Source organism: Bos taurus, chromosome 8 (assembly GCF_002263795.3).
Source record: "Bos taurus isolate L1 Dominette 01449 registration number 42190680 breed Hereford chromosome 8, ARS-UCD2.0, whole genome shotgun sequence".
NCBI lineage: Eukaryota > Metazoa > Chordata > Mammalia > Artiodactyla > Bovidae > Bos > Bos taurus.
Window position 1 is genome coordinate 69,732,918 of NC_037335.1, and position 108,581 is coordinate 69,841,498.

At 39.4% G+C, this 108,581-nt stretch overlaps 1 protein-coding gene across 8 annotated transcripts; it reads left to right on the plus strand.

Moving 5' to 3' along the window:
• The first annotated feature begins 22,950 nt into the window (after window positions 1-22,950).
• PPP3CC (protein phosphatase 3 catalytic subunit gamma) lies at window positions 22,951-102,981 on the plus strand. Of its 8 annotated transcripts, none has more exons than XM_024995829.2 (15): window positions 22,951-23,326; window positions 55,646-55,843; window positions 56,213-56,337; window positions 63,427-63,538; window positions 70,506-70,651; window positions 73,282-73,421; window positions 76,626-76,703; window positions 76,939-77,033; window positions 80,552-80,677; window positions 81,612-81,683; window positions 92,652-92,678; window positions 93,566-93,647; window positions 94,274-94,371; window positions 101,318-101,347; window positions 102,456-102,981. In XM_024995829.2, the coding sequence occupies exons 1-15, from the start codon at window positions 23,110-23,112 to the stop codon at window positions 102,671-102,673; spliced, it is 1,764 nt and encodes a 587-aa protein (XP_024851597.1). In that variant the 5' UTR covers window positions 22,951-23,109; the 3' UTR covers window positions 102,674-102,981.
• Window positions 102,982-108,581: the final 5,600 nt, after the last annotated feature.

The window sequence follows — 108,581 nt, forward strand, 5'->3', positions numbered from 1 at the left end:
TTTGGAGTCCAAGAAAATAAAGTCTGTCACTGTTTCCATTGTTTCCCCATCTATTTGCCATGAAGTGATGGGGCTGGATGCCATGATCTTAGTTTTTTGAATGTTGAGTTTTAAGCCAGCTTTTTCATTCTCTTTCACGTTCATCAAGAGGCTTTTTAGTTCCTCTTTGCTTTCTGCCATAAGGGTGGTGGTGTCTGTGTATCTGAGGTTATTGATATTTCTCCCGGCAATCTTGACTCCAACTTGTGTTTCATCCAGCCCAGCATTTCGCATGATATACTCTGCATATAAGTTAAATAAGCAGGGTGACAATATAGAGTCTTGACATACCCCTTCCCCAATTTGGAACCAGACCATCGTTCCATGTCCATTCTAACTGTTGCTTCTTAATCTGCATACAGGTTTCGCAGGAGGCAGGTAAGGTGGTCTGGTATTTCCATCTCTAAGAATTTTCCAGTTTGTGGTGATCCACTCAAAGGCTTTAGTGTAGTCAATGAAGCAGAAGAATATACTTGGTTCATTCAAACCATGTCTCCTGAATGTCTCACAGGGAAAAGTTCTGTCATGAGATTTAAAATTCTAAATCTGCTCTTTCTCCATTTATTCAAAAGAGCAGGTGTCTGTTATTTATCTTCAACAACAAAAATGAACAGTAGGGTAAAAGAACTGATGCTAGCAACTTCCCTGGTGGTCCAGTGGTTAAGACTTTGCCTTTCAATGCAGGGGTTGCAGGTTCAATCCCTGGTCTGGCAGCTAAGATTCCACATGCCTGGTGGCCAAAAAACCAAAACATAAAACAGAAACAACATTGTAACATTGAATAAAGACTTGGGGAAAAAAAAGAATTGATGCTGTCTTATTACTACATAGAAATTCCCAAATGCCTGTTTCTCAGTCCTTCCTTTTTCTAACTCAAGAATAATATATTAAGTGGCTTCTATTGGAATTTTAAATCGCATTAAGTAGCTGTATTGGACTAGCATCTGATGCAGTTATTCAAAATGATACTCCATCCTCGGCCTGTGCCACCTCTGGATCACCCGCCCAGGTGGGATTAATGCCTCCCTGTGTTTATCAGTTACTGGACTTGCATTGTAGTCGCTTGTTCTTTATACACCAGCTTCCTTGGGTAGAGGCTCTACCTGGTTTCTCTCTGTGATTCCAGCACCTGCCACACAGTAAGAATGAAAAGATCAGATGGAATGCCTGCCAGCTTTGTGTTGATGGAAGGCCTCCTTATCCACTGGCAGCAGTTCCTATTGTGTTTTTACTGTCTTTGGTGTTGGTTTTGCTAATTCCTTGTTTCCTGGTCCTTCTTTAGAAACAGAAGTTTGAGAGAGGTGAACTTGTGGCCAGTATAGAATAGAGTGGGCTTCTGTGGTGGCTCAGTGAGTGGTAAAGAATCCACCTGCCAATGCAGGAGACAGTGATTCGATCCCTGGGTCAGGAAGATCCCCTGGAGAAGGAAATGGCAACTCACTCCAGTATTCTTGCCTGGGAAATCCCATGGACAGAGGAGCCTGGTGGGCTACAGTCCCTGGGGTCGAAAAAGAGTCAGACACAGCTTAGTGAAGAAGCAACAACTTAGGATAAAGCCGAGCAAAGCAAACAGGTCACTAAGAAGGTTAAAACTTTGATCTTGGCCATCTCTTAGTAATACTGTTTATCAGCTAAGCCATTTGGGACATTTTTGGTGGAAGGTGTAATTCTTGGCCAGATAACTCCTAGGTCAGGGGCGGCGGCCAAGAGGAGCTACCCCGCGAATGAGGTCAGGGGCGGTGGCCGGGAGGAGCTACCCCACGCCCCGGCACCCGAGGCCAGGGGCGGCGGTCGGGAGGAGCTACCCTACGCCCGAGGCCAGGGGCAGCGGCCGGGGGGACCAACCCCACGTCCAGGAAGCGGTGGCTGCGCGGGCGCGGGAGGGCCTAGAGGAGCTATCCCACGTTGAAGGTCAGGAAGGGCGGCAGTGAGGAGATACCCCTCGTCCAAGGTAAGGAGCAGCGGCTGCGCTTTGCTGGAGCAGCTGTGAAGAGATACCCCACACCCAAGGTAAGAGAAACCCAAGTAAGATGGTAGGTGTTGCAAGAGGGCATTAGAGGGGAGACACACTGAAACCATACTCACAGAAAATTAGTCAATCTAATCACACTAGGACCACGGATTGTCTAACTCAGTGAAACTAAGCCATGCCCGTGGGGGTGGGTATGGCAGAGAGATCTGACAGAATGTGGTCCACTGGAGAAGGAAATGGCAAACCACTTCAGTATTCTTGCCTTGAGAACCCCATGAACAATATGAAAAGGCAAAATGATAGGATACTGAAAGAGGAACTCCCCAGGTCAGTAGGCACCCAATATGCTACTGGAGATCAGTGGAGAAATAACTCCAGAAAGAATAAAGGGATGGAGCCAAAGCAAAAAGAATACCCAGCTGTGGATGTGACTGGTGACAGAAGCAAGGTCCGATGCTGTAAAGAGCAATATTGCATAGGACCCTGGAATGTCAGGTCCATGAATCAAGGCAAATTGGAAGTGCTCAAACAAGAGATGGCAAGAGTGAATGTCGACATTCTAGGAATCAGCGAACTGAAATGGACTGGAATGGGTGAATTTAACTCAGATGACCATTATATCTACTACTGCGGGCAGGAATCCCTCAGAAGAAATGGAGTAGCCATCATGGTCAACAAAAGAGTCTGCAATGCAGTGCTTGGATGCAGTCTCAAAAACGACAGAATGATCTCTGTTTGTTTCCAAGGCAAACCATTCAATATCACAGTAATCCAAGTCTATGCCCCAAACAGTAATGCTGAAGAAGCTGAAGTTGAACGGTTCTATGAAGACCTACAAGACCTTTTAGAACTAACACCCAAAAAAGATGTCCTTTTCATTATAGGGGACTGGAATGCAAAAGTAGGAAGTCAAGAAACACCTGGAGTAACAGGCAAATTTGGCCTTGGAATACGGAATGAAGCAGGGCAAAGACTAATAGAGTTTTGCCAAGAAAATGCACTGGTCATAGCAAACACCCTCTTCCAACAACACAAGAGAAGACTCTACACATGGACATCACCAGACGGTCAACACTGAAATCAGATTGATTATAGTCTTTGCAGCCAAAGATGGAGAAGCTCTATACAGTCAACAAAAACAAGACCAGGAGCTGACTGTGGCTCAGATCATGAACTCCTTATTACCAAATTCAGACTGAAATTGAAGAAAGTAGGGAAAACCACTAGACCATTCAGGTATGACCTAAATCAAATCCCTTATGATTATACAGTGGAAGTGAGAAATAGATTTCAGGGCCTAGATCTGATAGATAGAGTGCCTGATGAACTATGGAATGAGGTTCGTGACATTGTACAGGAGACAGGGATCAAGACCATCCCCATGGAAAAGAAATGCAAAAAAGCAAAATGGCTGTCTGGGGAGTCCTTACAAATAGCTGTGAAAAGAAGAGAAGCGAAAAGCAAAGGAGAAAAGGAAAGATATAAGCATCTGAATGCAGAGTTCCAAAGAATAGCAAGAAGAGATAAGAAAGCCTTCTTCAGCGATAAATGCAAAGAAATAGAGGAAAACAACAGAATGGGAAAGACTAGAGATCTCTTCAAGAAAATTAGAGATACCAAGGGGACATTTCATGCAAAGATGGGCTCAATAAAAGACAGAAATGGTATGGACCTAACAGAAGCAGAAGATACTAAGAAGTGGCAAGAATACACAGAAGAACTGTACAAAAAAGATCTTCATGTGCGATGTGTGATCACTGACCTAGAGCCAGACATCCTGGAATGTGAAGTCAAGTGGGCCTTAGAAACATCACTACGAACAAAGCTAGTGGAGGTGATGGAATTCCAGTTGAGCTATTCCAAATCCTGAAAGATGATGCTGTGAAAGTGCTGCACTCAATATGCCAGCAAATTTGGAAAACTCAGCAGTGGCCACAGGACTGGAAAAGGTCAGTTTTCATTCCAATCCCAAAGAAAGGCAATGCCAAAGAATGCTCAAACTACCACACAATTGTACTCATCTCACATGCTAGTAAAATAATGCTCAAAATTCTCCAAGCCAGGCTTCAGCAATATGTGAACCGTGAACTTCCTGATGTTCAAGCTGATTTTAGAAAAGGCAGAGGAACCAGAGATCAAATTGCCAACATCTGCTGGATCATGGAAAAAGCAAGAGAGTTCCAGAAAAACATCTATTTCCGCTTTATTCACTATGCCAAAGCCTTTGACTGTGTGGATCACAATAAACTGTGGAAAATTCTGAAAGAGATGGGAATACCAGACTACCTGACCTGCCTCTTGAGAAACTATATGCAGGTCAGGAAGCAACAGTTAGAAGTGGACATGGAACAACAGACTGGTTCCAAATAGGAAAAGGAGTATGTCAAGGCTGTATATTGTCACCCTGCTTATTTAACTTATATGCAGAGTACATCATGAGAAACACTGAACTAGAAGAAACACAAGCTGGAATCAAGATTGCCGGGAGAAATATCAATAACCTCAGATATGCAGATGACACTACCCTTATGGCAGAAAGTGAAGAGGAACTAAAAAGCCTCTTGATGAAAGTGAAAGTGGAAAAGTTGGCTTAAAGCTCAACATTCAGAAAACGAAGATCATGGCATCTGGTCCCATCACTTCATGGGAAATGGATGGGGAAACAGTGGAAACAGTGTCAGACTTTATTTTTCTGGGCTCCAAAATCACTGCAGATGGTGATTGCAGCCATGAAATTAAAAGACGCTTACTCCTTGGAAGAACACTTATGACCAACCTAGACAGCATATTCAAAAGCAGAGACATTACTTTGCCAACAAAGGTCCATCTAGTCAAGGCTATGGTTTTTCCTGTGGTCATGTATGGATGTGAGAGTTGGACTGTGAAGAAGGCTGAGCGCCAAAGAATTGATGCTTTTGAACGGTGGTGTTGGAAAAGACTCTTGAGAGTCCCTTGGACTGCAAGGAGATCCAACCAGTCCATTCTGAAGGAGATCAGCCCTGGGATTTCTTTGGAGGGAATGATGCTGAAACTGAAACTCCAGTACTTTGGCCACCTCATGCGAAGAGTTGACTCATTGGAAAAGCCTCTGATGCTGGGAGGGATTGGGGGCAGGAGGAGAACGGGACGACAGAGGATGAGATGGCTGGATGACATCACTGACTCGATTGACGTGAGTCTGAGTGAACTCTGGGAGTTGGTGATGGACAGGGAGGCCTGTTGGTCTGCGATTCATGGGGTCTCGAAGAGTCGGACACGACTGAGCTACTGAACTAAACTGAATGCCCTTCTATCAAGTTGCTTCTGCACATTCGTCTTTACCATTCAGTGATGCTGAGACTGATTTGAACAAAATCTGTTTTGAGAAATAATGACACCAAACATCAACACAGGGTTTTTGATTTACTGGAAAACAAAATGCTCATCTCTTTTATTAAAGATTTTCACACTCTTCCAGGAAAACATCTATTTCTGCTTTATTGACTATGCCAAAGCCTTTGACTGTGTGGATCACAATAAACTGTGGAAAATTCTGAAAGAGATGGGAATACCAGACCACCTGGTCTGCCTCTTGAGAAACCTATATGCAGGTCAGGAAGCAACAGTTAGAACTGGACATGGAACAACAGACTGGTTCCAAATAGAAAAAGGAGTACGTCGAGGCTGTATATTGTCACCCTGGTTATTTAACTTATATGCAGAGTTCATCATGAGAAACGCTGGGCTGGAGGAAGCACAAGCTGGAATCAAGATTGCTGGGAGAAATAACAATAACCTCAGATATGCAGATGACACCAACCTTATGGCAGAAAGTGAAGAAAAAGTAAAGAGCCTCTTGATGAAAGTGAAAGAGGAGAGTGAAAAAGTTGGCATAAAGCTCAACATTCAGGAAATGAAGATCATGGCATCTGGTCCCGTCACTTCATGGGAAATAGATGGGGAAACAGTGGAAACAGTGTCAGACTTTATTTTTCTGGGCTCCAAGATCACTGAAGATAGTACTGGAGCCATGAAATTAAAAGACGCTTACTCCTTAAAAGGAAAGTTATAACCAACCCAGACAGCATATTGAAAGGCAGAGACATTACTTTGTCAACAAAGTCCGTCTAGTCAAGGCTATGGTTTTTCCAGTAGTATGTATGGATGTGAGAGTTGGACTGTGAAGAAAGCTGAGCGCCGAAGAATTGATGCTTTTGAACAGTGGTGTTGGAGAAGACTCTTGAGAGTCCCTTGGACTGCAAGGAGATCCAACCAGTGCATTCTGAAGGAGATCAGTCCTGGGTGTTCATTGGAAGGAGTGATGCTGAAGCTGAAACTCCAATATTTTCGTCACCTGATGCAAAGAGCTGACTCATCGGAAAAGACCCTGATGCTGGGCAAGATTGAGGGCAGGAGGAGAAGGGGACAACAAATGATGAGGTGGTTGGATGGCATCACCAACTCAATGGACATGGGTTTGGGGGGACTCCGGGATTTGGTGATGGACAGAGAGGCCTGGCGTGCTGTGATTCATTGGGTCACAAAGAGTCGGACACAACTGAGCGATTGAACTGAATGATCTAATGTGATCTACCTGGACTTCTCAAGAATAACAGGTTTAAATCCCAGAGGAAGTGAATCCTGTCCACCTTCTGAAATAAACTGAATTCCATTCTATTTAAATAGAAAAAAAAAAAAAAAAAGTTGTTGGAAAAGATCCATAGGTCCTTATCAGCTCTCAGCTAAGTATGTTTAGAGCTGTCAGCCCCAAAATATTTTTCTCTCCAACATCACAGTTCTTGCCAGATGTCTCTTCAAGGTTTATTTTAAAAGAAGGAAGGGAGTTCACAGACTATGCTTCCTGTATAAGAACAATCTTTGACCCTGGCAGTGGGTGGGATTCTGAAACAGTGGCATCAATTATAGTTAAGGAGTAATCCAAAAGTGCTCAGAAGCCAAGAAGGAGTTCTTTCTTCCATTAGGTTCTGAATATTTTTCTCCATCTGTGGTTTGCTTATCTCCTGAGGTTCCCTAAGAATAAACTCAGGCAATAATCCACAGAGTTTTTGTAAGTATACACATTAAAAGAAAGCCATCAGGAAATTCCAAGGAGAGACCCCTGAAAAGAAAATTTGTTTTCAAAATGTACCTTTTTTATGACTGGAAACAGCATAAGTGTACATCCATCATAACATCCATACATATGCATACCATAAAAATGTCACAAAAACGTAACAAGCCTCCATACATTTTAAGTGTTTTGTAGGTTTTTCTTTTGTTTTCTCTTCCATTTCTTGTGAGCCATGATCATTCCTTTCATACACCTTTTACAGTCCCTCCCCCCTACATAGGGAACCCAGAAACATGTGTTGAATCTCTTTGAAACAAGGAATCTCAAATAACATATTGAAAAGAAATCTTTGATGCGGTGATTCCAAATGAAATGTGCTCTTAAAGTATATATCATCCTGTATTTGGCTTTGTGTGTGTGTGTGTGAAGTCATTTAATAGGAGTAATGGGGTATTGTTATCACTATCCGTGTAGGGGGTGGTAGGCAGACAAGCAGACCTGGAGTAAAAGGCTGTTCTGGCCCTAGGCTGGCGGAGGGGAGCACTGAAGGGACAGGGGAGATGTGTAAGGAAGGTACACAGTCTAGGCCCACCCAGTTAAAGCAAGAACTGAATGAAAAGGGACTCACCTAGTGGGCTTCCCAGGTGGCTGGCACTAGTGGTAAAGAACCTGCCTACCAGTGGAAACAGTGGCAGACTTTATTTTTGGGGGCTCCAAAATCACTGCAGAGGGTGACTGCAGCCATGAAATTAAAAGACGCTTACTCCTTGGAAGGAAAGTTATGACCAACCTAGACAGCATATTGAAAAGCAGAGACATTACTTTGCCAACAAAGGTCCGTCTAGCCAAGACTATGGTTTTTCCAGTGGTCATGTATGGATGTGAAAGTTGGTCTACAAAGAAAGCTTAGCGCTGAAGGATTGATGCTTTTGAACTATCGTGTTGGAGAAGACTTAAGAGTCCCTTGGGCTGCAAGAACATCCAACCAGTCCATCCTAAAGGAGGTCAGTCCTGAATATTCATTGGAAGGACCGATGCCACTCCAATACTTTGGCCACCTGATGTGAAGAACTGACTCATTTGAAAAGACCCTCATGCTGGGAAAGATTGAAGGCAGGAGGAGAAGGGGATGACAGAGGATGAGATGGTCGGATGGCATCACCGACTCAACGGACATGAGTTTGGGTAAACTCTGGGAGTTGGTGATGGACAAGGAGGCCTGGCATACTGCGGTCCATGGGGTCGCAAAGAGTCGGACATGACTGAGTGACTGGACTGAACTGAACTGAACTGAACCAATGTGGGAGATGTAAGAGATGTGGATTCAAACCCTGGGTTGGGAAGATTCCATGGAGTAGGAAATGACGACCCACTCCATTATTCTTGCCTGGAGAATTCCATGGACAGGGTAGCCTGGTGGGCTACAGTCCAGAAGGTGGCAAAGAGTTGGACATGATTAAAGGAACTTAGCATGCATGCACCTAATCGTCCAGTGGTTAAGATTCTGCACTCCCAATGCAGGAAATAAGATCCTGCATGCTGCATGGTACAGCCAAGGAAAAAAAAGAATTAAATAAAGAGCAGCCCTGAGTTTGGGAGATGGGGAAAGGGAGGGCACCCATGCCCACAGCCCACATTCAGTGCTGCCAGATTTGTGGCCCACCTCCTGGCCAGACCCTCTGGTCCAGCCACCCCTAGGTATTTCCCTGCGTGAACCAGGCAGGCTCTGTGCAGCCATTAGTGCAGCACAGACCTTAAAACAGTGGTTTGTTGTAGCCTAGTTGCTAAGTCCTGTCCGACTCTGTGACCCCGTGGACTGTAGCCCACCAGGCTCTTCTGTCCTGCCTATGATTTCCCAGGCAAAAATACTAGAGTGGGTTGCCATTTGTGATTAGCAGTGATAAAGTATTCACATATTGCGGTCTGGGGAAGTCATTCTGGCTTATACATGACATAACTTGAATTTTACGCTAACTAAAACAGCCTTGTTTGTGGCATATCAAACATACATTGTACATCTGCTTTAATGATCAAGAAAAGGGTACACTGACCCAAAGTAAAGAATGTTGTATGGAAAGTAAAGATTCAATGTCTCCCTTCCTGGCACACCAGTGCTGATATTCCTTCAATGATAAAACTCCCTTCCCAGGTGCCGAGGTCAAACTGACTCGCTGTGTATGTGTTTTTTTTTTTTTAAAAACAAAACCTTGAAGGAATGTATCCCTGACTTGTTGAGTGCTCTTTATTCTGTGTGTGTGTGTGTGTGTGTGTGTGTGTGTGTTAGTCGCTCAGTTGTATCTGACTCTTTGTGACCCCATGGACTATATAGCCTACTAGGCTCTTCTATCCATGGAATTCTCCAGGCATGAATACTGGAGTGGGTCACTATTCCCTTCTCCAGGGGATCTTCCTGACCCAGGGATCAAATCTGGGTCTCCCGAGTTGCAGGTAGAGTCTTTACTGCCTGAGCCACCAGGGATGCCCTCTTTGTTTTGACAACATATAAAACTGCTGAAAACCCTGTTTCTCCAGAGCAGTTCTTCACAGTTATCTGCGATGCTGTCTTCCAAGCTATCGTCCTTCAGTTCAGTTTAGTTCAGTCACTCAGTCGTGTCCGACTCTTCACGACCCCATGAATCGCAGCATGCCAGGCCTCCTTGTCCATCACCAACTCCCGGAGTTCACTCAGACTCATGTCCATCGAATCAGTGATGCCATCCAGCCACCTCATCCTCTGTCGTCCCCTTCTCCTCCTGCCCCCAATCCCTCCCAGCATCAGAGCCTTTTCCAATGAGTCAACTCTTCACATGAGGTGGCCAAAACTAGAGTTTCAGCTTTAGCATCATTCCCTCCAAAGAAATCCCAGGGCTGATCTCCTTCAGAATGGACTGGTTGGATCTCCTTGCAGTCCAAGGGACTCTCAAGAGTCTTCTCCAACACCACCATTCAAAAGCATCAATTCTTCAGCGCTCAGCCTTCTTCACAGTCCAACTCTCACATCCATACATGACCACAGGAAAAACCATAGCCTTGACTAGACGGACCTTTGTTGGCAAAATAATGTCTCTGCTTTTGAATATGCTATCTAGGTTGGTCATAAGTGTTCTTCCAAGGAGTAAGCGTCTTTTAATTTCATGGCTGCAGTCACCATCTGCAGTGATTTTGGAGCCCAGAAAAATAAAGTCTGACACTGTTTCCACTGTTTCCCCATCTATTTCCCATGAAGTGACGAGACCAGATGCCATGATCTTCATTTTCTAAATGTTGAGCTTTAAGCCAACTTTTTCACTCTCCTCTTTCACTTTCATCAAGAGGCTTTTTAGTTCCTCTTCACTTTCTGCCATAAGGGTAGTGTCATCTGCATATCTGAGGTTATTGATATTTCTCCCGGCAATCTTGATTCCAGCTTGTGTTTCTTCTAGTTCAGCGTTTCTCATGATGTACTCTGCATATAAGTTAAATAAGCAGGGTGACAATATACAGCCTTGACATACTCCTTTTCCTATTTGGAACCAGTCTGTTGTTCCATGTCCACTTCTAACTGTTGCTTCCTGACCTGAATACAGATTTCTCAAGAGGCAGGTCAGGTAGTCTGGTATTCCCATCTCTTTCAGAATTTTCCACAGTTTATTGTGATCCACACAGTCAAAGGCTTTGGCATAGTCAATAAAGCAGAAATGGATGTTTTTCTGGAACTCTCTTGCTTTTTCCATGATCCAGCAGATGTTGGCAATTTAATCTCTGGTTCCTCTGCCTTTTCTAAAACCAGCTTGAACATCAGGAAGTTCACGGTTCACATATTGCTGAAGCCTGGCTTGGAGAATTTTGAGCATTACTTTACTAGCGTGTGAGATGAGTGCAATTGTGAGGTAGTTTGAACATTCTTTGGCATTGCCTTTCTTTGGGATTGGAATGAAAACTGGCCTTTTCCAGTCCTGTGGCTACTGCTGAGTTTTCCAAATTTGCTGGCATATTGAGTGCAGCACTTTCACAGCATCATCTTTCAGGATTTGAAGTAGCTCAACTGGAATTCCATCACCTCCACTAGCTTTGTTCGTAGTGATGCTTTCTAAGGCCCACTTGACTTCACATTCCAGGATGTCTGGCTCTAGGTCAGTGATTACACCATCGTGATTATCTAGGTCGTGAAGATCTTTTTTGTACAGTTCTTCTGTGTATTCTTGCCACCTCTTCTTAATATCTTCTGCTTCTGTTAGGTCCATACCATTTCTGTCTTTTATTGAGCCCATCTTTGCGTGAAATGTCCCCTTGGTATCTCTAATTTTCTTGAAGAGATCTCTAGTCTTTCCCATTCTGTTGTTTTCCTCTATTTCTTTGCATTTATTGCTGAGGAAGGCTTTCTTATCTCTTCTTGCTATTCTTTGGAACTCTGCATTCAGATGCTTATAGCTTTCCTTTTCTCCTTTGCTTTTCGCTTCTCTTCTTTTCACAGCTATTTGTAAGGACTCCCCAGACAGCCATTTTGCTTTTTTGCATTTCTTTTCCATGGGGATGGTCTTGATCCCTGTCTCCTGTACAATGTCACGAACCTCATTCCATAGTTCATCAGGCACTCTATCTATCAGATCTAGGCCCTGAAGTCTATTTCTCACTTCCATTGTATAATCATAAGGGATTTGATTTACGTCATACCTGAATGGTCTAGTGGTTTTCCCTACTTTCTTCAATTTCAGTCTGAATTTGGTAATAAGGAGTTCATGATCTGAACCACAGTCAGCTCCTGGTCTTGTTTTTGTTGACTGTATAGAGCTTCTCCATCTTTGGCTGCAAAGACTATAATCAATCTGATTTCAGTGTTGACCGTCTGGTGATGTCCATGTGTAGAGTCTTCTCTTGTGTTGTTGGAAGAGGGTGTTTGCTATGACCAGTGCATTTTCTTGGCAAAACTCTATTAGTCTTTGCCCTGCTTCATTCTGTACTCCAAGGCCAAATTTGCCTGTTACTCCAGGTGTTTCTTGACTTCCTACTTTTGCATTCCAGTCCCCTATAATGAAAAGGACATCTTTTTGGGGTGTTAGTTCTAAAAGGTCTTGTAGGTCTTCATAGAATCGTTCAACTTCAGCTTCTTTAGTGTTACTGTTTGGGGCATAGACTTGGATTACTGTGATATTGAATGGTTTGCCTTGGAAACAAACAGAGATCATTCTGTCGTTTTTGAGATTGCATCCAAGCACTGCATTGCGGACTCTTTTGTTGACCATGATGGCTGCTCCATTTCTTCTAAGGGATTCCTGCCCGCAGTAGTAGATATAATGGTCATCTGAGTTAAATTCACCCATTCCAATCCATTTTAGTTCGCTGATTCCTAGAATTGTCCTTAGTGTGACTCAAATAAATCTCTTCCATTCCTATGATAGATTATTGATTATGTTCTTTGACACCAGCATAGGCCACCACCTCATGTGCATCTGTGGTCAGTGCCAGGCCCTGTGGTGCTGTAGTGGCTTGCAGAGTTGATACAAGGACTAGAAGGAGCCAGAGCCTTCGGATGGCTGGAGGCTGCACTTCCCCTGTTAGCCACAAGGGGGCTCCCCCTGAAGTCCACAGCTAACCCCATGGAGGCATTGAAGGGTCCACGGCCTCCTGTGGGAGGCAAACCTGAAGAGGAACTCTGCCAGGGGTGTCCACTTCCATGAACATTTATGGAAATCTATCACTACAATTGCATTCTTGTTCACAAAGTGAAAGTGTTAGTCGCTCAGTTGTGTCTGACTCTTTGCGATCCCAGCCAAGCTTCTCTGTCCATGGAATTCTCCAAGCAAGAAGACCGGAGTGGGTTTCCATTCTCTTCTCCAGGGGATCTTCCCGACCCAGGGATCGAACCCAGGTCTAAACTACATTGCAGGCAGACTCTTTACCATCTGAGCCACAGGCACTGCATAGTTACTGGCCCCATGGCCTCTGAACTGGCCAACCAGCTTGCCACTGGCCCGGACGGTTAAGATGCATAACCTGTTACCATCCGTTCTGTGGCCACTCTCTTGGGGCTCTCAACGCTACCTGGTCCAATCTCTGTCTTGAACCTGCCCTCAGAAGAAAAGATGCTGACCCGAGGGTTATCACAGTCTAGCACAACAAGGCCTCCGTTGGTGTACATGCCACGCCTGTGGGAACTGCAGTTGCCCACATGAGGCCCTTGGATCCCAAAGTGGAACTTGAACTTGTCCTCAGTGGAGAAATCCTGGATACAGTGGTCATTGCCGCCTGTACCTAGCTGTGGACACACCCCATAAGTAGATGGAGTCACGCTTCTTGCTTTATGTGATTGCCAGTGAGGGTAATGAGCCGTCTTCAGTAGGGCTGTCCTTCCATTTGCCACTCTTGCTCTGCACAGAACTGGGCCTCTGCTGGCGGCAGGGACTGGGCGCTGGGCTTCACATTGTCTTGGGAAAGTGACAGGTCCCAAGATGCCAGGTACACACTCTGCTTGCTAAAACATTTTTTGTTTTATTTATTTGGCCACCAGGCATGTGGGATCTTAGTTCCCCAACAAGGGATTGAACCTGCGCCCCCTGCATTTGAAGATGGGAGTCTAATGGGCCACCAAGGAAGCCCCAGGCTAACATTTTTAAAGCACCAAAATCTAAGAATGACAGGCCAGTTAAAAGGAAATTCCTTCCAAAACATGACGTTAACCATGTGCATTTTAAGGAGAGGAAAACAACTGATTCAATAAAGGAGGACATTTTTTTTTCTTCCTTAAAATAAAGGATTAGGTCTTTAATTATAGATTCTCATAAGGAAGGAAAAAATTCTCTTTGATCTACTGTATCCTCCCAGAATAGGACATTCTTTCAAGTGGCATGTTCCCCATAAGTTCTTGAGGTTAATGAAACAAGCTCTTTTGAAGCTGGTGTCTGGTTGTATCCTACAGGCATGCTCCCACTTTTTTTGAAATTGGAGTATAGTTAATTTACAGTGTTGCGTTAGTCTCATACGCACAGCAAAGTGAATCAGTTATACATATACATACAGCCATTCTTTTTTAGATTCTTTTCCCATATGGGTTATTACACAGGCATCGCCCTTGAGGAGAAATGTCTTTGCCCCAAATGTACATGGTTTAATGCAAATAATGTAGGTCCCTCCATCTCATTCCTCTTGAAAACTGCATGAGCAGAGCAAAGAGATTAAATTTAGATTTTTCTTTTCTGGGAAACCTAACTTTAAAAAAAAAAGTAGATTAAATTGATTTTTTAGGATAGATGGTTCAGCTGTGCATCCTAACTGAAAGGGTAGATAAAATCTAAACATTCGAGATCTCAACATTATTTTCATTTGTTATATTTATCCTTGCAAAGCTATTTCCTCAATTATGTTCCACTTAACCTAATGGAATGGAGAAGGCACTGGCACCCCACTCCAGTACTCTTGCCTGGAAAATCCCATGGACGGAGGAGTCTAGTAGGCTGCAGTCCATGGGGTCGCTAAGAGTCGTGTCACTTTCCCTTTTCCCTTTCGTGCACTGGAGAAGGAAATGGCAACCCACTCCAGTGTTCTTGCCTGGAGAATCCCAGGAACGGGGGAGCCCGGTGGGCTGCCGTCTATAGGGTCGCACAGAGTCGGACACGACTGAAGCGCCTTAGCAGCAGAGCTAACCTAATGGAAAACTGTTTTGCACTCCTTGGTCCATACATTAAATTTTTGCTTGAAAAAAATTGCCTTGATCTAGCTGATGATAATTATTTTCATTGAAAATTTTAATGCAGTCTTATAAACTAGTTTAAATAAGAAATCTCTTAGAAAAATGTTTAAGTTTGATGCTTTTGGAAGCAAATGAAGTTAAGCAAGAGTGGATTCTGTCTTGGTCTTCAGCCAACAGGGCAAAGTGTTTTGAGTCCAGAAGAATGGATTTGTGTCAATTCCGTCATTGACTGGCTGTGCAAACTCTGATTTGTTTAATGTCTCCATACCTCAATGACTTTATCTACAAGGTAGAAAAGATCATTTCTATACTGTCTATCTGCATAAATGTAAGAGAACTAAATGTGTAAGAAACTTCTGCATTGCAGGGGGCTCAGGTTCCATCATGCAGGGCGGCCAAAAAAAGAATTTTTTTTTAAAGGGACAGTGCTTTGTAAATTAAAACTCTGTATCAGTGGTCATTAACACTTTGTTGTCTGGATTCCTTTGAGAAAATGAAAAATAAATATGCTTTCCTATACATTTCTCACACACACCCCAAAGCACTTAAAAATAAACTCAATACTTTGATTTCATTTATAGTTGGGAGCTGGATGGGGAGGGAATGATTTGAAATCCCTGTACCACAAGTTAAGAACTTCTGCTTAGGACCAGAGTAAGAAGATATTCATGAATTCAACAAATTATTAACCTCCAACCTCAGGCCATGGTCAGCATGACAACGTAACAGCAGTGAACAAAACAGACAAAGATGCCCCCTTAAGAAGTGAGAGTAGACACGCTATGGATAAGCTAATTTATGGAAATGAGGCAGAGAGTGGTGGGGTGATGTAGCTTTAGGCAGTACAGTGCTTAGGGAAGGCCAGCCTTCCGGAGGTGCACCTGAGTTGAGAGTAAGGAGGCAGCCTTGTGAAGATCTAGGAAAAGAATGTTCCAAGCAATTTTGTTGTTCAGTTGCTAAGTCGTGTCTGACTCTTTGCAACCCCATAATGACTGCAGCATGCCAGTCTCTTCTATTCTTCACTGTCTCTTGGAGTTTGCTCAAATTCATGTCCATTGAGTCAGTGATGCTATCTATCTCATCCTCTACTGCCCCCTTCTTTTGCCTTCAATCTTTCCCAGCATCAGGGTCTTTTCCAGTGAGTCAGTTCTTTACATCAGGTGGCCAAAGTATTGGAGCTTCAGCATCAGTCCTTTCAATGAATATTCAGGAAATGCAAGAGCTCTGGGAAACAAATGAACTTGGTCTGTTTGAGGCTATTTGTATGAATTGCAGTATACCCTGTATAAGGCCACTAGGTCTGAAATGTAGTGGATGGAGGGGAAGAGGTTTGAGCTGAGATCAATGAATTAGACAGAAGTCTACTAAGAAGTAGACCACTTTTAGAAAAAGAGACACTTGAGGGTTTTAAGCAGAGAAATGATAAAAAATCAGATTTGTTTTAGTTGAAAAGGATCTGTTGTATGGGAAATGGACTGTAGGGGGTGTAAGTTTATAGGACATGATGTGAGGACTGGCCTCCTCCTCTGCCTGCCTCCCACTGTCAATTTTTGGCCCAAGCAACTTGATGAATGCCCCTGACGTTTACCTGTGGCATCTCTCACCTGTGGAATGCTGGAGCCCAGCAGTAAGAGAGGTATTAAATTCTATTCTCCTAGACTGTACCGTATTATGTAGCCAGTAATGACTGTTACCATCTTTTCCTGTTTTGTCATGATTTAAACAAAAGTAATCATGGGCAACTTTGGGGGGGCCTTTAATCCTGTTACAGTTATAGTAGTGGGTTCTCCCGGGAAGACCAAGGAGTAACACACTTCAGAGGCTTGCACATTACCCCCCAAATGACCTGCATATTAACCTGTAAATATATATTTGTTGTTGTTCAGTCACTAAGTTGTGTCTGACTCTTTCCAACCCCATGAACTGCAGCACACCAGGCAAGACTTTCCTTAGCGCTTTTTTTCCCACATGTCTACAGAGATTACTACTTTCATATCAGGCTATGATGGGTAGAAAGTTCCTTTGGGTCATGTTTTTCCAATTGTGAAAAAAAATTTTTTTTAATATAAATTTGCTAATTTTGTTTAGACCTCAACTGTTGGTGTTGGGGGGGAGGGTATTCATGCCACGGTAATGTAATCAAAGTTAAATGCATTCATGCGTGTGTGTTCAGTGTCTGACTCTTTGTGACTCCATGGACTATAGCCCGCTAGCCTCCTCTTCAGTGGGATTTCCCAGGCAAGAATACTGGAGTAGATTGCCATTTTCTCTCCAGGGGAATCTTCCCGACCCAGGGATTGAATCCACATCTCCTGCCTGGAGAGCGCAAATGCACTCATGTAGAAAGAGATAAATGAAATATTAGTATGTGATGTCCATATCATATGTATTACCAATAAAAACATTTATGTAGTGCTTTTCATATAAAATGAAAAACTATGCACTATAAAATACCTTTTACTCTGTGTTGCTATTTTAGAAATGCTCATTTTATTCATTTAAAAAATATTCTGCAGTTCTCTTGCCTGCATTTAACACAGAAGTTTAATATTTAATGGCTTCATACAGAAACTAAAGCCAGGTTACTTTTATACAACAGTGGAAACTAGGTTTCCTTGTGCTTTTGTTAAATCAAAAGCATTCATAATTATTTCTCAAAAGAGTTAGTCATTAATTAAGGTTTATGAAGTGCTTAGGGAGTTTCATAAGGAAATAAAACAAGTCTCACAGGCCCTGTAACATGGAAACCTAGATTTGAAGAAATTAGTAGGATTGCCAATTAAGCATGAATCTTGGTAGTTTTAAATATTTAGTCAATTCTGACCAATGCAGAAAGTAAAAGGAAAGAGAATCAAATACATCAATGAAATGAAGATGCAAGTGACCCTGGCTAGGTGGGTAGATGTACAGGTGAATGAAGTAGAACTCCCCAGTTGTTGCCAGGAGCTATTAATATGATGACTAAAAAGATTACCACCAACACCAGTGCATTAAAGCCTTATTTACTTAAAATAAAAATTGTTTTTGAAGGGAACTTACTTAAGAGTTTTCTTTTTTCACTGAGTGGTACTAGATGTTTTGTTTGTTTTGATCAGAGAAGTCTCTCAGAAAGTTCTCCAAATAAATACTTAATGCTACTGGAAATAGGCATAGACAATAGGCCTTTGAAAGAAAAGAACACTTAAAATTTTTTTTCTCCTAGTTATAAAATAATACTTTCTTACCGTAGAAAACCTGGAAAATACGGAAAATTATGGTTCATTTTTTGTGACTCTTTTCTTTCTCTTTTTTTTCCCCTCTTATTTTTATATAAGTGACTCTTAATCATGCCACCAAGAGATGCTGCTTTTAACATCTTTTCGTCATCAGCTAGTGCTCCACGGTGGTATGAACTGTGTTGATTTCAGTTCATCACTGTATGCCTACTGCCTAGCACAGTACCTGGCATAGATGACATTTAATTAATATTTATTGAATGAATGACTATATTAACATTTCCCCCTAGCCTTTTTATGCAGACATTAGCTCGTTTGTTAACAACATGGAGTCCATATTGTACTTTTTCGCTTATCATCTCCTGAGATTTTTCTCATGATATCAAATATCTTTCCACCTAAAGTAGGATTTTTCATGATGTATAATGTTCCATCCAGTGTCATACTTCATGTAACCATTTTCCTATGCAACTGAAATCATATAGTGTCTATTTCGTGTCTTGCTTCTTCGTTTCTTTGAAAATTTATCTGGCTGCATTGGGTCTTAGCTGGAGGCATGCAGGATCTTTTCAGTTGCAGGCAAGCAAACTCTTAGTTGCAGCATGTGGTGTCTAGTTCCCTGACCAGGAATTGAACCCGAGCCCCCTGGATTGGGAGCATGGAGTCCTAGCCACTGGACCACCAGGGAAGTCCTGGTGTCTTGCCGCTTTTGTTCACCATAATGTTTTTAAGATTCATCCATACTGTTACATACATCATTAATTATTTTCTTTTTATTATCTGAGTAGTAGTGGGTATTTTTGCTGGGTTATTATGGCTGTTGGGTAAAATACCCAAGAGTAGAATTACTGAGTAATACTGTAGGTGTATATTTAACTTTTATAACAAACTTCCTAAGTAGTTGTAGCATTTTACTCTCCCACCAGCAATGCAGGAGAGTTCCAGTTGCTCCCATCCTTGCCAACACTTACATGTTGAGAGTTTTTAATTTCAGCTTTTTTTTTAATTTTTGTTTTCGAGTCTTGGTTGCACTGGGTCTTCATTGCTGCATGCAGGCTTTCTCTAGTTGCGGTGAGCAGGGGTTACTCTTTGTTGTGGTGCATGGAATTCTCATTGTGATAGCTTCTACGGTTGCAGAGCACAGGCTCAAGGGTGCGTGGCTTCAGCAGCGGTGGCGCACAGCTCCGGTAGTTGTAGTGCATGGGCTTAGTTGCCCCTCAGCATGTGGGATCTTCCCGGACCAGGGATTCAACCTGTGTCCCCAGCATTGGCAGGTGGATTCTTAACCTACTGTACCACCAGGGAAGTTCTAATTTCAGCTCTTCTAGGTTAGTAAAATGGTATCTCAGCATTTCCCTCATGACTAATAATGTTGAGTCTTCTCATTGGCCATACATATATCTCCTTTGATTGATACTGCCAAATTCCTTTCCAGAGAAATTGTGCTAATTTATAATTCTACCAACAGTTCAGTTCAGTTCAGTCGCTCAGTGTGTCCCACTCTTTGCAACCCCATGAACCGCAGCACGCTAGGCCTCCCTGTCCATCACCAACTCCTGGAGTTCACCCAAACCCTTGTTCATTGAATCAATGATGCCATCCAACCATCTCATCCTCTGTCGTCCCCTTCTCCCACTTTCAATCTTTCCCAGCATCAGGGTCTTTTCCAGTGAGTTACTTCTTCACATCAGGTGGCCAAAGTATTGGAGTTTCAGCTTCAGCATCAGTCCTTCCAATGAATATTCAGGACTGATTTCCTTTAGGATGGACTGGTTGGATCTCCTTGCAGTCCAAGGGACTCTCAAGAATCTTCTCCAACACCACAGTTCAAAAGCATCAATTCTTCGGTGCTCAGCTTTCTTTATAGTCCAACTCTCACATCCATACATGACCACTGGAAAAACCATAGCCTTGATTAGACGGACCTTTGTTGACAGAGTAATGTCTCTGCTTTCAATATGCTGTCTAGGTTGGTCATAACTTTCCTTCCAAAGAGTAAGCATCTTTTAATTTCATGGTTGCAATCACCATCTGCAGTGATTTTGGAGCCCAGAAAAATTAAGTCAGTCACTGTTTCCACTGTTTCCCCATCTATTTGCCATGAAGTGATGGGACCGGATGCCATGATCTTAGTTTTCTGAATGTTGAGCTTTAAGCCAACTTTTTCACTCTTCTCTTTCACTTTCATCAGGAGGCTCTTTAGTTCTTCTTTGCATTCTGCCATAAGGGTGGTGTCATCTGCATATCTTAGGTTATTGATATTTCTTCTAGCAATCTTGATTCCAGCTTGTGCTTCCTCCAGCCCAGCGTTTCTCATGATGTACTACCAACAGTATCACCTTTTAAAAATATTTTCCAATTTTCTATGTAAAAAATAGCACTTCATTTTAATTCTCATATTTATTACTTATGAAGTTTGGTGTTAAAATGTGGCTCCACTTTGAGATCCAAGGACTTCCGTAGCTCAGTCCAGTGGTTAAGACTCTGCACTTTCACTGCAGGAGGCATGTGTTTGATCCCTGGTCAGGGAACTAAGATCCTGGATGCCTCCCAGTGTGGCCAAAAAACAAAGAAAACAAAAGAAATAAACCAAACAAATAAAAACGAACAAACAAAGATATATCTGAGATCCAGAGAGTTGGTTAATTTCCCCACTACTATTATTGAATAACCCATCTCTTCATGTTGGTTTGCAGTGTTTTCTTAAACTCCTTGTTTTTAGTCATCTTGCGTACATTCTTCTAGATTAATTTTAGTACTATGTTGCAGGATGGAGAAGGCAATGGCACCCCACTCCAGTACTTTTGCCTGGAAAATCCCATGGACGGAGGAGCCTGTAGGCTGTAGTCCATGGGGTCGCTAGAGTCAGACACGACTGAGTGACTTCACTTTCATTTTTCACTTTCATGCATTGGAGAAGGAAATAGCGACCCACTCCAGTGTTCTTGCCTGGAGAATGCCAGGGACGGGGGAGCCTGGTGGGCTGCCATCTATGAGGTCGCACAGAGTTGGACGCAACTGACGCAACTTAGCAGCAGCAGCATACTGCAGGAACCAATTTATTTTTGACCACTAGAAAGTTGATCTGTTTGATAGAGGTGTGAAGCTCTGGTTACTTCATAGTTGAAGAACTTCCTCAGAATCTCTGAGCAATTCTCTCTGGTGAAAGCCTGAAATCAAGACCCAAGAACTCAGAACCAAAATCTGTCCAGTTCCTGAAGTGCTTCTGCCTTGCTAGAGTTGCCATGAATTGCCTTTAGGTCAAAACTGCAAGGCAAGGGCAGGAATAGAGATTCAGCTGTACAGAATGGACATGTGGACTCAGGTGGGGATGAGGAGGGTGGCATGAATTGAGTGATTACGATTGACATATGTACACTACCATGTGTAAGACAGATAGCTAGTGGGAAGCTTCCGTATAGCACAGGAAGTTCAGCTCTGTGCTCATACACTATGACCTAGAGGGGTAGGATGGGGGGAGTGGGGTGGGAGTGAGGCACAAGTGGGAAGGGATATATTTATACATATAGCTGATTTACTTCCTTATACAGCAGAAACTAACACCACATTTTAAAGCAATTAACCTCCAATTAAAAAAAAAAAACACTGCAAAGCATAATTTGGGGTCTGACTCTAGTGTATATGCCCAGATCACCTCCCATTACATCAGTCAGTTCAGTTCAGTCGCTCAGTCATGTCCGACTCTTTGCGACCCCATGGACTGCAGCATGCCAGGCTTCCCTGTCCATCACCAACTTCCAGAGTTTACTCAAACTCGCGTCCATTGAGTTAGTGATGCCATCCAACCATCTCATCCTCTGTCGTCCCCTTCTCCCTTTGACTAGACGGACCTTTGTTGGCAAAGTAACGTCTCTGCTTTTTAATATGCTGTCTAGGTTGGTCCCATTACATAAATCTATGTTAAAGGAGATTTGGGTTAAGCTCTATAATCTTTTAGCTGGGAGCTGTCCAAAAGAACTTTCTGCGATGATGGAAGCGTCCTAGTCCGTTGTTATTGTTCAGTCACTCAGTCGTGTCTGACTCTTTGAGACCCCATGGACTACAGCACGCCAGGTTTCCCTGTCCTTCACTATCTTCCAGAGTTTGCTCAGATTCACGTCCATGGAGTCAATAATGCCAAGGAACCATCTATCTCATCCTCTGCCCTCCTCTCATTTTGCCTGCAATCTTTCCCAGCATCAGGGTCTTTTCCAGTGAGATGGCTCTTTGCGTTAGGTCTTATTCTGCCACATCCAATTAGATAGTCACTAGCCACAGGTAGTTATTGAATGCTTCAAATGTGGCTAGTACACTTGAGGAAATAAATATTTATTTACTTTAAATGTACAGAGCCACTTATGACTACTCACTGGCCACCACAGTGACTGTTAAAATCGGTTTCCCTGTAATTTGCATATACTTCCTTGGATCCCAGTTTTAACATTCCACCATCAGGACTAGAATCAAAATATTTTTCTTTGCCAGGCACTATACTAGAAGACAGTTTCTATACTAGGCTTGCAATTCAAGGAGAGAAAAGGTCAGTTTTTAACCTAGAGATGAGCCAGATTATTAAGACTCTATGGAGACTTGCCCATCGTTTTCCATGGTAAGAATGACGGGGTGTCAAAGGGGAAGAAGGATTGCTTCCAGCTGTGTAGGTGGCACGCAGAACTTCCAGGTCGGTTCCCTACACAGAGGAGGTCTGGCCCAGGGGTTCCTTGGAGGGGGCTGCGGTCCCCTTTCTGGCAAGTGGAAAGGAAGCTAGGAGGCTGTGGGACCTGACAGGTTGTGTGTGGGGTGGGGGTGGGGGGCTCTTATCCACCCACTCGGAAACCATCCCCCTCCACCCCCCACTACTAGATTAGAACTAGGATGCACGCGATCGTTCTCACTATACTAAGTGCTCTCGACAAATGTGACAACTTAAACCAGGGGTTTAAATGGGTTTGGTAACTGGGGGGAGGGTAAGCTGTGGGAAGGAGCTGGATCAAACTGATAACGACTCCTAGAGACAGAGTGGAGGGGAGACCCCGAGGAAAGGGAGGGAGGCCCCGCCGTGGGGAAGGTCTGGGAGGACGAGGGCGCCCTGCAAGGTGATCCCAGGCGGACAGGATGCGCACGGCTCCGCCAGACAGCCGCCGGGACGCTCGGGCCGGGTCACAAGATGGCCGCGGTTCCGCTGGGCCTTTGGGTGCGGGAACCAGGGCCCGGTGTTAGGTGCTCCAGGCCCGGGCGGCGCAGGCAGCTGAGAAGCAGTCAGAGCTGGAGGGGAGGGCAGGCAGAGGAGAGGGGGAAGACCGACATTCGGAAGCTGGAGGAGAGGAAGGAAGGGCGCGTGTACGGAGGGCAGCCGCGCGGGTCCGGGGGTCTCCGCGCGAAGGGTAAAGCCGGGGTTGTCTACTGCCCGGGGGCTGGAGGTCAGGCGACCGAGCTGCCGGGGAAACTTGCGGAGCTCAAGGCCTCGGCGCGCTAACCGCGGCGGCGGCGGCCCTCGCGCCGCAGGGAAGTTGGGGAGGTGCCGAGTCGGGGCAGCGCGCGCGCGCGCGCGCACGAGCCTCGGCCGCGCGCAGCCGCGGCTGCCCGCGTAGCCTCCCCGATCTGCTGTCGCGGGCGCTCCCGACTCGGCGCCTCGGGAGGGAGCGGTCAGTGGGCCCGCATAGTGTCCGTGGGATTCGAGGCCGGGCTGCTGCGGCCGCCTCCTTCTGGTGCCTTGGCCGCCCTGATTAAGCGGGGCCGGGGCACGGCCGGTAGACCGGCCCTGGGGAGCCGAGATCGCTGGAGGCGAAGGCGGGGGCGCACGTCTGGAGATCTCCCCGGACCGGGAGGAGGCCGAGGGGATCATGTCCGGGAGGAACCTCCACCTCTCCACCACCGAACGCGTCATCAAAGGTGCCAAGCGGGCCAGGCCTTCCAGTCGATCGGCGGGAAACGGCCCTCGGCCGGGCGATGGCTCGGGGCCGGAGGGAGGGAAGGAGCCGAGGACAGGAGTCGGGGGGGCGGCGGGGTCCCGGGCGGCGCCCATCCCGGAGGAGGACCTAGGGGGGTGTGGGAGACGGGAGGCGGGGATTCCCACCGGGGCTGCCCGGCGGGGGCGCCGGGCGTTTTCTGTAGCACCTGGACCAGTAGCTAGATGGGGATTGCTCGTTTGTCTCCAGTAGTGTCGGATTTCCAGGCAGGGTGGGTGTTTCTAATCCTATCAACCCCTAAAGAGTCTGGATCTCCATCTTTTTAGTCTCTTACCTGAGGGGAAGCCATCTAGGGTGATGTGGGCAGGGTGTTAAGAAGGCTCTTCCAAGTCAGATCTTTCTGCCGCTCCTCTTCTGAAAGGTCAGATATTTCTTGCCCCTTCCCCAACCTTTTTTAAGTATGAATACCATGTACCTTTTAGCCCACTTTCTCCAGATCATCACGTCACTGTTATTACTAAAAGAAAGAATATAGTGAAGTAAATACAAATAAATTCATTTTATGATATTTGAAAGGGATCTACAGATCTCTTGACATGATTGTTGGCGTTTTATTTTCTTTTTGGCCATAGAGACTTGGAGAATGATATTCTCTGATTCAGGTGTCCAACATCGACTAAAGTGTTCCTTATGTTGTAGTTGTTTCTGCCCTTAAGATTAGTGGTTTAAGCATAACCGCTAATTTATGTGCTTCTTTTGTTCAGACGTAAGACTTAAGTACAACTCTTCTCTCTGTTTTAATACTGGGTTTGAAAGCACTATTTTATAAGAAGGGAATATACCAAGATCCAGGTGTGTTAGTGATCTCTAGATAAAGGGGTTAGTTGTAAGTGGGGAGAACTCTTAAAATACTTTTATTTTTTTATTTTGGTAATTATATGGAGAAAAGAAACCAAGATTGGTGATGAAAAAACATTTTTCTCTTAGTGGAGAAAAATGATTGAATGGTCAATGAAGGAAAAGAGTTTTAGTTATAACTTAGGGCCCCCCCACCTCCAGAAACATTAAGCATCATAAATGTTGATTGTCTGCAGTATATAATTTTAATGTATTATGTAGTTTCCACCCAGAAAGTCATCATCAAAAGTGTTGCTCATAAATGTTAATTATCTACACTATATAATATTTATTAAATATAATGGGATTTTTGAGATTTACCTCCTCAGCATTTGTCTGCTATCATTGGGGATTTAAGAGAATTGGTCATATAACTGACAGCCCTGTGACTGCTAAATTATTTTGATCATTTTAATATCAGTTTTCATAGTTTATAACTCATCAAGGGTATATAACCATCTCTTTAAGATTTAGAATCTATTAGACAGTCTTCTTGGATAAATCAAGGTCATCATAATGTACATTAATTTCTGTCCCATGCAGTTAATATGGCCGGTGCATTCTGCTATATAAGGGTGTTGGCAGTTTCCTCCTGTGCTAAAATGACTCCTCACTGCTATACCAGTTTAGTGCTTTTGTCTGTTTTTAGTTTATCTCCTTCAGTACTGTTCTTTATCTGTCAAAATATGCCCTTCTAATCTGCCACTTATAAGCTGAAGTAGGCAGGGAAACCAGATAAACCAGAATAGTGTGTCAAGTCAGAATAAATAGGATCTGAGTGAAGCTTAGTGGTAGTCCTCAGACCTTTACAGATCCCAAATTCTGATCGCCATTGTAGCACGTAATGTCTACCATAACGTGCAATAAGCTATAAAGGAAGTGATATAAAAGATACAAAGGTCATTGTAAAATGACCCTTTCAAATCGTTAAATGCAGAAGTAAAGTAAAATAAAATGCAGCTAATATGCAGGTGCTGACTTATTGCTAGGCATTCCCATAGTTAAGTGAACACCCTCATAGTCTGTATGATTCACATTTGTTTTTTGGTGAAACTATAAATGACTGCGTGTTATCAGATTACTCTTAAAGAAATGAAACATGAATGATTTCAAGCCCTTAGATTGTATGGGTTTGTCTAGTATGTAAAAACTTGAGCATGAGAACTTGAGCACAGCAATTGTGGCTTCTTGGTGACTTACCTTGCTTTTTATCTACATTTTCCTGAGTTTGAAATATTGAGGTTTATTCTAAGAAAGTAAGGTGTCACTGTATTTATAGCTAAGGTCCCCTGGTTGTATTGGGTTCTAAATCTGATCTAATGTTATCTTGTCTGGCCAGAATTGTTTGCATTTATTCACAGCTGGAAATCTTTTTCAGAGGTGAGACCACACCCCAGTTATTTTTGGTTCTGTCATTTCCTGTTCACTTTAAAGTCTACTTAATTGTTTTGCTTGAGCCAATGGTGGAGAAGAGTGGGTGGGTGGGAGTGATTTGTATTTTAAGTGTCTTTTTTAAACAGCAACTTGCCTAAAATGAAGGACTAGACCTGTGGTTTTACTCCTGCTTCTCAAGCTTACTTGTGACCTTGCCTGTTTTTTTTTTTCTAACCTTGCGTTTTTAGTTAAACCCTGTTTTTTTTTTTTTTTGCTTCAATAATCTCATCTGCAAAATAGAGTTAATAATACTTTCTTCCTCAAGCATCTCAGCCATGCAAATGACATAATGGATGTGAAAAGCTTAAGACAGTGTAGTATTATGAACCATTTGAAAAATATCAGAAAGCATTTGAAATTATAAGTTAAGAAGCTGTTCTGAGGAAAATACCTCTTCTATAATATAAAGGACATCTGGGTGGAATCCCATGGATAACAGCATGGAAACCAATAATACAGTCTGTCTTGTATTCCCTGGCAGCTGGTTTCTTCTCTCCCAGTTGAAGGTGTTCATTTTGTGTTTAAAAAATATAAAAATTCTTATGATTTCACTCACTCATTAAATGTTTATGGAGAGCCATCTGCAGTGTACTCCCAATAGGTGCTCATTTGTTTCCTCTTTGTTTTAAAAATTAATATATGTGTGAGTTTCTAGAACAGTCCATATGCACTAGAGCATCACTACTTGTGTCTGGAGCAGAAACTCAAATAATTGAATTGTGAAAATCTTTCAGCTTAATTTTTTTTTTTTCTGGTTTCCAAGTTTCTTTTCCTGTTGGAGGGATTTTTTTTTTTTTTTTCCTTTGACAGTGATTTTTATAAAAAGTTTTTATTCCTCTGGACTGAATCTTTTCAGCAGCAACAAGGAAATTTCACTGGGCATTACATGACAGATAGGGAGAATGCATTGTCTAAGTTTGTTATTTGGTGGCTGAATGGATTTTAACAGAAGTCAGGTTTCTTTTTTGATACAGTTCTCCCATTCTCTTGAAATTCAAGTAAATTGTATAGTCAGAGAATGTACAGTCATTTGTAGCACGCATTGAAGACTGCTGGTTCTTTAATATTCTGGCACTGGGACTAGATGTGGCTATGGCTTTCTTGGACTTTCCAGGTAACTCTAGTGGTAAAGAACCTGCCTGCCAATGCGGGAGATATACGAGACAGGTTCGATCCTTGGGTTGGAAAGATCCCCTGGAGAAGGGAATGCCAACCCACTCCATTATTCTTGCCTGGAGATTCCCATGGAGAGAGGAGCCTGGGGAGGGGGCTACAGTGCATAGGGTCGCAGAGAGTTGGACACAACTGAAGCGATTTGGCACGCACACGCACGCACGGCTTTCTTAAAATTTTTTAAGAAGAGTAGTATGACCAGAAATGACTATTTCCACAAGTATACCCTGAACCCTTCTGTCTCTGGTACTTATACCTCTTTTATTTTCTGTTCATTCCCTCTCCCATTTTCATATCATGACAATGAATTTACCAAGGCTTAAAATTATTTTTTCTTGTAAATATATGCTTAATCCTATAAATTGTGAAAGGCAAAAGGGAAGAAAACAAAGGCTTCATATTCATTCCTTACAGAAGCAACTGCTGTTAATACTTTTCATTACTGTACTTTCATTAATACTTTTCATACAGTTGAGCCTTGAGCAACACAGGTTTGAACTGTAGGCCCAGTTATACGTGGATCTTCTCAATAGTATACTATGGTGCTACATGATCTGAAGATGGTTGAATCCGAGGATGTAGAACCATGGATAGGGAGGAACTTTGGGTATGGAGAAACCACCTGTGTGTATACAGAGGGCTAACTAAGTTGTAGTGGACTTTAGAGTGTGTGCAGTGTTGGCACCCTTCAGCGCCTCCTTATTCAAGGATCAGCTGTATTTCCATCTACTGGTATGCTTTGAATTTAATATACGTCATGTTAAACCTTTTATTGTGCAAATAATTCATATTCTTTTAATGTAAATATGGTAATTTTACCTAAATCCTTTCATAATGGTTTCAGTCAACATGAGAATGGTTTGAAAGTGCTCATATTCATATTTTGATCCTTTATATTTTCAATCATTTGATACAGTGCCAACCTAGAAGAAATTTTTTCAAGGATAAATATTCATTGTGAGCAAGTCATAGAGCACACATCTGTTGAACTTGTCAGAAGTATTTCAGTTATGCCTAGTTTACCATTGTAATTAACAAGCTGCCAAACTATCTGAACACTTGGACATCCAAGACTGTTTGAAACTCACACGTCTAAGTGAAAGTCTCAAAATTCAGAAAGGATCTCTTAATTTAAACACTTAATTTCTTTTTTTTTGAGCAGGAATAAGGTGTTCTTTTTACCTGTATGATAATGGTTGTGATGAAAGCCTTATTTATATCAGACATTTGATAATACAATTTTCTTCTATAAAGTAACATCACATTTTACTGTAGAGTTAAAAAAAAAGCTATTGGATCGTTGGGAAAGACAAATGCTAAGGACTTGTGTGCATGTTAAGTCACTTCAGTTGTGCCTGACTCTTTGCGATCCTATGGAACGTAGCCCGCAAGGCTCCTCTGTCCATGGGATTCTCTAGGCAATGAATGATACCAGAGTGGTTACCAGGCCCTCTTCCAGAGTATCTTCCTGACTCAGGGATCGAACCCCTGTCTCTTACATCTTCTGCACTGGCAGGCGGGTTCTTTACCACTAGCGCCAGAAGGACTCATTACTTAAAGTGAATTAAAGAATTGATTAAAAACTTTTTCCTAAGCAGTATTTGATAACAGAGTATCTTTCCATTAAAGTAACATTTGGGGGAAAAGCTAATTTTTAGGCATATCTGTGAGAGACAAAATTATTCAACTAATTCTGTTATATTTGTAGTCATTTTGGGGCTTTGGTGCTACTTAATTGCTAAAGCCAACCAGTCCATTCTAAAGGAGATCAGCCCTGGGTGTTCTTTGGAAGGAATGATGCTAAAGCTGAAACTCCAGTACTTTGGCCACCTCATGGAGTTGACTCATTGGAAAAGACTCATGCTGGGAGGGATTGGGCGCAGGAGGAAAAGGGGATGACAGAGGATGAGATGGCTGGATGACGTCACCAACTCGATGGTGGTCAGTTTGAGTGAACTCAGGGAGTTGTGATGGACAGGGAGGCCTGGCGTGCTGCGATTCATGGGGTCGCAGAGTTGGACACGACTGAGCAACTGAACTGAACTGAATTGCTAAAGGACTAATGGAAATAAAGAGGTGCTTTTTAATCATCATCCTTTGTTGCAGTCATTAATAGAATATAGCATTCTATTTTTACATTTTTTATGTTAAATTTTAGCTTCATTCAAAGATAAAAAGCTGAGGTCTAAAAATTTCATCCTAACCTAAGTCATATCTGATTTCGTTATCTTTATAATTACCTAATTATTCAAATGTATGCAGAGAGAACTTTGGTTCCTTATATTCAGTTTTATTTTGTTGGCAAACTGGATTTTTATCATGAAATCTTTTAGTTTCTTGAGTCTTTGTTATTAGAAGAGGGTACAACTTGGTAACTAGGCTCTCTAGCTTGATTGACAGAAAAATATGCTATACTAGTTGGCCAAGGAAATATGTATCTTTGATGATTGTTATTAGATTTATTGAATGCTAACAAGTCATGATGTTTTGGTGCAATGTCCAGACAGTGTCAGCCCAAGAGAGTGAAATTCTGAATGAAATAAGCACTAGGAGATAATTGTTATTTAATCACTAGGTTGAGCCTGATTCTTTGTGCCCCCCCGGCCTGTAGCCCACCAAGCTCCTCTGTCCCTGGGATTTCCCGGACAGGAATACTGGAGTGGGTTGCCATTTCCTTCTCCAGGGATCTACCTGACCCAGGGATTGAACCCACATCTCTTGCATTGCAGGTGGATTCTTTACAACTGAGCCACCTGTAACCCTTGTTAAAAATGTTTAACCTGTATCTAGTTATAGTAAATAATCAGACAAATCCAACTTATGGGACTTTCTGTAAGACAAATGGTCTGAACTTTTCAAAAATGTCACAGTGATGAAAAATTTAAAAGGCAAGAGGAGTATTCTAGATGAGAGAAGATGAAAGAGAAATGGCAGTCAAGTACAGTGCCAAGGCTGGATGGGGAAGATGAATAAGCCATAGAGGACATTTTTAGGACAACTGGGCAAATTTGAATATGGAGTATATATTAGATATAGAAATTCAAAATTAAATGTCTTGGGTATGTGATAGGCTATTGTGGTTATAAAGGATAATGTTCCTATTCTGAGGTGATACCTGATGAAGCATTTAGTTGAAATGTCATGATGTCTGCAGTTTGGTTTCAAATGGTTTAGGAAAAAGAAATCTATTTGTTAAAAGAGAAAGCAAAAGTGGCAAAATGTTTACCGTGGTATGTGCTCAGTCGCTTCAGTTGTGTTGGATTCTTTGTGACCCAATGGGCTGTAGCTCCTCTGTCCATGGAATTCTCCAGGCAAGGATACTGGAGTGGGTTGCCGTTCTCTTTTCCAGGGGATCTTCCTGACCCAGGTATCGAACCCGTGTCTCGTGCGTCTCTTGCTTTGGCAGGCAGGTTCTTTAGCACCTCTGGGAAGTCCAGTGGTGAATATGGGTGAAGAGCAAATGGATATTCATCTTAGTATTCTTTCACTTTTTGATAGAATTTCAGTGTTTCAAAATATAAAGTTGGAGAGAGAAAAAAAGAGTACAATTAAGAGATGCCTCCAGTAACCAGACTCGGGAAAGGTACTGTCAATTGAGGATGCAGTGGTGGCCCAGTGAAGGCATGCTGAAGAGAGCAACACGAGTTTTGTTTAGAACATGAGTTTTAAAGCACATACAGCTGATGTGGAGTGATGGCTACTTGTTTAGTAGGAAAAGAGGTGGTTGCAGCTACACAGTTGGGCGTGGAAGAACATGCAGAAGTAAAGATGGAGAAACAAAGTGTACTTGACTAAGGGATTGAGAGGATGGGTGAATAAGTTCAGAGAAGGGAAGCGGCCTGATGAAGGAGAGGAGAAGGACGAGGGGCAACTGAAAACTGCCAGTGATCAGTTGGCAGTGATTCCATTAAGGAGAAAGCAAGATTATTTTGATGGCTATGTGTTAAAAACAAACAAACAGGCTTAATCGACTTATAAATGTAATTCAGAATTATGGAACATTCAAACATTACCCAAACAGATATTGTGACAGACTTGTTTTATTTTTGGGGGAGACTGAAGTGAGAAAAGTGGTAGAGAGATAAAATAAATATTAAAAAGGACTAAGAAGCAGAGAAGATGGGAAGGATTTCCTAAGTATATTTCCCATCCCTGTTAATCACACCACTTAGCATTTAGTCACTGGCTCAGATGACAAGCCTGGGAATCAGGCCAGACTCTTTCCTGTCCCTTACATGTCATATCCCATTTTATCAGACTTAGTTCTGTGGACTTCTGGTTTCTACAAAAGCTACTGCTTCATCTTCCTCTCTCACTTCTTGCTTATATTAATACTGTGCTGTAGCCTCTTGCTAGGGCGATTTAATCTAATCTCATGCTGCCATCATGATCCTTGGATAATATAAAGAATCTTTTTTGTGCTTGAAATCCTTCATGAACTCTTGCAGCCCGTAGGGTAAACTTCAGCTTTGCTGATGCGGAAGTTTCCCTCGTGCTTAGCCTCTAACCTTGTGTTACTTCCTCCTTATTTCACACCCCCTCCCAAACCTACGTTCCTGCTCCTTGTTGCCCCTAGAATCCCATGCCGTGCTGTATCTGTGAAAGGATTCTTTGCACCACTTCTATATAAAATCTTGTCCCCTAACATGACTAATTCCTATTTATCTTTCAGGATTTAGCCAAGAGGACAGCTGAGAAACTTTTTCTCCTTTACTAGGAGGCTGTATGAGTAATTGTCTTAGAACTTGGGCTTTGAAGTCAGATGAATGATTCAAATTCGGCTTCTTTTAGTATCTGCATAACCTTGGACAACTCACTTACCTTTGTTTTACCTCAGTTTCCCTATTTGAGGAAGAAGGACGATAAAACTTAGCTTGTAGGATGGTGGTGGTGGTTTAGTTGCTGAGTCGTGTCCGACTCTTACAATCCCATGGACTGTAGCCCGCCAGGCTCCTCTATCCATGGGATTTCCCAGGCAAGAATATTGGAGTGGGAAGCCATTTCCTTTTCCAGGGGGTCTTCCTGACCCAGGGATTGAACCTGAATCAGATTTTTTTTTACCGCTGAACCACCAGGAAAGCCAGATAGTTATAAGGATTAAATAAACTCCATAGAGTGCAGTGACAGGCACTTGGTAAATGCTCAGTATGTATTAGCTGCTCTCATCCTCATCAGAAGAATGAGATATTTGCCTCCTACATGCTCCCATGAACACTCTCACTTGCTTTAAAAATTTCTGAAAATATTTTAATGTTCTTTGTTCATTATAATTTCTAATTAGAAACTCTTTCTAATTTATTCTTTGTTTTAAACTGTTCTCTTGAAGTGCAAGAACTGTATTTTTTTTTTTTTAATTTTTTTGATGTGGACCAGTTTTTAAAGTCTTTATTGAATTTGTTACAGTATTGCTTCTGTTTTATCTTCTGGTTTTTTAGCCCCAAGGCATGTGGGATCTTAGCTCCCTGACCAGGGATTCAACCTGCACCCACTGCATTGGAAGGTAGAGTCTTAATCACTGGACTGCCAGGGAAGTTTCCAAGAACTGTGTATTCTTAATGCTGAATTCAGTGCCTAGACCATAGGTGCTTAGTAAATGTCTAAGTGAAAGCCTAAGAAACTTAACTTTACTGAAGACAGCGTAGAAAAGAGCATGGGAACTGCTAATTACTAGCTGTGTGACTTCTTTTCCTTGTTTTAATTTAAAAATGGGAGATAACAGTGCCTACCTCAGAATTTAAAGATTATATTTCATATTATATAAAGTGCTCAGCATATTGCCCATAGTGGGTGCTTAATAAATGTTAACTATTCTTTATTAAATGATTTCTTGAATCTTGGTGAGATTTGGCCCCAGATCTGTTTGATTTTAAGTGGTATATGTGCAATGATAGCTTAACAGTGTTATATTTTGTGTTTTCCAACTTTAGTGTCCTTAGCTTTTGAAAGAACATAAATGCTTAGTCAAAATAGTGAAAATTTCCTTTTCTATAGTATAGATAGAATTTGGAAATCATGTGTTCAGAAACAGATATTTGGTGAGTTCTTACTATAAGCAACATATTTTTGGTTATACTCAGAAGCTTAATTACTGTCTTGAAAAGTACTCAGTATAGCCTGTGATAATTTCCCAAAAATGTAACAGAAAATTAGAACTGTGGAGCTTCCTATGACTAATACCACCGGGAAGAGCAGATGACTAAACCATAGACTATATCTGGTAAGAAATGTTTGCCCCCTTCACTCTATAAATTGATAATCCTTTCAAGTTTAAACTTTAACGGTTGATCGGTGGCCCCACTAGGTAAGACTTAATTTGTGGGAGGTTTTTGTTTTTTTTTTTTTGTATGTATGCCTTGGTACCTTTTATTCTTGTGACTTAAGGCTTTGTGGAAGTTTAAAAATAAAATAGGATAGTTTTAATGAAGGGCCAGAGTAATAAAGGTAATTGGTGGACTTATTCATGAAAGTAAGTTAGTTGTTGTTGTTTTTACTATTGTGCAAGTTTTATTGAACACATATGATCACTGTAAAGTTATGGTTTCTTTAAGACAGGTGAGTTCAGTGACTATCAAAGAACAGAGAGAATAATCCGAAAGAGTGATATCCGATTATTGAAATAAAATTTGTTCTGATCAGTTATAAAAGGACCTGAAATGTACATACCACTTTCACTAATAATAGTTAATATAACCTCTTGCTGCTGCTGCTGCTATGGCGCTTCAGTCGTGTCCAACTCTGTGTGACCCCATAGACGGCAGCCCACCAAGCTCCCCCATCCCTGGGATTCTCCAGGCAAGAACACTGGAGTGGGTTGCCATTACCTTCTCCAATGCATGAAAGTGAAAAAATAAAGTGAAGTCGCTCAGTCATGTCTGTCTCCTAGTGACCCCATGGACTGCAGCCCACCAGGCCCCTCCGTCCATGGGATTTTCCAGGCAAGCGGTGTTTAACTGGTTCATGATTGGAAAGGCAGGTGAGGAGATTAGGAAATAAGCTGCAAAAGTAGGGCAGGCTTGTTGGCTTAAAATAGGAATGAAAGCAGGGTTATTTGCAGTGAACGGAGACAGCTATTTAGGTAAATCCTAGTGTCCCATGAGGATAAGACCACACAATAATCTAAAAATAATAGCTTAAAAGCCAATAACTTTTAAGGTTTATCTCCAATACTTCTACAGGATTAACGTGGTTGTCACCAATGTGGTCTTTCTCTTTAATGCAGTTCTGCATCAGATATTAGGCATATGAAAATATGTATCATTTATGTAGTGGATGTATATTAAAGCAGTGTATTGAATTGAATTTGACCATGAAAAGGCTGCAGAATTTTTTCAGTGTACTGTAGGAACTTAGTTTTAAAAATTTATTAAATTTTTTTTTGATAATTTTAGATTTACAGGATGTTGCAAAGAAATGTACAGGAAAGTCCTATGCACCCTCACCTAGGTCTCTTCCACAGTGTCACTATCCCACACTGCCAAAGTACTGTACCAAAATTAAGATATTGACATTGGCACGATCCAGAGAGCTTATTCAAGTTTCACCAGTTATACACGGATTTGTGTGTGTGTGTGTGTGTATGTGTGTGTGTGTAGCTGTATGCAGTTTCACATGTTTATAGCTACAACCACAATCAAGATACTCAACTGAATCACCACCACAAGACTCTTGTGTTACTACCCCTCTGTTGCCACACCCGTCCCCTTCAGAAACTCATTTTTATAGTTTGGTTATTGTCTTGAATCATATATAAACTTGATTTGATTAGGGTTTTTGCTTCTGAGTTGAAAGCATTGTACAATAGATTTTTTTTTCCCCCGGCAATCCAGGTAATCTAACAGCAACTGTCTCAGGGCAAAAACTAGGTTAAAATGTGTTGGCAATTTGGGAGCACTAAAAACTTTCTTGGATAAATGTATAAAGGCTTAGAATGATGATTCTAAACTCTGGTTACCAAACAGAATCACCTGTGGAGCTTTAAAAAAATGATACAATGTATCCTTACAAAAGGATACAGAGTATGATACATATATAAAATTTTTTTAAACTTAAAAAAGGTTTTATTGAGATATAATTGACATCATACAATGCACCCATTTAAAGTATATGATTCAATGGTTTTTAGACATATTCGCAGATATATGCAACCATCACCATTTAGAACATTTTAATCTCAAAAAGAAACCCCATATCTTTAAGCTGTCACCTCCCTAGCCATCCATTCCCAGCCCCTCAGTTCTATGCTGCTGCTGCTGCTAAGTCGCATCAGTCGTGTCCGACTCTGTGTGACCCCGTAGATGGAAGCCCACCAGGCTCCTCTGTCCCTGGGATTCTCTAGGCAAGAATACTGGAGTGGGTTGCCATTTCCTTCTAAAATTTTTAAATATATTGTGTATAAATATATTTAAGCAAAATTATATATATATATATATATATAAAGAAATTGACATTGGGAAGGATACACAAATACTTAATGGTACTAATTACCCCTGGGATGAAGGAAAAGGATGGAGGCTGTCTTCAATTGTAATTGTAACATTCTAGTTCTTTAAAAATATTTGAAACAGATATGGCAGACTTAATGTTTTAAATCTACGTAGTAGGTACATGGGTGTTCATAGTATTTATATTATTTCCTATACCATTTTATGTAAAATTATTTTTTTAAACTATTTCATTAAAAGTTTGTATAAAGTGTTAGTCGTTCAGTCATATCTGACTCTTTGTGACCCCATGGACTTATCAGCCCACCAGACTTCTCTGTCCATGGGATTCTGCAGGCAAGACTACTGAAGTGGGTAGCCATTCCCTTCTCCAGGGGATCTTTCCAACCCAGAGATCAAATCTGGGTCTACATGCAGTATATTACATCTGTGTTTGGAATTTCCTCTTTTCTCCCTTTTAGTATACCTTCTGTTTATTTTATTTTGGTGCCAACAGTGAAAATAAATACCTACAAATGAGGATTGAGAAAGTAGCTTTGGAATTTCCAGAAGACCCAGACTTTCAGCTCAGGTTTCAACTTTCTGATGCCCTTCCCTGATTTCTGTAGCCATCTACTGATAATCCCCTCTACAGTCTTTCATACAGCTAATACTTCCAGTACAGTATATTGCTTAACTGTTCTGTGTTGACATTACATCTTGTTTTTTTTATGTAATATTGACATTACATTAATTATTTGGGTGCTTAAATAGAATATAAATTTCTTTAAGGTAGACTCACGTGTTAAAGTTATATAATCTATACCTTACCTTCTAGACAGTATGGGTATGTAGTAGATGCTCGATAAATACTGAGTTATTTAACTTAGAATATAATTACCTCCCTCGTATTTTCTACTTTTACTCAAAGAACCTTTGCAGTTTTTTGTCTCCTATAGATTTCAGAACTTAAAGTTTTAACAAATAATCACTATTAAATAGGATTTTAGGAAGGCCAGCCTATAGATCTCTTCAGGTACTGAGTGTTTTATTTTTCAGTTAGTAACATTGTATAACCATGAATTCTGTAAAATCTCAAATTGTGTAAAATCCTGGATTGAATAATGTTCTTTTGCTTTCTTGAGTGTATCTTCCATATGAATTTATTTATTGTATGTTATGTCTACATAGTACTCATTTAATCTTAAATTTTAGTGGCTTCCCAGAGAGATTATTGGTATTCTAACCTTTTTTTTTTTTTGACTTTGACTTATGTATGAAGAAAAACTATTAGAGATTATTTGATGAAGCACTATAGCAAAAGACTTCCCTGATAGCTCACTTGGTAAAGAATCCTCCTGCAATGCAGGAGACCCAGTTCAATTCCTGGCTTGGGAAGATCCACTGGAGAAGGGATAGGCTACCCACTTCAGTTATTGGGCTTCCCTTGTGGAACAACAGACTGGTTCCAAATAGGAAAAGGAGTTCGTCAAGGCTGTATATTGTCACCTTGTTTATTTAACTTATATGCAGAGTACATCATGAGAAACGCTGGACTGGAAGAAACACAAGCTGGAATCAAGATTGCCGGGAGAAATATCAATAACCTCAGATATGCAGATGACACTACCCTTATGGCAGAAAGTGAAGAGGAACTAAAGAGCCTCTTGATGAAGGTGAAAGTGGAGAGTGAAAAAGTTGGCTTAAAGGTCAACATTCAGAAAACGAAGATCATGGTATCCGGTCCCATCACTTCATGGCAAATAGATGGGGAAACAGTGGAAACAGCGTCAGACTTTATTTTGGGGGGCTCCAAAATCACTACAGATGGTGACTGCAGCCATGAAATTGAAAGACACTTACTCCTTGGAAGGAAAGTTATGACCAACCTAAATAGCATATTCAAAAGCAGAGACATTACTTTGCCAACAAAGGTTCGTCTAGTCAAGGCTATGGTTTTTCCAGTGGTCATGTATGGATGTGAGAATTGGACTGTGAAGAAGGCTGAGCACCGAAGAATTGATGCTTTTGAACTGTGGTGTTGGAGAAGACTCTTGAGAGTCCCTTGGACTGCAAGGAGATCCAACCAGTCCATTCTGAAGGAGATCAGCCCTGGGATTTCTCTGGAAGGAATGATGCTAAAGCTGAAACTCCAGTACTTTGGCCACCTCATGCGAAGAGTTGACTCATTGGAAAAGCCTCTGATGCTGGGAGGGATTGGGGGCAAGAGGAGAAGGGGACGACAGAGGATGAGGTGGCTGGATGGCATCACTGACTTGATGGACGTGAGTCTGAGTGAACTCCTGGAGTTGGTGATGGACAGGGAGGCCTGGTGTGCTGCAATTCATGGGGTCGCAAAAAGTCGGACACGACTGAGCGACTGATCTGATCTTATCTGTGGCTTAGCTGGTAAAGAATCCGCCTGCGATGTGGGAGACCTGGATTTCGTTCCCTGGGTTAGGAAGATCCCCTGGAGAAGGAAAGGGCTACCCACTCCAGTATTCTGGCCTGGAGAATTCCATGGATTGTATAGTCCATGGGATCTCGAAGAGTCAGACACGACTGAGTGACTTTTGCTACAGCAAAGGAACTTAGTCTCTGGAATCAATCAACCTGAGACCAAATTCCAGCTCCTCCAGTTACTTACTAGTTGTGAGATTTTGGATAAAGTTTCTAACTTCCCTGAACCTTGGTTTTCACATTTGTCAAGTGGGGATAATAATACTTCATAGAGTGTTATTAGGTTAGATGAGACTATGTATGTAAAGCCCTCAGTATAATGGCTGTTTTGTAGTTAGCAGACAACAGTTATCATTATGATCACTATTATTTTTTGTGACTCTATAGTTAAAGTTGAAATCTGAAACCTATACTGAGAAGTGCTTTTCGGATACCTTCGACAACCTGCTGCTGCTGCTGCTACTAAGTCGCTTCAGTCGTGTCCGACTCTGTGCGACCCCATAGACGGCAGCCCACCAGGCTCCTCCATCCATGGGATTCTCCAGGCAAGAACACTGGAGTGGGTTGCCATTTCCTTCTCCAATGCATGAAAGTGAAAAGTCAAAGTGAAGTCGCTCAGTTGTGCCCGACTCTTAGCGACCCCATGGACTGTAGCCCACCAGGCTCCTCCATCCATGGGATTTTCCAGGCAAGAGTACTGGAGTGGGGTGCCATTGCCTTCTCCGTTCGACAACCTAGCACAACATAATTTAGCATCAGAGATTGTAGCTAACTTATATTAGCAAATTTAATGTACTAACAAAAAGAATAGTGCATTATTATCAAGTAGGATTTATCTCAGTAATGCAAAGTTGTGTTAACACTTGAAAATCAAGGAATATAATCTACATATTAACAGGGTAAAGGAGAAAACACATAGCATTACCTTCGTAAATTCAGAAAAACTATTTGACAAAAATTCAACACCCCATTCATGATTTAAACAAACATACTTCTAGAAATACTAAGGAAATCAACCCTGAATATTCACCAGAAGAACTGATGTTAAAGCTGAAGCTCCAATACTTTGGCCATCTGAGGAGAAGAACTGACTCATTGGAAAAGACCCTGATGCTGGGAAAGATTGAGGGCAGGAGAAGGAGGTACAGAGGATGAGATGGTTACATATCACTGACTCAGTGGACGTGAACTTGAGCAAACTCTGGGAGACAGTGAAGGACAGGGAAGCCTGGCATGCTGTATATATGTAATATATATATGTTCTTTACTATTATAGTTTATTACAAGATTTTGAGTATAGTTCCCTGTGCTCTACAATGGGTCCTTACTTACCTATTTTATGCATAATAGTTTGTATCTGCTAATCCCAGACTCCTAATTTATCCCTTCTTTCCCTGTTTTGTAATGCTGAGTTTATTTTGTATGCTTGTGAGTCTGTTTCTATTTTGTAAATCAGTTCATTGTATCATATTTTAGATTATACATGTCAGTGATACCATATAACATTTGTCTTTTTCTTTCAGACTTCACTTAGTATGATAATCTCTAGGCCCATGCATGTTTGCTGCAAATGGCATTATTTTATTCTTTTTTTATGACTGAGTAGTATTCCTGTGTGTGTGTGTGTGTGTGTGTGTGTACACCATATCTTTATCCATTTATCTGTTGATGGACAATTAGGTTGTTTCCATGACTTGGCTATTGTAAATAGTAAGCAAACTGATTTTAAAAAGGAAGAACAAGCTTGAAGAACTCACATTACTGATTTCAAGACTCACTATAAAGCTACAGTAATCAAGACAGTGTGGTAAAGGTGAAAAGGACAGACAGACAGATAAATGGAAAGCAGCAGAGTCCAGAAATAGACGTACACATAAATGGTCACTTGATTTTTTGATAAAGCAATTCAGCAGTGAAAAGAAAACGTTTACAACAAATGGTGTTGGGACAACTGGATGTCCGTATGGAGAAAAGTAAAATCTGACATGTAGCCTACACAAAGCTTATTTAATAATGGATCACAGACCTAAATGTAAAAGTGAAATGTTACCATTTTTGTAAACTTGGGAGAAATATCAATAACCTCAGATATGGAGATAACACCACCCTTATGACAGAAGTGAAGAAGAACTAAAGAGCCTCTTGATGAAAGTGAAAGAGGAGAGTGAAAAAGTTGGCTTAAAACTCAACATTCGGAAAACTAAGATCATGGCACTCAGTCCCATCACTTCATGGCAAATAGATAGGGAAACACTGGAAACAGTAACAGACTTTATTTTCTTGGGCTCCAAAATCACTGCAGATGGTAACTGCAGTCATGAAATTAAAAGGCACTTACTCGTTGGAAGAAAAGCTATGACCAACTAGGACAGCATATTAAAAGCAGAGGCATTACTTTGCCAACAACGGTCTGTCTAGTCAAAGCTATGGTTTTTCCAGTAGTCACGTATGGATGTGAGAGTTGGATCACTGAGAAAGCTGAGTGCCGAAGAATTGATGCTTTTGAATTGTGGTGTTGAGAAGACTCTTGGACTGCAAGGAAATCCAACCAGTCCATCCTGAAGGAAATCAGTCCTGAATCTTCATTGGAAGTACTGATACTGAAGCTGAAACTCCCAATACTTTGGCCATCTGATGCAAAGAACTGACTCACTGGAAAAGACCCTGATTCTAGGAAAGTTTGAAGGCAGGAGGAGAATGGGATGACAGAGGATGAGACGGTTGGATGGCATCACCGACTTGATGGACATGAGTTTGAGTAAGCTCCAGGAAGTTGGTGATGGACAGGGAAGCCTGGCATGCTGCAGTCCGTAGGGTCACAAAGAGTCAGACACGACTGAGTGACTGAACTGAACTGAAAAGAAAACCTAGAAGAAATCTTTGTGACCTTGGGGTAGACAAAGTTTTCTTAAGTCACAAAAAGCAAGAACTATAAAAACTGCTAATTGGACTTCATCAAAATTAAAATCTTTTGTTCTTCTAAATATGTTTTGTTAAGAGAATGAAAGACAAGCCTTGGACTGGGAGAAAATACTCATACTAGGTGTGTCTTACAAAGGACTTTTATTAAGAATATATAAAGAACTTAACAACTCACTGATAAGCCAACCAGCAAAATTTAAAAATGGACACGATTTGAACAGACAAGTCGCAAATGAAGATATATAAATAGCCAGTAGTAGACAAGAAGATATTTGATATCCTTAGCTATTAAAGAAGTACAAATTAAAACCACAATGAACTGCCATGACACATCCATTAGAATGGCTGAATTGAAGGGACAGCTCTCCAGTTTTAACAGGGATGTGGAGTGACAAACTCTCAGGCACTGTTGGTGGGAATGTAAAGTTGTAAAAGTCCTTGGGGAAGATTGCTCGACAGCCTCTTCACATGTTAATTATACACCTGCCTTACGTCTCTGGCACTCCAGCCCTAGGTATTTACCCAAGAGTAATGAAAATAAGATTTGTACACAAATGTTTATAGCAGCTTCGGTCATAATAGCCCAAACCAGGAAGTATTCAATGGGTAAATGAATGACCTCATGGTAAATCCTCACAGTGGAGTCTCGTCAGCAATAAAAAGATACAAACTACTGATATATGCAACAGCACAGGTGACTCACAAAACCACTATGTTAATGAAAAATACCAGACACACAAAACTATACACTGGACCGTTACATTCATACAAAAATAAAAAGTGCAAAATTCATGTGTAGTGACAGAAAGTAGAGCAGTGGTTGTCTGGTGCTGGGAGGCAGAGGAGAGGGTCTTTCAAGCGTAATGGAAATGTTTCATATCTTGATTGTGGCTGTGGTTTGACAAATGGAGACGTGTCATATTTTATCGAATTGTGCACATTAGTGGATACAGTTTACTGTTCCTAAATACACCTCAATAAAGCTTATTTTTAAAAAAGAAATTAAGGGAGCTATACCCTAAAATTAATCTAGGATTTAGTGCAGATGACTTCAGTTCAGTTTAGTTGCTCAGTCGTGTCCGACTCTTTGCAACCCCATGAACCGCAGCACACCAGGCCTCCCAGTCGATCACCAACTCCCAGAGTCCATCCAAACCCATGTCCTTGTGTCAATGATGCCATCCAACCATCTCATCCTCTGTCGTCCCCTTCTCCTCCTGCCCTCAACTTTCCCAGCATCAGGGTCTTTTCAAATGAGTCAGCTCTCTGCATCAGGTGGCCAAAGTATTGGAGTTTCAGCTTCAACACCAGTCCCTCCAATGAACACCCAGGACTGATCTCCTTTAGGATGGACTGGTTGGATCTCCTTGTAGTCCAAGGGGCTCTCAAGAGTCTTCTCCAACACCACAATTCAAAAGGATCAGTTCTTCAGTGCTCAGCTTTCTTCACAGTCCAACTCTCACATCCATACATGACCACTGGAAAAACCATAGCCTTGACTAGACGGACCATTGTTGGCAAAGTAATGTGTCTGCTTTTGAATATGCTATCTAGGTTGATCATAACTTTCCTTCCAAGGAGTAAGCATCTTTGAATTTCATGGCTGCAGTCACCATCTGCAGTGATTTTGGAGCCCCCAAAAATAAAGTCTGACACTGTTTCCACTGTTTCCCCATCTATTTCCCATGAAGTGATGGGACCAGATGCCATGATCTTCATTTTCTGAATGTTGAGTTCTAAGCCAGCTTTTTCACTCTACTCTTTCACCTTCATCAAGAGGCTCTTTAGTTCCTCTTCACTCTCTGCCATAAGGGTGGTGTCATCTGCATATTTGAGGTTATTGATATTTCTCCTGGCAACCTTGATTCCAGCTTGTGCTTCGTCCAGGCCAACGTTTTGCATGATGTACTCTGCATATAAATTAAATAAGCAGGCTGACAATATACAGCCTTGACGTACTCCTTTCCCAATTTGGAACCAGTCTGTTGTTCCATGTCCAGTTCTAACTGTTGCTTCTTGACCTGCATACACATTTCTCAAGAGGCAGATATGGTGGTCCGGTATTCCCATCTCTTGAAGAATTTTCCACAGTTTGTTGTGATCCATACAGTCAAAGGCTTTAGCATATCAATGAAGCAGAAGTAGATGTTTTTGTGAAATTCTCTTGCTTTTCCTGTGATCCAATGGATGTTAGGCAATTTGATCTCTGGTTCCTCTGCCTTTTCTAAATCCAGCTTGAACATCTGGAAGTTTTCCATTCACGTACTGTTGAAGCCTAGCTTGGACAATTTTGAGCGTTACTTTGCTAGCATGTGAGATGTGTGCAATTGTGTGGTAGTTTGAACATTCTTTGGCATTGCCCTTCTTTGAGATTATAATGAAAACTGACCTTTTCCAGTCCTGTGGCCACTGCTGAGTTTTCCATATCTGCTGGCATAGATTGCCACACTTTAACAGCATCACCTTTAGGATTTGAAATAGCTCAGCTGGAATTCCATCACTTCTACTGCTTAGTGATGCTTCCTAAGGCCTACTTGACTTTGCACTCCAAGATGTCTGTCTCTAGGTGAGTAATATAATAATATGGTATAAACTTTTAAAAGGTGTATAATAAAAGTCTTCTTCCTATCCCTGATTCTAGGCCACCAGTTCCCTGTCTTGGGGAGGTTAAAGCCTGTTACCAGAGACCACCAGGAGCACATCTATATCTTATCAAAATGAAGTTACACTTAGCTTGTTGCAGCAAGGAATAACATGTACTGGAATAACTGGTGGAGCATCTCAGAAGGAGGGAGTTAGAAAAGAAGATACACAGAATTTTCAAAGCAGAGATTGGTCATAGAGTGAATTTAGGGTGGAAGTTAGTAGTCTGGGTGGGGACTGGCTACACTATGTGATGTAGTTGACTTGCTGGAATGCTCAGTGATTTTATCTTTAGTACACCTGAGTCCCTGAGGTGTTTTTGTCAGATCAGTTTCTGTGTAGTACTGGAACATACATAATGAGCTAATGTCAAAAAAAAAAAGCTTAGATAGTCTGTAATGCACATTGTGGTTTGATTTGGTTCACTTTATCTGACTTTTAAGTCATAGTGTTTTTTCTTAGAGTTTGGGAACAATTTGTGGTTTCTGTTTCAATTTTCACTCTTTGCTTCTGATCATTTTTTAACTAAACTGGAGGATTTACCGTTTAGGAGTGATCAGTGAAGATCTGTGCCATGAGAGGTTGTGAGTGTTTATCAAGCTTTTGATGGTAGTAATTTTGACCTCTGTAAACACCAAGCCGTTTTGTTCTTTTTCTTAGATGATTTTTTTGTTTGTTTTTATTTATTTTATTGGAATATAATTGTTTTGCAATGTTTTGTTAGTTTCTGCTGTACATCTTGAATCAGCTATATGTATACATACATCCCTTCCCCCTGGGGCCTCCCTCCCACCCCCCCATCCCACCCCTCTAGGTCAGATGATTGTTTTTTGAGTCAGAGTCACTTGGCATGATAATGACTGAATGCATTATTTAAGACTCTAGAGACCACACACATGGCATCTGTAACAGACAAAACTTCAGTAATTATTGTTAAAACTTGAGATAATGTCTCATATATTTCATATCTATCTGGATCTTCCTGTGGTAACCAAGTCATTTTTTCCCCTTTAATTTGGATATGGATTATTTACCTTTCCCAGTGTCTGAGGAATTAGTCCTGCATTTGTTGATTATCAAGGATAAAGGTCTTGGTAGTACTAAGAATAAAGGGCAGGGTGTTTACTGACAGTCTAGAATCTTGAGACAGAAGAAAATATCCAAGAGAATAAAGGGCAAAATCATGGAATGTGCGCGGTAATCAGTGGCTTCTGGCATCGGAGAGATTGTGTTCTGTTGATTTTGGACATAAATGGTCTATTCACGTTATCTTCTGCTTTTGGAGCAAAACAGTTCTGGAAATCCTAACTCAGACACAGTGTCTGGCCATAGCAATGATGTCAGCAGTACGCGTAGTTAATTTTTTCCATGTAGTGTTAATCGTTACAAGTACATGATACATACCTTTACCAAAGTTCTTCTGACATGTCTCCCCAAGGTTAACTGTTGATCTTTAGATTATAGCTGGAACTTTAGGTGGATGTAAGGAAGAAGCAGAAACTCCTGGTAGGTGTTGAGTCTACAGGCTTTATTTATTCATTTAATTTATTATATTAAACATTAACCAGCCTTATCAGAATGGAAGAGAGTGGAATCTTCTGTTCAAGTACATAATCAGTTTCATAAAGAGTCAGTCATTGAGTATTCTGGAAGTAAGAATATGTCTTGAACAGAGAGGATATTGACAAATATCCAAGCCTTTTGATTTATCCTATAAAATGTACGAGGAATGTCACCAATACAAGCTTATTTAAACCTAGAGATAAATCTTTTGTCGACAGCTATTGTGTCAGTGTTTAATCTGAAAGATAAACAAACATTGAAGCATATCTACTTTAACACATTTTAAATTAATACATCATTAACTTAGGAAGGCTGAAGGCTGAACTCTTTTCATTTGTCAGATTTTTTTTTTCTTTTTACCCCATTTTAATAAAGCAAAGAGCTCTCACAATAGTTTTGAGTTAATTAAAAGTTGGAGAATGCCAAACAGAGCTAATAATTTCTATTAATCCTTTAAAAATATTTTTAATAAGGTAAAGGATCAAATCTTTGTGTAACCTAATGGTCCTTTAATTGGGTAGACCCAAAGATATTATAGGCGTAAGAGACATCTTTACAGTTTTATTGTTCTGAATTTGGAGTAGAACAAAATCAAAGGGAATTGTTGTGTGACAAAATACCAGTTGTGACTATCCAAAAGTGAGGAGTAGTTAAAGGCAGTATATTTAAAAATACAGCAATAAGTGACACTGTTTATTAGGAATGTCATCTTTTTTCTAAAAGTAAGGAATGTAAAAAAAAGAAGACTTACAAGTTTGTCAAAAGAAAAAAAAGCACAGAATTAACAGGATACTTGGATTTAAGGATTTAAGGAATGTCTTCTTGGCACAGAATAACTTTGCCCTTTTAATAGAAAGAAAATCAAATTCTAGTTTTCCTTTATTTATTACTCATGAAAGCATTTACATTAAAAGGATTTATAAGCCTTTATTCCTTTATGATAAATCCCTCACGTTTGACCAGTTTTGGCAGAAATTCTGATGTATTTTCTTTCTCTTGTCGAAGGTGGTTTTGTTTTTGTACAAACCCAGACAAATAAAATATACCAGTTCTCAGATTTTCTACTTTTATTAAGGTCTACTGTCTAATTTATCTATAGCTATACTCTGTCATTTTTGATACAACCAGAAATCCCCCTCCCAGCTTTATTAAGATAAAATTGACATACATAATTTTGTGAGTTTAAGGTGTATAATATGTTAATTTGATATAGTTATATTCTGCAAAATGATTATTTACCACAATGGTGTTAGCTGACAACATATAAACACCGTATAATGACCATATTTTTTTTGTGGTGAGACAGACATTTCTTATTCTAAAATACAAGATTATTCTCTTTATTTCTAGATAACCCAAAACATATCTGATACTATGCATTCACATTTCCGTGTCTTTACATGCATTCTTTTACGTTCTTTCAAAATCAGTAACAAAAGACATTGTTAAGAGTTAAAGGTTGAATGAGAGGGGAATAGTGAGGGTATTAGAAATGAGTAATCTTATAACTTTCAGAGAGTTACAAATTAAAAGGGCTTTTATTGCCTGTGGATTAATTGGTCTCTAAATTCTCTTTAGGGTAATGCCAATTAGTCTTTTCCAGGTTTTGTGTCTCCTGCCTGTGTGAATGCTAAGTTCATTGGTGTCCGACTCTTTGCAACCCCATGGACTGTAGTCTACCCAGGCTCCTCTGTTCATGGGATTTTCCAGGCAAGAATACTGGAATGGGTTGCCATTTCCTCCTACAGGGGATCTTCCTGACCCAGGGATTGAACCTGTGTCTCCTGAAATGGCAGATGGATTCTTTACCACTGAACCACCAGGAAAGCCTCTTTGTATCTCCTGTGCTGTGCTTAGTCGCTCAGTTTTATCTGACTCTTTTTGACCCCATGGACTGTAGCCCGCCAGGCTCCTCTATCCACGGTATCAGATCCGATCTGGTGTCTATGCAGAGTTGCTGTTAAATTACTTTACCTGAGGTCTTATCTTGAAACATACAGATCTGAAACATCTGGTGTGAGAAAGTTTGAGCTCAGATAGTCTGTGATGTATGTTGTGGTTTGGTTTGGCTCACTTTATTTGTCCTTTGAGTCATAGTACAGTTATAAGTTGGGACTTCTGTTTCGATTCTGAGAGGTGTCTCATGTTAGTTTCTTGTGCGTATAAAAGTGTATTTGTGATTGTTGAACAGTCTAAGGAAAAAACTTTGACTTCAAGAATTCAATATTAGTTTTCCACTGCTGTGTAACAAATTATCAAAAACTTAGTGGCTTAAAACAATGATTTTTTAAGCTCAAAGTTGTGTGGCTCAGAGGTACATTCATGGCATAGACTTCTCTGCTCAACAGCTCAAAGGCTGAAATCAAAGTGCCCACCAGGGTGAGTTTACATGTGGAGGCTCGGGGAAGAATCTGACATTAGCACGTTCAGGTTATTGATAGTTCCTTGTGGTAGTAGGAATGAAGTCTGTATTTTTCTCTGGGGGCCACTCCTTGCTCCTAGAGGCTGCCTTCATTCCTTACTCCGTGGCCTCCTCTGTCTCCAAGCTAACGATGGAGAACTTATACGTCGAATCCCTTTCATGTTTCAGATCTCTCAACTCCTATGTCTAACCTCTAGATCCAGATGCAAAGGTCTCCTGTGCTTAGGTCAGGTGTACCTGGACAATCTCCTATTTTAAGGTCATCTGATATGGGACCTTACTTATGCTTTCAGACTTCCTTCCTTCCAGCAATACCTACACTGTGGTTTGATGGAGTAACTGGGAGAAGGTGTGTGGATACCATGGGCCAGGCATCTTGAGGGGTCTATCTCCCACTCACCCCAGTGCCTTTGTGTGTTTTGAAGCATAAGCCACAGAGCTTCCTCCTTGTCATCTTAGTAACTCTTGGTCATTTATAGGTGTAACTTAAATTTGATGTTGAATTTTTGAATGTCACTGCTAAGAGTCAGTTTGGGGTACAGCTCTGCTGATTTGAGAAAAGTCTTATTTATGTATGAAACTGATTAGCATAGGGAAGGTTATTGACAACGGGATTGCCTTTTTTGCCTTTGGCATTTCTTATTTTTCTTTTAGTAAATTTTTTAAATAAAAACTTGGAAAAATGTAGGGCAAAGCAGATAGGGAAAAAAAAGCCATCTGTAGTCCAAACACATACTTTCATCCTATTCTTCTAATTTTTATTGTTCACTAAAAGAATATCAGTATGCTTATGTAGTGTACAAAATAATTATATACTAACTTCTTATATATATATATTTTTCTGATTATAGAAGTGATACAGGGTAATTGGAGAAAATTTAAAAAATAGGCAAGCTGGAAAAATAAGATAATTTAGAATCTTGTTACCTAGCACTAATACTTGGGTATATTTCTTTACTGCCTTGTCTAATGCATTGAAAGTGAAAGTGAAGTAGCTCAGTCGTGTCCGACTCTTTGCAACCCCGTGGACTGTAGCCCACCAGGCTCTTCCGTCCATGGGATTCTCCAGGCAAGAATACTGGAGTGGGTTGCCATTTCCTTCTCCAGGGGATCTTCCTGACCCAGGGATTGAACCCAGGTCTCCCACATTGCAGGCAGATCCTTTAACCTCTGACCCACCAGGGAAGCCCAGGTCTAATGCATTATTTAGTCACAATTTAGATCATATTATATGAATTTATTTTTAAACAGAGTTAACACTGGGACACTTAACAATTTTAAATAAAAGATATTTGGTGTATTACTTATCACCCAGGAGTTTTTTTGTATCTTAATCTTTAAAAGTGACTTTGTTAATTCTGGGTGAATTTTAAATTCATAAATAAGTTTTTTATTTAAAAAATTTTACATGCATATGTACACATACATATATGTGTATATATATATACACACACACACACACACACATATATATATGTATAATCACTATTTTGTGGGAAAAAGAGAATTCCATTGTCTTTTCAAATTGACTCACTCCCTCTGAGTCCCTGACAGCTGAGTTTTCACCCTACCTTATATTTTAATGCCATCCATGGACCAAGGACAGTGGTGTTTCCATTGGCTCTACTTCCCTCTTGCTTCTTGAGACAAGATGCCATGACCCTGGCTCCCTCTGGGGAATAGCAGCTCAGAAAAAGAAAGTGCTTTGAAAAGAGGTCTTTAAAGAACGTTCCAGACTTAGAGAGTGAAAGAGAGCACCATGTGCCTCCTCTCCCCTCTTCTTCTGACTTCTTAGACTGACTATGCTCAGTCCCTCAGTCATGTCCCATTCTTTGTGACCCCATGGACTGTAGCCTGCCAGTTTCCTCTGTCCATGGAATTTTCCAGGCAAGAATACTGGGATGGGTTGCCATTTCCTACACCAGGGGATCTTGCTGACCGAGGGATGGAACTGTGTCTCTTACATCTCCTGCACTGGCAGATTCTTTACAACTGGCATCACCTGGGACGGACTAGAATGCTAAAATGTCCTACCTGAAGATGCAGACTGATAGAGGTCTCAGTGCGGTATTTTCCTGCTGAAACATTAATAGACCGGGCATTCGCTATATGAATTATTAAAGAATACAGAAAATCACTATTTACTTGGTGATGAAAATAGTTTGTTTTATTACTTACTGTGCTTCTACTTTTGAGGAGAGAGATGAGGCAAAGACAAATGCTTTGTTTTGTAATATTCCTTGCAAAATGTCCAAAATGTGATTTGGATTTGGTCATCAACCATGTCAACAATGATTCTGTTTTAACAGTGGGGTGAAAAAAATCCTTCTATTAATGCTTTTCTTAGGATTGAGAAGGAACTGAAATGGAAGACGTGTACACGAGTGGAAGTTTGATTCTCTGAGTTACATAATCTTACATAAGGAGCCGCTGACTCATTGGAAAAGACCCTGATGCTAGGAAAGATTGAGGGCAGGAGGAGAAGGGGGCAACAGAGGATGAGATGGTTGGATGGCATCACTGACTCAATGGACATGAGTTTGAGCAAACTCAGGGAGATAGTGAAGGGCAGAGGAGCCTGACTCTGCAGTCCATGGGGTTGCAAAGAGTCCATCATGGCTTAGCAGCTGAACAATAATAACAACAATGAAAACTCTTAAGATTTATTCTCTTAACTTTCTTATATATTATACAGCAGTGTTAGCTATTACCATTACAGTACCTTATATTCCTAGTACTTATTTACCTTTTCACTGAAAATTTGTATCTTGCTACCCCTTTCCTCCATTTCTCCCTCCTCCCACCCTTCTCCTTTGGTAACTGTGAGTCTGATCTCCTGTTCTATGAGAATCGTTTTTAGATTCCATATGTAAGTGCTACCATACAGGATTTTGTCTTTCTTTGCCTGACATATTTCACTTTTAGCATGATGCCTTCAAATCCATCCATATTGTTGCAAATTATAAGACTTTCTCATTTTTTAAGGCTGAATAATACTCCATTGTGTACGTATGTACCATAACATCTTTGTTCATCCATCAATGGACACACAGGTTCTTTCCATAACATGTTAAATTGTACATGCCTCTTAGACATCTGAGTAGATGTTAAATAGACTGTTGGATTTAACAGTCTGGAGGGCTCATCAGTTTTCAGAAGGTTTATGTTGAAATTCTTGGTTGTATTTGTACAAACAACTCCCTTTATAATCATGTTGCAGCTAGTTTAATTATGAAATAAAATCATTTCTACAGTTTTTACTTTCTCATTTATTTATGTATTTGGCTGTGCTGGGTCTTAAGTTTTGACACACATGATCTTTAGTTGGCATGTGGGATCTAGTTCCCTGACCAGGAATTGAACCCAGGATTCCTGCATTGGGAGCACAGAATCTTAGCCACTGGACCACTAGGAAAGTCCCTTATTTTTAAAGATAAAAAGCTGAATGATTTCCCTCCACTGTTTTTTATGACTATTTTTTTTTAATGTGGATACACTTTAAGTAGCCTGTTCTTTTTTAAACAATTACTTAATTATTATTTATTTTTGGTTGCACTGGATCTCCGTTGCCTTGCGTGGCCTTTCTCTAGTTGTGATGAGCAAGAGCTGCTGCCTAGTTCCTCACTGTGGTGGCTTCTCTAGTTGTGGAGCACAGTCTCTAGTAGCTGTGGCTCACAGGCCTGAGAGCGTGCAGGAGCTGTGGTGTGTGGGCTCAATAGCCGCAGCTCGTGGGCTCAGTAGCTGCAGCTCGTGGGCTCTGGAGCGCGGGCTCAGTAGTTGTGGCGCATGGGCTTAGTTGCTCCATGGCATGTGGGATCCTCCCGGACCTGGGATTGAACCTTGTTTCCTGCATTGGCAGGTGGATTCCTAGCCACCAGGGAAGGCCTAAGTGGCCTTTTCTAGTACCAGTCATCTTTGAATAACAAGAACCTCCTCTCCCCCCCCAAAAAAAGTGTACTGTAGTTTGTTAACCCCTAAATTATCATATTTCTGGGTAAATGACGTTTTGATTCATAGTCAAAATTTTTTTAACTCTATGCTTGCGTTTTGAGACCCTTTAATCCCTCTATTAACCCGCTTTCTTGTTGATAAGGATTGTAGCTTTTAAAATGATGAGCCTAGGTTAAAAATAAAGGATCCAGTCCCCCAAGTGACAATATGAAATAACCAATAAAGCAATAACTTGAGTGCTGGCACTACCAACATTTTGATTCTTTCATTTAAAAACGCCTAATTTGGTCCTGAAACATTGTAAGTCAACTGTACTTCAATAAAACTTATATATATTTAGAAAAAAAATTAAAATGCCTACTTTGGTTAGCATAATTTTTTTAACAAATAAAATGTCTGGAATTACTTATTACTCTTGTAATTACACTTGAGTATCTTTTCTTGGAAATTTGAAAAATTGTCCTAAGACTTGGTTTTGGAAGGATGATAGGTTTAGAAATGGAATAAAGAGGCAACACAGCCACAGAAATGAAGAAGGGGAACTTCTATGTCTGGCGGCATATGGTTTATTTATGACTTGAAAGGATACAAGTACTAAACCTCAGTGTTACAGTCTAAATACTTCATAGTTTAAAGCATGGGTAAGATGTTAGAAGCTTAAACTTCAGAGTCCAAGTGCTTAGATTGTATTTTTTTAATCAGTGAAATTCTGTAGGTCATTAAAGGCAGTTTGAAACTTGTTAAAACTCAAACTTGGGCTTGAACACGTGTATATACATAATATTTAAGTTTTCATTCTAGTCTTATTCTTGTTCCGCTAAATCCATATTTATCCAAACCAGTCTGACTTAGAAAGTGTGGTCTGTGAACCAGTGTCTGTCCACCAATTGGTGCTAAGTGAAGTAAGTACAGAGAGTAGTGAGCATTTAAAAACTTTCATAGCAGCTCGACATCAGCACAACATCTGTGCCTGTGATTATTTTTCTAGTAATTTATTCTTACTGCATTTTACAAAGTTTAGTTTTCTACCTGTTGGTGCTAGGGTGGGGGCAGTTCCCAAGACAGTTTATGAAGCATTTCTCTAGATCCCCTTTTTTTCCACTCAGAAATTCTGCACTCCTTGTATCCATGTGGCCACATAAGGGCTGGGAGTAAGGACACGAAGACGAGTAAACTGTGCCTGTGTGATGACTGAGAATGAAGGTGCTGATTATCTGAGCTTAGTGGGCATGAGCTTTGCAACCCCATGGAGTGCAGCACACCAGGCTCCCCCGTTCTTCACTTCTGGACTTTGTTCAAAATTCATATCAACTGAATCAGTGATGCTATCTAACTATCTCATCCTCTGTTGCTCCCTTCTCTTCCTGCCCTCAATCTTTCCCAGTATCAGGGTCTTTTCCAGTGAGTCGGCTCTTCGCATCAGGTGGCCATAGTATTGGAGCTTCAGCTTCAGCATCAGTCCTTCCAAGGAATATTCACGGTTAATCTACTTTGGGATTGACTGATTTGATCTCCTTGCAGTCCAAGGGACTCTCAAGAGTCTTCTCTAACACCACAGTTTGAAAGCATCAGTTCTTCAGCTCTCAGCTTTCTTATGGTCCACCTCTTACATCCATACATGACTACTGGAAAAAATGGGTCACCTGCTTGATGGCTCTGTAGTGGGTCTAATGGCAACCTCCTCCAAGAGGGCTTACGCCACACGCTGTGCCTACTCTATACTATTGCTTGTTTCTCCCATAATTTTGAAGCAAATCCCAAATAGCATTTACCTTCATTTAAAAATATTTCAGTAAGAATCACTAAAATACAAAAGGTTTATTATTATTATTTAACACAACCATAGTACCATTGCTATTTTAGTAAAAATGTAAGTAAACTTGTTCAGGACTAACCTTTACCCTGTTTTATAGACTCACTAGATGAGTGAATAAAAAACCCATCATAATATTTTTGTCTTATAATAGATGTAGATTATCCTATTAAGATAGTATATTGGTGTACGGTATGAATCACACAAGTTAACACTAAATTTGTCCTCCAAATTGAGGTGGTTTGAGAGTGAAAGGGGATGCTGTTAACAGTTACACTAGGAGAATGACTGAAATCTAGGACTGTCTTGAGTAAACTGGGGTGTATGTGGTCCCCTTCCGGAGAAGGCAATGGCAACCCACTCCAGTACTCTTGCTTGGAAAATCCCACGGATGGAGGAGCCTGGTAGGCTGCAGTCCATGGGGTCACTAAGAGTCAGACATGACTGAGCGACTTCACTTTCACTTTTCACTTTCATGCATTGGAGAAGGAAATGGCAGCTCACTCCAGTGTTCTTGCCTGGAGAATCCCAGGGACGGGAGAGCCTGGTGGGCTGCCGTCTATGGGGTCGCACAGAGTTGGACACGACTGAAGCGACTTAGCAGCAGCAGCAGCAGCAGCATGTCATCCCCTGTCTCAGTGTAATATTTGCCGGTTGGATAGCTACTATGATTTCTTTCAGTGGGCTTTGAATAGTCAAAATGAGCCAAGTTGCAGCCAAGAGTATTACAAAACCTACTATAGGACTTTCTTTACTTTTGAATAATACAAAATGGTATGGCTAGAGCAAGTTTAAAATTGTGTAAGTGCCTGTAGAAGTTGGTTCTTAATAACACTTCCATAAAGCTAGAAGTGAAATCATCAGACATAAGCACAGATTAAAATGAACCCCTCTGTTGGGACTTCCCCAGCAGTACAGTGGTTGGGACTCTGTGCTCCTGGTTCACAGGGCACGGGTTTGATCCCTGGTCAGGTAACTTGGATCCCATGTGACCAAAAATGAAAAAGAAATAACATGAACCTCTTCTTTAAAATGTATGGTTTATAGACTTATGGCTATAGGTCACAGGAAATCTAAAAGTAGACTGTTTTAAAGATAGGTAAAAGAAGAGATGATAGCCAGTTTTAAAACATCAAAAATTTTTTTCTGTTCAAGTTACTAATTTACTGTGATGTTGTATATAATCTTTATATCTAGTGTAAACTGAAGTTAGTTGTTAGCATTTCCAGATTAGAAAACAAAACTAGGCCTCCCATATCTATTTTTCTTAAGTTTGTGCTCTGTTACTATAGCAAGTTATTTTGTGAAAGAGCTCCATTCTGTTAGTTGTGTTCTTATTATGACTAATATTTTAAGCGACTACCTTTTAATAGGGCTTCTCTTGTGGCTCAGCTGGTAAAAGAATCCGCCTGCAATGCAGGAGACCTGGGTTTGATTCTTGGGTTGGGAAGATCCCCTGGAGAAGGGAAAGGCTACCCACTCCAGTATCCTGGCCTGGAGAATTCCATGGACTATATAGTCCATGGGGTCACAAAGAGTTGGAGACAACTGAGTGACTTTCACCTTTTAATAATACATACATACACTTGTGTTTGTATTAATAATAGAATCATACATTGCATTAGTAGTAAAATCATACATTTATGATTCCCCTAAATAGGAACTGAAGTCAAACTTCCAAGACATGGCTTCATTATGTCTATTCTTTGAAGGAAATAAATGCATTTTTAGTAGTGTTGTGGTTTCTTGTCCTTCATTTTTTAAACCGTAGTTTCTTTTTGAATACTTTTTCATAGAAAAAATATATTCATTGTCTCACTGTTAGCTTATTTACTGAATCAAGTGTTTCATGTTTATATGTAAGGCATAATTTATACACCTCTAGATCTTTTAAATGACTTTGTGGCCTTCTAAAAAATTAGAATCAATCATCTATAATATATAGTATCTTTAGTTTTTTCCCCCATGTAGTTCTGGTGCTGTGGATGTTAAATCATGGTGATGTTTTAGACTTAATTTGTTATGTAAAAGTGATGTGTTTATGGGGGTTTTCTATATCTTCAGCTGTTTAAATTTTTTTTTTCTTTTCTTTCTAGCTGTCCCCTTTCCTCCGACCCAGCGGCTTTCTTTGAAGGAAGTATTTGAGAATGGGAAACCTAAAATTGATGTTTTGAAAAACCATTTGGTGAAGGAAGGGCGACTGGAAGAGGAAGTAGCCTTAAAAATAATCAATGATGGGGCTGCCATACTGAGACAAGAGAAGACTATGATAGAAGTAGATGCTCCAGTCACGGGTATGAGAAGGGTCTGCACAGTGGCACTTAGATTTGCGCTAGATTGAGGAATGACTACAGATTTGAGCTAGTTTGAGGAATGATTACAAATCATCATCGACTAAAATGTGTAATAATTATTCTAGGAATTGTGAGCAGTCTCACGATTGTTTGATATGTTTATTTTTCATTGAAGAAATACAATTTAAAATGTCTAATATTTCCAGTAGGACTGTTTCAAATTGATAGATTACCTGCAGTTATCAAGCAGTCCAGTCAAAAGCTAGAATGATTTAAGTTAAAAGTTAAACTGTGGTCTTAATAGTGTAATGCTCTTTCTCTTCTAAAACATAATTTTTCGCCTCACCTTATGTCTTTTTTCCCTCCTAGTATGTGGTGACATTCATGGACAATTCTTTGACCTGATGAAGTTGTTTGAAGTTGGAGGATCACCTAGTAATACACGCTACCTCTTTCTGGGTGACTACGTGGACAGAGGCTATTTCAGTATAGAGGTAAATATTAAACTGGATATATTGAAACTATCATATTGTATTCTTAATATTTTTTAATTTTCTTTCTTCAGTAGAAGAAATTAAAATGAACACTTGCAGGATTTATAAACTTTGTTACTTTCATTAAGTAAAATGATAGAAATTGATATTAAAAAACTATTTCTTTTATTTGCCAGTAAAAATCTGACATGTGGAAGGCTGTATTAACCCAGTTTTGCAAACAACTTAAGTGTTTACCAACCTTTCCTCTTTGGAGGTAGTGTACAGGCTATATATAAATAACTTAAATTGCTTTTCACCCTAAATGGGGTTTGGATTAGCTCACCTTAATTGTAAAACCACAAGCTGTTGGGCTACACTGAATGCATAGATTAACTGCCAATGCTAAATAATCAGGCATTTAACCTATTGTAGGAATAATTTCTGATACTATTGCACATAGTAAGTACATGTTCATTGAAGGAAAAATAATTACAGTTAATGAAGTTAATGAAAACTCACAATTTATATATTTTGAAAACTGTATGATGACAGAAAAATGGTTAGATTTAAAACAAAGTATTAATATAAGCTTTTACATATAAAAAATAAAACTATTTTAAAACCTAACAGAGGGACTTCTCTGGTGGTCCATTGGTTAAGATTCTATGCTCCCAGTGCAGGGGGCCCAGGTTCTATCCCTGGTCAGGGAACTAGATCCCACAAACCACACCGCAACAAAGATCGAAAATCTTGCATGCTACAACTAAGACCTAAATAAATACTTTTTAAAAAGCTAGCAGAAGGACTTAGTACATTCATATTTAATGTCTATTGATTTAGCTGTATGTGGTCGGCAAAGAAAAGTAGCTTTTGAAATAGTTCAGGTAATTGAATTATTGTGTCCCCAGAATAGGTTTGAGATGAGACATCGAGTCCGCTTGTTGTTCTCGAAGTCCTCAGTTCTGCCTCTCCCTCACAGCGGGGGCTCACTGTACTAAGTACGCTTCTGGTGGCTAAAGGTTTATTGTTCATGCAGCATGTCTGCTAAATACAAGTCAACCATGTCACCTGGTTCTCAACAAGAGAAGCAGCTGTGGTTCTAAAGCTGCCAAAAAAACAAGAAACAGGAGAAATGGATCTTACTCTTCAGTTAGACAGTCTAAATTCATGAGTCAGAAAACCTCAGGGTTGTCTTGCCAGTATCCCAAATTCTAAATGCTTTGCCTCCAGACTGCCCCTGCATTGGGAGCACAGAGTCTTACCTGCCGGATTACCAGGGAAATCTCTCTGTTAGGTTTTGACACATTGTAGGCACGACTGAGCGCCTTCCCTTTCACTTTTCACTTTCATGCATTGGAGAAGGAAATGGCAACCCACTCCAGTGTTCTTAACCTGGAGAATCCCAGGGATGGTGGGCTGCTGTCTGTGGGGTCACACAGAGTCGGACACGACTGAAGTGACGCAGCAGCAGCAGCAGGCACTCGGTATTTGTTGGTTGACTGGATGTTAATAAATCATAGGTTGTATTTGGCTTTATCTTGTTACTTGATGTTTGGCTACCTTAAAGTGTTTTTCTGGAGTAGTTTAAGAGATAAATTAATCAAAACTTTAAAGTGACAGTGCTGTATCACACCAGTTTTAAAATTAAACTGTAGGAGATATCTGGTGTTAGTTGGAAGTCACTTATAAACCAATAAGGTTATAGATTTCTGTAAGCTACAGCTTAGTCCAACATGATATAAGTATATAATTGAACAATAATTTTTTATCAATGTGCTTGATAAACATGAATGTTATGTTTGTCAAACAGGAAAATAAGGTAATGGAGCCCTGATGACAATTTTTTGTTATAAATAGTCATTTTTGGGGGTAGAAAAATGGGGAAATGCAGAATCTAACAAAAACATTTATAAATGAAATAATTACTGTTACTATTTTGTTATATTTCCTTGCATTTTTTTCTCCTTTTACATGTATATACAATTTTCAAAGAAAGTTGAGATTGTTTTGTACGTTCTCTTTTGTAATCGTTTCCCCCTCCTGAACGTTGTGTTGAGAACACTTTTCTCTGTCATTAAAATTTCTCTAAAAACGTGATCAGCGGCATAAATACCATAATTTATTTCACCATTCCTCTTTGGATAATTCAGTTTGTAGCAGGTACTGCTTATTGTCTACTTTTTCTCTTCCTATTCCTTACTAGCAAAATCCTTGTTTTGTTCAAATAAATGGGATTGGGGGTTCAGGGAGAACTTTCAGTGCTGGGGAGGGAAGGCCCTTATCCCAGCCCAAGGGGATGAATTCTTCTGGCTGGTTTGAGCCAGTCATGGCAGTCCACTCCCTGGTACTAGGTGATTAGTCTAAGTAAACATGGGATCCTCTTTTACCCAGTAGTATATAAAGAGATCTTTTGATAATCATGACCTTTCTTTGTTGTGTACAAAAAATCATAAAATTGTATCCTGATGTATAGTACGAGGGAATAAAACTTGAAATTAGGGGCCAAGAAGTATACCAACCGAATTACATTGTAGAGTGGATGTGCATTGTGCTTTTTATAGCTCATTACTTCAGAAAGGTTAGTTGGTCATTTCAGAAGGCAGAAATAAGGACCAAATAAATCCAAAGGTATATCACGTTCTTGGAAAGGTAAGTATAGAAAAGAGAAAGTGCTTTCTATGTTTATATATGAATTTAATCTAATTTTTCCTTGGAATATTGTGAAAGTTGGTATGTTGCAAACGGAAGTCAGGCCCCAAAAGGGAAAAGCCATCTAATTATATTTGTATGTGTCTGTGTGTTTACATTTTATAATGGTTGTTTTGCATTATCTTCCTTAAAACATACACATATTTTGATCTAACAATTTCACTTTTTGTGAAATTATACTACAGATATAATTATGTACAATGACCTGAATGGTTTGTCACATAAAGTTCTACTTGGCGAGCTACAGTCATGGGGTCGCAAAGAGTCAGACATGACTAAGCAACTTAGCACACAGGCATGCAAAGCATCCTGCAACAAAGAATTGTTTATGTTAATAGTACCTAAGTTGAGAGACATTGTTATCATTCTGGGGATGTGAAGATAAACAAGCATAACCAAGTCCTTTCTTGTGTTTTCTAGTAAGAGAGACAGCATCTTTATATTTGTTTAGTGTCCATGAAAATCAAGTCAGGGTAAAGGACTAAAGGGGACAGGAGTAGCTCATTTGGGGCTTCCCTGGTAGCTCTGATGGTAAAGAATCCGCCTGCAATGCAGGAGACCCACATTCGATCGCTGGGTCAGGAAGTTCTCCTGGAGAAAGGAATGGCTGCCCACTCCAATACTCTTGCCTGGAGAATCCCATGGACACAGGAACCTGACAGGCTACAGTCCAGGGAGTCACAAAGAGTTGGACGTGACTAAGCAACTAACCGGAGAAGGCAATGGCAACCCACTCCAGTACTCTTTGCCTGGAAAATCCCATGGATGGAGGAGCCTGGTAGGCTGCAGTCCATGGGGTCGCTAAGAGTCAGACACGACTGAGCGACTTCACTTTCACTTTTCACTTTCATGCATTGGAGAAAGAACTGGCAACCCACTCCAGTGTTCTTGCCTGGAGAATCCCAGGGACGGGGGAGCCTGGTGGGCTGCCGTCTAGGGGTCGCACAGAGTCGGACACGATTGAATCAACTTAGCAGCAGCAGCAGCAAGCAACTAACACTTTCACTTTCAATTTAGTTGGAGGTCAGGGAAGTTCTACTTGAAGAGGTAACATTTGAATAGAAAATGTGAATGACCTGAGAGAATGAGCCACCCGTAAATAGAGGTGGGGCGAGTACCTTCCAGGCAGAGGCCAAGTAGAGCTCTGAGGAAGGAACGAGCCTAAGACAGCTCAGGAACAGAAGCAAGGTCAGCGTGGCTAGACAAAATGAGTAAGGGGACAATGTGGATGGTGCATCAGAGAGATAGGCAGGGGTTGCATGATGTCAGGCTTTGCAAACCATGGTAGAGTTTGGGTTTTATTCTGAACGCAATGAAAATCCTCTAGAGCTTTTTTTGTTTATATGCTTTTTGTTTTTTAAGCATGGCAGTGATATAACTTCCATTCATGTTTTAGAACAGTTACTCTAGCTATTATGTGGTAGACTGACTCTAGGAGCCCAAGAGTGGGTTCAGGGAGACTGGTTAGAAGTCTCATTCAGGAATCAATAGGCAGAAGATGCTGGTGAATTAGTAGAGGACTCAGAGAAGTGTCTGGATTCAGAATTTTGATGTCTTTCCTTTTAGGAGGTAGGAAATCTTGGTTGAATTCAGCCCTTCAGGTCATGGCATATTTATTGCTAGTTTTTCCTAAAAAGTCCCTCTACTGGTTTTTTTTTTTTTAATCTGTGACCTCTATTTTCCTTACTCCCTCTCCCAAGTGTACACGTTTGTGTTGTATTTGGTATATACCTCAGGATACATATATTAATTATGTAACTTTTTAGCATATAACGTTTTTGAGGAAAAAATATTTTTTAGTTTTGCATAAATATATGGTGCTCTTCAGTCATTCTCAAACTCTTCGCAGGCATCATAATTACCCGGAGGGTTTTTTCAAAAACAAATTGCTAGACCCCACCCCAAAATTTCTGATTTTTTTAGGTCTGGGGTAGACCCTGGGAATCTCTGTATTCTAACAAGCTTCTGTTGATTTTGGTTTTCATGTATCATTATGTTTTACAGATCTATATGGGTTTCTGTCTATTCCATTGTATTCCGTAGTATAACATCTATGACATTTTAGTTCTCGTTCTCAATGGTGGACAACTTGGTTGACTCCAGTTTCTTTTTATAATGAACACTGTTGTGAGGAACACCCTTGTATAAATCCATTTATGGTCCCATGTTTTATTAGTAGTTCCTCTATGGCTTTCCCTAGTGGCTCAGTGGTAAAAAATCTGTCTGCTAATGCAGAAGACACGGGTTTAATCCCTGGGTCAGGAAGATCCCCTGAAGCAAGAAATGGCAATCCACTCCAGTATTCTTGCCTGGAGAATCCTGTGGACAAAGAAGCCTGGGGGGCTACAGTCAATGGGGTCACAAAAGAGTCGGACGTGACTGAGCAAGTCAACAGCAACGAAAAACAAAATGATGTATGAATAAGACTGGGATTGCTAGGGAAAAGGGTATGACCCATACATGAATTGAGTATTTCAGATCACTCTTTAGAATAGCTGTAACAGTCTATATGCCTACTAGCAACACCTAAGAATTCATGTTCTCTTTCCAGAATTTGGTTTTATCTCATTTTCTAACATTTACCAAAATGATGGGTATATTGTTGCTTCAATTAATATTTCTTTGATTACTAGTGCAATTAAACATCTTCTAATGTACTAGCCATTGTACCCATACGATCCACTGTTAAGAGTTTCTTATATGATCTTTCAGAGATAGGTTAAACATATACAGATATATTTATATATGTTTTAAAAATAAATGTATGCCACTTCTCTTATATCTTAAATTTTTATGTATTCATGGATTCAATTCAGTTCAGTTCAGTCATTCAGACGTGTCCGACTCTTTATGACCCCACGGACTGCAGCACACCAGACTTCCCTGTCCATCACCAACTCCTGGAGCTTGGATTTACGTGGATTAATACATGGATTAATTTCTGACCATTTTGTTCCACTGGTATATTTACTTACATATGTGCCAGGACCACTGTTTTAATTTAGAAATTGTACAGTATGTCTTAACACTCTTTTTCAGTGTTTTTCTGGCTGTTTCCTGGCTATTCATGCATGTTTATTTTTTCATATAAACTTAATTATCAGCTCATTAATTCCATAGAATAGCTTGTGGTATTTCTATTGGAAGTGCAATGAGTTTATAAACTTGGAAGAACTATATTCTTTTAATGCTGAATAATCCTATCCAAAAACAGGGAAAGTCTATTTGTTCATATCTCCTTTTGTGTCTTTCAGGAGTGTTTTTTCAAGTTATTCCTGGTATGAGTTTTGCATATTTCTTGTTAAGTTTATTCTTATGTGTTTAATCTTCTTTACTGCTGTTGTAAATGGAGTTTTGTCTACCACTGCGTCCTACATATTGTTTGTATATATGAAGGCTACTACTGGTTTCATATGTTGATTTTATATCCTTCCATGTTACTGGACTTTTTTATTATTTTAGTTAGTTGTATCATTGATTTTTCTGGAGTTTATCAGGTATGATCCTATATTATCTTCAAATAGGAACAGTTTTATTTTTACTCATTCTTAAGCCTCTCATTGACTTCTTTTGTGGAATTCAGTTGACTAATACCTCTAGTACAGTGTTGAATAGTAGTGGTGATAGTCCATATCCTTTTCTTGTTCCTGATTTTAGTGGAAATGTCTCTAGTGTTTCTCCACTAAATAAAATATAAGTTTTAGGACTAAGGTTGGAGAAGGCAATGGCACCCCACTCCAGTACTCTTGCCTGGAAAATCCCATGGACAGAGGAGCCTGGTAGGCTGCAGTCCATGAGGTTGCTAGGAGTCGGACACGACTGAGCGACTTCACTTTCGCTCTTCACTTTCACGCATTGGAGAAGGAAATGGCAACCCACTCCAGTGCTCTTGCCTGGAGAATCCCAGGGACGGGGGAGCCTGGTGGGCTGCCGTCTATGGGGTCACACAGAGTTGGACACGACTGAAGTGACTTAGCAGCAGCAGCAGGACTAAGGTATGTGTGTGGGTGGCCTTATCATAGAGATCTAGATGTTTGGATAGAACATGGGAACAGAAAGTAAGAAGAGGTGTCTGTGAAGGCTACTCTCCTAGGTTCTTTCAAGCGTTAGGGCAGAGAATTCCTTGGTGGTCCAGTGGTTGGCACTCTGTGCTTCCACTTCAGGGGGCTGGGCTCAATCCCTGGTCTGGAACAGAGATCCTGCATGCCACACAGTGAGGCCAAAACAAAAACAAAAAAAAAAGAATTCTAGGGCGACAGCAGCAGGTTACACTCAAAAGATGGATTCCTCATGTTTTGTCTTGGGAATAGCAATGAGATATGCCATTACAGCAAGTCATTTCAACTTGTATAAATCGTGATCAAAAGTAAAAATTTTATCCTTATGTTTGTCTTGTAGTGTGTGCTGTATTTATGGAGTTTAAAGATCAATCATCCCAAAACATTGTTTCTGCTTCGAGGAAATCATGAATGCAGGCATCTTACAGAATATTTTACCTTCAAACAGGAATGTAAGTATAATCATTTCTTACACATATATATAATCACAGAACTTTTTAGAAGTTATGCTTTAGCTCGTCCCAAAGCAAATTAAACACAAAGAAAAGAAACTAATGGACCTCAAATACTTCCTGTTCTGTTTTGTTCTTGTTTTGTTTCATTTTCTAGTGAGAACCTAGGTTCCACTATTTAAGACACTTGTTTTAAAAAATAACTTTTGAGTTTCCCCCATGGGAATATTTGGAAAGCATTAAAAAGTCCAAAGATATAAATTGTCCACACAATTACATCACTTAAAATTAGTAACTATTAGCTCACTATTTCAGAGAAGACAATGGCACCTCACTCCAGTACTCTTACCTGGACAATCCCATGGACAGAGGAGCCTAGTAGGCTGTGGTCCATGGGGTTGCTAAGAATCGGACATGACTGAGTGACTTCACTTTCGCTTTTCACTTTCATGCATTGGAGAAGGAAATGGCAACCCACTCCAGTGTTCTTGCCTGGAGAATCCCAGGGACTGGGGAACCTGGTGGGCTGCCGTCTATGGGGTCACACGGACTCGACTGAAACGACTTAGCAGCAGCAGCTCACTATTTGAGACACAGATTTCTATTCTGTCTATATAAAAACCTATCCTGAAATAGTTCAGATCTATACACACATATATACATACATGCACACACACAGCCGTCCCTTGATGTCCCCAAGGATTTGCTCCAGGATTGCCGCAGATACCAAAATCTGCAGATTATCAAGTTCCTTATGTAGAGTGGGGTAATGTTTCCAAATAACTTCCATACATGCTCCTGTATGTGTGTGCTAAGTCACTTCAGTCATGTGTAACTCTTTGCAACCCCATGGACTGTAACCTGCCAGGCTCCTTTGTCCATGGAATTCTCCAGGCAAGGATATTGCAGTGGGTAGCCATTCCCTTTTCCAAGGGGTTCTTCTCTACCCAGGGATTGAACCTGGGTCTCCCGAATTGCAGGCAGATTCTTTACCACCTGGGCTACCAGGGAAGCAAATGTCAGTAAGGAGCTGCTTAAATAAGGGATAATACATCTGAAAAATGGAATGCTAGGCAACTGTTGTAAGATCAAGGTAGATATAGATGTCCTGATATGAAGAGATGTTCAAATCTGTTGTTAGGTGACCAAAGCCACTTGCAGAACATGTATAGTGTGATTGCCTCTATAAATTACAAACATGTAAGGTGCAGAAATAATTGGTCACAATGATTACCTGTGGGGAGTTAGATCAGGAAGATTAGTACTTTTAATTGTTTGTCTTGCCCTAGACTCCTTGAATGAGCTTTTCATCACGGCTATGTAGTACTCTTAATATTATAACAAGGTTTTAAACTGGTAACTTTCAAATTATCCAACTTTAAAGATTTAAAGTTAAATCTTTAGCTTTTTAAAGCATCTCAGGTGGCTCTGTAGCACACCGCCAGTTAAGAACACCTGTTACAGAGGCTTGGCACGCATCTACTGTTTGTCACTTGAGAACCACTCCATTAAGTGATTGAAAAATTGGAAATATTTTGCACTGTTTTTCTAAGCCAAATGTTAAAGTGGTTCTCATTATGTCTCTATTTCTTTACCTGGGAAAATAAACAATTCATATTAAGCAATTCACAAAGGCCCTGGAATGCCCAATATTTAGCAATATACAAGAAATGAAGAAAGAGGTGTATGGATGCCTTTGAATTAAGATTCAGGGTTTTTTAGGTAAATCTAATTTTTCCTCTGTTTTGTTCAGAGTTTTTTTTGATGAGTATACTTGGTTTAAGGCTATTTTTTAGCAGATACAACAATAGTTTTGGAAAACACTTTGAGTGTGTCATTTTGCACAGAACTTCTTATCTCAGGTTTTTATTTACTTTTCACATGCTTTAATTTTTTAGTTAAACCACATTTTTTTCTCTCATCTACCAACATACTCCTGTTTCATTCTAACGCTGCATCTGAAATGTAAATAAATCTTTGAATAAACACACAAATTCAAGTACAGTTTCAATTTTCTTTCCTATATAAGGAAAGAGCATGTGTACTGCTTTGCACAAGTGTTTTTACTGATAAGCTGATCTTTCTTATAGAGACACCGTGGCATTTAGCATCAGTACTTATAATTACTGCCAAGTGATGCTTAGTTCCAAATTTTGCAGCTGCAGTCTTGTTAATATTTCCAAAAGGGGCAGGTGGAGGCTTTTATTATATCAGGTTTTTAAGTGCTTTATATTGCAGATATTTTTAAAATTTCTTTCAAATCCAGAGATAAGTTTTTCAAAGATAATTTGAGTAGCAAAGTATCACAGTTAATTTTTGACATATTATTTATCTTTGCAAAAACATTTCTTTATTGCTATAATATTTAGAAAGCAAGTAACCTAGTGGTTTTATGATTCCATCTCATAGCTCTAGGTTCAAATTTCTAAGTAAATTAATTTCTTTTTTCCAGGGGCCCTTTTTTGATGTGTAGTTAAACATTTATTAAAATTATAGGACGTTCCAGAAACTCCTATAATTTTGCTAATGAAAATAGTACTGTTATGACAAGTTGATTTTTTTTAATAAACAAATATTGTTTGCCATTGTTCATTACTTACATAAGCATTATTTACAGTAGCAAGAGATTGGTGTCCTTAGATTGTGTTATATCCATAAAGTGAAATATTATATAGATATTTAAAAATTACAAAGCTCTTCATATAATGATGTGCCATGATCTCCAGAATATGTTTTTAAGTCCAAAAAAGCAGGAATTCCCTGATGGGCCAGTGGTTAGGACTCCATGCTTTCACTGCTGAGAGGCTGAGTTCCATCCCTGGTCAGGAAACTAAGATACAACATGCCACACATTACAACCAGGAAAAAAAGGTCCAAAAAGCAAGTGAAAACAGTGTACATATGCTGCTGCTGCTGCTAAGTCACGTCAGTCGTGTACATATGCTACATTTATGTAAAAAACAAAAGGCTGTTGTGAGAGGGAAATACACATATTTGCATGTATATGCCTCAAATATCTTATAAAGACACCCAGAAAACTAGTTGCCTAAAGGAGGGGAAAGACACAGTAATTTTGAGCCTTTTTTTTAAACCTATTACCTTTAAAAAAAAAAAAAAGAAAGCAAATAAAAATTAAAACAAATATATATAACCACTGTTTAGAGCAATTCATGGTTTTTTGCAAATAGTGTTGACTCTCAAAATTACTTTGAAAGAATATTGATGAGAATTTTGTTTCGTTCATGTTCTGTTATGGATACTGGTTAGAACTTGTTATCAGTGTGATCCTGTGACTGAGGTGTGTGTTTGCTTCATCATGGGATGTACCTTACAATTTATCATGAAAATAAAACACTCAGGTCAGCTCATTTAACCTTCGGTAACTATATATCTGGCGCTTTAGATTCTCCTACTAAATATTTAACTTAAAGACTGGAAGGAGTATGGCGTCATGTAAAGAGCATGAACAGGTTCAAGTTCTAGTTCCGTTACTTACTAGTTGCAGCTTTGGACAAGTGAGCCCAGTTTCCTCAACTTTTTAATGAAGTCAGTGATAGTACCTACTTCATAGAGTTTCTCTGAGGATGAAATAAGGTAATTTTATTGGTTAACACTTACTGGGACTCCCCTGGTGATTCAGGGTCTGAGACTCTGTGCTCCCAATGCATAGGGGCCTGGGTTCAATCAGGGAACTAGATCCTGCATGCCATAGCTAAAAATCCGGCATGCCACAATGAAGCTCAAATATCCTGCATGCTGTAACTAAGACCTGGTGTGGCCCAATAAATAAGTAAATATTAAAAAAAAACCAAGGGACTTCCCTGGTAGTCAGGTGGTTGAAGCTCGGTGCTCCCAACGCAGAGAGCACAGGTTCAATCCCTGGTCAGGGAACTAAGATCTCACATGCCAAGACAATAAAAATTTAAAAAATAAAAATAAAAAAATAAATTAAAAAAAAACAAAAACAAACTTACATAGTACTGACTTTGTGCCACACATTTTTCAAAGCATTTTACGTATGTGAATTCACTTGATCCTCACAGCAACCTTGTAATGTAGGTGGGTATTATTATTAGGCCCAAATTATAGATGAGAAGATGAAGACACAGAGTTAAGTAATTGTCCAAAGTACTATTACTAATAGGTGGTGGAGCTGAGGTTTGAGTCCAGGTAGTCAGGTTCCAGACTCCACTGTGTTTAAGATGGCACAGGAACATTGTGAGCCTTCAACAAATTTTAATAAAGATAATATAAATAAAGATATATAATATAGATATAATATAATAAAGATAATATAATAAATATTACTATACAAAAATTATATATCCATTATAGAAAATGCAGTTAAACTAAGTCATCTTCAGTCTAACCGCTCAGAAGAGAAGAATTGGTGTTTACGTACCTATTCAAAAACTTGAAGAACATAAAAATGATAACATTCTGTAACTCATATTTTGGTTGTGTGCTTAGTTTGATTCGTGACTTCCTCTTTCAATTTACAAAATGAGTTAAGACACTGTATTTCTTTCTTCAGACTTGGCATTCTTCTGGAAATAGGCTAAGGAATTATTCTGAGTCATTCTTACAGTTGAAAGGCAGTTTATTGGTGTAAAATGGTGTTTGGAGCATGAACTAATAAGTAATTAAAATCCCTGCCTGTATGCACCCTTCGGACTCTTACAAAGGAATTGCTTATTGATGTTGGCAACACGGAGAACTCTGGCTCCATGGATTTACAAGAGAAAAAGTAAATCACTGGCCACAAATGAAAGGCTTTTTTTTCCCTTGCCTTTTTTTCCTTCAAAACTTTTTATGGCTGTTACTGGGTCTACTTTTGAAATAGCCAAAGGTGTAGTGTTCAGATGCAAAGGAGAATAGAAGGATGTAATTGCAAGCAGATACAAAGATGTAGAAGACATGGCTCTTGTTAACTTGGATGTTGTCATAGAGTCAGCATATAATGTGAAATGGATTTTAATTACCTTTGTGGTAATACAGAATTCTTTAAAAGTCTCTAAAGGAACCCACAGACTCCCTTAATGTCCTCAAATCCTAATCGGTATTGGCAGTAAAGGGACAGTATCCACCTTCAGGGATGAAGAGTGGTCCACTGGTTTACACCTTCCCTTCAGGAATCTCTCTCCAGTCATTCCTGCCACCGAGGAATTGCACTCTGACCCACATCTGGACCCATCACCCTGCATTTTATTCCCCAAAGCCTTGCAGGACCAGGCTCTGATACTTGAACTCTGATACTTTTTCAAAAGCATGGAGGTTAGAGGAAGGCACTAAACACAGAAATAATTGCCAGCTGGATAGTCTGACTCACTTGCTATAGCATTGCTGTCTGGGCCCTGTTAGGCTTTGTGTCATCTTCATGAAATCATGGAAGAGGAGAAGGAGCTCACAGTTCTGTAGGGCTGCCTGCTTGTACAACTTCTGGGCGTGTCTACCAATATGCACCTCCTAGCATATTGGGTTTTTGAACCCAAGGCCAAAGAAGATGTTCCCTCTGTCTTTAAACTAAAGCCATCTTCCAACTTTTTATTGTTTAGTTGCTCAGTCATGTCCAACTCTTTGTAAGCCCATGGACTGTAGCCCACCAGGCTCTTCTTTCCAGGGAATTCTCCAGGCAAGAATACTGGAGTGGGTTGCTATGTCCTTCTCCAGGGGATCTTCCTGACCCAGGGATTGAACCCGCATCTCCCTCATTGCAGGAGGATTCTTTACCATCTGAGCCACCAGGGAAGCCCTCTTGCAACTTTTCAACTATTACCTGTTCTTTCATGACCTCTCATGACCTCAACTATTATATATCATGACTAGATAACTCTCAGCCCATTGGAGTATTTTTGTTGCTGTTCTGTAGCCTCAAAAACAACCACCACGTTAAAATACAGTTCACTAAGATGAACATTTTTACCTGAAAGAGCATAGGACATAATTTGCTTAAAGTCCTTAAAAATCCTGAGCAAAAATATTATTGACATTTTATTGATGACTCCTAAAATTTCAGTTTCTATTTATATATTTTCAACACCACCAGAAAGGCTTTTTAGAACCAACAAAATTCTCAGACTCACGAGAGACCATGGGGCATGGGTGCTTGGCATCCATCCTAAAGAGCACAACCCAGGAAGGCAGTGCCAGGTATCCATTTTCAGGGAGCAGTCCTCTTGGGAGTACAGAGTACATGCCTCAGTCCAGAGGTTTCTTGCCTCTTGCCTTCGCTTTCCCCAGTCTGCTCCTAGTCACAGCGCAGGTGCAAGGAAACAGTATCCACACTGGACAGATTAGGCAGCCACCCTGCCTTAGAAACCTCATGCATCACAAGTGCCAGCATCACTTGTGAAAGCTTTATTGGCATAGCTTTCAGGGTCCCACCAGGGACATACCTCATGAGTCACCGAACTCAGAGATGCCCAAAGCTATAGCTTCCACCAGGTAATTGGGTGGGTTTCTCAGGGGGTACAGTGGTAAAGAACCCACCTGCCAATGCGGGAAATGTGGGTTTGTTCCCTGGGTCTGGAGGATCCCCTGGGGAAAGAAATGGCAACCGACTCCAGTATTCTTGCCTGCGAAATCCCATGGACAGAAGAGCCTGGCAGGTATAGACCATGGGGTCAGAAAGAGTCGGACATGACTAGCAACTGAGCACTGAGGTGATTGGGTAATTTTTACCATAAACATCGTTGCCTAATGACACAGCTGATTACATTCACTTTATCAGGTTTCCAAGACAACAGAACTAGAAACTTAATCCAAGGTCACACTTGTCTTTAGAAAAAGATGGAGATTTTGTCTGCCCTTTATCCACAACTTTTCAGAAATATCTTTATAAAGATGATTTTTTTTTTAAAATTTGCCTGCATTAAATGGCTTTGGAGTAGCTTTATAATCATCTGGCCTGTATCCTTTCTCAGGTATGATAAATTCTGTTTCTCTTCCTTTGTTTTTCCTTTAATAGGTCGAATCAAATATTCTGAACAGGTGTACGATGCGTGTATGGAAACATTTGACTGTCTTCCTCTTGCTGCCCTCTTAAACCAGCAGTTTCTGTGTGTACATGGAGGAATGTCACCTGAAATTACTTGTTTAGATGACATTCGGAAAGTAAGTAAGCATTCATTAGTCTCGTGGAGTAAATATGCTTTTAATTTCGTTTTTTATTGCAGTTAACTAATATGTCTTTATTGCTGAAAAAATTAAATATGGATAACTAAAAGTAAGAAAAACAAATCACCAGTGATCTTTTATTGGGCAGCAGCTTCTATTAACATCTTTCCTGTGTATCTTCCAGTAAATGTCTAATTTTTAACAGAAGCTGGCTTTTACAAACTAGAAACATAACATATTTTGAGTATAGTCCTGAAACTTTAAATTATGTTGCAATAAGGAAGGAAGGGATGACAGAAGATAAGATGGTTGGATGGCATCACGGACTCAATGGACGTGAGTTTGCAGTCCATGCAGTCACAAAGAGTCAGACATGACTGAGGGACTGAACTGAAGGAAGGAAGAAAACCAGGGTTCTAATCCCTTTTCTGCCATTAATTATGTGATAGTGAAGTGAAAGTGTTAGTCACTCAGTTGTGTCTGACTATGAGCCAATGGACTGTAGCTCAACAGGTTTCTCTGTTCATGGAATTCTCCAGGCAAGAATACTGGAGTGGGTAGCCATTCCCTACTCCAGGGGATCTTCCTGACCCAGGGATTGAACCTGGTTTACCTGTATCGCAGGCAGATTCTTTACCATCCGAGCTTCCAGGGAAGCCCCCATTAATTGTGCAACCCATAGCAAATCACTTAACCTCTTAGATTTTCTTCTCTGTAAAATGAGGAAGTTGAAATGAATGGGCTGAGGACTCTTCAGCTGTGAAATTCATTGACTTTGACTTTTTAGACGATAGAGTTTAATTGCTACACTTGCCTTAGTTGGTAATCATGATTTTCAGGATTGTGTATCTTCATGACTGAAAAAAGGCAGTCAGTCTTTTCCAATTATGTTGCTCTGCATCATCGCCTTCTCTCCCCTGCCTTTGCATTCTCTTGTTGTTTAGTTGCTAAGTCATGTCTGACTCTTTGCAAACCTGTGGACTGTAGCCCACTAGGCTCCTCTGTCCATGGGATTTGCCAGTCAAGAATACTGGAGTGAGTTGCCATTTCCTCCTCCAGGGAATCTTCACGACCCAGGGAGCAAGCCGGCATCTCCTGCATTGGCAGGAAGATTCTTTATCACTGAGCCACAGGGAAGCCCCACAACAGAATATTATGAATAGCTATATACCAACAAATAGGGCAACCTAAAAGAAACAGACAAATTTTTAGAATCATACAAACTTCCAAGACGGAACCATGAAGAGAGGTATTCTCTTACCTCTCTTACACAGGTATGGAAACTAAAAAATTTTCTGTTTGGAAAACTATTTTCTCTGACTTAAAGTTACTATTCTCAGGGTAAGAGGGTAGTAACAATGCACAGCCTTTTCTGCTGCCTTGTTATTAAATAAACAGCTGGTAGAGAATCTTCCTGCAATGCAGGAGACTCCAGTTCAATTCCTTGGTCAGGAAGATCTGCTGGAGAAGGGATAGGGTACCCACTCCAATATTCTTGGGCTTTCTTGATAGCTCAGCTGGTAAAGAATCTGCCTGCAATGTGGGAGACCTGGTATTCAACCCCTGGGTTGGGAAGATCCCTGGCAAAGGGAATGGCTACCCACTCTAATATTCTGGCCTGGAGAATTCCATGAGCTATATATAGTCCATGGGGCCACAAAGAGTTGGACATCCTGAGCAACTTTCACTTCCACTGTTTTACATAGTGAATCTCAAATTTTACAATTCTAAATCAGTTGTGTTATAAAACGCTCCCCTTTCATTTAGTAGGGGTCCTTTTCTTGGCATTCAGCTCGCCTAGTTGCTTGGTGCATGTGGTTTCTTTTGTTTCTTTGTTTTCATTTGTTAACTAAAGCACCAGTGATTAGGGGCTTCAGTTAATAACTTACGGTGAAATGCCTCCACTGCAGAGAATGGAAAGGATGAAACCTTTTGCAAAAATCCCCCCCAGAACTAGCATTCTTTAAAATAAATCTCCACCGGAATGAGATAAACAGTGAACAGAGCCACTGAAAAACCCTTGCTGCTCTCATGGTAACCTGGACTCACCTAGGCAATTGAAATAAACATTACAGAGTCTTTCTCTTAAATAGTATGTTTCTATAGTGATGGACTTCACATTCAAATTAAATGAGCACCATTTTTAAGATGAGGATGTAAGGGGGTCCTTTTCTACCATAGGGATATAGATATTAATTAAAATTTATTACCAAAAACTAGTAAAAACTATGCATGTAAATTTATTAAATGTTCATTTTCATCCTAAAGGAAAATTCTTTAGGGGTTACCACCCACTCTCCTATTACAGTCTTATGATTGGAAGGGTCTTTTTTGACTTCTACCAGGGCTTCCCCGGTGACTGAGCAGTAAAGAATGTGTCTGCAATGCAGGAAACTAAAGAGACGAGGGTTCAGTCCCTGGGTCGGGAGATCCCCAGATGGAGGGCATGGCAACCCACTCCAGTGTTCTTGCTGGGAAATCCCATGGACAAAGGAACCTGGCGGGCTACAGTCCATGGGGTCATAAAGAGTCGGACATGGCAGAAGCGACTGAACATGCACATACAGTTTCCAAAAGCTCTTTTGCTTTCATGATTTCTCTTCTTTTGGCTTTTGCGTGTCTTCTAGTTAGACAGGTTTAAAGAACCTCCAGCCTTTGGGCCAGTGTGTGACCTGCTTTGGTCTGATCCCTCCGAGGATTATGGCAATGAAAAGACCTTGGAACACTATACCCACAACACTGTCCGAGGGTGCTCTTATTTTTACAGGTAAGCTAATCCTCAGTTAAGATTAGATGGGGAAATAATGGAAACAGTGAGACACTTTATTTTGGGGGGCTCCAAAATCACTGCAGATGGTGACTGCAGCCATGAAATTAAAAGACACTTGTTCCCTTGGAAGAAAAGCTATGACCAACCTAGACAGCATATTAAAAAGCAGAGACATTACTTTGCCAACAAAGGTCCATGTAGTCAAAGCTATGATTTTTCCAGTAGTCATGTATGGATGTGAGATTTGGACTATAAAGAAAGCTGAGCACTGAAGAATTGATGCTTTTGAACTATGGTGTTGGAGAAGACTTGAGAGTCCCTTGGACTGCAAGGAGATCAAACCAGTCAATTCCAAAGGAAATCAGTCCTAAATATTCATTGGAAGGACTGATGTTGAAGCTGAAGCTCCAGTACTTTGGCCACCTATCAAAGAACTGACTCATTGGAAAAGCCTCTGATGCTGGGAAAGATTGAAGGCGGGAGGAGAAGGGGATGACAGAGGATGAGATGGTTGAATGTCATCACCGACTTGATGGATGAGAGTTTGAGCAGGCTCTGGGAGTTGGTGATGGACAGGGAAGCTTGGCGTGCTGCAGTCCATGGGGTCACAAAGAGTTGCACAAGACTGAGTGAGTGAACTGAACTGAATCCTCAGAAAATTACTTAATATACTTTATGAAAATATTTTTAATTGCATATTTGGCATCTTGAATCTGTGTCATTCAGGGACATCTACTTAATTTTTTGCTTAATAAAAGGAAGAAAACGCTTTTCTTCCTTGGCTTGTTTTGTTTTTTATACTTTATTAAGTGTTATGCCCTAATAGGTGTAATATACCAAACACAATTGAACACACTATCTTGTAGTGCTTAAGTGTTGTTGTCTGACTCTACATGATCTAGATTATTTGTTCCCAAACATCGTATATTGGATTCTTGAAAAATAAAGATTTCTTGGCTCTTCTTTCAGAGATTCTGGTTCAGTAAGCCTGCGACAAGGGAGTCCTGTTATTTTTTAAAAAGCGCTCTAGCTTTTGAAACTGCTGGTATTGGCAAAGATATAAAAAGAACAGGACATTGTGAACTAAGCCCAGGACATTTCCTGGAAGTCGATTGTTGTCTTAAATCTCCCATGTGAGCTTTCACTGTGCTTTGCCACTCCAAACTAGGGAGGTTCAGGGAAGTTTGAAGCCTACTTTTTTTTTTAATTCCAATATTTTATTCCAATAAATAATATCTGTATTTAGTAACCTGGAAATCTCTGATAATTGTTAAGATAATGCATTCATTAAATGAAATCTACACACAAAAAGAAACCTCAGTTTTGCCATAGTTTTAACATTCTTCTAAGTAACTTTTTCATTCTATTCTGCCAACTTTAGCAGTGACTAATATGATGGAATCATTTAAATTTTTACTTCTCTTTACATTGCTTAAAATAAAGAACATAAAACTTTTTATCTTTAGGAGAATATAAATTGGTACAGTTTCTATGACAGTCAGCTTGACAATATCTCTCAATTATAAATGGCCTTGGCCTTTATTCCAGAATTTCTACTTCTAAAATGTAATCCTTTGGCTATTATCATTCATGATCTTCGATCCTCATTATTCATGAATTCTGCTTTGCAAATCTGCCTGCTTGTTTTTATTTGTAACCCCAGAGTCAGTAGTCTCAGCAATTCCAGTCACTCACAGACATTCATGTGTACAGAGCAATGGAAAATTTGGGTCACCCGTTGCATGTTCCCACTGAGGTTGAAGGCACAGTTGCTCTGCCTTCTTATTTCAACTCTCACACTGTAAGCAAGTATTTTTTCCTGTGCTCTATTTAGTGAAACATTTCCCACATTTTTGTTGGTGTTTTGCTGTTTAAAATCACCCCAAGCATAGTACTGAAGTGTTGTCTGTTGTTCTTATGTGCCAGAAGGCTGTGGTGTGTTAGATAAGTTTCATTCTGGAATAAGTATGGCACTATTGGCCATGAGTCTCATGTTAATGAATCAACACTATATCTTAAATCAGATGTCTTTGCACAGAAACACAATAAAACAAGGTTATGTGTTGATTAGTTGGTGAAAATGTTGTGACCAGAGGCTCGCTGGACCCTAACCATGTATTTCCCCTAGGAGTAGTGGTTCAGTGTTCTGTCATTAAGTTTTGCAGCAACTTTATATAGAACATAGCTACTGCAAGTAATGGGAATCCACTGTACTTGAAAATGTGTAAAATGCATGTGCAAGGTTTTTGCTTCCTGCATTGTTTATGCTGAAGGATTTTAAACAACCTAAACATTCAATAGAAGACTAGTTAAATAAATGGTTGTACATCCCGACAAAGGAATATACCAGATGATGCAATGAGAATATTATTTTTTTAATGAAGAAAAGAAAACAAATCCTTTATATGCTGATTGGAATAATCACTAGTATAAAGTGAAGAAGAAAAAAGAGACCTACAAAAAAGCTATGTGTACGATGGTAACATGATAACATTTCTTAAAGGGGGCTATGCATGTGTATGTGTATAATTGCTTGAAATTGAGTAAAGTATCTCTGAAGGGGTCTCAAAGAAATCACGGACATTGGATGATTCCAGGGTAACTGGAAGATAGAGGTAGGCTGGAGGGAGATGTTTCACTGTAGAACTTTTTGTATCTTTCCATTTTATACCACATGAATAAATGTGCAACCTGTTTTAAAACTTACTGGACATAATAAGAAACAAAGACTAAACCTAAAGTAAATAATTAACACTTGGATAATTCTGGGATAATTTTGTATCCTCTGTTGGGATTTGCCATTCAGAAAGCACCTGTTCAGTTGTTAGTACCTACCACACACACATGGCGCGCACACACTGCTGTGGTATTAATACTTTTTTAATATCAAGATACCAAGAAAAGTTTTGATGTTGTATTATTATTGTTATGAGTTTTATGGATTAAAGAAAAAAATTAGAAGGTAGGGGAGCTCTCCTTCTGTCCCAGGTTGTCCGTTATGTACGTCCTTGATCTGGAATGAGGTGTATCAGTGACATGGGAAAACAAGAGTGATGATTGCTAAGCTATTAATAAAAGTTCAGTGGTAATGAAAACCTGTAAGTTTAAAACAGATTCATTTCATCTTAATTTTTCCCCTGCCTCCTATTAAAAGACAAGTGTCTTCATTCTGAATTTATGTTTTCTAATTTTCTTTTACAGTTACCCTGCAGTTTGTGAATTTCTGCAGAACAATAATTTGCTCTCAATAATCAGAGCCCATGAAGCCCAAGATGCCGGGTAAGTTATATCAAAACTGTACCAGGGCTTCCCTGGTAGTCCAGTGGCTAGGACTCCGTGCTTCCACTACAGGGGTTGTGGGGTCGATCCCTGGTTGGGGAAGTAAGATCCTGCTGACTGTGTGGCACGGCCAACAACAACAGCAATAATAAGCAAAACAAAACTCTGAACCCAGCAGCACTGCACAGTTGCTTCTTTTGATATCAAGACAGACGGGCTGCCATTTCTCTTCTAGGTATCGAATGTACAGGAAGAGCCAAATGACGGGTTTTCCATCGCTCATTACAATTTTCTCTGCACCCAATTACCTAGATGTCTATAACAATAAAGGTAAAGGAGACCAGCGATACTTGAGTTTGAATTTGTGAGTAAATGTGAGCTCTAGTTTAATCATATGTTATGTGCATAGGTAATTTTTAGAATATATTTGTAAATTTTAAATAAGAAAAAAAAGAAGTCTTAATTGAAACAAAGGCCAAGAAACTTAGATTTAGGCTTCTGTTTAGTTTTCATCTCCTAAGGACTTGGGGACTCTCTGTGATTATAAGTAATGATTACAGTAGGTTTAACTGTACCATTGAATCAAAATATAAGAAGAAATACACTACTTCAGGTTGAAATTAAAACAGCATAAATTATTGGTTTTGGTGAATCTAATTTATTTATAACAGTCCCTCAATAAAATGTCACTATTTAGTGTTTTAATGTCTATTATTAAGCTGTTTTTGCTCTTGAAAAATGATGTAGTTAGAATGAATACTGTACCAAAAAGTCAGAAAAATCTTCGTTTAGTCCAAGCCCTGCTCAAAACTAATAGTGTGATTTTAGGAAGTCGCATAGCTTTCTTAACCTCAGTTTCCCATTAAAAAAAAAAGAGATTTGGATATACACTTGCCTTTTGATCCAGAAATTGTACTTTTAAGGCTTTCTTGTAGTCGTAGTCATTTTTTTTTAAATTTTAACTTTTATGATCCCTAGTTGATAAGTTTGTATCAGGACGATCTTCTACCTAAAAGCCTCTTCTGTAACATGCCTCTGTAACTGTTGTGTTGTTGATAAAGTATGACTATAAAATAATAGAACTTTTAAACAAACATGCCAGAACAAATATATCCAAGTGAGTATTGTCCCTTCAAAGTAGTTACCTTGGGAGCTTATGCCCTTATTCCAACAATGCTGCCATTGTTCAAAACATTTTTGGAACTCCTCTTTTGGCATTGCCTTCAGAGTCTGCGACACATTCTTTTGATTATCCTCAGTGATGGGAAATCTTCGTCCTTTGAGGGTGGATTTGATTTTTGGAACAGCCAAAAGTCATTCGGAGTCAAGACTGAGGACCAAGGTGAGTGATCAAGCTAGACGATACCATTTGGGGTCAGGAACAAGGTATGATTATAAGGTAATGAGACTGATTTTCCTTGTGTTGCTTATAAAATGGCTCTGGAGGTAATTCCAAAAGAAGAGTTCCAAAAACATTTTGAGTAATGGCAGCATCTTTGGATTAAACATACGGTAAGGCAGCAAGGTACACTGATAAGAGCACTGAGAGCTAGGAGGCAAAAATCCTCGTCTAGTCCTGCTTCACTTTTAAATTCACAATAAGATACTTAACTTCTCTGAGCCTCAGTTGATCTTAAATAACTGTCACATAGGCTTGTTGAAGATAAGTTGGAATAATCAAAATGAATATTAAAAGCATTGGTCAGACTATAAATTGCTATACTGCTGTAACATCCTACTGTTATTGTGCCTGGTGTGATTACATCAGAGGACCACACTCATCTGATATATAAGGTCTGGTGTGTTTGTCGTTGATGGTTTCTTAAGTCTCATTACTTTATAGTCATATCTTGTATATGCAGTTGGGGAGAGAAGTGTAAAAGAGGTCCATGGTATACTTATTTCCTCTATTTCAAAGTCAACTATGAAATGGCACATCTCATTTCAGTCTGATTTGGATCAGTTATCTCTGGATGTCCTTAGTGACATGCTGTCCATTTTTAAAAGGCATTTCTTTGACTTAAATTCTCTTCCAGTCTTATATTTTTGCTTTCCTTCTCATCATTCTTTTCTGAGTCTTGGCTCTCCTTCAATACTCTGCTTTTCCCTAAGTCCATTCTTTATTTCCCTTTTCCTAACAGAAACTTAGTTTTTGTTTTTGTTTCCTCCCTTCTGAATGGTATGTGCCACTCATGTTGTCAGACTTCCTCAAGGACAGTCTGTCCCTCACCCTCCTATCTGTGATGAAGACTTTCCCTTCTTACTCCCTTTATTAACCTTGCTATTAAAGTGTCTATTGATTGTCTGGTGGATTTATCAGTGTACTAAGCTAAAACATGTCATCTAAATCAGCAATCACTTTACTAGCTTAACTAACTGCCAGCTTGTTCTTTGCCTCATTCTAATCTGGTCTTGTTTTGATCACTCCATTAGTAAACTATTTTAGAGTCGCAGTTGAATCTGAGTTTTTTGTCGGCCTTGACTTATCCTTTACCTTGCAACAATCTTGTTTTCCTTGGTCATTTCTTAACCTTTTAGGGGGGAGGGGGGAGGAAGAAAATGTGGCATCTAAAATAATCTCTAGTGATGCTTAATTATTCCTCTTGAAGAAGATGACTCTGTCCCCCTTTCCATCTTTTTCTGTTGCTTTTCTTTCTTGCATATTCTTTAAACTTATGGGTACGAACAGACATTTTTTATCAATAGTTCTACTGGTTACGTGAAAGACCTTTAAGTCATGATTTTTAAAGATCTCTATTTCTATTTTTGTGTCCACCTTCCATCTCTTTTTCTTGTGTAGATTGAGGGAATTGTTGAATATTTATATACTCATCTAAGTTAAAATACATATACATGAAAATAATGGGACATGTACATTGTACCAGTATTAGAAGCTTCTTAAAAGCTGAAAATCCTGTTTTCATATATTTATTTAATAATCTATGGTAAACATTTTAAATATTCAGTGACTTAGAAATTTGAGAATACTAGGCTATCTATAATAAGCAAAGAGACAGGAAGCAGATGACTTATACCTGTCATTTCCAGTGAACTATTGTACCCTATTCTATTTATGATCATAGTAAGAATAATTTAAGAGAATAAGGCAAACCACATTGCTTTGCTGGTGATGCAAACTAAGGGATTGGATTTTTAAAAAATTTTAAGTATAAAGAAAATCAGTTTGGTACCAAAGTGTGTGTGTGCGCAATATATGTATATGAATTGGTTAATATTAAACATTTAAAGTGTGAGCAATATACTGACTGTGTATAGGAGAGATGGGCAATTTTTTATTCACATGTTATATGAGAAGTGATTTAATCTACTTTGAACCTTGTTAAATTGCTCCAAGTTTACCATCTATCTGTATTCCCTACTATGAATTAATAACTGCTGTTATAAACTCCTAGAGAGTTTATAAAATCTTTGGCCCTGGCTAATGACTAGGAAAACAGGCTGTGTTCACTTAATGAGAAATGTTTGCCCTCAAAGGAAAGTTGTAATTGTAACCATTTGGCCTACAAAGGGAAATCATGATGAAATTTTTCTCATGTGGAATCTGAGATTTCTATAGATAGTTACCATGCAAGACCTTTGAAGTCTCAGAGCTGAAGTTTCTTTTGTACTTTTATTATATGAGCTCTTCAGGTAACTTTGTTCCTTGGGATAATTCTTAAAAGAATGAACTGTGTACAACATGCTGTAAGATTTTCCATGTGTCCTAAATTTATAAATGGAAAGTCAGTTCCTGAAATCTGGGTAGTAGGTACACAGCTGTATCCAGTATACCAGTTACCATGCCCTGTTCCTCTGTGCCAGATATTTCTCTTCTTTTTCTGTTTTAGCTGCTGTGTTAAAATATGAAAACAACGTCATGAATATCAGGCAGTTTAACTGTTCTCCACACCCCTACTGGCTTCCAAACTTTATGGATGTTTTCACGTGGTCTTTGCCTTTTGTCGGGGAAAAAGGTAAGAGAACTAAGACAGAGGGACCACCAGTTATCCTAACTAGTGACACCCTCCTACTTGCCTGCATTCCCTGATGGTTCAGAAGTGTTTTTCTTAAAGTTATCAGGAGGCTTTTCTGTTTTCACTGTTCTCTACAAAGACTTTTAAGTGGCGCTTAATTGGATTTTAAATTATAATTCTAGTTGATGATGATTTTCTTATTCTAAGTATCAATTTAAAATAGCTGTCCTTGTATGATCAAGATGTTAGAATAACATAAGTAACGGTAAAATAACCTTTCCTTCAGTGATAAAGAGATTTAAATGGGAAGATTTATCCTTAGAATTCTATTTGTACATCTGTACAAATAAGCTTCTCAGGTGGCACAATGGTTAAGAATCCTCCTGCCAATGCAGGAGATGCAGGTTTGATCCCTGGGTCAGGAAGATCCCTGGAGCAGGAAATGGCAACCCGCTCCAGTATTCCTACCTGGAAAATTCCATGGACAGAGGCATTTGGAGGGCTACAGTCCATGGGGTCATAAAGAGTCGGACAAGAGTGACTGAGCACCAGCAGATGAGCTATGCAAATATATAAGCCTGTCGTACATAGGCCTGGTGGCTTACTTTCTTTGTAAAATGGGAGGAAATCTTCCCCTGTGTGTATCAGTGTAGAAAAGGTTCTGGCAGCAGTCTAAAATGAAATCAAGTTGTTAAGCATTAGAATCTTCAAAGACTCTGTACTTTAACTGGAACAAGTAATCTCCCCCAAATCTGTATAAACTTGAAGATCTGCATTTAATGCTGCTCCTTAAGCTACTCTGAATAGCAAAACAATCAATCATATTTATCTGTGTTTATTTAATATATATATGTTTATTTATATATCCACATCCTTTTAGAGAAAGTGCCTTACTAATTATACAAATTTTGGACTATTTTGTCTTATCATCTAGTTACAGAGATGCTGGTTAACATTCTCAACATATGCTCTGATGATGAATTGATTTCTGATGATGAACTTGAAGGTAAACTTGCCTTTTCCTTCTCTGAACTAGAAATGAAGAACTTTTGGTTTGGGTTTTAGTTTGTTTTGGAGAATTTTCTTTGCCTTATTAAAAAATAATTATGTTTGTTGTAGAAAAATAAAATTCGAAAAATACAGAAAGCCATAAATAAGGGGAAAAAGTCACCAGCAATCCTGCCATCTCATAGATACCCACTGTTAACATCGTGATATAAATACTGTTATTAGCATCTTTTTTCTCCTCTTTTTTTCTTTTTAACAAAAATAAAGTCATGTGATAGCATCACATACATTTACTGGTATTTTTGTAGACTAATTTTCAATGGCTACATAGTTGTCCATGCTGATTATTCTTTGTTATAACCAATCCTCTGCTGATGGATTTTGAATTTTTTCCAACTTTTTTCTTTTAAAACTTCACAGTTTTGAAAATTTTTATAGATAAATCCTTGCATATTCTGTCCAACAATCAACATTTCTTATATGCCTTATATGCACCAAGAACTGTATAGGTCCTTGCTCTCGATAAGCTTGTATTCTTGTGGTGGGAAAGACAAACAATAAAGTCAAATGTTGACATGTGGTATGAAAGAAAGAAAAGCACTATTAGGAAATGAAAAATAATACTTTCTTGATTATTTCCATAGGATAGATTTCTAGGAATTGAAAATCTGTGTCAATTAGCACTTCCAATTTTAGTTTAGACGCAGATGACCTGGAAGGGCTGTAACAGCTTACATTTTGCATGTGCAGCACATAGCTCACAGGGCTCTCTTACATGCTGCTTATTTTAATTTTTATAGTCTGGTGCTTTTTTAATTTGAAATTTCATTTTTATGATGACTAATGAGCATTTTTTCTTGTGCTTATTGACCTCTTTTATTTCTTTTTTGTGAGTTGTCAATTCCTGCATTTTCCCCACTTTTGTACTGTTATGTGCTTGTTTGTTTTTCTTATTCGCCTGAGAGATTTTTATATAGTTATATTTTGTTTATGTAGCCAAGTTTTTTTTTTCCCCCTAGTAATTTGTGGGAGGTTTGATTTTAAAGATAGATCCTAACTCACCTGAGAACGCAGGAGATTCTGAAAAGATGGTGGCGCCTTAGCATAAACCTCTGACTGCCTCATTCTCTCCAAGCTTATACTAAGGTGATTCACTCAACTGTTAGCATGAAGTATCCTTGTTGTGAAGGAAGCCCAGCTTACTTTGAGAATATAGACGAAAGTCCTGCACATACTTATGCTTCAGCTTCCATGCTGAAGGTGCAGAGCAGATGGAGCATAACTATGTTTACCTTTATGAATGGGATAGGAGATCACTGCAGGGAACCAGTTCTTGTGAAAATAGTGCAGCCAAGTGAAAATTAAGACAAAGAATTCAAGTTAGGACAGGATGAAATATGTAAGAAATAGATCTGGTAAATTTTGTATTTTAATCTAAGTGAAAATTATTGTGAACTCTCTTGTATGTATTAACACTATTATATGTATCCTTGATTATTGTAAGAATAAGATTCCTAAATTATACCAAAAATTATATATGGGAATATTTATCAAAGTATCATATATAGTAGCAAAAGATTCAAACATCACAGTATCCCTCAGTGGAGAGCTGGGTAAGTCAATTATGATATATCCATATAGTAGATTCTCAACATGGAGTTAGATTATTTCCTTGCGGTAAGCCTCCTTTCCTTCTCACTTCTCTTCTAGTTAGTTCCTATTCAACTTATTGCCACTTTGTCATGGAAGGTATTTCTGATCTCCCAGACTGGACCCAACACACTCTTCACGTGTTCTCATATCAATGGTGCTAACTTCTTAGCCTTTGATAGTTACAATTTTGCATTTATTTATACTGTTAATATATGTGTATTATTACAAGTCACTCAACAGGGACTTGAGTGATGAGGACAAAATTAGTTTTTGCTTACCATTATCACCTCAAAACCAAGTAGAGTAGGTAAATGAACATAGTAGGTAAATATTTGTTGAGTTAGATTGAATGGTATGAAGTACAGCCATTAAAAAGTGAAAAAATGAAGTAGAGCTATTGTTGCTGATATGGAAAGTGTGTTAGATATTAAGTACAAAAGTAAATGTATAGAATCTTCTCATTTCTTTTTTTTTTAACAAGCCATGTGGCTATAATCTGATACAGGCTTTAAAAATTTTTTTTTCTGAAGGGAAATGAAGAATAACCTTTTAGGGTAAGCTGGTGAATTGAGCATACTTCTAAATCCATTCCTTCCTAAAACCACACTAAAACTACAATTTTGGTTTTATCCAAGTGATATAAAAGCTAAGGATTTTTGCTTTAATAATGCCAGACAGTTCAAACCAAGCCTGACTCTTAAGTAGAAAAGCTAGACAAAATATTTTAAAAAGTGGCTTCAGAGGCATTCAGAAAGCTAAGAAAGTGAAAAAGAATTACCAAGTAGAGATCTGGGGAAAAGCATACATCCAGAGAAGTAAGACATTTGGTCACATTTGGGGCTAATTTTCTCCTAAACACATTCATGAATTTCAAAAGAGGGGGCTAAGAGATTGACCAGCCCTCTTGAAAGAAGCTAAGAAAGTTGGGAGTTCATGACTTGTCAAAAATGGATGGAGTGGGTAAGCTTCTGCTCATTGGTTTTGGGCCCCTAAAGCTTGTATCTGTGTAAGAGTAAGGGTGAACTAGAAGTATAATTCCCTGAAAGGGACTATCCTCAATCATTTCAGTCTCTGAAATTTAAATAAGGTAGTCTCAAGCATCTGGCAAAAGCAAACCTTTTCAGACTGAGATAGCATTATATAGAACCTTAAACTGCTGCAGTTTTTCAAATATAATCCATGGCTCACAACCAAAAATAAGTAGATTCATGAGAAGACATAACAGTACAAACGAAAATGAGCAGAAAGAGTGAGAAATAAAAACAGACCCCTACGTTCTTCAGATGTTATCAGACCAAGCTTTAAAACAACTATGCTAAAAAATTAAACAACGCTATGTTCAAGAATGTAAAAGACTAAATTAAAAATTTTGGCAGAGAACTGTGAATTATAAAAATGGAATGTAGCAGAGCTGATAAAGCACCAAAAGAAAATTCTAAGAATGAAAAATAAAAAAAACTTAACAGATGAATTAATAGAAGACTCAATAAAGCTAAACAGAGAATAAATGAACTAGAATATAGGTCAGAAGGAACAACCTAGAATACATCACAGAGAGAAAGAATAAAATACTCAGAAAAAGTATGAGAGACATGGAAGACACAGTGAACAGGTATCAACTGTGTGTTTGGAATCAGTCCTAGAGAAGAGAGAGAGAGGATGGGGTACAACCAGTATTTGAAGAGATAATGGATAAAAGCTTTTAATACTGATTAGTTAAGCCGCAGATTGAAGAATCGCCAAACCAAAGCAGAATAAATACAAAGAAAATAATATCTAAGTACATCACAGTAAAAGTGCTTCAGATGAAAGACAAGGAAAAAAATCTTAACTGGACCAGGCTAAAGAAAAGATTACTTTCAAAAGAGAACAGTTAAACTGTCCATATATTCTTAATGGAAACAATGGAAGGAGGAAACCATGGACTAACATTTTTCAAAGCACTGAAAGATGATAATTGGTACACCTAGAATTCTATACCTAGCAGAAATATCCTTTAAAAATGAAGAAATAAGCACTTTTCAGGTATTCCTCCCTGTAAAAGCTACACTAAAAGAAATACCAGGAGACCCACACTAAGAATATTACTCGAACAGAAGGAAAATACCAGATGGAAGCTTGGAGAGTCAGGAAGAAATAACGAGAATAGTAGACAATACGTAGGTAAATAAAATGAATGTAGACCTTATTAAATAATAATAATGTTTTACTGAATTTAAATGACAATTAAAAGATATGACAATAGTAGTTGGCAGTGGGATAAAGTGTGTGAGGACTTTATATTATCTGGGGAAGGTGGGGGGAAGTACCTGTTAACATTATATTTTGATAAGTAAGAGATGCATGGTGTAATATGCAGAGTAATTTTCAAGAAAAGAGAGGTTTTTTTTTAAGTGTGTAATCTTTAAATTATAGGGAAAGAAATGACTATAATAAAAAAATAGTCTAGATGGCAAGAAAGGAGGGAAGGTACGTATAATACTATGGCAAATGGGATAAATAAATGATGATAAATATGCCAGCAACTTCATTACATGTAAATAGATGAAAGATAGTCAGGTAAGATTAAACAAAGGAAAAAAATACTTTATGATGTTTTATAAGAGAGATAAAGCATAAAGACACAGAAAATTTGAAAGTAAAAGAAGAATATATTACTACTTTTATAAAAGAAGTAAAGAAAAGAAAGTAAAAGAATAATATTATATTACTACTAACCAAAGAAAAGCTGTTGTAGATAGATTAATATTACATGAAATAGGGACTTCCCTAGTAGTTGAGTGGCTAAGACTCTGTGCTTCTAGTTCAGGGTGCCTGGGTTTGATCCCTGGCCAGGGAACTAGGTCTCACATGCTACAGTTAAGAGTTCTCATGCTGTAAAAAAGATCATTGATCCCATGTGCTGCAACTAAGACCCAGCACAGCCAAATAAATAAATAAAAATAAATACTGAAAAATTACATGAAATAAACTCCAAAACAAAAAGATGAAAAATTTTTGTTTGTGTGAATTAGTGAAATGGCTTCATAATATATAAAGCCAAGATTAACCAAAGTACAATAAGAAATAGAAATGTCCACAGTGATAGAGAATTTAACAAATATTTTTCAGGGATTGGCAGAATAAGTAGACAAACAAAACTAAGAACGTTGTAGAAAATTAGAATGCAAATAATAAACTTGACCTACTGACTCAGTGGAGATGAATTTGAGCAAACTCTGGGAGCTAGTGCAGGACAGGGAGGCCTGGTGTGCTGTAGTTCATGGGGTCACAAAGAGTTGGACACAACTTAGTGACATGAAATAGGGAAGTCCCTATTTCATGTAATATTAACACTCGACATAGAAAGAGAAAGCATCTAACATACCGACTATGCCTTCTTTTCAAACACACATGAATACTTACAAAACTTGACCTTTACAAGAAATGTTCTGGGTTAAGAGCAAGTTTCACATGCAAAGCATTAAAATCACAATGACTATATTTTGACAATATGCAGAAAAGATATGCTGCTGCTAAGTCACTTCAGTTGTGTCCAACTGTGCGACCCCATAGACAGCAGCCCACCAGGCTCACCTGTCCCTGGGATTCTCCAGGCAAGAACACTGGAGCGGGTTGCCATTTCCTTCTCCAATTCATAAAAAGTGAAAGTGAAGTCGCTCAGTCGTGTCCGACTCTTAGTGACCCCATGGACTTCAGCCCACTAGGCTCCTCCGTCCACAGGATTTTCCAGACAAGAGTACTGGAGTGGCATGCCATTGCCTTTTCTGACAGATACGATATAAACCAATACAAAAAGATAACTAGAACACCACCATATTTTAGGAGATTTTAAAATATACTTAATAATCCAGCGGTCAAATAATAAATCAATTAAAATTTGCAAATAATTTGAACAGAAAATGAAAAGCAGTATACATTGAAACTTGAGGGCAGGCAGTGCACCAGACAGGTGTGGGTCTGGCATTGGAACCAGAATTTTAGCAGATGTTCGCTGGTTGACACCAGAGGAGAGGAACTGAGTTATACTTGACCTTAAAGCAGCTGGATGGTCAGAATTAAGTGAGAGAGATGCCATCAACAAGGAGTTGTCTTTCAGAAATTTTAATCAGGCATCTGGTTTTATGTCTCAAGTTACCTGCAAGCAGAGAAGATGAATCATTACCTAGAATGGTTCAATATGTACAAGGTCCATGTGCCTCTCACCTCACATATCTGTGGGAGACTGACCAAAAGGGATGTGAAACTGGCTAATTTTGTTGAAAAAGCAACTGTTTCTGTGTGATTCCTTCCAAAATGCATGTAAAGTTTTATACACATATTAGCTGCAGTGTATTTTGAAGACAATTTACATGAACAAATTAAATTATAAATTTAGTTGACCTTTATATCACATTTTGTAAAATGAGTGCTTAAATACAGAATGATTTAAATTGAACAAAAATAAACAATAATGCTTGAGAGATGCATCTAACATCATACTTAGAGGAAAACTTACAGCCTCAAATGTATATGTTGGAAAAGAAGAAAGGTGAAAAATCAAAATCTGTCTCAAGAAGTTAAGAGAAAAAGGGGATAGCACATTAAACCTAAAGGGAGCAGGTGGAATGAAATAAAGAAGTTAAGAAAAGCATAAGAAAACAAAATGAAATACAGTATAGGGAATTTCCTGATGGTCCAGTGGTTAGAACTCTGTGCTTTCACTGCTGAGGACCTGGGTTCAATCCCTGGTCGGGAAAGTAAGATGCCACAAGCTATGCAGTGCACCCCTCAAAAACTAACTAAATAAATAAAATATAGGATAGAGGAGCAGTAAAACCAGAATGTGCTCATTTCAATCAAATTGACAAATCCCTGATAAAAAAGACAAACATAACTGATGACAGAACTGAAGAAGAAGACAACATTCATTACCAATCCTATAGACATTAAGAAAATAACAAGAATAAGTTTATACCAGTAAAATTTAAAACTTAGACAAAATAGATTTCTAGAAAAATGTAACTTACTCAAATAACATGTTTGAAGATTTAGCATTCAGAATTCATTCAGGGTATACTAATGTAAGATATTAATAATAGTGGAAACTAGGAGAGGGTATATGGAAATTATCTATGCTATCTTAACATTTCTATACATCTAAAACTATTGAAAAGTAAAAAATATATATATGAAAAAATCAATCAACAGGGACTTCTCTGGCAGTTGAGTGGTTAAGACTCCATGCTCACAATGCGGGAAGCACAAGTTTGATCCCTGGTTGGAAAACTAAGATCCTGAATGCTGCAGGCATGGCCAAAAAAAATTTTTTTAATCAATCAATTAATGTAATTCACTGCATTAAGGGAAAAAATGGAGAAAAATCACCTCTCTAGGTGTAGAAATGGCATTGGATAAGATTCATCCTTCATTTACAATAGATCTCTTAAACTAGGTTTAGAAAGGAGTTTTTTAATCTGACAAATTTATCTGTGAAAACCTATAACAAATATCATATGTGAAATATTGAAAGCTTTCCTTAGTGGTTGGGAATAGACAAGGATGCCAGCTATCAAAACCTCTTTATAATATCTTATTAGAAGTCGTAGCCAGTACAGGAAGGCAATAGAAAGAAATACAAGGTATAAAGATTGAGGAGGAAGAAACAAAATGATCGTTATTTATAGATCGTGATTTATAGATTTATAGATTGTTATTTATATGATTATATATAGAGGCAATTTAAAAGTTTATAGATTATTTATTAGAATCAATAAACAGATGTAGCAGAGCTGCTGGATACAAAGTCAGAAAGCAAAAATCACTGTATTTCTATTTGCCAGCAAGAAACAAAATGAACTTTTTAAAAAGATACCATTGACAATATCATTCCTAGCAATAAATCTAACAAATGATGTGTAATACCTCTAAGCAACAAACTAAACCATTATTAGAGAAATTAAAGGACATCTAAATAAATAGAAAGAAATACCATGTCCATAGATTATTGAGAGACTCAATGTTATAAAGGTATGTTATTCTCAGATTGATCTGCAGATTCAATACAAAGTCAAATATTAACCATTTGACCCTAAAATTTATATGGAACTTCTAAGGGTAGTTTCTGAAATTCATACGGAAATATCTAAATCAAAGAAGAAAGTAACTGGAATTATTAGCTCAAGGACAGAGGAGCAGTGAAACAAAACAGAGAATCCAGAAACAGATCCACGTATATACAGACACTTGATTTACACTAGAGGTATCTCTGTAGAGTAATAGGAAAATGATGATATTGGTATGGTTTGAGAAAAAAATTAAACCTAACTAACCCCTATTGTATTCTAAACCCAAGAATAAATTCCCAGATGGACTAACACATTCAAATATGATAGGCAGAACAATAAAGCTTCTAATATGTATTACATAGAATGCATTCATGACCTTGAAGTAGAGGAAAATTTCTTAAACAATACGCCAAAAAACACTAGCAATATAGGAAATTATTGGACTGCATTAAAAATTAGAACTTGTGTTTATCAGAAGACTAAGTGTGTAAAGCGGAGAAGGCAATGGCACCCCACTCCAGTACTCTTGCCTGGAAAATCCCATGGATGGAGGAGCCTGGTAGGCTGCAGTCCATGGGGTTGCTAAGAGTCGGACACGACTGAGCGACTTCACTTTCACTTTTCACTTTCCTGCATTGGAGAAGGAAATGGCAACCCACTCCAGTGTTCTTGCCTGGAGAATCCCAGGAATGGGGAAGCCTGATGGGCTCCCATCTATGGGGTCGCACAGAGTCGGACACGACTGAAGCGACTTAGCAGCAGCAGCAGCAAGTGTGTAAAGACAGCTACAGGGACTTCCCTGGTGGCCCAGTGGCTCTAGAACTCTGCACTCCCAGTGCCTGGGGGCCCGGCTTCTGTCCCTGGTCAGGGAACTTGATCCCACATGCTGCAACTAAGGAGTTCACATGCCCAACTAAGGATCCCACATACTTCAGTGAAGATAGAAAGCACAAATAAAACCTTTGGAGCAGCTAGATAAATAAGTGTTTAAAAAAAAAAGACAAGCTACAGAATGGGGGAGGGTATTTGCTACACAACCAACAAACAGTTCACTTGCAGAGTATATAAAAAACTACAGATCAGTGAGGTGAGACTTGAATGAGCACTTCATAAAAGAGGATATCCAAATGGCCAATAAAAATAGGAAAAGTTATTCAGCCACAGTAGTCATTTTGAAAGTGCAGATTAAAACCACAATGGGTGATTCTGCATACCTACCAAAGTGGCTAAAGTTAAACATGAGTAACACCAAATGTTGACCAGAACGTATAGCAACAGGGATGCTCATACACTAAGTATAAATTGGTACATCCACTTTAGTAGATAATGCCAAACCATTATCCAGAGTTGAACATATACATACCTTATATCTGAGCAGTCTAACTGTAGGAGTGTACTTAGCAGAAATATGTGCAGCTGAGAAAAATACACCAGAATATTCATAGCAGCCGAGTTAGCCAAAAATTGGAATCAACCCAAATGACCACTGACAGTGAAAAGGATAAATAGATTGTGACATATTCCTATAGTGGAATTGTATACAATAATGACAGTGAACTACAGGAACAGAGGGAACATGGATGAATCTTAAAAACATAATGTTGAACAAGAGAAGCCGGACACAAAAATGCATTATTTGATTGTTCCAACGACATACATTAAAAATAAAATTAAAACTAGTGCTTGTGAATACATGCTTAAATGGTAAAACTATAAAGAAAGAGCAAGAAAGTGATTCCAATAGAAGTCAAGAGAACAGTTTTCTTTGGGAAGAGGGGGACTCTTAATTATTAGGAGGGGCCCAAGTAGGGGGAAATCTGTGGTGCTGACAAGGCTCTATTTATTGTCCTGGCTGGTTATTTGGCCATTTGTGTTTTAGTAAAAAGCACTGAGTCTGTCTTTGTTTTATGTACTTTTCTATATGTTTATCATACTTCACAATAGAGGTTTTTTTTTACCAAAGTTATAAGCCTACAAAAATGTAGAGATTTTTGTAGGAATTTTGGAAGCCAGGAAACAAACGAATTAGTATTACTAACTTGGCTGATTCAAGAAAGCTGAAGCCTGGCTTAGTAATGGAGAATGCTGAGTTCAGCACAGAATTCTCAAAAAGCAGAGGAATTGCTAGACTGTGCCAGTTGCTAGAACTGGGGCCTATTGAGAAGAGGGAGATGGCCTCTAGCTAAAATAAGTAGAGCAGGTAAGAGATATTTGAAAGGCAGTTAAAGTCCTAGCTGTCTTTTCTCCCAAGACCAGAGGCTAATATCCAAAAAAGTAAACCAAAGAATTTCTGGACAGGGATACAGTTGAGGGCATCGATAACTTTGCCAAAAATGGGTAAATTAAGTGATCGCACGCATTCTCAGTGGGCTTCCTTGGTGGTTCAAAGAATCTGCCTGCAATGCAGGAGAGCCGGATTCAATCTCTGGGTCAGAAAGATTCCCCTGGAGAGGGAAATGGCTATACCCACTCCAGTATTCTTGCCTGGGATATCCCATGGACAGAGGCACCTGGCAGGCCACAGTCCATTGGGTCACCAAGAGTCAGACACAGCTGAACAGCTAACACACACACAGGCACATGTGCCCACGTTTTCAGTACTGATACAGAAAATACCCTAAAAAAAGACACACCCCGATCACTCTGTGTACAGAAAGCTGCAAGACAGCAGTCAACCACCAACCAGTTCAGAAAGCTTTCCAGTCCGTCATTCTTAACAATGAGCAAACACCAAGGATTATGGGACTTCTCTGTAGAGTCTCTGAGACAACAGCATAAAACAGCCTAAGTGGATGAACTTGAGATTCTAAAGATATAAAATTTAAACATGGAAAAACTATAGTATCTCCAGAAGGAGGTGAGAAGATAATTGTGTCCATCATACAAAAACATGATTCTCCATTTAGAGATGCACCTGCTGTTCATTCTGTCCTTTGTTCATTGTTTTCAGCATTATTTGTTACACAAATAATATCTTTTTTCCTTGTCTGATTTTATCTTCATGATCTGTGGGGATATAATATGTTGGAAAATAAGAGATGTGAATTCATTTAAAACTTTGAAGACTCCATGCAAGAAGTCTGTAATTTAATATTCTATCATGATACCAAGGATGTCTCTTCTGAGCTGATAAAGATAATAGCCTGCTTCTCTCATTGCATTTCACTTTGATTTTTTTTTTCCTCTCTCTTCCATGCAAACTTAAATTTCTCTTCCCATATTTCTATTTCCATCTCCTTGTTTCTTGGTGTCTCTTCTCCCTGAAGATCACTACATTTCAAGCTTTCAGAAAGGTATCTGAACAGAATGTGCTACGAGCTTAATACTCGCTGTCTGTCTCATCACAGTCTATTAATTAGACTTTTTTAGTTATAGTTGAATAATTTCAGACAGGCCCTCCATCCTCCCTTTCTGTTTTAATGTTTACGTTTTCTCTGGCCCCTGCTGTGTGATCCTGCAGGATTTTGAGAGCTGGGTGGGTGAGGAAGGAGAGGCCACGTTTCTTAGTTTCTGACTTTTGAATGCGGCCACCTGATGCATGCCTGGACATTGACTTCTGGTGTGTGAGCTGTTTCCTAAATCTGGTATGAGAAAAGGCCACAGTCTTCTGTTAACTTTTTTGATATTTTATAAAATACCTGACCTGTCATCCTCATTTGTACCGCACAGCTGTCTGTGGTTGGAAATAACTCACCAGTGTGTACGTGAGGATGATAGAATGAAAGCAGCTCCTGCTCAGTTCAGGAGAGCCAGCTATGTGCTGTGTTTCCATGTAGAAGACAAGTGCTTAAGTCATCCCTTGCCATTTGGCCGACCAAGCCCTGCATCGTAAGGTGGCCCACAGCATTCTCAAGAGATGTTTTTGCTGTAGTAGCAACTGTCTTTGTTTGTATGTATTTCCTTCTTCACTATGTTCTACCTTTCAGAAGCACCAGTAAGTTCCTACCTTCATAAATCTGCTCACTCTGTCCTTCTTGTGGCCCCTCCATTTTTTTACTTCATCTTTATTTTTTTCCCCTGCTCCTTAAAACTTCCTGGGTTTTTTGTTTGTTTAGACAAACTTTGGCCTTGATTTCTTTGTTTAAAACCATTTCTTTAACTTAGAAAGGCACTTCATCCTGCATTTTTTTAAACCTGTTAGCATATTCCTTTAACTCACATATTGTTTGTATTCTCTAAGGAGGCACTACAGTTCGCAAGGAGATCATCAAGAATAAAATCAGAGCTATTGGGAAGATGGCACGGGTCTTTTCAATTCTTCGGTAAGGAAAAGCCTTGTCATTATGGTGTGCCATAAAAATGTTTTGAGAGTGATTTAGAAGTTGATTTCAGATCGGTAGTTTTAGAATTGGAGTGTGGTATCAAAACTGTGGGTCTTTGGGTTGAATGCAGATTGAATCAGTCCTACATGTTAAAGTGACTAGAAATAATTCTGGCAAACATTTATTTGGTATGAGCTTAGATACAGTGCAGTGAATGTTAGTGATTTAATGTGGATTCTGGAGCTCAGTGGCCTCTGTTCACATCCTGGCCCTATGTCTTCTCAGCCATGTGATCTTGTGCCTCATTTTCTTGGCCTGTAAAAGATAATAGCAGGATCTGCCTTTTAAGGTTATTTGGAGGATTAAATAGGGTAATATATGGAAAACATTAGATCAGCACCTGACTATTAAGTGGCTCTAATTTAAAAGCAGGGCCTGGCTAATTGCTTAAAGTTGGAATATTTACAGAAAACATCCCTTTTGGGGGTCAGGGAAGAGGTAGAAGAAGGAGTACCTATCCTCCATCTTTGTGCATCTTTTCTTGTCTTCTTTCAAGTATCTTTGTAGATACTAAGTGGTAGACACCCTGCATGGCATTAACCTGGGGCTTTGATCTTCTCTTGCAGGGAAGAGAGTGAGAGCGTGCTAACTCTCAAGGGCCTGACTCCTACAGGGACACTGCCTTTGGGTGTCCTCTCAGGAGGAAAGCAGACTATTGAGACAGGTAAGTATGAGCAATACTTCTTTCATGGAATGTGTGCTCTTATTATCCAGCATTCAGTGTCAAATTGGAAATTAAGGCTTCTTTCAAATTAATGGCACTGAAGCAATTGAATATTCATCTCTGGAGGGGAGAAAATGGATTGCTCCTTCTCACCATATGTAAAAACTAAATCAAAATGAATTATAATTTAAGTGTAAAAGATAAATAAACTTCCCAGAAAAAAACATGCAAAGTAAGCACTGAGGAAGATAAAATTTTAAATATGACACAAAAAGCACTAAAATTAAAAGAAAAAAATAATTAATGAGTTTCATTAAGATTAAGAATGTCTATTCACAGAAATTCATGACTAAAAAAGGGAAAAGACAAACTTTAAACTGGGATATTTTTGTAGTACATATGTCTAACAAAGAACTTACATTCAGAGTCTATAAAGAACTGCAACTCCATAAGAAAAATACAAACAACTAATTTTTTTTAATGGTCAAAAAATTTTAACAGTACTTCACAAAAGAGAGTATCAAAATGGCCAAAAAGCATATGAAAATTTGATGCTTAAAAATGGATATAAAACCATGGTGAGATACCACTACACATCCTCTAGAATGGCTAAAATTTAAAAGTGTGACAGTATCAAGTGTTGGTGAGTTTGTGGAAAACAAGATATATTGCCAGTGCATTTGCAGATTGGTTCAGCCACTTCAGAAAATTGCTGGGCAGTAAATCAAAACATTTGTCTACCCTATAACCAGGCAATAAAAATAACATTATGAATCTATGCAAAAACATTATGAATAAATGCAAAAAATATTCCACTTAATATTTATACAGTGGAGTATTACTCAACAATAAAGGTAACATCATGAATATATAAAAAAAATAGCACTATGAATATATGGTTGAATTTCATAGATACCATGTTTAACTAAATACACTAGATACAAAAGAGCACAGACTATTTGATTTGTATGATGTTCAGGAGCAGGCAGATGAACACTTCTGGGTGGGACCAAAGTGAGGGTGTGGGGCAGGGACTGGCAGCTCTGGCCACAACCATGATGAACACAGCCTCATGATGCCTTCATCGTGAGGAACGTGTTCCTGGGGCTTCGTCAGCTTCCTGGAGCCCTGGTTCATCCCTGAGGGTCCCGACTAGGGAGTTATCATCCCCTTGTTGATGACCGGGTCACTTAGCTGTTGTCTTTAGTCGTGAAGAGATACAAAATCACCTCAATACCCTGACCACCTCCCTTGATGCGCCTGCTTTGGCCATCCACTGCCTTAAATACTCACAGCACATTGGAACGTCTTACTCTACAGTGCAGTACCTGACCACCTCCCTTGATGCGCCTGCTTTGGCCATCCACTGCCTTAAATACTCACAGCACATTGGAACGTCTTATTCTACAGTGCAGTGCTATTTTCCCTGTCACTTTTTTCACCTTTTGATGAATTGTATACCTACCTAATGTAAACTGTACAAACTCCATAAAATGTTTGTGTGCTCTGCTGGGATAGAAAGACACTGATGCTGGGAAAGATTGAAGGCAGGAGGAGAAGGGGATGACAGAGGATGAGATGGTTGGATGGCATCACCGACTCAGTGGACATGAGTTTGAGCAAGCTCCAGGAGTTGGTGATGGACAGGGAAGCCTGCAGTGCTCCAGTCCATGGGGTCGCAAAGAGTCAGACACAACTGAGTGACTGAACTGAACTGAGACAGAAAGTGCTGTTCTTGGGGGGAGTAGGGGAAGAGCCTAAAAATATTAAATAAGGAAAGAAAAAAAAGGAAATGCTGTTCTAGAAAAAAATACAATTAAAAAATAATAAAATGGAAAAATAAAAAGTACTGTTTTTCTAAGAAAAATACATGACTGTCTCTGTGAAACCTGTGGATCTGAAGGCTGATTCTGCGTACTCACTACATGAGCATCAGCGAAGGGTTTAAGAACTGTTACAGGATAGTGGGGCCACCAATAGAAGAACATACTCAGAAGGAAGATCTGTCCCACCAGAATTATGCCTAAATATATTTTCAGGATGAATTTACTTCTGCTCTCTTCTGGAATAAATTATTTTTCTGCTTTAAAAACAACAACAACTGGCAGACTCATAAATAGTAAAAGAAGTCAAAATGGCTCCTCTGGTGGGAGAATATGGACCCAGAAAGGGCAAGGGGACTTTTGGAGTAGGAGTCATGTTCTGTATCACTATTGGGGTGATAGTTACACAAGTGTGTGCATATATATAAAGATGTATTAAGCAGTGCACTTCATATCTGTGCATAGCATGTGCCTCACTTGTGTGCATTTTATATCTTAATTTGATGGGGAGTGGAGGTTAAAGTTCCTCAGTCAGAGAAGGAGTTTGCCTCTTTGCCTGCGAACCATATCCTGCAAGATATGGTTTCCTCTTCAACCATAATGTCAGTTCTGAAAATCATGTGGGTGCTGACTTCCTAAGGAGAGGGCCTGATAGAACCCAGGAATGAAAAGGTTGATGTTTGTCAATATAAATAGATCTGGTCAAGCAGGGGGAAGAGACATGAGATCAGATCACTGGATGACTAAATTCTAGGCTTGAAAACTGGAGTTGAAGCATTAACAACTTAGAGTTCACTGCTTTTTTGCCCTTTTTTTTAAAAATTGTTTCTACTTCAGTTTTTCTTTTTTCCTCTTCTCCTATAGGAATACCTCTTATAGGAATTCTTTGTGTTTTGTAAATATTCCAAGGCTATTGATTCTTAGGAACAGCCTAGTTTCCCCATACTTTTTATAGGATTGGTTTCCTCTTTTCTCTTTCAAATCAAATACTGAAATATTAGTTTATTTATGAGGAAGAATGAATATTTCCTCTTTAGAAGTATATAATTAATTTTCTTAGCTTCTGTAGTTTCACAGGAAGAATATTGTTTCCAATTGAATTTTTCCTGTCAAATGCACAGTTTCTTGTAAGCAAAATACTTTTCCATCATTACTTCATTGTTAGCCATGTGAGATATTCTGAGAGCAACTCTGACAAGGCATTTTAGAGTTAATAGGAAGTAACATGGGTAAAGGAAAAAAGGAACACCCTATACATCCTTGCTTGAAATGATTCAAAAATTTGCTGATCCACAAAGTTGTTTTAATCTGAACCAAATTTTTCTAGATCTTGATTTGAAAAAGTAAATCAGCAAATCTGGGATAAGTAGCAGAATTTCATAGATGTGTTGTTTGGAGATTTGTTGTTTATAACCCTTAATCTACCTTTTGTTCTCAGTCCCCAATATATGCAGTTTCTCTTCGTTCCTGACTTGAATATGAATGTTTTAATCAATATAAGATTGTTATTGATACAACCCACTCCAGTATTCTTGCTTGGAGAACCCCAGGGACAGAGGAGCCTGGTGGGCTGCCAGGTATGGGGTACCACACAGTAAGCGACTTGGCAGCAGCATTGATATTTGAAAATTGATGGAAAGCTCAGGAATGTGTCAGAACATAACTAAAGTTGCAGCAAACTTTTTAGAGCCTCTTATTCTATCATTGATTTGCAAGAACTGAGTTAATTTTGTCATTTTTCCATCAGAATCTCAGTTCCACAGGTTCAGTGACAAATGAGCATTAGCTGAAAAGACCTTTTATTGTTCATAGAACTTTACTTGGACAGCCTTCAATGAACAAGGTCCCAACCCATATAACCTTATAGCCTACATTCATTTATACTCCACCTTATTCCAAGGGGGATTTGAGTAAGTTACAGTATACATCCAACATGGTGAAGGGAAATAAATATGCTGAGAAATTGGAGCACAAAGGAAAACAAACCAGTGAAATCCAATAATCACACATTTAATTCCAGGCTTCCAAGTAGCCAAAATAAAGAGGAAAGACCATAAGATTAAAAAAAGAAAAAGAAAAACAGATCAGTTATAAATGGCACTCCACTGAAAGTTTTAAAGTTTTGTACTACAAATGGAACCATCAAGAAAGTGAAAAGACAACCCACAGCATGGGTGAAAATACTGAGTTGACCAAAAAGTTCCTTTGGGTGTTTTCATAACATCTTGCAGAAAAACCCAAAGGAACTTTTTGGTCAACCCCATCTTTACAAAGCATATATCTGATAGGAGACTAGTATCTAGAAACTGTAAAGAACTCTTGTAACTGAATAACAATAAGACAAATTACCCAATTAAAAATGGGTAAAAAATTGAATAGACATTTTTCCAAAGAAGGGATACAGATGACCAATAAGCATGTAAAAAGATATTCCACATCATTAGACATTAACCACAATGAGAAACCACTTTAATTAAAGACCCACTGGATAGTTGTGATCAAAAAGACAGACAATAACAAGTGTTGGTGAGAATGGAGAGGAATTATGATTCTCATATACTGTTGGTAGGGATGTAAAATGGAGCAGCTCTTTGAAAACCAATCAGGCAATTTCTTTGATGATTGAACATACAGTTAATCATATGACCCAGAAGTTCTATTCCTAGTTACATACCCAGAGAAATGAAGATATAACCACACAAAAACTTGTACACAAATGTTCATAGCAGCATGCTTTGTAATAGCCAATAAGCAGAAACAACACAGATGTCTATCACCTAATGAACAGAGAAACAAAATGTGGTATATCCATACAATGAACTATACTATTCAGTCATAAAAAGGAATGAAATACTGTTATAATCCTCAGCATGAATGAACCTTGAAAACATTTTGCTGTGTGAAAGAAGCCAATCACTAACACCACATAGTATGTGATTCCATTTATGCAAAATGTCTAGAACAGCCAAATCTGTAGAGACAGAAAGTAGGTAAGTGTTTGATTGTAAGGTTAGGTGAAGGAATGAGGGAGGGAGATCATTTTTTTTTGGTGGGGGGAGAGTGATGAAAATGTTCTAACCATAGATTGTGGTAATGGTTGCACAACTCTAAATATATTAAAATCATTGAACTGTACACTTTAAACAAGTGAATTTTATGGTATATGAATTATATTTCAGTAAAGAAATCTCATTCAATAAAAAAAAGTATTTCAGTACGGGAGGGGGGAAAAAAACCAGTTCTTCAGTTTTATATGACTCTTACTTATCAAGAATATCCCTCATGCAGGCTAATATCTTAATACCTAGTGCAAAAAGCAATTCTAGGAGGACCCAAAATAATGCGATGTTAGTACACATTTTACTGCAAACATAGCTTTTAAAGTCTAATTAAACCAACACTCTATACAATTTCAGGTAAAGCTTTGTTCTCTCACTTCCTAACAGTTGCTGTTATAGTATGCTGTCTGAAGGCACTGTCCTTTCCTTCTGAGAGTTTGTTCTCTGTGAAGTGATTTGGGAGGATGTGACATTGCTTTAACACATGCCAACATATGGTTGACAAATGTAAACACTCACTTGATAAATTGATTCCAAGTTGCCATTTTTCACATTTCTTTCAGAAGTTAATTTTCAGTTCTTCCAGTTTTTCCTCTATGATTGATTATAAAAAGCTTCGGGAACAGCAAACTGTTACTGTTCATTATTCTTCCCTGCCTTCTTTTAAAAAATTAGTTTTGGGGGAGCTGACAGGATTTTCCTAATAAGGTCTTTTCTCACTACAACCTGTAACATTTTCATACGCAGTAAGTCCCCTACATAAGAAGAAGTTTCATTCCAAGAGCACGTTCGTATGTCCAGTTGGTTTGTAAGTTCAACAGAGGTAGCCTGGGCACCCAACTAATTTCACATAATACATAAAAAACAAACACAGAAACAAAGGAAACATTTTCCATCTCACAGTCCAGTACCTTGAAAAGTACAGTAAACAGCTGGCACATAGGGGCTGGCATCGAGTGAACAGGCAAGAAGAGTTACTGCCTGGAGGAGATGAGAGATGGTAGAACTGAAGGATGGTCATCAATCAATGGAAGACAAGCTGCAACTTCACTAAAAGAACTTAGGTGACTGAACGTGAGAACACATGTTCTTCAACTTGAAGGCTTATATGTAGAGGACTTACTGTAGTACTGCTTTTACTGTCTTAAAAAACAAATGCAGGAAAGTTTACCTGTTAGTACTAATTTTTGAATAGCTTCCTTTTCCATCACTAAAGAAGAGGGCCTTGTTAGTAACTGGCCTGCTCTCTCATGTGGAGAATGGAAGCCATGTCAGTTGGATATGTCAGCCTCTGCTGTTTCTCTAATTCCAGATGGTACATGAATTTGTATTTGAAATTGAATAGCTTTATGCCTTTCCCAGCTTAGTAATTCACCCCTTGGAAAAGAAATAACCTCTCACTTATATTCCATTTTTTCTTTTCCTTCCAAATGCCAGTCTGTTATTCAAAAGCCACTCTTTTAAAAAATATATATATTATTTATTTATTTTAACTGGAGGATAGTTCCTGTGGCAAAAGCCACTCTTTTTTATTAAGTAATTTTAAAGGATAGCTAGACCTTATACAAGTTGCTTGAAATCATCCATAGTTTTAAATAACTTTTTTTAATAGGATGCAGCAGCAGCTCATTTAGTACCATCTGAACTATCACAAACTAAAGAACGGTTGTAATATCAGGTGATTTGACTGGACATGTCATTATTTTGGATACATGAATGTCAAGGCATAAATTAGCAGCTGGCTACTTAAAATGAGGAAAGCAGCATTTCGTTTCTCCGAGTCAGCTTGACTGTCTTAGCCGTGGATGCCATCAGCTAAAAGGTTCTCGTGCCACTTGCAGTGTGAGAAACCTCAGTAACTCTCCCCACCTCGTGTTCCCCCAGCCCCACCCCTAGTTTAGTTTTTCGCAATAAGCCTCTCGCTTCTCTGACTAGTTCACTGTTACTACGGATGGGAACAGGCTCGAAGGTCGGGCCCGGGATGTCTGCTGGCAGCGGTGCTGTTGGTTTACTCACTCTTTCTCTGTCTTCCTTTTTGCATGCCACTGCTCCTGCCTCTTACAGCCACAGTAGAAGCGGTAGAGGCCCGGGAAGGTATGGCCATGTTCCTACGATAGATGTGATCATGTGTCTGTGTATTAGTTCTTAAAAAAGCTTTGTCAATGTTAGACATCTTTTATTGTTGCATCACCAGAACTGTTAACACTGAGAAAAGGAAAAGATAACTCTAGCTATGCTCACAAAGTATTTCCTTTGTGTCCTTCATTTGTGTAATATTAACTCAAATGACCCTCTCCACAGCCAAAGTCCTTTCTGGGCTCTCTCAGTTTTAATGCAATGGCTGAAGTTTAAGCCACCAGTCATGGGGTGTTCAGATGGTGCATGCTGATAGCCCTTCCATAGCTATGAGGTATCCATTTATTTATTGGAAATTCAAACCATCAACCTCTTTATCTAATGATTCTGAAGCATATCAAAAGTGGAGGCAAGAGCAGATAGGAATGCAGTCTGATTTGTTGCTGAGGTTGCCCTCAGTCAGCCAAGCTAAATTATACAAATTTTAAGTAACAAATTATCTATGAATCTGAGGCTGAAAGCATCACAATTGATAAACTTATGTTATAAATTTAATTGTTCTGTTAGATAAGGTGGTTCACACTGGGAATGCCTTTCCTTGGTGATACAGAAGTGCAGACAGAAAGAAAATACCTAGAAACTATTTTTTTAGATGGCTTTTAACTTATGTTCAGCTCCTGGTTTTGCAAGATTAAAAAAAAAAAAGCTATCCTAAACAAATGGATTAGCTCTTTTGTTACTTTTTTGTGTGGTCAGTGTGATGTTTGTGTTAGAGTAACTAGTCTGCTTAACTTGTTCTCTTATCTAGTGTTGCCTTCTTTCCTCTCTCTGAGCACGTTTCTGGCCCATAAGAGACTCTTTCAAAGATGTTGGGGGCTTTATGTCAGGTCCACTTCTGCTGTGATGAACTGAACTATGAAAATTACTTTCACAGTTTCAGTGGCCCTTTGGGCCTTAAGGAAACAATAGCTTCAGACCAGGCTAATTGAAATCAAATATCGTTCATTGCCTTCACCAGATATGTGCTCCACGGTCACCCTTCTATATTTTCCTCTAGGAGGTTGCTGTATGCTAAGAAACTTAAAAGATATCTAATGGAGCTCCTCCCTTTCCTGTTTTCCTGTAGCCATCAGAGGGTTTTCGCTTCAGCACAGGATCCGAAGTTTTGAAGAAGCCCGAGGTCTCGACCGGATTAATGAGCGGATGCCACCCCGCAAAGATAGCCAGTACTTTGATGGGCCGGTGAAACTGGTCCAAGCCAACGCTGCACACAGGAGCGACAAGGGAAGAAGAGCCAGTAATGACTCAGAGCCCTGCGGTGGCACTGGTGGCTCCAAGACTTAACAGTCCGTGTTATTTATTTATTATCGGAAAGCTAAACACAAACAACTTAAACAACTTAAACCTGGAGGTGCATTCAAAATACACTCTGCATTTACTCTGTAAGAAACGTGACCCTTTTATAAATTCTTTTAATTTATGTTTAATATATATGTAAAATGCATCTGTTTCTTTTTTCCTTTTTCTTTCCCCCCTCTAATTTTTAGGAACTGATCTGATTGTCTGACACATAGTGAAGTCGTGTGTTATAAAGGGGACTGTCCCCAAATAAAAGGGCCTTGGAAACCGCTTCCCTGGCTTTCTGACTTGAACTAGTCAGCCTTTTCTCTTGTTTTTGGAGGTAGTATTGTTCATTTCAGGCTAATCATTTTGCAAACACAAAAAGGTGTTTTCTTTTTCCTTTTCTACAGGGTACCACTGAAAAATATCTCTTAGATTTCAGTGGCTAAAACTTCTCTTCTTATGGAAAACTTGATTATAGTAGAACTCCTCAGTGAATAACCCAAACCCAGTGATTTTAAGGGCCAAGGGAAATGCTTTCCATAATAACCTACTCTCTTCTGGACTCTCAGTTACTCTTAATGTATCCTGGTATGGCAAAATAAAAAATAATGAGGGATTTTTTTGTAGAATGACTTAAAATTTATTCATCTAACCTTGAGCATGATTGGTTTAAACTTCCCTTAGAACTTTGGAGATTTCTTAACTGTTGCCAGATTCTTTTGCTTTTATTTTTGAATCCTAGGTAATTTACCTCATCTGCAAAGGAAGTGACATTTCTAAATATTTTATAAATGCCCTCTGTAGAACCTTCGACAGTTATGCCCTTCCGTGTTATTGCATCAGCTCTCACATCTCTTCTCCCTGTCTTCCATCTGTTTTTCTGTGTCGACATTTTTGAAACCAACTGGGGCCCCTGGAGGAGGGCATGGCAACCCACTCCAGTATTCTTACCTAGAGAGCCCTATGGGCAGAGGAGCCTGGTGGGCTACAGTCCATAGGGTTGCAAAGAGTAGGACACGACTGAAGCGACTTAGCACGTGCGCACAGGGTCGTGGAAACTGATTAGGTTAAAACGGTCCCCTTGTGAACTGCAAGTCTTGCTAAAGGGCATTCCTGTCTATCAAATACTGGGACGTTCCTCCATTTTTTTAGCACTCATTAGGTTGAACTGTGTATTATTAGTCTCTGTCGCATATTTTAGAATATAAAAACAAGTGTTCAGATATAATGTTTGAATAATCTTCCCTTAGTTTTTCAGGTCACAACCAACTAGTGAAGAACGTTTCAGGGATCCTTAGGCTCCCATTTTTGGTTTAGCCTGGTGACAGGTGCCATGTCGTAATAACTCATCGGTCAGCCTTGAAACATATATCCCAGGCAGTAGTACTTTATGTTTGGAGCTTCGAGGACACCAGAAAACATTTTTCAAAAAAATACAACTTCAGGGAATTCTCTGGTTGCCCAGTAGTTACAACTCCTCCACACGTTCACTGCTGAGGGCTTGAGGTTCAGTCCCTGGTCAGGAAACTAAATTCCCTCAAGCCACGTGGTGTGGCTCAAAAAAGAAACAACAACAAAAAAAAAACGAAAACAAACATAATTTCATAAGGAGAATGAGGATTAAGCCCATCTATCTCTGTTTTCCTATACCTTGCTAACAGTTCCCGATTTGTTTATGACAGAAATCAAAGTATTTTGGAGGTTGGAATCTGATGGCATAGATTGCTCTCTTAACAAAAAAGATAGGAAGGATATTGGGACAAAGAGAAAAACATCTCTTTTTGGATTGTGAGTAAAACTTCTGAAAGGAGGGAGAGTCTCCAGTAGCTGTCTTTACTGATCATCATTTCTTTATAATCAGAGGAATTGATCACCTAGATATCCTCATACTCCTCTTTCCCCCAATCCCAACAGAGAAAGGGCTGCCATCTTGGAAATCTCATGTAACACTGACCATCAGTTCATAAGTCTGATGGATGGATGTCCCTGATCCCATTCTCTTGTCCATCGAGGCTATTCTTACACATACACGGTCCACAGGTAGAAACCTTGGGCTTCCATCGTAAGGGCTTCAGTCAAGAGGCGAATAGGGAAGTAGTTACTTTAAATCCTTATAAGCAAAAATTATATTAGTTTTTTAAAAAAGAAGTTACTTAGGAAGGTCTTCATTTTCTTCTCAAAATGAAGTAGTATGATAAAACAATTTTCCTTGACAAAGCTGAGTGAAAAGATGTATTTTACAGGTACCCTTTGAGCAGTTGAAGTACCAGCCAAAAGTTAAGTGGTCACAATTCAAGAAAATTAGAAGGGGTTTAAAAGAGCAAAAGCTCTTATAGGAAGTTGGGTTTGGAAATCCTGTTGAATGCTAGAGGTAAAAGCATTTCTTATGTTCTGTGGAAGGCTGGGGTGTGTACCTCAATGCTTTAGAAAGTTGTGTGGTGAGTGTAATACAGTGCGTGCATGCTAAGTCACTTCAGTTGCGTCTGACTCTGTACAACATGGACTATGTGTAGCCCACCAGGCTTCTCCACCCATGGGATTTCCCAGGTAAGAACACTGGAATGGGTGGCCATTAAAACCAGACCACAGTCAGTGTACCTGTATGGGCATTTGCACCTGTGATTCAAGACAGTTTAGAAGATGTGAGCCTTAGGAATATATTGTAATAATGGTACTTGTTCTTCCCTTTAGACTTCATTGGAGGATTTTAACCTATTTTTTTAATGTTTTAATCTAAACAACAGCTCCCAAGAGGGCTGGTGGCCTGCCGTCAGTTTGTCATAGGACTACCTGGGGTCTGATCGTTTGCCTGGAGTCATCATTTCAAACATTTTAATGTTCTCAGTGCTCTGCAGTGTCGCTGTTTTGAAAACCTCTTCTGTTTTTACTAAATCTTTCCTCTGAATGTTTGCTCTAAAGATACTGGAAATACTTTTCTCTTGTTCTCCTTCCCTTTAAAGTTCACAGGGACCTTATTCAACTCTTCTTATGGTGGGGGGCAGCGGGGGCATGGGGCACTTTCTATATCTTTGTGAACTTTTCTGAAATAACCATTTTTGAAATGACACTTCCCAAAGCTCAGTTTTCCCAATTTTGTTTAATTCCATGTTATACAAAATTTCAGAGTGATCAGTTGACAGTTCTCATTAATCAAAATTTCAGTACTTATCTAATACAAGTTCAAAACATACATCTGTTTTTAATTTCTGTGTCCTGAATATTTACAGCAAAAGCAAAACAAATAAACTGTGTGTGTGACAGAATGCTAAAACAAAAGCAGCCTGTTTTCTTGAAAACCGTAGGTTATGGGTATAGACATTGCTAATTCACTGGGCTTTTTTGACTAGATATTGACCATCAAAGCGAAAATGGCTTATCACACCAATGGGCATGATGTGCCTTCTTGCCTAAGACAGAAGCATCAGACTCTCCAGGAATATCGGTGTTTTTCATATCTTTTAATCTATGTTTCCATAGCCTTCTCTGTTCCTATAGAACAGATACAGTTCCATGAAACAAGTTTTTCTCAATAGCAAAGATTTGCTTTCTTATCCTGGTAACAGGATATCTGATTTCATGATACTATTCAAAATAGGGCTTCCCTGGTAGCTCAGATGGTAAAGAATCTGCCTGCAATGCAGGATACATGGATTTGATCTCTGGGTCGGGAAGATCCCCTAGAGAAGGGCATGGCAACCCACTCCAGTATTCTCGCCTGGGAAGTCCCATGGACAGAGGAGCCTGGCGCGCTTCAGTCCGTGGGGTCACAAAGAGTCGGACATGATTGAGTGACTAATACACATTCAAAATAGGAAAAGAAATGTTCTTACTTGTTTTGTAAACAGAATGTCATTATTTAATATCCTTATGGAGCAAGGGTGGGATTCCTTAGAGTTGGATAACTTGGGGCCTTGGCATTGTCCCTTAGATCCTCTTCTGAGTTATTTTAACAAAGTTTGAGGTGGCTGCTCTAAGAAAAATATTATAAACCATGCCTACATGAGATACAGCTGGATTCACTGCTCATGGTCATTACTCAAGAGTCTCTCTAGCCTCAGAGTAAATAAGGCTGAAATCTGTTCCCTCTACTCTCCCTTGTTTTATGTAAATATTGTTTGCTGATCTCCAGAATTTTCGATTGTACCATACCTATACATACAAAACTCAAGCTCTTGAGAATTAAGTTCATCCTGACCACTCTGGGTGACCAGTCAGTTAAAATGGTTTAGAACAATCTTATTACTGGATTGGCTGATTCATAGTTTTTCTTTATATTAATTATCAGGGGTGTTTCTTTTTTCCCCTCTCATTTTTGTATTGAAAATTATTTTTGCACCCATAAAGACTTGTTGATGTATCATTCTAGAATCTCCAACATTTATCATAGTTGTTATAGTAACGTGGAACCCAAGGTTTTCAGAGCATTGTTCAGCTTTCCATATCCCTGCAGAAAAGACGAGAGGGAAAGTGAACCCAGAGCCTAGGGTGTGGGAGTGAGGCTCCAATTTCCTAAATCATTTGTGATTATAAACATGGATTCCCATCTTGCCTGGCACCCAGGTCTACAGGTTTTCTGAAATCTGCTATACGAGAGAGTAAAGAGCAGGCTAGGGGAACCCAACAATAGCTGGAGGAGGGTTTTTATTACCTGGAGCATAGCACTGAAGCATCGACATCCCACAGTCCCTCTTCAGCTCTGCTGTGATCAAAGGCTCCTAGGAGAGTCATAAGAAAGAGCAGATGGGTGTAGGGGAAGAAAGTCGTGTAGTCGAAAAACAGGGTCATTCCTCTTGAGTCCAGCAGAGAACTGTATTCACAGGAGAGCTCTGTGCCATTGACAAGAGTGCGAAAGAGGAAGCCTACATGACTTTGAGACTTGTGACCTGACCTGCCTCTGTCCAGCCAACCACATTGAATGGGGTCAGTTAGCTGCCTTCATCTATGGAGTCACAAAGGTAAAGATGATCCTGGAGAGTATATTCCCTCCAGGGAGGCCATGGCCTCACGCCCCAGCAGCCTTGGCAGGACTTGCTAAATAACACCTTTGTCCAAGACAGGGTTATGTGTCTTCTCCTCTCTACACCCTCATGAGCAGTCCAGGTGGCTTAAGATCAAGAAGGGAGGACATGGATGTGGACCATCCCTCTGAGCAGCCCTAAGGGAGGGCCATGCACACTGCCTTTTTGTAAGTCTTTGCCCCGATTCCCTTCACTCCCTTAACATAGCTGTCTTCAAATAACTTTCTGGTTTTTTGCGTGTTAAAGTGAAGTGCATGTAATAAGGAGGTGGTCTACTGTAGATTTTGATTTGTGGCAACAAAGATAGGATTTTTGTCTGTCAGAGAAACTTTTTGGAGACACCATCACGAATGCCTCACTTCCTTTCTCAGCGCACTGTGACCCAAAGCTGTGTTTCCTAGTAGAGATGTCAGCAGGCGTTTTTCCAAGAAAGGATCTGGGCTTTGCTTCCTAAATGAGACAGTTAGACATATGAGACTAGCTGGTGGTGTATTTTTTTGAGGCTTTTCTGAATGATGGATTATTTGCTTGTGCTTAGAGATTACTGGCTTTTTCTTGCTTTCTGTTATGTTAAAGCAAATGGTGTAAATGTTATTTATTAGTAGAAATCATTTAATAAGTTTTTTGTGAACAAAAAATTAATTTGTTAGAACTTTATTACTGTATGGTGGAAGTCATCTTGGAAAAAAAAGCAGAAAACACTCTTCAATTAAATGTTAACGTTATTGGCTCCCTGTGTCTTTATTTCCTATGTTTCCGGGTGGAGGCACTTGTATTTGGCTCGTGCTGATTCATGCCCGACTCTTTTGCAACCCCATGATCTGTAGCCTCTAGGCTCCTCTGTCCTTGGGATTCTCCAGGCAAAAATATTGGAGTCAGTTATTTCCTTC

What these genes read in the sequence shown, in the direction of transcription:
- PPP3CC (XM_024995829.2), top strand. Translation starts at nt 23,110, where the DNA reads ATGGCCGCGGTTCCGCTGGGCCTTTGGGTGCGGGAACCAGGGCCCGGT. An exon ending in TTTTACCTTCAAACAGGAAT is followed by an intron (nt 63,539 to 70,505) that starts GTAAGTATAATC and finishes TTCCTTTAATAG; the next exon opens with GTCGAATCAAATATTCTGAA. An exon ending in CATTTCAAGCTTTCAGAAAG is followed by an intron (nt 92,679 to 93,565) that starts GTATCTGAACAG and finishes GTATTCTCTAAG; the next exon opens with GAGGCACTACAGTTCGCAAG.